Below are 140,937 nucleotides of genomic sequence, written 5' to 3'. Positions count from 1 at the left end.
CAAAAAACATCAATGCAGAGAAAAATTCATGTGATGCAGCACTGTGGTCATCACAGACAGCTGAGGGTTGAACTGGGGATTTCCTAAACATATGGAACCTACATTCTTAGAAAAATAATAGTCACTCTGTACATTTTTGAACATATTTATGAACATGAATGCGGGTCTTTGGTAATGTGTCATCCTGTATATAATGTAAAAAAAAAAAAAAAAAAAAACCCAATGTGTTGGTGAGAGGTAAATTCATAGTGAATGAAGGAGGCACATACCTAATTCTCTGTAATTCTATGTAAAATATTATTGCTAATGATCAAAACATAATGGACAGTCTTTCAGAGGCAGATGGCCGAATGATATGTGACCAGCAGCTATGGATATATGGTGGCTCAGGTGCCTGCATCAAGATAATCTTTTTACTGACAAATATTCCCACAGTTATTTAAGTTCTCACAAGTTATGATTAATAATTAGTGTAAGATTTAGAATGACTGTAGTTGTTTGTATGTCCCATGCTCATAAATCACAAGCTTACTACTAAAAATGAAAAAATATAAATAAAGTTAATAAAGTTCCCAACATGAGCAGAGATTACCAAAAAAAAAAAAAAAAAACGGCTGCCATAGCTTGCAGAAGCATTTATAATTAAACATACCTTTCTATTTATGTATTATTACAATATTGTTGTGGCTTATATTAAAGTTATTTAATGGGCTGATAGTTAATAAACATGTAATTAAAGGGTTACATATATGTGACATTTCTGTGTAATTCAGCAGATATTATAAATAATGGCCTGGAAAATAGACAAAATTTTCATGCTTGATTAATTGTAATAGGCATGCTGCTCTAAAGATTATGATGTTTGTCTATATTAGCAGCAGCAAGCTAACTTTTATACCTGTCATAACTGGGAAAATTGACCAAATTCATTCTAAAATCCATAGACTCTTTTATAAAAAGTTAAATCTAGATTTCTTAAGGATTCTTCAGTTTGTACAAGGGATTCTGTAGAACCCTACAAAAGAAAGTTATATTATAAAAGAAACCCTTTTCCCCTGAGAATAACTTAGGAAAGAAACAATGCTAAACTATCCAAAAAAAAACCCTTAAGAAAACCTTTTTTATGTACAATGTAAGAATGGCTGGAAATCAAGATCACTTTTTTAATGTTAGTATAAAATGGGTCATATGATATAGTACTCAGTATGACAGATATTACATACATAAATGTGGGTATAAAAACGAGAAACAAATATTTAGTGTTTTATCACTTAAAATTTCTATCTGTATCATTATCTGGCACATAATAGGGAAAAAAAAGTTTTTTCTCACCAGAAAAGGTTTTGATTGACAGTACATGTTAGTTAGTTAGTTTAATGCTAAGTGTTTATTCGGTAGTTTATAGCTACATCCTTTAAATGGGGGAACTACATTTGTATTAATTTATTAACTTGACCTTTGCTAACTCACTATCGCTGATTAATCATCATAGTCTCAATTTCCAAGAACAATACTTATCTCTCTCAATCCATTTTTTTTATTAACTACACCACAATCTACTGTCAAAGTCAGAGTAAATGTTTCATTTGTATTTTCAGGCTCATATCATATAAAAGTCATAACTGTTCTCTACAAGAGGGTGATGTGGACATCTAAGAAAAACCACCTAGGTTATGTTTCTCATATGAATATTTGGAAAATAGTAAAGAGAAATACACTAGAAAGCTGAAAACTGAGATTACTAGAAGAGATATGAAAACTGCATGTTGTTATCATATTTTTTGGATTTCGGTTATTTTCTGAGTGTCATTTCTGAAAATAATGCACCTCTTTATCCTTTTTAGCATCTATAAAAATGTGATTGTGGAAACAAAGAGAAAAGAATTCTGTCTCTGAGGTTTTTTGAATCATTAGAAGAAAGCTACTTCGTTTCATTGGAAACATTCTCTTCTCTCCCCAAAATAGAAAGTCTGATTTTTCTTTAGTGGTGCAGTGTGTCTATGCAATGGTACATCCTGCTAATCGAGGCTCGTCAACTACAACTAATCAGTTCCAGATCTGGAACTGGAAGCCATTATTGTGCACCTCTCTCCATGTCCTACTGTGAGGTCTGAGGTTTTCAAATGCTAGAACTTTCACAAAATTTTTGCTGATCTGAGTGCAAGCTACCACATGTAGAAAGGTTCAGTTAACTCCTACATTGTTAAACTTGTTTCCTGTGTTGTGTGGTTACATAGGTTCACACAAAAAAAATACTCTAGTGAATTCTTCTCTATATAATACTGAGAAATATAGTGGGAGAGTTTTGTGGCTGTGTGAGTCAATACAACCACATGGAATGAAATGTCTGTGATATCAGATCATTATGTCATTCACCAAAACCAGTCATAAACCATGTGGTTAGTAGAATATCGTGTTATAAAGTATGTCAGCTCATGAACGTTGTGAAGAAAATCTGAAAAAATTTAAATGAAATGCTACATTACCATCTTTTGATGATGGTAATGTAGCATTTCATTTAAATTTTTTCAGATTTCAATGCTCAATAATTTAATTCAATGCTACTATTATTATACTACTACTTTTTTATTATTGTACTATTACTAATTGTGGCCTTGCAATACTACTGTGTTGTTGAACTATATGCCATAACCATGCAGATATTTCTAGTTTTCAGATCCATTCCAATGTATTTCTCAGGGGAAAAAAATAAAAATAAAAATATTATTACTATTTCTTAACATAGTTTTTAAAGAAACTTTTTCTTACCTGCAGTACAAGAGTCCTCACTTAATATAACTGAAGCTCATATCTGCTCAAATATTTATCTGAATTATTATGAGACAGTGACAGACACTGCAACAATCCAAATGTATCTAATACAATGTCAATGTTATGTAGGGTATTCATTTTACATGCTTTGTTTGTTTTGTTTACTTACACACAGTATCAGTCTTTAAAAATATTTGAAACCAGGGTTTAAGACATAACATATATAATAAGTGATTATTATTGATATAATAACACTTTATTCACTAAGCTACCATTTCAACTAAACAATGTATTATTTAACAGTCATTGTTAACTGTTTTATTATTGTTGTTGCTGTTGTTGTTGCTTTACTGACTGCATGTTATCACAGTAACCACAAACTGATAAGTAGGTTTGCTCATAGAATTTACATTTACATTTATTCAGGCACATTTATTTATTCTTTTGATAGATGCTTTTATTCAATTCAATTAAATTAAATTCTGTTTGGACATTGTCCCAAAACAGCTTTGCAGAAATATATAAATTCAGGATATAGATTTTAAATGTATGAATCTATCCCTAATGAGCAAGCCAGAGGCAATGGTGGCAAGGAAAAACTCCCTTGAGACGAGATGAGGAAGAAACCTTGAGAGGACCCAGACCCAAAAGGGAACCCATTCTCATCTGGGTGACACTGGATAGTGCAATTATAAATAAATAAATAAATCCCTTCTTTAAATGTGCTAATACTACATGGTCAAACAGTGCAGTTGTGTAACCAGGAAATTCAGTTTTCACATGAAGTCTGTTTTGTTGAACTTCTCCACTGTTCACTGATGGAGACTTAACTACAAAACTGTTTGTGGCAGTTGGAGTCCTAATGCTATCATAGCAATTGTAGCCCTAAGCCATCATAGCATAACTGTTAATATGAATTGAGGTCCAAAGCCATCTTTATGGTTTTTAAGTGATACCATCCTCAGTGATGTTTAGGGTGCACCATGTGGGGCCATCCTCAGCAGCAGCAGCATGTGACTTCCAATTGATGAGAACTCCAACCAGAAGTAGGGCATTCAGGATGGATCGAGCAGGTCCGGAGATACACTTCCGCAGAAAGGGTCAGTATCACTGGTATCTCAGGAGTATCATGAGTAGCTCGACAGAAAGAGAGAGGGAGAGAGAGGCAGAGATTATTATGTATGCTTATTGTACCGTAATAGTTAAGGACAATGTACTCTGTGTGAGTGCAACCAGGGACTTCGGCAAGATTAGCTATGACAGCATAACTAAAAGGAAGAGCCAGAAGGTAACACAGACATGAGGGCTCCCTGGGACGTTAGGCGGCCAGCCATTCCACCATCATGCCTGTGAGCTCTCTAGATCTGCTCCTTTACCTAAGAAAAAAAAACTATTCACAAAAGGCTCGACTAAACAAATATGCTTTCAGCCTGGACTTAAACACTGAGACTGTGTCTGAGTCCCGAACACTAATTGGAAGGCTGTTCCATAACTGTGGGGCTTTGTAAGAGAAAGCTCTTACCCCTGCTGTATCCTTCATTATTCGAGGTACGAACAAAGAGCCTGCACCTTTTGATTGAAGTAGGCATGGCGGATCATAAAAGACCAAAGGTACTGTGGCACGAGACCATTTACTGCTTTATAGGTCAATAGTAGTATATTGAAATCAATGCAAACTTTTACTGAGAGCCAGTGCAGTGTGGATAAGATAGGGGTGATGTGGTCATATCTTCTGGTTCTTGTAAGGACTCTAGCAGCTGCATTCTGGACTAACTGGAGCTTGTTCATGCTCCTACTGGAACATTCAGACAGTAAAGCATTACAATAATCCAACTTAGAGGTGAGGAAAGCATGAACTATTTTTTCTGCATCGTGTAGCAATATTATATTTCTTATCTTAGCAATATTTTGGAGGTGAAAGAAGGCTATCCTAGTAATATTATCTACATGAGCATCAAATGAAAGACTGGAGTCAATAATCACACCAAGGTCTTTTACTACAGTACATGATGAAACAGAAAGGCCATCTAGAGTTACTATGTAATCAGAAAGCTTACTTCTAGCTGCACGTGGCCCTAATAGAAGTACTTCTGTCTTGTCCGAATTAAGTAAGAGGAAGTTAATAAGCATCCAGTGTCTAATGTCCTTTACATATTCCTCAACTTTATTAAGCTGCTGTCTGTCATCTGGCTTCGCTGAAACATACAACTGTGTATCAACAGCATAACAGTGAAATCTAATTCCATGTTTATGAATAATCTGACTTGAGGTAGCGTATATAAAGTAAAAAGCAGTGGGCCTAAAACAGAACCTTGTGGAACACCAAACTTTACCTCAGTATGCACAAAGAAGTCTCCATTTACATCTACGAACTGATAACGCTCAGCCAAATAAGACCTGAGCCAGGAGAGGGCTGTTCCCTTAAGGCCAACAACGTTTTCTAGTCTATCAAGGAGAATAGTATGATAAATATTATCAAAAGCTGCACTAAGGTCAAGCAACACAAGCAAGGAGACAACCCTGATCAGAGGCCAGTAGTAGGTCATTTACCACTTTAACCAGTGCTATCTCTGTGCTATGATGAGGCCTAAATCCTGACTGATACATTTCATGAATATTATTCCAATATAAGTACGAGCATAGCTGCTGTGCTACAACCTTTTCTAATATCTTGGCAATAAAGTGGAGATTTGATATTGGCCTGTAATTGGACAATTGACAGAGGTCACGGTCAGATTTTTTAATCAGGGGTAGCACCACTGCCATAGCACAATAAATGAAAGCGAAAATGGCACATTCTTTATAGGCATTTACCAATAATTAATATATATTTTTTGGTTTAAAGGTTATCACCATAAGGTCTATGCCACATTGCATGAAGACACAATTATGAAATTCATCATCATGGGAGGTAGGATGTAGGAGGTAGAATTTAATAGCAGAATATGTTTAACAATGTAATAACTGAAGAAAACTTAAGATTAGACTACACACAAACTAAAAAAAACATGAAAAATCTGACCATTTTGAGATTTTTCACATAATTAAAAATATATACAATAGTGCATAAAATCCTAAAGTCCACCTAAAGAATAAAAACAATCAAAACAAGCAATTATGAAACATACATAATATAATACATAAATATAATATCATATCATATCATATCATATCATATCATATAATACAATACGTAAATAAAAGACAGTGACATCACAAAGTATTACGGTTCCTGGGACATTTATTCAGTGTAATTAATATCAAGTAGTTGATGGTTAAGCGGAGGCCCAAGGGTAGAAGGCTGGTGGAGCCAAGAAAATTTATCCTTCCAATCAATAGCCTATAGTAGTAATTACTAAGCCACATTATTACTCAAGCTAATCATTAGCTAATTAAGATATTGATCTATAACTATGGCTAAACTAAATCCGTTAACAGTGTACTCAGTGACTGACTGCAAAATATTTAATCTATAACTTGAAAGTAACTAAGGCTTAATGAACAGGTTTGTGTCATGAGTCTCAAAGTGACTAATGAATAGTTGACTAAGATATTAATTATGGATAATCAATGACTTTACAGGCATTATAAATTAATAATATGTCGAGCATTATTACCATCATGAGCGTTCTACTCACATCTATTTTTTAAAATCATTGTTTAAAAACTTGGCTTCCATTTTGTCCAATCAACATGTTATCACCTTGAAATACAGTTTTTATAGCTGAAATGCCCTGTCCATTCAGGAAAAGGCAAGACAGAGAGTGAAAAAGAAAGCCAAGCTCAAAGAACCAGGAGAACTCTTTAAGAAATGCTCAATTCCACACCAGCTATGTTATGCGATCCTCCTCTGGGAGGGGGTGTTTGTGTCGGGAAAGACAAGGCCTGTCAGGACAAAGAGTAAAATTCCAATGATATGTTTAGCTAAAAGGGCGAGTGAAAAGTGAATCAAAGCGTCGCAGGATCAAAGAAACTCTGCAGAAAAGTCAACATGGCTGCCATGGGAGCAGCAGGAGATGCATATCATTTTTAAGATGTTCTTCAGTGCCTTCTGATGTTGGGCAATTTATTGATATAGTTGGCAGAGAGAGAGAGAGAGAGAGAGAGAGAGAGAGAGACAGAGAGAGAGAGAGAGAGAGAGAGAGAGAGAGAAGTCAGTGAAATGGGCATAAAGGTGGAGGTAAAGTCCACCATCATGAGAAGGTGGCCAGTGCATTGCATTTGGATTGAGGAGTTCATTGACATTTACCATGCACCTGCAACAGTGATATGCAGTGATTGCAAATTGTAAGATTAGGGCTAAAATTTAATATTCATCAATTGTTCAACAGTGAAACTATTAAGGCTGAGCACTGCACAAGGTCTCATCAATGGTAATAAGAATAATGTGGAGCCATCTCTAACATGATGTCTGTCGCATTCATACACTGTGTATTTTTTAACAGCAAATAATTTGATGTGGTTTTCATTCATCCATTTTCTGTACTGTTTACCCTACACAGAGTAACATATTCTGTACTGTTTACCCTACACAGAGTAACATATTCTGTACTGTTTACCCTACACAGGGTAACATATTCTGTACTGTTTAACCTACACAGAGTAACATATTCTGTACTGTTTACCCTACACAGAGTAACGTATTCTGTACTGTTTACCCTACACAGAGTAACATATTCTGTACTGTTTACCCTACACGGGGTAACATATTCTGTACTGTTTACCCTACACAGAGTAACATATTCTGTACTGTTTACCCTACACAGAGTAACGTATTCTGTACTGTTTACCCTACACGGGGTAACGTATTCTGTACTGTTTACCCTACACAGAGTAACGTATTCTGTACTGTTTACCCTACACGGGGTAACGTATTCTGTACTGTTTACCCTACACAGGGTAACATATTCTGTACTGTTTACCCTACACAGAGTACCCTACACAGAGTAACGTATTCTGTACTGTTTACCCTACACGGGGTAACGTATTCTGTACTGTTTACCCTACACAGGGTAACGTATTCTGTACTGTTTACCCTACACGGGGTAACGTATTCTGTACTGTTTACCCTACACAGAGTAACGTATTCTGTACTGTTTACCCTACACAGAGTAACGTATTCTGTACTGTTTACCCTACACAGAGTAACATATTCTGTACTGTTTACCCTACACAGAGTAACATATTCTGTACTGTTTACCCTACACAGGGTAACATATTCTGTACTGTTTACCCTACACAGGGTAACATATTCTGTACTGTTTACCCTACACAGGGTAACATATTCTGTACTGTTTACCCTACACAGGGTAACATATTCTGTACTGTTTACCCTACACAGAGTAACATATTCTGTACTGTTCTGTACTGGGAGACTATCCCACGGGACTCGGGGCACAAGGCTGGGGAAACCCCGCCAGCCAATCACAGGGCACAATCACACACACATCATGAACAATTTAGAGATGCCAATCAATCTATATTGCATGTCTTTGTTCTGGGGAGGAAACCAGAGTACGTGGAGGAAACAGCTGAAGCACGGTGGAACATGTAAACATAGAACACGGTGCTCCCCAGCGTGCGTACAGGGTGGAGGCAGGAATCGATCACTGAACCCTGGAGGTGCAAGACAAATGTGCAAACCACTAAGCCACTAAGATACCGCCCCCCACCCCCCATCCATCTCTGGAAGAGTTAAACAAGCAGTTTAGCCATTAAAAGCCTAAACAAGCAGACACTGAACAGATATATTTTTTGACATGTAAGTAAATAAAAATGACTGACTTTTTAAATTAATCATAACTCAAACACATGTAATTTAACAAATTTCTATTATGTCTCAAAAATGTTTTCATTAACTGCACATTAATGTCTGCACTTCTTAGATAAAAGCAGACCTAAGTAAATGATCAACACACATTATTATCGAAGATTGAACTGCAACAGTGTTATTTTCCGAAAAGTAACATGTCCTGAAGATCAAACTGATGGTTAGTGAGAATGTACAAATAATATTCTCAGTATTGTGTTATGATGAAAGCAGTGAAGCTTTATTTTTGACCAGTTCACAATTGGTTAATTTCTCATTTAGGTCATCGTTACAATCTCTCTGGAGTTTGTATGTGTGGTCAGAGGCACTGAACTTTTTTTTTTACATAAACATGTTTGTCAGACAAAACCACACCAGCCACTGTTTCCCTTCACCATGGAATTTTAGAGGCATTTTTTTTTTCTCAAAGATTTTTATCATTTAGGCACATACAGTGCCGATCTATCTGGTGCTGTAGAGAAAAATATATGTGGGAGATTTTTTGGGGCTAAAATGCACATTACATTCTTTACTAGGCTCTTAACTGACCAGTGAGGCAAAGAGATAAATGAAAAGAAGGGCGGAACTGACACTTGTGAAGCATGTGACTTTTTTTGCTAAAGTGTTGAGGAGTGACTGATAGTTAAATGATAAGAAATTCACTTCAAAGTAGGCCTGCTTACAGATAAGCATTTCAGCAGCTGTCAAGATGTTTCCAGATATAACCAGAAGCATCTCAGAGACTCCTTATCTTGTTATAAGAAGGGAGACTGACGTGACAGTGAACATCGTGCAGTATCCTGTAGAAAACAGTAGTAGTATTGGTGGGGGATGGGTTGTGAATGTAGTAGCCTAACTGAATATTTACATTTATTTCAGTGCATAGTGCTAGTTATCTGACCTGATTGTCTTTCTAAAGAAAGATGATAGATCTTGTTGTAGCTGTGTGTTTCCTTTACCTTTTCTGTAATAAGTGGTCTATTCATTATCTAGATCAGGGGTGTCAAATCTTATCTGGAAAGGGCCGGTGTGGGTGCAGGTTTTCATTCCAAAAAAAGTAGAAGCCCACCTGAGTCTATTGAAAGCTAAGATCAACTGATTAAACAGGTGAAATCAGGTGTGGCTCCTGCTTGATTGGAAAGAAAACCTGCACCAACACCGGCCCTTTCCGGATAACAGTGGACACCCCTGATCTAGGTAACATAGAAACAAATAGGCCTTACACTGTGCTAATATAGACCAATATTTAGTTTAGATTTGCCCACAGTTTGAAATGATGTGCAGTCAATTGGGCAGGTTTTAAACTGTGATTTGATCGAACAGTCAATTTGATCCAGCATCCATGACTTCTCCTTGACCATCACTGCTACAGGTGTATACATGCTTTATGGCATCTCCTCCAGCACTGGTTAAAACATTGGCCTATTGATCAGAAGATTGTGAGTTCAAAACTCAGCACTACCAAGCCGCCACTGCTGGGCCCTTGAGCAAGGTCCTTAACCCTCAACTGCTCAGTTGTATAAATGAGATACATGTAAGTCACTGTGGATAAGGGTTCTGCCAAGTGCCATAAATGTAAATTAATATGAGAAAGAAAAGGTTCATTTATGAACAGTTGCTGGCGTTATCGCTTGATTGTTGAATATTGATTCATGAATAAATAGCAGTTTTTCTGCAACATTCAAACTGATTCAAAACTAATTAATTCCAGGGTGGCATTTCAGGGCCAATTTAAAACACATTTTAAACACCACTGTTATAGTAAACTGTGACTGAATGAAGACTTCATCTTTGTTTTGGAGAAAGAATTTATTGTTCATAGACACTAGAATAAGCAAATAGTATCTTCTTCATGCTAGCCTACTTCTTTCACGTGCGAGGATTAAAAGATATGAAAACTATAGATTCCTATTAATTTAGCCAAATTTTACAGCCAAAAGTTAAAATTCATTGTACAGATGTGATAGATGGGGACACTTCACTCAATTACAAACCAGGAATAGTCGGGGTGAATTAACGTTATTAAAATGTTTAGGATTCAGACATGTAACTGAATACTCCAGTTCCTTGTGAACTGTAATGGTGTGTTTGTCAGTAGGCCGGATTTCTGTCATATGGTCGTTGATATGCCAATTTCCTTTTCAACAGTGCCATCATGTGGGCACTGAGTGTAACTCCACCACCTAACCCAGCACCCATTTTATAAACGACTTAATTTGCCACTGGCATTGGCATAAATGTAAACAAACTGACAAAAATCCTTCAGCAAATTTACATGTATATATGAAAGGATGAAATATATCTGTGATTTAATGCCTAGACTATGTGTTTTCACAAGTAGTTGATGCAAAAAAAAAAAACTTTCTGATTATTGTAGTAAACAGCAGATAAGTCACATACTATCCATATACACAGTTTTCCATACCAGAAACATATGGAAGCAGTTGTAAATTTGCTGCTATCTGAGAACAGTTAATGGTTTTAAACCAGTCATTTTAATATCAAAGCACTTAACACTAGGACTATAATTACTTGCAGGTTGGCAATCCCTAGCCGCTGTTAGAGCTGCACTGGAGGAAAATGACTTAATATTTATCTGACATGTACAGTATGATGGGGGTCAGACAAGGCAGCTCACATTACAGAAGATTGCTCAGTTTTGCAGTCATTTCAGTAATTGACATTGGCCTTTGATCTCTACATACGTTGCATGACTTGTGTGGTTTTCATTACATAGACTTGCAAAATCTTTCTGTTGATAAACAATTGGGAGACATTACCAACTGAGTGTGGCCAGCTGTGATTTCAGACCAGACTGATTACAGACTCTTTGAAAAACTTTGGTTCAAGGGAACCATTATGGTTCTGTTTCATTTTTTAGCCCAAGATTATTATTAAATTCATCTATCATGCTGAGGATAGTGGATCAATTTACAGTATCAGGTAAACCACAATGTTATTTTCAGTAAACTATATAATAATACCAATGTAACAGAGTACCAATATTCAGAATATTCACATACTGATAATATATCTCTGGAGTGTATATGAATGTATGAAAAGTATTTGAATATTAGGAAAATTAGGAAATAAGACTTGGTTGAAATAGAAATATTAAAGGTGTTTTAATGTCATCATTAGATTATTTATGTTGAAGACAAGAAGGACACTTTTGTAATGTAAAAAAAAACCCATTTAAGCATCTGAGGTATTTTCTTTTATTGTGTTTACAAGCATTCCTGCTGTTTAGTCAAGAATAACATTTCTGCAGTGTGGTTTCTCAATGTCTGATTATAATATATTTCACATGATGGGCAATGTCTCATTTCACTGTACTTTGTGGACATACACATTCCTGATAATGGGATCTTATTAATCGAGATCAGTCTGACATAACCTGACATACTGACAAGAAAATCACCATGAAAATATCCATGACTTCCCTTATTGCTTGAGAAGGAAAATACTTTTAGCAGGGTTCCACAAAAAAAGCTGTTGTCATGTCACCCAGGCTCTGAATGTGAAGGCCATTTTTCTGGCTCTGTAGTAATAAAGTCTGAGTCGTTTATTGTGCTGATCATTCCCCAGTTCGCAAAGAGGGGAATTAAAGCATCATGTTGAATACATCTCTGGTCCAGCCAAGCCTATGCTTATACAAGTTTGGGCAGAAATGAAAAGAAAATTCATGGCTCAAATTTTAATTCTGTGGTATTTGATCCTTTATCTGCTTATATATTTTTGTTATTACAGACCTTAAGTAGCATGTTGCAATTCTTCCCACTTTTTTATGGAATGAAGATAAACCGTTGCTATATATTAGCCATACATTAGAGCCTGGTCCATTGACAAATACTGTCAAAACCTAATACATGATCATAGTCTTGTTTTTAATCAAGCTGTGACAAATGTTCATAAACAAGAAAACAATAACATTCCCAACTCTAGTACATACTAATATAAACTAATTCACATAGTATATAAATAAATGCTACACAGGTTTATGCTGGCCTTTTCCATACAGTAGCTACACACTGCAGAGAGAACAATGTTTGGGGAAAGCATGACAAACTTTAGCAATTCGATCTATTATATGACTTTTTTTAATTATTCGTACTACTTGCTAGGCATAATTAAACAAATTTCTTGAATTCATCATAGAGCACAAGCACAAAAGCACCTCCCATGCCTCTGAGAACATTAGACAAAGCTCCTTTGAAGAATGCTTTGGGGCCTTCATCGCGTGCAATCTTCCTCCAGCAGTCGAGCGTCCCAGTGTACATAATGTCAGCTGTAAGAACAAAACACAAAGGCTTGAGCTCATATCACTGCTCCTGTTATGGGGAGCAGTGGAAGTCACTCAATCTTTTCAAGCTACAGTGTTATAGTCTATCGTTCTCAGTATTACTACTGTGTGTGTGTGTGTGTGTGTGTGTGTGTAATGTTATGTTTGAGCGCTGTACCTCCTTTGCGTCCAGACTGCATCATCATGCGACGCCTCACGGTGTCAAAAGGGTAAGAGACCACACCAGCCACTGCTGTAACGCTCTGTGCAATCATCCAGCTTATCATTATGTGGGTGTTCTTAGGGTCAGGAAGCATGCCTGTCCACCACCACACACAACATCCAATACACATAAATAACCAAGCACTACACACAATGCTTACATCTGTCATGCTAATAGTGGAGACGTTTTACCTTTGGCTGTGTCATAGACCCCAAAATAAGCTGCCCTGTAGATGATGATGCCCTGAACAGACACATTAAAGCCCTGATACATGCCTCGCAATCCATCAGACCTATAGATCTTAGTCAGGCAGTCAGCCAGGCCAGTGAATTCTCTGGAGGAGGAGGAGGCTTTTCCAACATCAGCTGCTAAACGGGTACGGGCAAAATCGAGGGGATAAACGAAACAAAGAGACGTTGCTCCTGCTGCACCTCCAGATGCAAGGTTTCCAGCAAAATAGCGCCAGAATTGAGTGTGCTTGTCAACATCACCCAAGAAGATCATCTTATACTTGTCCTTAAAGGCAAAGTTGAGGGCTTGGGTGGGGAAGTAACGGATGACATTGGCTAGATTGCCACGCCAGAAGGAGGCAAAGCCTTGCTCTTTGGGAATCCTCACGACACAGTCGATAATTCCTTTGTACTGTTTGTCAGCGGTGATTTGCTTGCTGGCATGTTGTACCTGCACAGTGAAATGGGTAAGTCAACAACATCAAGAATTTTGCCAGAGAGAGAGAGACAGAAAGAGAGTGAGAGTGAGAGAGAGAGAGAGAGAGAGAGAGAGAGAGAGAATGAGAATGTTTTTGGAATAACGGACCCATTATATTTTATATTTGCAATTAACTGTATTATTATTTTTTTCAGACAAGGGTCCCAATTAGTGTGAACCTGATGAAGCACAGATATACATGGCCAACAATTTTCGACTGTGAATTAATTATTCATTTAATAGCTCCTTTGGATCAAAACTCACTGGAGGTAGATCTGGGGGCCCCTATAGCCACTTTATTTAAAAATATATATATATAATAATAAAGCCTAGCAACACATCTTGACATTTTTTCCAGACATTCCAACTGTTCTGCACTCAATACACTTCTTCAGCTCACATCACAGCTGCTGGTAATACAAGTTGAGAGAGTTGGTTCAGGCGATTCAACACAGGTGTGTAATGCCTGACTGAGTTGTGCATGTATGAGCCAACGACCAATCACTGATCACCAGTGTTCCCAACAACCAATCACTGATCACCATTGTTCCCAATGACCAATCACTGATCACCATTGTTCCCAATGACCAATCACTGATCACCATTGTTCCCAACAACCAATCACTTATCACAATTGTTTCCCCAAGTCTTTAAATTCTCTTCTTGGCTATATTTACAACTAATAAAAGTTGTAAATTATTCCATCCTTTCCGTCATGTCTCTGTCCCCACCTACTCACTACCAGTGCTTCTTTTTGTCTGCATTCTTGATGAAAATTATAGTATTTTGTAAATGCATAATACTTGATATCTACACACATAAATAATTTGTGGTGTCATGACCAAAGACTTCTTTTTATAAGAAATAATTTATAATATATTATTTTCTGTTTTGAAATGCTGTTCTATGCTATTCTATGTCTTCAGAAAATACTTCAAATTGTATTCTTGTATTCACATTTTGACATGTGAAGTGATTATGAGGATTAAATCGATATACAAAATATTGTGGATATGACCTAAAATAGAGACTTCTAACGACTTTTTAGCATGTAGAGTTGGCAACACTGACCTAAAAGAACACTGCAGCCTATAGTCAACACAACAGGCTTCATTTGTAGGACACAATGTCAGCAGTAGTTGCTAAATAATGTGAACAAATAGGCAGAGCTTATGTCTTTATAATGAAAAAAAAAATCACACATCTAACTTAAAGTGCACCTATTATGTTTTTTCAAATATTACCCTTCATGTAGTGTGTTATATAGCTGTTTGTGAATGTAAAAACGTCTGCAAAGTTTCAAAAATCAAAGTGTATGACAAACGGAGTTATTAACTCCCAAAAGAAGGAATCGATTCTGAACAGCTGAAAGAGTCATTACTAATTCCAGACTTACTTCCTGCACAAACCTACATAGGTTTGTAACAAAAAGTCCTGCCTCTGGTCTTCATTGGCTGCTCCAGAACAGATGGAGGATACTCGTTATGGTAGTGGGCGTTTCCTTTTCAACACATGCTGACAGCGGTAGACCAATCACAACAGACTAGGACATCTGACCAATCAGAGCAGAGTATGCTCTCTGAAAGGAGGAGTATCGAATGAATCCTTTAGAACGGATCATTTAAGGAGTCGTTTTTGACACTGGCGGGGAGGTAATGCTTCAATTTAAATTATGAGCACATTAAAGTGTTTTTTTGTTGTTGTTTTTTTTTTTTTTTACATTGGATGCATGTAAATCTATTGGATGAGACCTCTAAAACAAAATTAGCCACGTTTCAAAACCTTAACAGGTGCGCTTTAAAGAAGGCAGAAAGTATCAGAAATGTAACATTTCCCTTTCATCCGCTCTCACTTTACACAGCATATCTCTGCGTGAGCCAGGCTTCGAATGTTTGAATCAGTACGGAGTTGATTCATTTTACTCGGTTACAGTCACCGTCACAAGCTTAAAAAAGAGTAGCCGTGCACTTCATGGTAGGGGAATCAGTAAATGCTGCAGATGGGCTACCATTCTGTAGCAACGCGTCTTTTAGACCTACATCTACACAACCAAAGCGTACGTGTATATTCTGTGTAGCACAACACAGATACAGCGTGTCATGTGTCAATGCAATGCGCTGCTCAGGCTGCAGGGATGCTGTAGGAGACTCCAACATGGCCTCTCAAGGATAAAGTCACACCGGGCTGCAGGAACTACTCACATGTCCAATTCATTCACTACTACAGCTATTTAAAGCTGCGATTAAAACAAAATGAATTAATTAATAAAGAACTTTTATTTCTTAAATAACAGTAACTACAAGAGCCCCTCTAACGTGCCATCACGGAGAGGTGGGAACAGAAGGTTCTTCTCACCTGCAGGAGCAGTTTCACTCTCTCGATTGGCGCGACGGCGGTTTTAGAAATCGCAGCCGCAACTCCGCCGGCTAGAAAGTCTTTTGCAAATGATATCGCGGCGTCAGCCATTGCACCTTGTGTTCAACTGAGACGTAGGCTTTAACAGGCGAATGGATGGTGACTTGTTCAACTGCAGAGTCTCCGAGCATCCGCGCAGGTGCAGCATCACTTATCGCGAGAACTTACCCGCGACTTCAGATCCGCACTAGCATCCTTGCTTACATTGCCATGCTTCCATTTTATGGACGCCTTTTGAAAATATGACCCCCAAAACCAAATACTACAAAGATGCCACTTCGCCCCCATTTGCTGACTGAATGCTAATACGGCATTTAAAGGTTTTTCCTGTACAACACTGAATTATGAGAATACCCTGCTGAAATATCCAGCCTGGTCTGACCAACTACCAGCTGCCAAACAGGCCAAGCTGATCAAATTGGCACATTAACATTACCAGCCAGTCTACAACACAGTGATTAGATAATGACATGTATTTGACGTGTCAAGTAGCTTCTGTGGACACTGAAAAAGTAAGACACCTTTGTACAAGTCACTTTTATTTAATTATTGGATGAGATACATCTTATATCTTTAAGAAATTAATAATTATTTACAGATGTACAGGAGACAGCCTGAAACATTTAATTGACAATTAATAAATTCCTGGACAGTTAAAAGTTGCCATATAGTATAAAAATTCCTAGTCAGTACGTTTACATGGACAACAATAATCCGATATTAACCCGATTAAGACAATACTCTAAGAAACTACCATGTAAACAGCAATTATTGATTACCTTAATCCGACTAAGGTCATACTCGAAGTAAACACAAATAAAATTAAGACACGTGAGGTATTCCTATTTTAGTCGCATTATCGAAGTGCGTTACAGGCATGTAAACACCTTAATCACACTATTAATGTTGTGTGGGAGTTTTCAACATATTTTGCGACAGCACACGTACACACGGCAGTGCTCAACCGTTTTACAGCAAACAAGAGAGCACGGCTGCGTCCGAAACCACGTACTTACCTACTGTATAGTAGCCGAGATACATGTTTTTCAGTTACTATATAGTAGGTAAGTACGCAGTTTCGGACATAGCCCATGGCTTCAAGCAGTCGACTATTTGCACGTAAAGCATGACAAATAATTAACTGCACTTGAAGCTTTCATGAAATTAAAACTGAAACACCCAAAACTGTATATGGTATCATGACGAAGATGAACTGTATGTTAATACGTGAAATTCTGGAGGAAATGTTGGATGGCGGGGCGTGGGGACGTAATGACGTGTGCCATTAATGGATCTATGTTCTATAACATGTAAAACGGGAACATGAAATGAATATTCTAAAAGCAACTCATGTAAACACCTTAATCACAATATTGTCTTATTCAGAATAAGGTCAATAATTACTGCTGTCCATGTAAACGTAGTCAGTGTTTTGTACATTTTAAGCTTTTCAGGCAACCACAGAAGAACAAACTGGTTATGTTTGATCATCTTTCACAAACAGCATGGCATCTAGTAGATTGTCTGTGTATCGAGTATGTATAGGACTGAAGCCATGCTTCTTCATTAAGTTACTGTACTCAGTGGCACTCCTCTGCCTCCCTTCAGTCATGCTGAGTGCCTGCAGCAGGGCTCGACTTGGCCTGGTCCTCTCCTCATCCAGCAGAATCTCTGAGAGCAGCAAACCACAGCCTGCACCACAGTGACACACAAATGGTTCATTCTACTTAACGAATGACCAGTACTACAGCTTTGGAATGCTGCAACCCTCTCCTATCCTTAAGAGATTATCAGCTACTGTAAATAAAGCTAACAGAGTTGGACCCAGTGGACCGTGTGTGAACGATTTCAAATGTTGATTTAAGGTCAATCAATTTAAAAAAACATAACCTATTATTCACTTAGAATGACCAGTGTTTCATATACAGTGTCCTCCACTAATATTAGCACCTTTGGTAAATATAAGCAATATGTAAAAAAAAATTGTCTTTATTTGTTCAAAAATACTCTGCTCTCATGTACATCAAACAATTGCAAACATAACAGGTTTATAAAAAATAAACTATCTTTGTTAAATATGTGTGCAACAATTATTGGCACTCCTATGAATTCATATGAGAATAATATATTTTAAGAATATTCCCACTGATATTTCAAAAATGTTTCGGGTAAGACCAAGGAATATAGCTGTGATGTGCGGCAAAAGGTTGTTGAGCTTCACAAAATGGGAAGTGGCTATAAGAAAATAGCACAGGCATTGAAAATGCCCATTTCCACCATCAGAGCAATAATTAAGAAGTTCCAGTCAACTGGAAATGTTATGAATCATCCTGAAACTGGATGTGTCTATACTGTCTCAAAGCACTGTGAAGAGGATGGTTTGAGTGGCCAAAAAAATCTCCATGAATCACAGCAGGAGAATTGCAGAAGTTAGTTGCATCTTGTGGTCAGAAAATCTCCAAAACTACAATCTGAAGTCACGTACATCACCACAAGTTGTTTGGAAGGGTTTCAAGAAAAAAGCCTCTACTCTCAGCCAAAAACAAATACAAGCGTCTTCAGTCTGACAGACACTACAGGAACTTCGAATGGGATCGGGTTCTATGGTCAGATGAAACCAAAATAGAGCTTTTTTGTAATAAACACCAGAGGTGTTTTTGGTGCACACAGAGAGGTAGCCATATGGAAAAGTACCTCATGCCCATGGTTAAATATGGTGGTGGCTCTGAATACTTTCCAAACCAACTTTATGGTAATACTTAGTGTTCATAATGCTAATTAATGCTAATAATACAGCATTTCTGACATAATTCTGACATAATGGTCAAAATGTTCTTACCTGGAGTGCATGTCTCAGACAATTTACTCAACAGCTCATGTACTTTCTCATCAGACCAATCATGGAGAATTCGTGCGAGAATATAGAGGTCTGCTTTGGGTAGGTCATCTTTGAAGAAATCTCCTAATCCCACAAAAACAGACAGTGAAAGTATTTTAATATCAGTAACATGATATAACTTTGATGCAACTTAAAAAAAAACCTTAATAACGAACACATTTTCAAAGGATTGCATTCCACATGGTTTCTGGATATATTTTTTTTTTTAAACCTAGAAAATGGACCTCTATTTAACAATTTAAATACAAACTAGGAGAATTCCAAGAAATTAAACATGAAATTAAATTTCATGAAATGTAAGAAATAAGAAACAAGAAAACAATCCAAAACATAAGCTAAAAATCAAGATCAACAGGCAGAGAAGTCAACAATACTGGGCAAAGATTGGCCTTAAGCTGAACTAGACATGTCAGGAAGAATATGGGGAAATTTTGGGAAGTTATACAGAGAATATTAAAGAAATTGGAGGCAAGTATAAAGCCAAGGGCTGGAAAGTGGTTATTAGAGATTAATTGTATCACATCCAGAAAGGGAAATGCATATCTTTGAAGTAGGATTTTCGTTTATTTCCATATTTTCTTAAGATACTACTATTTTGTTAGCTTACACTATTGGATCATTTCTGCTACAAACTGTTTTTACATCAGTCAAATATGACTCAATAAATGTCTTATTGGTGTAAAATATTTCGGGTATGCAAACATTTGCACTGACCTGCAACAAATGACACTCTGCTATCCTGGTCTTTAGATTGGAAGTGCCTTCTCATTTCAATAACTGCTGGCAAGTCAAAAACAATTACAGACAGTTCTGGATGGGCTTTGGTGAACTCATAGGCCATGGCACCAGTACAGCCTGTGAAAATAAAATACAGAAATACAATGGCACCAAATCCTTAGTGTGACTAACATCTGAATGGCAGGAATGCAATATCATCTTTTATAATCATTATAACAATATTTCAACTGTAAAATATATATGCAAAACAGCCACCTCCGACATCACAGGCTGTTCTGAAACGAGATAGATTGAATGCTGTGGCCACATCTTTTCCAGTCACATTAGCAATGCTGTGCATGGCATTCATAAAGTGCCTCATCACGTCATCTTTTTTTGAATTCACATCCTTTAACAAGAAAGGGAAATACAAAAATGCATATTTTGTATTCTGTTGTGCTGTAATCCATACTGTACTATATTATTATATATTGCATCATCAGCCTCAATATCATTTACCTGAATCACATTTTCAGGCTTCTTCCCAAGAGTCCTCTCATGCTGATTTGTTCCCTCCCTCACAGCACTCTCTAGGTGGGTGAAGAGTGGCCAGATCATGTCGTTGCAGTGCAGGATGTACGCATGCAGAGACAGGGGGCTGTCTGATACCAGGAAGTGTCTGGCCTGCTCTGTGTTCCTATACACTGACAGAGAATGTACACAATATAATCAGCACAAACAGCATTCATTGCTGCAACATGACAACACAGTGTCTTTACTTAGATTCACAGGTAAATCTAATAGAGCATATGCCAAGAGCAAAAAATTTATTTTAAATTTATTATTAACCTAGTTTTCCAAGACTCACCAGGCTCGTTTTCACATTTGAGCTTATGTAGTAGCCCTAAGGATACAGCAGCATCCAGTAATCTTTCAGTGCCCAGCAATGAGGCATCAATTCGATTGGCTACTTCCTCCACTGTAAGGCCAGAATCACTCAGAACATCAAACACACCCAACTTGGATGCTGTGAACAAAGTCTGGTAGAAAGCACAGCAAGAATTAGAAGCCATGTATCATCTGTTCAATCCAAGTCCGTTTTGAATTTTTTTTTCTTTTTTTTTTTTAAAGAAAACAAAACAAAACAAAACAAGCACGTAACGTTTTGCAGAAATAAAACCTGAAATTTCAGAATTTTCTCATATTCCATTTTCTATTCAGTTAAATAAGAAATGTGAAAAATGAACATTTAAAAAGGCACCTTTTTTTAAACTTACTTCATCTACACTTTCATAGAAAACCAGCAGAGATTGATAGGAGCATTTTACCAAGGAAGACAAGGGGGAAAATAGCTAAAAGACATCGGAAAGATGGCATCATTGGAGCCAAATGTGGATGCCATAGTTCAGATGTTTGATGATGGAATGGAATGCATGCACGCTATATTTGCCAATCTGCCTCAAATCAGTGTAGAGAAATGCTCAACAATGAGCGTTCGTCCACAAGTTTTGTCATGACCACAACATGAGAAAGAAAGGACAAGTGGATGGCAACCTGCTAGTGTCAATATTCTTTTGTTTATTTGTTAAATTAGGTGTATGCAGTGTAAAAAATGCTTTGCAATTTTATGAAAAAAAAATGTTTTGTAAATTAATTTCATAAGCAAGGTAATAAATGCATAAATTCAGTAAACAATTTTTTTTTTCTGTTTTTTATTTCAAAACTGATATGGATTTAACAGATTATACACAGATTAAATAGTCACTGCAGGAACATTTTATTGCCTTTCAAACATGCTAACCTCAAATGAATTTCATGTATACCTTTCAACATTAATACAAACCTTTGACGCTTTAAATCCATCAAGTAGTTCCACTATGCTGTGGGGGAATCCCTCAGTGTTGCTCTTGGTACCCTCAGGTCCCACCACATCGTGCACGGAGTCAGAGTTGTTGAAGTTGCTGTTATCGGGTCGTACAGTTTTTTCAGACAGGCAGCTGACAGCAGTACATGGCCCATCACACACTGCTGCTATCTTTATGTTATAAGCAGGGCTCTCGGGTGAGCTGTGGTAAATCTTTCCCAGCTGTTTGCAGAAGTGATTTAGTGGGAAGCCCACCACGTTTAGAAAATCTCCTTGCACGTATTCCACCAGCATGCCACCCAAAGCCTGGATTCCATAACCACCAGCCTTGTCCCTGTCAAAGATACAGAATTGTTTGGACAAAAGACGGTCTTGGCCAGAAAATAGTTTTTAACAATTCAACTAAACACATGATTGTAGTTGAGCATTAAGTCTTAGCAGCTAAATATTAAAGCAGTCACATAAAATGACACAAGTATGGGGATTTTTCTTGCAAAGAGTGACAGTAAATTAGTTAATTACATGACATTGACACCCATTAAAGCATGTTCCAACAATATCTTGTAACCAGGTTATTCTAACAAAATATTAGATGTGTTGATCTTATTCAAGAAGTCAAAGCAAACAAAAGTATGGAACTGTACTAAAGGGCACAGATTCAAAGTTCATTGTTTAGCCTGTTATTACCAAACTAAATCTACAATGTATCAATCAATAGCAAGTATGGCAGCTATAAAATGAACTTACATGGGCTCTCCACTGTTAATATATTCCCAGAGCATCTCCTGGGACAGCTCTGCAAACTTCACCTTCGTCTCCTCATAGAAGTCCACCACTTTGTGCTCGGTTTCTCCACCTGAAATAAAATAAATAAATCAGCTGACCCCTTGTCAAATACCATCCAGGTAAACATTCAGATTAAACTGAACATACCCTCTCTTTCACAACAGAGGACTATGACCACTCCTGTAAATACGCTGTGCTCTTTTCCACTCAATCTGCAATACATGTGTAGAATTTTTAAAAAAGCATAGTCATTTAAGACATACTATAAAACAGATATTACAAATGTACAATACATTTTTACATCTATCTTTTTAGATGTAAAGGCCAAAAGCACCTAGACAGCATGCAGTAGGCATCTTGCTTATCCACAGGCTTCTCCAGAATTAAACCATCCACTGTCTGGAAACAGGAAAACACAATTACTAGGAAGTTTATACAATCATTCATCAAATTTTATTTATCAGAACAAACCCTTACTTACCACTACAGTGTCTGCCCCAATCACTATATCTGGTTTTTTCAGGTGTTTCTACACCCAGGATATGTGAAGTTAGACACACATACACAAAAACACTTAAACAAGTGACAACTCCAACCTGAAATTAAAAAAAACAAAACTGGGGTCTAATTTTGTGAACAGGAATAACAGACTCACAATTGGCATTCTCTGAGCCACTTCCAGGGCCTTATGCTTTGCCGTTTCCACTGCGTATTCATAGGGCGTTTTAAACAAGGCTTTGTCCAAAGTCTCTTTAAACCAGGAGGGCACCACTTCAAACTGTAAACCCTGCACAGAAACAGAATGCATCGTTATTCTTGATCATTACTATATTATTTACTTTGATACTGTTTTAAAAACTTACCGCGTTGGTCAAAATCTCTTGTCGCCTCGGAGAAGCACTGGCCAGAACAACAAGTTTGCCACGTAGCTTGGATATGACTGGGTGCAACAGCATTTTGTCTTTAGAGGTCTAACATAAGAACCAGAACAGTCACTGAGAGCTCTAAGAATTTTATATTCATACAATGCCTGTCATAGTGGGGGGAATAAATACTCTAACTTTAACATAATATCAAAAGCAAGAAGCAGTCTTTCCCGTTTTCGTTATTTACCTGCAACACGTCTGTCCTGCACTTTTTCGAGTCCACCACGAAATTCACCCGGAACGATGTGGGCGGAGCGTGCTTACGCATGCGCACTAGCATTGAGGCGCTAAACCAGTGATCCACCACCAGGGGAGACAAAAAACCATTCACCAAAAAACATACATTTCATCTGCAGCACAAATTCCCAACTCTAGTTCTGGGGTACTCCCTGTCCTGCACATTTTAGTGCTCTCATATCTCCCAGCACACCTGATTGAGCTAATCAACTAATTAACAGCATTTCCTGAGTTGAAGTGAGTGATTTAGAGCAGTGAACCAGGATTGGTTAAACTGTTATCTACAGTAACTATGGTAACGCAGTGCCACTGCCAACAGGGAGATCAGAGCCTGAACGGTTTGAATGGAAGTTAATGAAGGAGATGAGTTAGCACCCTAAAACTGCTGCTGTAGTCAAGGTTGATATGTGATTAAGTGATAAACTTGAAATCATTTTAAGCTCTCCGTAACTTCGCACTAATCCTCGATGGTTCAGGAAACGTTTCTATGGCTCTCTATGCTATATATCACAAGGGGGGCGGGGGGGGGACTATAATAAAATTAACGTACTAGACTGCTATGACTATCCAACAACAGTGATCCGAGACTGGTGTTACACTTTTCCAATGCATGAGGAAAATATTGAACTAAATGGTCAATGAACGAAGTAATGCTACGCATGCGCACTGCCCTAGGTGGGCGGGGTCACGGCGCCTCTCTCTAAACCATAAATAATTCGTTGGGTGAAAGGGTGATGGCGCCAGAGTGGTTACACATCATATATAATGTATATGTGTGTGTGTGTGTGTGTGTGTGTGTAAAATGGACATTGCTTTTTTGCTGAGTATATGTTTTATTATAATAACCTCACACCTCCAGGGTTGGGGGTTCGATTCCTGCCGCTGCCCTGTGTGTGCGGAGTTTGCATGTTCTCCCTGTGCTGCGGGGGTTTCCTCCCGGTACTCAGGTTTCCTCCCCCAGTCCAAAGACATGCATGGTAGGCTGATTGGCATGTCCAAAGTGTCCCTAGTGTATGAATGGGTGTGTGAATGTGATTGTGATTGTGCCCTGCAATGGATTGGCACTCCGTCCATGCTCCCTGGGATAGGCTCCAGGTTTCCCAGTGACCCTGAAGGATAAGCGGTATAGAAAATGGGTGGATTACTCAGGCATTTATTTATCAGCACAAACTCCTGTGTCTAGCAATGCCTTAGCTTGCTGATTGCCTATAGACTGAACTCTGGCAGTATAAAGATAAGTTTTCAAATTAAACAATGAAGTACAGTGGGTTTAACGCAGACCCCTTTACTTGTTGCACACGTTATTGTGTTGAGGATTTGATTTTGAATGGATATAATTACCATTTTACCAATCAATCTACACTTAATAGGCCAGTTTCTAAAAACGTGAAAATGTGTGGGGTTTTTTTTAAATTTCAATAATTAATTAAAAATCAATAACTGAAATCTTTAATCATAAAAGTATTCAGCCCCTTTATTCAATAATTTGTAAAAGCCCTTTTGGCAGCAATTACAACTACAGGTCTTTTTTAATACATCTCTACAAGCTTAGCATACTTGGATTTGGGCAGTTCATTCCATTCTTTATGGCAGATCCTCTCAAGCGTCATCAGATTGGATGGCGGGGGTCTGTGAAGTGCCATATTCAGGTCTCTCCACAGATGTTCAATGGGGTTTAAGAATGGGCTTTGGTTGGGCCACTTAAGGACATTCAGAGACTCGCCCTGAAGCCATTCCAGTGTTGTTTTGGCTGTATGCTTAGGGTCATTGTTGTGATGAAAGGTGAACTGTTGCCACAGTCTGACTTTGCATGAGCTGTGGAGGAGCTTTTCTTCCTTTTGTTCCTCTATTTGGCCGCATTCATCCGTCCCTCAGTTGTTACCAGTCTCTCTCTCCCTGCTGCTGAGAAGCACCCCATAGCATGATGCTGTTTCACAGGTGATGTGCGGTTACTGTTTTTCACCGGACATAGTGCTTGCTATTCTGCCCAAAGAGTTTAATTTCGTCTTATCAGACCAGAGAATCCTTTTTGCTGCCAGAGTCCTTTATTCTGTCAAATGCCTTTTTTCTCAACCCTGGTTGAGAAACATACACCGTGGTGCTTGCCTTTCCAAACTATGTCCAATCAATTCAAATTGCAACAGGTGGACTACAACTGGGTTCTAGACACATCTCAAGAATAATTAAAGCAAACAGGATGCACTTGACTGCAGTTGGGAGTGCCACTGCAAAGGGTCTGAACACTTCTGCAAATGAGAGATTTTGGTTTTTGATTTTTAATTCATTTTGCCATTTTGGGCAATTAAGTGTAGACTTGTGAGTAAAAATGGTAATACATTCAAAATCAAATCCACAACACAATAAAGTGTGCAACAAGTAAAGGGGTCTGAATAATTTCTGAATCCACTATACTTCTGTAAGTTACTTTGGTTTGATGCATCTGTCAAATACATACAGTTGGTTTTTGTGGTAATTATTTTCACTAGGCAAGCATCCCTGAAGGTACAAGGCTACATACAGGGACACTGAGACAACATACCGTGGGGTCCAAAAGTCTGAGATCACACTGAAAATCTGTGATTTTTAGAAAAAAAATGGAAATAAATAGAAAGTTTTAGAATTTTGAAAATCTACTTTCTGCACCACAAGCACATATTAGATGTCATGTTTCAGTATTAAGTCTAGAAACCTCACTGCTTCTGAGATTGTTCATGCTTTTTTTTAATACTCAGCATGTATTTGTACTAATTGCATATATTTCTACTCATTTGTATTAATTTATTTTTTTGTGTGTTCAACCTACCTGTGTGTTTTTCACACTCCTGTATGGTGTCTGCACTCATGGGTGTAACCCCACATTGTGGCTTGCACAGGATGCCATGCATAACATGTCCCATTTCCACTGCTTTAGCAGCTTAGATAGTGGCAAAATATGTCATATATATCAGAAACCGATGGTAGCTTTATGAAATTCCTCAACTGATGGAGAATTGCAAACAAGGTGCAGTATCCTGAAGCAAATATATAGGCTAGTATGAAACAAAATGCTTTATTCAAATGAGCAACATTTATTGTGAAGGCCACAGTATTCCATGATACTGCATCACAAAAAGTAGCCAATATGCAATGTTATCCAAAACACATTTGTTGACATAAAATAATGAGCTTTAAAAGAAAATTTATTAAAGTAAATAAACAAATTTAGCTAGAATGCTTTAGTAAGAGCTTCCATAAATCCCAGAGATTCTTAAAAGTGCATGTCAATCAAATAATATTTATGGAATTGTGCAGAACAAATACTTAAAAAATGTAGGGACAAAACTGCCAAATAATTGCAATATAGTTAGTACAGTTGCAGTCACCTTGTACAGACAGAGTTACCACAGGCAATGAGTAAAAGGTATGTAAATGCTACAAAAACACATAAAACACACTGTTTAAATATTAGATGTAAAAGCATGGTACAAAACACTATCTACAATGAGGAAGGAAGTATTACTGTACAAATGTGAAAAAATGCCAATGCTGGCTTCCTCTTCACAATTAAAGAAACTGAAACAAGGGAAGTAAAAATGGGTGCAAATTTATACATAATATTTTGAAAACTATAAGCTTGAATTGGTCCGACTAATGGGTCTTTCTGTGAGTTTAGCATCTGCGTTACCAATAGAGCCAGTACGAGCTGAATGGAAACTTTCTCTCCGGCCTTCACTCATTTCAGTATCCACCGTGCTGAGGTTATGTAGCCTCAACATCTGTCTCATCTTTCGACGGAAATCCTTTGAGGCTAAATAGTAGATAAATGGATCCAGGCAGCTGTTGATGCAGCTAAATGACAAGGAAAGCTTATAATACATGTAAAGAGATTTGTTATAGTAAAGCTTTGTGACTGTATGGGCCAAGAGTAATATGTTGTTAGGCGCAAAGCAGAAAATAAACACAAACAAGACAATAAAAGCCAAGCGCACGGCACGCCCTTTCTGGATGCTTTTGGATTTTTTGGTGAGCGCACAGATGATCCTGATGTAGCAGTACACCGTTATGATGAGGGGACAGAGGAACAGAAAGCCAAACATGGCAAACAGGAAGGCTGCCCAGTGTGCGATCGATGGGAGCATGTCCTTCTTCAGAATGTCAAAGCAGGTGGTGATGTTGAGCTCTTTCACGTAATACGTCAAATCTGTCTTCTCCAATGGGCTGAGAACTGCCAGAACTATGCCCCACATAACGATGCATGCAAAAATTGCATTCCTGATCTTTCCTTTTCCCTTTCTGAAGTGCATAGGCCTCACAATACCCATGTAGCGGTCAACGCCGATAGCCGTCATCGTCAAAATGGAGCAATACATGTTAACAAAGAAGGTGACTGTTAGTATGTTGCACATGCTTGGACCCAGGGTCCAGTGGTAGCCATTCAATTGGTACATGATCTGGAAAGGGAGTGCTAAACCCACTGCCAGGTCAGTAATGGTGAGATTGATCATAAAGATGATGGAAGGGGTCTTTGGGTAGGTGCGGAACAACAACAGCCACATGGAAATGCCATTCCCACAGAGATTAACTAGGGTCACAATGACATAGATGGCTGACGTAAGGTCACTAGTCCATTTGGTTTGAAGTATAGACAGGGTTGTATTGTCTATACTGCTGGCATTGGCACTCTGAGACATGTTTGAGGTTATTTTTCTTCCCTGTAAATAGAGACAGAAAGAGTGAAATCACATTTCACCTCATTGCAGCTTCCTTGTGAACATCACCCACAATGTCTCTGAAAGTATATTTGTTTGTGCATGCCAGGCAATGTTAATATGTAAATAATGTAGTTCAACAGCTAAGTTAAATATGATTCAAATACATCCAATGTATAAAACAGTGCATTTGTTTTATTGTATGAATTCTAATCATGTGTAATCTTTTTTCATTAAAAAAGTTTTGTGTTTTTTCACAGTTTCCTTCACACATTGCGTTCACACTTTCAGCAGACATGTCTTGATGTTAAAATGCAGAGAAGTATGAATACAGGATGTGCAGAAGTGTTGGTTGAAATTCTCACGATATGAGATTATGCTTAGTCTAGCATTGCGACTTGCTCATGCATAAAGGAACTCTAAGTTTAATGATCAGCTTAATGATCTGCCAATCCATGCAACTATATCTGATTATAATAACACTTCTGTATGCTTTATAGCATGCAGAAATGTTTCTGTATCAGCTTTTTCTGCACTGATTTTTTGCACTGATTTTTTTTTTTTCACAGAAATGATTGAGGTTTCATATGTGTTGGTTGTCATTCCACTCATGAAATGATCTGTCTATATGATTTTATGTTCACTAGCATCTTACTGTGTTTTATGATCTTATTTTATATTTTTAAATACATTATTATAAATATTTATTTGGATATTTCATGGGATAATTTAACTCCTGTGTCTGGCAATTCCTTGGCTTGCTGATTGTCTATAGGCTGAACTGCAGCAGTATAAAGATAAGTTTTCTAATTAAAAAGTGAAGTACTGTATAAGTCTTTATGGTTTGATGCATCTGTCAAATACATGAGTTGTTTTTTGTGGTAGTTATTTACAGTTTTTAGTTTTTATCTATGGAGGTACGAGGCTACATACAGGGCGTACACTGAGACAACATACAGTGGGGTCCAAAAGTCTAAGACCAGATTAAACATCTGGGATTTTTAGGAAAAGAAAATGGAAATAAATAGAAAGTTTTAGAATTTTGAAAATTCAAAACAACATTTTCTATGACGTTGTTTGTGACATTGACCATGTTAACTCATGTTAAGGTCAGATTATCCATAAGTCTTCCATTCAAGCATGTGTTCAAATGACACACTGATGGATTTGATCTAACATGGATCATAAGGTTTTTCACAAACTTGTGTAGTCTGTGTCAGCTTGAGTGCAAACTGTCATTAAAGCAAAAAGGCGATGTAACAAATACTAAGAAACTATATTCCTTTCTATTCAGTTAATTTGTATAGCACTTTTAACAATGGACATTGTACCAAAGCAGCTTTACAGAAATATATTAATTCATGATATAGATTTTAAATGTATGAATTTATCCCTAATGAGCAAGCCAGAGGCGACGGTGGCAAGGTGATTCTGAAATTCATGTAAATGTCTAATTTTCACTCAAGTTATTGCTGATAAGAGCATTTGTAATGAAAACCTTTGTGTTAAATTGAAAAAGAATGGCAAACAGAAGCATTTTCACATAGTGGTCTCAGACCTTTGGACCCCACTGTATGCAGGGTGTCCCAAAAGCCTCCATAAACATGGGAAATTAACACTTTTTTAGCAAAATGTCTCATAAAATTTTTCATACTTAGTTTATATTATATATAAAGCCTTTGACAAAATAGAACGTATTGAAATCACTCTCATGGCTGGATCGGGAAGCTTTCGCAAGGTTGCAATGGACTTTAATAGGAAAAGTGGCGAGCACATCATGCACATGACACTGTTGCGAAACTTATTAACAATTTCAAAAAGACAAAAGTGTTGCGGACAAATGCATAACCAATGTGGTGCTGGTATACACAGTCCCCTATGTATGGAGATTTTTGGCATATATATATATATATATATATATATATATATATATATATATATATATATATATATAGGCAAATTCAAATAGAATTTCTCTTTCTTAGGTTGTTTTAAAACAAATATAAGTTCAATAAGCATATTTCTAGATGTTCTGACTACATATTAGATAATACTTCCTTTATTTAAAAGAAACCATGTACCATAATTGTCTTTGCTTTTTTGTGCTTCTCAGTGGTTTCCAAAGGAAGTTTAAAATGATTTCCATTTTTTAGCTTAAAAAAGTGATAGCCTCAGTATGTCCTAGATCACATTTCTTTCAAGTATGTGAGGGAAACCACAAAAAAAAAGAAGCTATGGCATTGTTTCCCACACATTATTATTATGAGTTACACAACATGCTACTATACCCGTTCTGCAGCACAATTCATATATCAAATCACAGCAGCTTTTGCTTATGTTATTCCTCAGTATAACAAATCAGCACCACACTGACTTGATTACAAATCATTTCAATGTTTTGATTAATCGTTGGCAAATAAACAGATCAAAGTGTTTTCATGTTTGTTTGTAGCTGAAAGTGGCTTCCAGTGCACTTACCCTGCTGAGCACATGTAGACTCCCACGTGTATTATAGGCCGTTAGTGTGCTATATGACTGTTAGATTCAGGAAACACTTGTTCTAAGATCTGTGCCTGTTAGCAGAGAGGGGAAGTGCGTCATTTCTGACTTCTCAAATTCACAGTTCAAGCCAAAATTTATGCATGAAGTATGACCAGTGTAGATATGAACTTTTTTCAATTCAGCAGTATAACACAGTCTAAGCGTTTCATTTTATTTGAAGTTGAAACTTTATAAACTGTGCAGCGTATGGTGCAGCATGGATGGAACTTCCACTGAAGAATCATTTATTTTTATTTTATTTAATTTTTGTGGAACAACTACGTCTTTTAACGTGAAGTCACCATTAAAATTAAACCCACTTTTATTTTTATTGCAGCACTTGACTATCAATTACAATGTTGAAGAAAATGTTCTTCACTCACAAAGGTGAGTGAGGATGTGGGAAAGGAAGACATGCCACATTAACCATAACATGCACATACCAGACTTTACACCATCAACAGATGGCTTTGAGACATCTTGTGCACCAAAACAGAAGTGCTCATGACTACTTGTCAAGTGTTTTATCTAATCTCATTTCATTTTATTGCAAAATGGAATAAAATAAAATCCATATTAAATCATTGCTTGTTTTTAGTGTATGTTACAAAGCTTTTGGATATTAATACTGTTAGATGATATAGGATTTGAGGCCCTTGGGGAAAAAAAAAGGTTTTTTTACATACACTAGCCTATATATATATATATATATATATATATATATATATATATATATATATATATATATATATATATCACTGCATTTGATTCTTACTGAGTTGTAGTGCTTTTATCTTAATTATCAGTGTCTTGTTGACAACTTCTGTGGCTGGTCGCCTGCACCACCCTGTGCACTATCCACTATTTATCCTTCCATACATTTTCTGTACCACTTATCGTATACAGGGTCAGCCTACGATACCTGTTTTTGGACTGGGCCAGGAAACCTGGAGGAAACCCCTGAAGCATGGGGAGAACATGCAAACTCCACGCATAAAGGGTGGAGTCGGGAATCAAGGACCCAACCTTAGAGGTGTGAGACAAATGTGCTAACCAAATGTGCTAAGCCTCCCTGATCACACTATTTATCATGAACCAGAAATTTGTTTGACGCTTGTACTCAGTAAGGGTATTTCCTAGTCTAGTCAGTGTGTAGTGTCAGCGATGTATCACCATTGTCAGATCTATCTATTTATCGATCAAATATGTTTGTTAGTCCAACACACAACAGCAGGTTCTGACCACATTGCTGTGTTTGAAGCAGAAGAATGTCATCAATAAGGCTGAGGTTGGAGTTGGGTTAGATCCTTAAGCATTCTTAGTTTATTCTTAGTTCATATTGTAGTTGTTACATTGATTTCCCTACAGTGATTAACTAGGCAGGTTACTCTGCCTTTTCAGACAAATCACTTTAGTAACATTATGTATAATAAGTATATATTTGTTGTTCATTCAAAGCTTTTTTCTGTAAAACTCTTTAACATTAACAACGTTTTAACATTTGTGAAAATGTGTTATGTCCCAAAATCTCGTGCCATGCGATGTCACATCCATAATGTTGAGAGAGTGCTATGTATCTGTAAAATATATCTGTAAACAAAAAAGAAAGAAACAAAAGAAAAAAAAGGTGACATGACCAGATATATTTTCTGCACAAGCGACGAGACAACAGTCAAGTCTAAACAAGGTTAAATGTGACAGACATAATCTTGAAACCACCCACTAACACGATATTGTTGACGTTGAACTGGATGTGGGTAAAGCAGTGTGTCATAGGTGAACACTGAAAATGTAAAAAGTAGGATAGATTCATTCTTTTTTCAGGTTCAAGGTAAATGCAGACACACGATCAGGCTTGGTTGTTCTAAATTATATGTATAGTTTTCAGTTATTTTGGCATTTAAAAATTGCTGCATGATTTTACAGTGTTGGACTCTGTAAAGCACCGCTTTACAATACACAGCAACCAAGAATCATTTTGTCTGGCTCAGAATGAACCAGATCAAATTACTTTGCATCATCAAAACTGAAATATTTATGTGAAGCAGAAGTGACAGATGACACTTGTTTATGTCTATCATGTTATTCTATACAGAATTTGTTTCCAACCATCTGTTATTCCCATGTCATCTATTATGGAATATACTAACATAAATAGCAGCAGTATTGTGGTATTGAACTAGTAGCAATGCTCAGATTCAGTAAATACAATGGGTTTGATAGAATAATCATTTAATTGCAGTTTGTTGGCAGTAAGTACACCGTTAAGTAACATTAATTAAGCTTGTGTATTCGTAAATCTGTTTGGATTTAATGTACGATGGAGAGTGAAGAGGCATTAAAAAGATTCGTTTTTCATTCTTACTGTTAAGTGTGTCGCTTTGGTAAATCAGTTAACGTTTTTCATTCATGTCCGGCTACAACTGTGTTTCACCGTGTGCAGATGGTTGAGAGATGACTCAAACCTGGTAGAAGTGCATGACTAGGATTACTCGTAGACAGGATGTAACTTGCACCACCCCACATTATTACAGATTCACTTATTTTGCACCATAAAAGATGAGAAGAAGATAACAAAGCAGCAAAGGAAGGTCATGGGTGGTTATGACTACTGATACACAACCAGTTCTTTTATGATGAAAATGATTACTGTTATTTTACAAAGTTTCAGTAATTAAAATGGTCTTTATGGCCTGTATTAATCCATTTATTGTCTACAGTAAACCTTGTGAGAAGGTTAAGGTTGTTTTTACTTACACAATTTTGTCTCCAACCTGCTAGTTGCTTCATGCACTGGATAGAGACATTTCTCTGGCCAAAGACATTTACAGATTTAAAGCAACGGTTAAATCAGATCCTTAACCGAGGCAGTGTACTGTTTTATGCTTTTTCAACTCCAAATACAGTCAAATCATCAGCATTTTGGTACAGCTGTCCCTGTAATGACCCCACTGAATTGTGAATAATAATGTCACTTCTTTCAGCTTTATCACATACTACCTGTTAGAATAGAAGAGCTCAGAAAGGTCACCGTGGTTACAGTTTCAATCAAAATTATTTTTTTACCCCCATTGCAAATCAGGTTTATTGTCAAAATTTATAGACTTTCAGCTGTTTGCAATGAACAAATCAAACAAAAGCAATTGAAATTCCCCAAATTCATCTGAAAAGGCAACGTATAATGATTTCTCCAGCCTCAAAATTATTCAACCCCCTGAATCCCTCACAACAACACAAATATGCAAAACAGATGTTGTCTCAAGCACACCATCAGGTTGCATAAGGTATGCTTGAGCTGGAACCTGAACTGGCTAGGGGAAGAAATACATGAAATACCTGAACAGGCTAGGGGCAGAAATGGAGCTTTTTGGTACGATGGTTTAGCAGTATGTCTGGAGGAAGAAGAATGAAGGAAGAACACTCTGTCCACAGTCAAGCATGGTGGTGGCTCGATGATTCTTTGCATCCTCTGGCACTGGAAACCTGCAGCATGTGGAAGGCAAGATTGATTCATTGAAGTATCAGGAAATCCTAGGAGAAAAAGTCATGCTTTCTGTAAGGAAGCTGAAGCTTGGGTGTCATTGGACCTTCCAACAAGAAATGATCCCAAGCATACCTCAAATTCCACCAAGGCTTGGTTGCAGAAAAAGCCCTGGAAGATTCTACAGAGCCATCACAGTCACCTGACTTGAACCCCATAGAAAATCTCTGGTGGGATTTGAAGAAGGCAGTTGCAGCATGCAAACCCAACAATATTACTGAACTGGAGGCCATTACTCATGAGGAATGGGCTAAGATTCCTCAGGAATGCTGCCAGAAGCTGTGCATCTCATTTGCAGCAGGTCAGAACAGCAAAAGGGTGCTCGACTAAGTACTAAAGATGCTTGCCATGAAGGGGTTGAATAATTTTGAGACTGGAGAAATCATTATAAATTGCATTTTCAGTTGAATTTGGGGAAACCACTTGAAGTATGCATTGCTTGAACTATTTCAATTGCTTTTGTTTGATTTGTTCATTTCAAACAGCTGAAAGTCTGTAAATTTTGACAATAAACCTGATTTGCAATGGGGGTTGAATAATTTGATTGCACTGTATACTGAAAATACTGCAAAGAATGACATCTTAGCAAGTGAAAATATCTTGAACGTAGTTACATTTATCTAGTATTTCCTATTATAAGATTACAATAAACCAAATATAAGATTATTAAACTTATTTCTAGACATTTGTTTTGACTAAGGGTGCACGGTGGCTTAGTGGTTAGCACGTTCGCCTCACACTGCCAGGGTTGGGGTTTGATTCCTGCGGCTCTGTGTGTGCGGAGTTTGCATGTTCTCCCTGTGCTGCGGGGGTTTCCACCAGGTACTCCGGTTTCCTCCCCAGTCCAAAGACATGCATGGTAGGCTGATTGGCATGTCTAAAGTGTCCGTAGTGTATGAATGAGTGTGTGTGTGATTGTGCCCTGTGATGGACTGGCACCTTGTCCAGGGTGTACCCCGCCTTGTGCCCGATGATCCCTGGGATAGGCTCCAGGTTCCCCCGTGACCCTGAAAAGGAGTAAGCGGTTGAAGATGGATGGATGTTTTGACTAATTCCAAGCTTGAAATAGTATTATTCTATTGCCAGATACTTTTGCTAATTTTAAGCACTTATGTCTAGAAAGCAGCAAAATTATGAAAATAAGAAAATGTAAAGCTTAAAATGAGTAGAAATGTCTATAAATAGGTTTAATAATCTTACATTTGGATGATTGTAACTTTATAATAAGAAGTACTAGCTAAATTCCACTATATTCAAAATATTTTCATTTGCTATGTCATTTTTTGTAATGTACAGTTTTTTATGACTGGCTTGTTCCTGACCTTAAATACTAATAAAATAGAGGTATCATCATTTGGAATGTGAAGACAGGAAAAAAGTTCAAATTTATGGTGTTAGGGCTGAGCTCTGTATTTCAAAAATAAAAAAATGAGCCTACTGACATTTGATTTATTGTGAAGTATGCTTCTTACCAGTTACCAGTTCTGATACTGGATCTGAAATCGGTGCTCAAGTCATTAAATAATTTTTAAACAAATACACGCACTGTTCTCTCGACAATGTGAAAGTTTATTGTAGACAAACAATATTAATAAATCCATCAAAATGCATTGTAATGTAATTATTTATGTGAAAAGGTTTAGTTTTCTTGGTCTTTCAATTGAGAGCAAAAGAACCTATTAATCTTTACCAAAGAAATGGCATGTCACTGAGGCATGTAAAACACAATCGCCATCAATTATACAACCATATAAAAAGCAGGATTGATGTTCTGATGACATTTTACATAGATCTAAGTAAAATCCAAGCTAGTCATTCTCCACAGCTTTTAGTGAAAGCCAAAATGTGTACTTCTTGGCTAACAGGTGAAATGTTGCTTATTCATTATAATAAATATTATGAGCTAGCTCAATTTAGCAGTACTACATGAGTACAAAAAGCCCAAATATCAGATTAATATATAAAAGATCAGGCATTAGTATTATCGTATTATTATCTAAAATTAAGTGTTACATGCTGAAATATTAAATCAAGTAAGTGCTTTTTATATCCAGGATAAAAGCAGTAATGTGCATACACTCACATATATTTTATTACTTTCTCTTATTACCCTATTCCTATACATTTCATATATTAAAAATATATGCATATATGCATTTCACAATATCTGCTTATGATTTTTACAGTAAAATCTGTACACTATCTGTACTACATTATCCATAAACTCTCACGTAATGGAAGCTATATGATTCACTACAAAAGGCATATAAATCTGTCCTCTGTAAATGATGAGGCATTTGATCTTAAAGTGGAGGTCAACAAACAACGTGATAAGTGCTTATGGTCTAAAAATTTAGAAAAATGTGAATCCGGTGGATGAGGCAGTGTTCTTTGACATGAAACTCAAACATATAGTAGAATTTATTAACAGTAACACAATCTATGAGTTTGACTATACTGCTGACACAGTGTGTGGAAACATAGATGGAGCACATTGAGAACATAGTCAGAGAGGTTTATTCTCTGACCACATTATTCTGCCTCTTGCCTTGAGCTGAAACATGCTTTTTCTGTCACTCATCTCCACTTTTCTCAGAGCCTGTTCCTATGGTCAGCTCATAGCAGGGTTCGGTGCTTGGCTCCGGAGAGAGTCGGCTGAAGTCAAAGCCTTTGTTCCCAGAACCTATGCGCTTACGGTTACGGGCTCCTGGCTGGTACAGCTGCATGGCAGGTCGGTCCTGTTCCCGAGACAATATTGAGACACAGAAGACAAGAGCAAGGGACTAACATTTTATTTCTCTGTGTCTGCAGTAAGCCCTTCACAAAGCCCTAATTAACCAGAATAGAAATACTCTCTGGCTCTGATCAGTGTCCTACCATTGTATTTATACTTTACAATAGCACACGATATGTTTTTGACAGCAAAACCTCTAAAATATTCTGAGATTATATTTTTATATGAATTGAATGTATGGAAATTAAAAATGGACGGTATTGCTCTTGTGCTTGGTTCCAAATTGTAATGACTATTGCCAGTTGTTACAAACTGTATTACTAACATGTTGTGGCATTTGCTGTCAACAATGAGGCCTAGCATGTTATGGTGTGGGGCCTCCCAGCGTACATCAGTGTGGTATCCCCTCCCCTTTGGTAGAAAGGCTCAAAGGCTAGCTGTACCTTGGCTGGCAGAGCCCCTCCTATCTGGTCTGGCCCCTCAGACTGGGAGGTCCTTTTCTCCTGATGCACTAACACAGACTGAGAGACATGTTGACTTCCATCAATCATCAGCCCAAAATTGCCAACAGCTAAATTCACAGCTAACTGCCTCGACAGCACATCAGCATTCACAACACAAGCCTGGACTGCAATACAAACCACAGGAGGGAGGAGGATTTGTATTGCAAACCCACTGATATGATGAAACTTCAAGATAAAGTGATGAAAAGACTAAAGGAAGCCTATGCTCGTGTGTTTAACAGTGTCTATACTACATAGCTGAGTGTCGGGCAAACAGAGTGAATATTCTTGGCTTATGCTCACAATGCCATGACATGTGCTTGTGTTGTCCTTAAGTAATGTGATGTGTCCTTAAGTACTGTAAAGTGATGTGCTTAATGATTAACCTAATTAAGTTTCTTACATTTGAGAAGATTAGTCATACACTGATAGCACTAGAGCCTGTTGTTTGCAGTACATAGACTGTGGTTGAGTCACTGACGTTCTATCAGCTCTTGCTCACCTTATTACGAATACGTTCCTTCCTGCTCCCCATCTCATCCCGGTCCTCTTTACTTGACTTATCCCCCATCTCAAGGCAGTAGGAGTAGCCATGGTGGTGGCCATCTTTCTTTGCCCGGTCGTGACAGTAGCCTTTGCCCCATTTGGTCTCCTCCTTGCGGCGCATGAACTTGTCAAACTCATAGTGATGCCGCTGCCGCTTGCGCTCCTCTTCTCTGCCCTTCTGGTCTTTTTCTCTCTGCCGGCGGCTGTGGCCATCCCGCTGCTCCTTATCACTCTCCAGCTGAACTCGACTATAGAAATAGAAACACACAAAACACAAATATTCTCACAGCAGTTCTTAAGATGGTGTGAGTGAAAGCGAAAAACGGTAATCGCATTTACACATTCAAATATACAGCATGAACACTTTTTGTACTTCTCTTTAGGTTCCTTTGTCTTGGTGTGACCTGCAGATTTCTCCCACTTGTTCCTCTCTGTCTCTCCACTGTCTCCTTTGTCTTTCAGTCTGTCTGATTCCACCTCATCATCCCTGTCACATTTCTTCAAAAGCTATAGAAACATCAGGACTATTATTAAAACTACAATGCACTGATTTTCAAATAGTGAGCCTTGCTGACAAAGAACATCTGAGTAAAGAATTTGAAAGAGGAAGTGGTTAGACCTTAATTTTTATATCCTTTTCAGAGAGTTTCTTCTGCTTCTCTGCCTCTTTGCGTTTTCGCCTCTCCTCTTCTCTGCGTTTCCTTTTCTCCTCTTCCCTTTGCCGTTTCTTCTCCAGTTCTCTGCGTCTTCTCTCCTCCCTTTTTTCCTCCCGAATTCTCTGTATTTAAAAACAACAACAACAAAAATATATATAAAAAACAAAAGCATAAGTAACCTTACAGTACTCATGCATTTATTAAAGAGAAACTCAGAATAGTTTCTATATCCCAACCTGCTTCTCCAACTTCTTATTCTTAATGTATTCCAGAAGTGGTGTTGTCCTTTTAGCTGAAATCAAGTAAAACGTGAAAAATGAATCATAAATCATTTTGCAATTAATCGTTTTGCAGGAATAATAGTTACCTACCACTGAACAGTTTGAATAGAAGAACTTCATCTTGCACTGTAGCACATATAAAATGTACAAGGGAAGCCACCATCAGTTTAGCTATGTATGGTGCCAAAAGAGATGTCCAGATTTACCTATGAGCTCTCTTGTTTTAGCCTCAATTTCTCCCAACAGTGTTTCTGGATTGGCCATTGACTTCTCCTCATCACAAGAGTAGTTCTCCAAAAATCGTTTGTATTCTGGATCTAGTAGGAGAAACAAACTTTTGGATCTCTGCAAAAAGCTTAAAAAAATATAAACTTTCAATAAAAGCCTTTTTCAACAATCACAAAATACCTTCTTCAATGCTTCCTGCTTTGGCATCTTTTTTCTTGAGCTTCTTCTTGGAAACTTTCTGAAAAGGTGCAAATTCTACAATGGCTGGATATTCTTGACCTAAATGAAAGGCAGACAAAGACATTATTCCATCCATCTATCCATTTTCTATACTGCTTATAATACAGGGTCGCGGGGAACCTGGAGCCTATCCCAGGGAGCATGGGGCACAAGGCGGGGTACACCCTGGACTGGGTGCCCAATCCATCGCAGGGCACAATCACATACACATTCACACACCCATTCATACACTACGGACACTTTGGACATGCCAATCAGCCTACCATGCATGTCTTTGGACTGGGGGAGGAAACCGGAGTACCCAGAGGAAACCCCCACAGCACAGGGAGAACATGCAAACTCCACACACACAGGGCAGCATCGGGAATCGAACCCCCAACCCTGGAGGTGTGAGGCTAACCACTAAGCCACTGTGTGCCCATAAGACTTTGAAAACCCAGTATCACTAAGCTGTCACTACTGCGACTTTGAGCAAGGCCTGTAACACTCAACATCCTAGATTGCCAGCTACTTTGTATAAACGTGTCTGCTTTTATACAAAGTACTGTATGTAAAGTCTTACCTTTATTATCAATAAAAACATAACCATCAAAACGATCTCTGAAGAGAACAATATCTTCTGGGTTTTTAAAGTTGATGTATGCCCTGGAGAAAAGATGTGGATACAGGCTGCAGAATAAAACCCAAACAGGTTTATTAAAGATATATTCTATCAAGAATACATTCACCAGAATCTTATACAGCATAAATTTACCAGAATCTAAATACCTTTGATCAGCAGGAAAGAACTCAAAATAGTCATAAGAAGGCAGTGGACTGAGTTGCTCCTCAAGCTGGTCTTTTGACAAGCTGGGTGGAAGACGTCGAATCACAACCTAGAAAAGGAAGAGTGTGTCATTTTTACTGCAAACTGCCAAGTATTTGCTCTATGGTATGAATTTATGTCAGCCATACTTACATTAACACTGTAATTGTTAGACTCCTTAAACTCTCACAATTTTACATTCCTCATTCTCATACAGTAACTACAGACATATCCTTTTGATTAGTTACTGGATAATATTGTAATTTTAGATGAATAACTGAATATACACTCACTGGTCACTTTATTAGGAACACCTGCACATTCATGCAATTATCTAATCAGCCAATCATGTGGCAGCAGTGCAATGCAAAAAAAAAAAAAATCATGCAGATACAGGTCAGGAGCTTCAGGTAATGTTCACATCAAACATCAGAATGAAGAAAAAGTGTGATCTCTGTGACTTTGATCATGGCTTTGGATGTTGGCTCCAGATGGGCTGTTTTGAGTATTTCAGAAACTGCTGATCTCCTGGGAATTTCACACACAGTAGTTTCTATAGTTTGGTGGAAAAAAACACTGAGTGAGCGGCAGTTCTGTGGGTGGAAACGACTTACTGATAAGAGAGGTCAGAGGACAATGGCCAGATTGGCTTGAGCTGCCAGGAACAAGATAGTAACTCATATTATCAGTCTTTACAGCCATGGAGAGCAGAAAAGCATCTCAGCATGCACAAAACATTGAGGTGGATGGGTTACAACAGCAGAAGTCCACATTGGTTTCCACTCCTGTCAGTCAGGAAAAAGAACCTGAGGCTATCATGGACACAGACTCACCAAAACTGCCCAGTTGAAGATTAGGGGAAAAAATCATCTGGTTTTTTTCTAATCTTCAATTGTCTAGCTTGGGTGAGTCGTCTGCTGTTGTAGCATAAGTTGAAGTTTTGATGTGTTGTGCATCCTGAGATGCTTTTCTGCTCACCATGGTTGTAAAAACCCCTTATTTGAGTTACTATAGACTCAAGTGTTTCAGCCTGTAGACTCTCCGATCACATGGTTTTTTTTTTGCACCATTCTGTGTAAACCCTACAGACCGTTGTGTGCGAAATTCCCACAAGATCAGCAGTTTCTGAAATACTCAACCCAGCCCATCTGATACCAACATCCATGCCACGGTTCAAGTCACAGAGATCACATTTTTTCTTCATTCTGATGCTTGATGTGAACATTAACTGAAGCTCTTGACCTGTATCTGCATGATTTTATGCATTGTGCTGCTGCCACATTGGCTGATTGGATAACTGCATAAATGAGCAGGTGTACAGGTGTTCCTGTTAAAGTGAATGGTGAGGCTTTAAGAGGTTAATACACACTGGGACCTTTAGTGTTGTTTTTGTATAACAGTTTTGTGTTAGAAGTAGAGCAAACTAACCAAAGTCATGTGTAGATTGAATTGCACCACAAATCCTTAAAGTTTATAACACATGTAACTCTCCTGCTGGTGTGTGTGTGTGTGTTAACATACTATAGAGTAGCCTACATGATGCATTTACAGTAAAGCCTTGCTCAGTTGCCTTGAACTAAAATGCGAAGCAGCCGTATGAACAGTAAGTCTAAGTCGATGCATTCAATTCAATTAAATTTGATTTGTATAGCGCTTTTTACAGTGGACATTGTCTCAAAGCAGCTTTACAGTAACATGTAAACACAGGTGACAGATTTTAAATGTGTGCATCTTTATAATGTAATCAGTCGCGTAGCCTAAATGTTCTTTATTTATTTATTTTTGCCAATTTAAACAATGCTCATCATACCAGTTACTTCTTTTGTACACTTTATTAAATGCATCGTCGTAACGATGTTTACTCCGGATGGTGTGTGTGGTTTGAGGAACACGGTTCCTGCGGCGCTCCCTGTGCGCTGTCTGTGGTGCTGAATCCTTCATCACGAGCCGGACGGCGTAGAGTTAACACGCGCAACATGAGCGTCGTGTGTTGACCTATACGTACCTTGGTGAAGATTTCCTTTTTCTCCTCTTTGTGCTTAGAATTGGCCGTGGTGCTGTCCTGCTCCCTCTGAGCGTCCCTCAGCTGTATCTCGACGACGCCTCTCTCTCTGCTTCCCGTTGTCGGTTCCTTTTCAGCCCTCATCTCTCCATTTCTCCTCTTCGCTTTCGGAATCCGCAGCCCCTCGCGAGAATTCAGTGTCCAAACACCGCGAGAATTGGAGAGTCAAGCGGTGGCGCTATCAAATTTCTCTTGTTTTTTCCCGCCTCTTAAATTCGACATCCTCGTTAAACTATAATGAATGTAGGCCTATACGGCGGAGTAATGATAAGTTCTTATTAAAATGTCCAAATACAGGATCAAGTTCAATCACAAGGGGAAAGCCTGTGATAACTAGCTGCTGTGCTGATAGAGTAGATCAGTGGCTGAAAGCGTCTCCCTGACAACGCTACCGAACTGACTGGTATAAAGTTGGTTTGACGTTGGACGGTCGATATTCGCAGATATGCGGAAATTAAGGGGCCGTCTCTAAAGTTACATACGACATTGTTATACACGTTTCTAACTTAAATAGCATTTGAAGGGAATGACTTACAGTCACACAACCAACTGTAAAATGTTCAACTAGGTGTCAGATATGACGCACACCTTTTAGATTTTTGATATTTATTAAAATAAGCTATTAAATCATATGTAAATTTGATATGAATTTCACCACAGAATGTAGTACACAAAATATACCATTATACACAAAATATACCAAAATTTAAAGCTCAATAGCATTTGAAGGGAATGACTTACAGTCACACAATGACAATGACTGTAGGGTTAAATATCAAAAATTTCGAAGGTGTGCCTCATACCTGACACCTAGTCAAACATTTTACAGTTGGCTTCATGACTGTACATAATTCCCTTCAAATGCTATTGAGCTTTAAATTATGGTATATTTTGTGTATGAGCCCATTCTGTAGTGAAATTCATATCTAATTTACATATGATTTAATAGCTTATTTTAATAAATTAAAAAAATCTAAAAGGTATGAAAAAAAGTATGCGGTTTGGGACGCAGCCGAACTCTCTTGTTTGCCGTAAAACGTAAAACTGCCGTGTGTGATCGTGTCCTGTCACAAAATGCGGTGGAAACTCTCACACGACGTTCATAATGTGATTAAGGTGTTTACATGTCTGTAATACACATCCATAATGCGACTAAAACAGGAGTACTCCACCTGTCTTAATTTGATTATTGCTTACTCCGAGTATGACCTTAATTAGATTAAGGTAATTAAAAATTGCTGTTAACATGGTAGTTTCTTAATCAAAGTATGGTCTTAATCGGGCTAAGAGTGGATTATTGTTGTCCATGTAAAAACACTGATTGTCGTATGTAACTTTAGAGACGGTCCCTAAATATCCGCATATCTGCGAATATCGAATATCCAACGTCAAGCCAACTTTATGCCAATACCGAACTATCGTTAATTAGGTTCACTGAAGCGCGACGTTTTTTTTTTTGTTTGTTTTTTTTACCGCTTTCCGGCCGGTGTGTCGCTGCCCTCGAAGTCGCTGGCCCGCGGTGCGAAAAAACTGGCTGTGCTCATCGTGCTCAATGCGTCCGGGCTCTCAGGGTGCTGATTCGCCAAGCGGCCGTAACAGTCCCGACTAGGCACTGCAATAAACACCAGAACTGGTTTAGGGGGAAATGCAGCCTATAGACACAACCCACATACTACTGCAGTAAAGATCACGATGGTGTTCCTTTATTAGTACAGGTAACAAAATTGATCAAACAGTGCGCGCTAACGCATCTATCCATTTCTGTATCATTTATCCTACACAGGGTCGCGGGGAGCATGGGGCCTATCCCCTGCGCAGGGTTTCAAACCCATCACATGGCACATACACACATACACTCATCACCCAGCCACACACTACTCGGACAATCTGAAAATGCCAATCAACCCACAACGCATGTCTTTGGACTGGAATCGGACCCGCAGCCCTACAGACGCAAGGCAAAGCCTGCTAATCACTAAGCCACTGTGAACCTTCTCCTTATGTTTTTGCACTGGTGTTGCCAGATAAAGCACATTTCACTTCCAGGCCTCTGACATTCTACTTTTTTTTTCTTCAGATAAACTGAAAAATAGGTGCACATTTTTGTTTATTTATTTTTTTTGTTTTGTTTTGTTTTTTTACATTATTTTATTTCCATCCAGAAACGATGGAGGATGCAACGTTTTGCACTCAATGTTATGTTGAAACTTTAATATGACATACACACATTAAAAATAGTAGCGGTTAAACAGTAGGCTACTAACATCGTGCCAGGTCCCGTCCAAACACTTGTGACGTAAACCAAGTGCGGTTAATTGTAAACGGTCAAGAAAGATAGCCTATAGATAGTAATAAACAAGTAACATTTACGATACTGTAGACAATCTAAGACAAAATATCGCCCTCCCAGAAGTAGACTAATGCTTCCCCAATCTTACCGGTAAGGAAAGTTTCTCTGCCGTTGGCTCCGGTGTCCACGCGCAGTCTGGTTGAGGGTCTCTCCGGCGTGGACACGGAGCTTATAACACTCGGTAAGAAGGTGGAGCAGGTGTCCAGATCCCCACACACATGCTCATGAGAGTATGCAATGTTGGCTTTAGAAGGTGTGCAGCCCATCTCCGGTACTCCTAAATGACACTTATCTTCTTCCAGACATCAGGGTAGAGACTAACTCTGCTCTAAATCAGCTGCTATTGGCCCGCAGTGACTGGGCTGAAGAGTTATGATTAGATTTCAGTGGAGAGGGGCTGTCTTTACTCAAGGAGTTTGGGGTCGTGGCCAGTGAGATGAAAAACTCTTACTATCGCTTATAGATGGACGAATGATTTTAAAGAAACTGCAGAGTGCCAACAGCAAAATTTCAGTCCTTTGATTTACATTTTGGTTCATGCTTATTATTTAGAAATATTTTAAATTTATTTTAAAAGTATGAAAGATCTAACCTACTTGCAGAAATACATATATCCAAGGAGGAACATGTTTTTGCTAAACAACTAACTAAACTAACTATCAATCAAATCAATCAATCTTCAGTAAGCATTTGATCCTGTAGCCTATCCCAGTAACTCCGGGCACTGGAGAATTCACCCTTAATGAGACACCAGTCCATCGCAAGGCACCATTTGTGCGCGCACAGGAAATTTATTGTAGTCAGTCCGGCTACCTGTATGTTTTTAGACAGTGGGAGGAAACCAGAGAACGTGAGGGAACCCCATGCGAACACAGGGAGATCATGTGCAAAAACTGCACAGACAGCAACCTGAACTCAGGATCAAACCCAGGACTCTGGAGCTGTGAGGTGGCTGCACCACTACACACCAAATTGTCAGCAGAGAAGTCTGTAACAATCCAATCTTCCCATTAATAAGCTTTAATACAAGATGCTTTTTAATAATGCATAAACAAAAATAAATAAACAAAAAAGAACACCAATGACAATGTATAAAAATATTGACACAGGGTTTATTGTAGGAAGAGTCCCCCCCCCTTTGAAACCCTATTTGCATTCAGCTCAGCATATTTATTCATAGTAAAAATCCACATGGGTGCAAAATACAGTCACCATAGATTTTGATGATTCGTGTGAGGTCTTCCTCAGAGCAGCTCGGTCATTTGCAAATACTTATTTCTTGCTATTTTTTCCAGAACCCATCAGCACTCAGGTTCAGCACAGTCATCACGTGCTGGTGTCAGACATGGAGGTCTCTAGCATTATGTCACTCTCGCGCAAGTCACATTCTAAGAGGAAGCGCTGGAAGGCTTCGGCAGCCGGCGTCTCCAGGGACATGACACTGCTCTCCTCCAGAGGCTGCGCCTGATTCTCACTCTCTTCGGCTGAAGTGCTGAGTATCTTCTTTAAGGCTGTTGTGCTGGGGATCATCTTTACTTTGTCCTTGATATCTGTTGCTGTGCCAGAAAAAAAAAAAAAGTTTTGAGCACATTGGTACAAAACAGAAGCAGAAGGTTTCGTCTCATGTAGTGAGAGGCGTTAACTTACCTATATATGCATCTGAGTCACCAATATACATCTCAATGCAGTGACCAAGCATCGTAACAGAAAATGTGTCATCCCTTTTCAGACCGAGTGCCTGCAAATTAATAATAATAACTCATAACACTTATGCTCACTGAAAATATGAAACTTCTTTACAATGTAATGACAAGAACATTTACAACCAAGAGATTAGCTGGATCACCTACAGTGTGAAAATAGTCAATGGCACTCTCAAAGTCCCCCATAAGGCTGTGCACATAGCCAATAGCCGAGTAGGTGGACGCATGCTGGGGGACAAGGACTAGAGCCTGCCGATGGTATTCCAGAGCCTGCTCATACTTCCTAGGAAAACAGAACATATGTAATAATAATAATAATAATAATAATAATAATAGAAATATGCATAATCTCTAATCTAATCCTAATACTATCTATTTAAAAATATTCCAAATATATCTATGTAATTGATATAACTTAATTCAATACTGCATATTATTATTATTATTAATGTCTATTCATGTTTATTGTTTATTTTCTTCATTACTGTTTTTCTATTCCTTTATTTATTCTTCTTGTTTGTCTATATAACTTAATATTAATTTGCTTTGGCAACATTGTTAAAACAGTTATGCCAATAAAGCACACTTTGAACGTGAATGTAATAATAATAATAATAATAATAATAATAATAATAATAACAATAATAATATTAATACACTGGACAGAATAGATAACTATGATGAGCGAATACATGCTCGTGTTCATTTATCCCTTTTTTTTTGTTTTAAAGAGAATGAGGCAAAAGTATTTACTTTAGAACAGAACAATGACATTTGACTTCATTTCTTCTGTTACTGTGTTCTGAACAACAATCACCATCTACCTTTCTGCAAAACACCTCAGAAAACCTCATTCCAAAATAAACACTTGGAGAAATTTTGAAGCGCATGGTCTCCAAGTGCGAATTGCAAGTGGAAATGAATAATTCATTGTGCACTGTAATAACAATATAGACTATTTATGCAGTACAATACTCTATTGAGGCAGAGAGACAGGAGGAGGACTAGAGAAGCACAGAAAATAAACAGCAGAAGAGGGATTCAATCTGCCCAATGCTTCTGAAAGCTCTTCATTAAACACTAGCACTCTGGATAATTTTCGAGGCCTGTCCTTTTCAGGTAATTTCCTAGTTAGAGCATCTCTGTGTGCAGTGCTTAGAGATAATTCAGTCTATTGAAGATAAATTTTGCAAAATAAGAGCAGCACCACTCCAAGGGTTTGTAAACACAGTTGAATGAGCAGTAATGAAGTAATTATGCATTACTGAAACAATATAGAGAGAAAAAAAAACATTGTCCAGTAGATATTCAAACTGTTTTTAGAGACATTGAAGGATACAAAAAATTAATAAAAAATAACAGTTGGCATTTAACTTACTTTAGTTTGCGACACACATGACCTAGATTGTTTAACAATGGCTCCCATTTGTCCACTGTGACCTGCAGGAAAGGGGGAATATGTTTACATAATGACAGGATACATTTACACCATAGTACACTTTTCATTAAAAGTTATAAGAAAAGCAACATTAACATATACAGCTGTGAAAAGTTGTCTATATTGTTTAACCTTTTGATCTTTAAAATAAATAAATAAATAAAATCACAAAAATACTCTGCTCCCATGGATATCACACAATTGCAAACAAAACACAGGTTGATCAAAAATATCTTTGTTAAATATAAGTGTGCAACAATTATTGACAGCCTTTTAGTCAATACTTTGTGCTACCTCCTTTTCATCTGACCATAGAACCCGATCCCATTTGAAGTTCCAGTAGTGTCTGGCAAACTGAATACACTTGAGTTTGTTTTTGGTTGAGAGCAGAGGCTTTTTTCTTGAAACCCTTCCAAACAACTTGTGGTGATGTAGGTGACTTCAGATTGTAGTTTTCCCATTTTGTGAAGCTCAACAACCTTTTACCGCACATGACAGCTATATTCCTTGATACATTGTTATGAGTGACTAAGGGAATTTGGCCTGTGTATTACCTTATCTTTATACCCCTGTGAAACAGGAAGTCATGGTTGAACAATTTCCTGTTCCTAGTCACCCAGGTGTACTAAAAAGATGTAAAATATCAATGAGAATATACTTCAAATATATTTCTCATATGAATTCATAGGGGTGCCAATAATTGTTGCACACACATTTAACAAAGATTTTTTTTTGGATAAACCTGTGTTTTGTTTGCAATTGCTTGATATCCATGAGAGCAGAGTATTTTTGTGAATTTTTTTTAACAAAATATAAAAAGGTTAAACATTTTGAAAAAAAAAAAAAATCACCACACAACCTTCTTTGCTCATATTTACCAAACAGTGCCAATATTAGTGGAGGGAACTTAACATTTATTCATAGGGTTGATTAGGGGCAGTTCTAGGGTCAGTGGATATACGGGGCTTAACCCAGAGACATCCATGTATGAGTCATAATACAAAGGATACACTTTAAAATGTGTTTAAAAGTTACATCAGCAAAGCGTCTTCATTTTTAAAATGTGATAACTTTCATTATTGCTTATTGAAATAAAAAAATGTCACACTAGCCCTAGTTGAATTGAATTTCATATTTACTACCTGCTTTATTCCACCACTACAGACATTCATCTGAAAGTTATCCTTAGCACTGCACACTGCTATTTATAATTTGTAAACAAACTCACTGAACTCATGTCAACAAATCCAGAGCCATGACACCAAACTGTTATTGCTTGTCTAATTAGGAGAGAAGTCTTGCACAAACCACATTACTCATCCGGACCAGATTAAGTAAAAACCCATTATAGACTATGTGAACCACACGCAGATATCATATCACTGTGTGCACGTGCGTGCGTCTGTGCGTGTCTGCGTAATGCATAGACACTTTAACCAGCTAACTTTTCTTTCACTCACACAGGAAGAAAAAAAAAATTCAGAAAATCGTAATTTAAAAAATTACAAATAAATATAATAAAAATCTATTTGTCACTTAACGGTGACAGGGCTGTACAGCGACAAAGCCATCCATTTTCTGTACCATTTATACTACACAGGATGCCTATCATAGGGGACTCCGGGCACAAGGTGGGGGACACTCTGAACAGGGTGCCAACCAATCACAGGGCACAATCGCACACACATTCACACACTACAGACAATTTTGAAATGCCAAATCAGCCTACAACAAGCCTTTGGACTGGGGGAGGAAACCAGAGTACTCAGAGGAAACCCCTAAAGCATGTGGAGAACATGCAAACTACACACACACACACACACACACACACACACACACACACACACAGTAGAGGTGGGAATTGAATGCAGAACCCTGGAGGTGCAAGGAAAACATGTGAACCACTAAGCCACTGTGCCCTCTCAGCATGATTGGATGTTATAGCCAAATAAGAAACAATGCAATCAATAAGTTAAACAAAAGCCTGAAGGAGCAGATACCTGAAGGAGCCGCATCTTTCTATTCAAGTGTTGAACATGGCTGTGGCTGTTTTTCACCTAAAAAATTTTTAAATGTCCATTTCAAATATTTAGATTCTCTTCATACACACCTACAAACTGTCTGTCTGAGGCAATCAAGATAATTAAATCCAAAAGTTCTAATCTCACTGGCTGGGTCGTATGTACAACCCCAATTCCCAAAAAGTTGGAACGCTGTGTAAAATGTAAATAAAAACAGAATGCAATTATTTGAAAATCTCAAACCCATATGTTATTCACAATAGAGCATAGAAAACATATCAAAATGTTTAAACTGAGGAAATTTTAAAGGAAAAACAGGTATTTTGATGGCCACAACACATCTCAAGAAAGTTGGGATGGGGGCAACAAAAGGCTGGAAAAGTAAGTGTTACTATAAAGAAACAGCTAGAGGTTAACTGGCAACATGTCAGTAACATTACTGGGTATAAAAAGGGTATCTTAGAGAGGCAGTTAACCTAATTAAACAGTTAACCAAATTAGTTGCAAAATGTTCCTCCAGCTGTTTCTTTTTAGTGACACTTTTCCAGCCTTTTGTTGCCTCGTCCCAATTTTTCTGAGATGAAATTTTTCCATTGCATGCCGTTTTTATTTAAATTTTACACAGCGTCCCAACTTTTTTGGAATTGGAGTTGTAACTTCTGGTTGACGGTTGGCCAGTTTACATGTAGATCATTACTTCTACATTTGGTGGGCGGTTATTGTTAGGAGTAAATGACAATGTCGGTAAAATTGTTTGATGTGGAGAGAGAAGATCTGCAATTATAATTGCCATTTTATTTTAACGCGCATGGAAACTCAGTGATGAGTACAAGCCAAGGTAATACAAACATTCAGGGATTTACTGAAAACATTCGGGGCTTAAGCCCTGGTAGCCCAGGCCTAGCACCACTCCAGGGGTTGCACTGTTATCCAAAGTGACTTACAAGTAAGGCAAGTTAAAACTAAGTAGTTGAGGGTTAAGAGTCTTGTTCAAAAGGACCCAACAATGACAGCTGGTTGAGGTTTGAACTTGTAACCTTCTCACCAGCAGCCTTAACCACTAAGCCACTGAGCCACACCTGCCCCCCCAAAAAAAGTCATTTCAAGAATCCAGAAAAAAATTCTCTCACAGAATGACTGGGTAAATACCTCGTTGCCAATAGCCTTGATCTTCTCCAACGCATCTATAAACAACTTCTCAGCCGTCTTCCAGCTGAAACAGAACGACTGGTAAATCCACATCACTGCCATACAGCAGAAATGAGCAGCATGCACCTTAATGAACTTAATGTGTCTTTAACAAAGCCAACTTACTCCCCATTCTGGAAGGCTACCACAGCAACCTCATGGATGACGAATGGGTCCTCTGGGGCGATGCTCAGAGCCTGGCAAAAAAAGCGCTCTGCTAGCTTTGGGTTGTTGGTGAGGCCGTACTCCAGACCGATGTACAGCATGGGTAAGTGACACCTTGTAGGGGAACAGTCAATATACACATACTTGTTTTTGCAAATGAGCATAAAACTGTAATTGTACTGTGCATTGCAAGCACCTGAAACATGCACCTATAACTGCAGGTGTACTTACCCTTTCATTAGCTGGGCGGCTGTGAAGTACGCTGCCATGGCCTGGTCATGCTCACTTTCCACTGCAAACGAATGACCATACGCTATCCACGCTGGCCCATATGTGCGCTCCAATGTGGTGGCCTTACTAATACCGAAACAAAAAGAATCATACTTACTAACATCATAACCTCATCAGGACTTTCACAATAGCTAGAATTCACAGCAGAGTGGCAGCGTAGTGACCATCCGCATTCTGCATGTACAGCGCGCTAGTTCTTCTTAACCCTCCTATTAGGTTATGGGTCATTTCCTCATTTGAGATGTCTGAAATACTGATTAATCTCTTTCATTTTTAATTATTTTTACTTTCCTCATTTAGGGTCATGAACTTGTATGCAAATATTTCTTCTTACGGCTTGTTTCGGACAAGCAATAATACAGGTTCCTGTTTGAAGCTGTTCTTTGCTGTTTTTGTGTGTATTTAAACTGTGGAAGATATTTTGACCCATAACATAATGGATGTAACCTGCCCCACCCCCAACATAATAGGACGGTTAAAGCTCTTGCATAACATTATATATTTTCAATACTCAGAAAAGAGATATATATTAAAAAATATATATATATATAAATTACCCAAGCATAAAAGTGCACACAATTTCATAGTTTCAGAGCCTTTCTTTTTCCTAGAAATACCACGTTCTATTTTAAGAAGGTTATTAGTGTTGATCAGTTTTTTATTTTATTTTTTTTTTAAACACGAATAGCCTTAATTTGTGGCAAATCCAGGGCTCATAACCATGCTGAAGTGGCCCACGTCATGCTGAAGAGTCTGACACCCTTGGTCTTACCTAAGGTACCGCCGTGCATGTTCATTTTTATGTCCAACCATCAGATAGTAGCATCCAACAGCAAACCATGAGACCTAGACAACAATTGCAGAAAATTAGGAAATAGAAAACAAATCAACAGTGTATTGTGTGCATGAGTGACATCATTCAAAGACTGCACTCACTGGGTTATTGGGGTACAAGTCCACCAGCTTATGAGAGAGGTAAAACAATTCTGCAGAGATAAAAGCAAATTAAACTTGGGATATGAAACACTTTCATACAGAGGTGTAAAATAAGGTAACTCACTGTCCTACCATTTGCTTTGCTCAGCTCCACAAGGGTTCCAATGTGCACAGGTAAACAATTAGCATGAAATGGGTCTTTCACCATTACCCTGAATCAAAACACATGATAAGCACTTAGTGCTGACGAAAAAAAAATTTTACTACATAAATGAAAATTACAGTCCCTTTTCTAAGAGGTTTTTATTTACATTTTACACAGCGTCCCAGCTTTTTTGGATTTGGGGTTGCAAGATAAAACAAAGGCAACCTGAGTAAACACAAAATACAGTTTTTAAATGATAATGTTATTTATTGAAGCAACAAAAGTTATCCAATAACATCTGGGCCTGTGTGAAAATGTATTTGCCCCTGTAGTTACTAATTCCCCAAATCTATGAATTTAAGTCACCTTGACGATCCTCAAACCTTTTGGGAGAATATTCTGTGGATTTATTAGTCAAAAGTGGAACTGTTTGGAAGACAGGGGTCCCGTTACATCTGGCGTAAACCAAACACAGAATTCCACAAAAAGAACATCATACCTACGGTCAAGCATGGTGGTGGAAGTGTGATGGTGTGGGGATGCTTTTCTGCTTCAGGGCCTGGGCAACTTGCAATAATTCAGGGAAATATGAATTGTGTTTGCTACCAGAAAATCCTAAAAGGAGAATGTCCGGTCTTCAGTTCATAAGTTGAAACTTAAGCGCATCTGGATTATGCAGCAAGACAATGATCTAAAAGTGTAGGAGTAAGTCCACCTCTGAATGGATCAAATAAAGCAAAAGAGTGGAGTAGCCTAATGAACCAATTGAGATGCTGTGGCAAGACCTTAAACAGGCAGTTCATGCCCAAAAACTCTCCAGTGTGGCTGAACTAATGCACTTCTGCAAAGAGTTGGCCAACATTTCACCAGAGTGCTGTGAAAGACTGATCTCCAGTTATTGGATGTGTTTGGTTGTAGTTATTGCTGCTAAAGGTGGCACAACCACATTTTAAGTTTAAGGGGGCAATTAGCTTTTCACATGGGTGACAGGTGTTGGATAACTTTTTTTTGCTTCAATAAAAACTATTGTGTTTACTCAGGTTTCCTTTGTTTTATGTTGTGTTTTGTTTGAAGATCTAAAACTATTTACTATGTGATACACAAAAACAGAAGAAATAAGGATGCTTGTTTTTCTACTGCACTGCATTTGTTACTGATATTAGCAATAAAAAATTCAAATGTATTATTCAAATCAAAGAATTGTCCCTTTAGGACAACTGGCATTAAAGAAACTCAAACATAAAATATGCTTTCATCACTTTGAATGACTAAAAATGACAAATTTTGACAGGAGATATGACATAAAACAACCCTTAATGAAAAGACTTAAGGCTCATAAATAAAAGCTTACTTACATAGACGTGAGCGTGTAGCACATCTTAAAGTCACAGTTGTAATAATGTCGCTCTGCAAGAGAGACAACTACATCCAAGTTGTCCTGAAGACCATTCACTATGTCGGGTACCACTATTTCACTAGGCTTGTTATACTGGTAGAGTGATGCAGAGAAGTATGTGAATCAGTATTCAGTAACTGGAATGTTTTTGGGTTTTTTTCCTCAAATTGATGAAATAACAAAAATAACATCTGAAATAAAATGAAAAACCTTTTCACCTTCTTTAACTTATTTTCATAAAGAAAGCGTAGCAGTTCCTCTTCCTCCTTGGTACATTGTTGGCTAAAAGGAAGGGAGTCCAAGAAATCCCTTTCTGCAGTGACATGACAGAAAGATAAATAATTTCACGCCATTGAAATGTTTCTATGTCTGGGTGATATAAATACAAGAGGATTATTACACTGCAGCCAGCTTGAATATAAAATGTGATTAGCGAGAGTCTGTCTCACCCTCTTGAGCAGTTAGCATGTGATGGGACGTTAAAAGGTCAAAGGCTTCAAAGCAGTAGACGTCCAGTTTCAAGGCCTCTTTGTAGCTGGATGTGGCCAGAGGTCTGTTATCCATAGCATCATAGATCTTTCCCCGTAGGAGGCAGATAGAGCTGCTGATCTGAGAGAAAAAACCACAGGGAATCACAACCACTGAAGATACCAAAGCCTTCAAATATTAACCATTTTAGCTCCAGTGTTACTGGGTCCGCTTCCATGGCAACAGGGTACGGTGAGCAATAAAAGCATTAATTCCCAAACCAAATTTACACACGCAGACTCTGGTGCTAGTGCTTTGTCACGGCCAGTAAGTTTTCTGCCACTGAGAAGTGTTCAGGCTAGAGGTTTCTTGGTAACATGCTGCTTTTTTTTGTCTTATTAATGTCAAGAGAAAGAAAAGAATTGCAGCTCGCTGAAGAGTGCCCGTTGATAGCTGCTATAGCATAAATGATAACAGGAACTAAATTTTTTGTGGATGTTCCTCACCTGAAATATAACCATAAATGGTTAAAAAGTATGACATGTCCTTCCATCAATCCATTTTCTGTACCGCTTATCCTACACATGGTCGCTGGGAGCCTGGAGCCTATCCCAGGGGACTCAGGGCACAAGACGGGGGACAACAGGACAGGTTGCCAACCCATCGCAGGGCACAATCACACACCCATTCACACACTACGGATTAAGAGATGGCAATCGGCCTACAATAGGTCGTTGGATTTGGGGAGGAAACCCCCTAAGAACAGTGAGAACATGCAAACTCCGCACACACAGGGAGGATTCAAACCACCAACCATTTAGGTGCGAGGAAAACATACTAACCACTAAACCACCGTGCACCCCATGACATGTTCTTTAACAAATAAAAATGGGAATTCTTGACCAATGGATGTGGTATAATAAGAATAAAACCCCAAGACTGATCGTTTTCCTACAACAAGAGGCTCTACTGTGTTTTATTCTTTACATATTACACACTGCAGTTTTAAGTATTCATAAGAAGCGGAGAGGGGCTCACCGAAGTTGGTGACATCTCCCATTCTTTGGCAGTTTCTCTGCTGCCACTCTCCTCCTTCAGACCCTTATCCAGCAACTTTTTACTTGCTGGTTCTTCTACATCCAGTATATCAAGGGCCTGCTGGTACTCTTTGGCAGCATACTGTAAGGAAAGTGAACATTGAGCAATGTACTGACTCACCCTGACGCTTGCTTGACCAAGTACATAATATCTAATAACTGAAATTGCACACTATATGACCAAAAGTTTGTGGACATCTGACCAGCACACCCATATGCCTTTTTGACCATCTCAATCCAGATTCAGTCTCTCTTTGCTGCTATAATACCCTCCACTCTTCTGTGAAGGCTCTCCACTAGATTTTGAAGCCTGTCTGTATGGATTTGCTCATTCAGCCACAAGAGCATTAATAAGGTCAGGCTCTGCTGTTGGATGAGCAGGCCTGGGCTGCAGTCAGCATTTCAGTTCATCCCAAAGGTGTTCAGTGGGGTTGAGTTCAGGGCTCTGTGCAGATCACTTGAGTTCTTCCACATCAACCTTGGTAAACCATGGATTAATGGACCTCGCTTTGTGCACAGGGGCATCGTCATGCTGGAACAGGTTTGAAGGAGTGAAGGGAAATTGTAATGCTACAGCACACATCTTATATCATCGTGTGCTTCCAACTTTGGAAGGCCCACATATGGATGTCATGGTCAGGTGTCCACACACTTTTGCCCATATCGTGTATGTTCTGTGTAAATGTCTCGTCATACTCACATGGCACCTTGCAGCAAGATACTGGCAAGCTCCATATAACTAAGAAACAAAAAACATAACACATATTTCAGAGGTGATAGATGTATGACAACCATGAACAGCATTATACTGATGATGATAAATATTTTAAAAGTGTATGCCAACCATAAGAAATATTCAATCAAATAGAGATCTTCATTCTGACAAACTGGTTTAACTGCCTGGTGGCAAAAGTCAACACAAATAGCAAGTAACAGCTCTTACCTTGTCAAGTTTGCGGGACCTTAGAGCATGAGAGGCTCGGTGGTACTGGGATGTAAGATAAAGGCACTGTGCTAGCCAGTAAATATCTTGAGGATCCTCTGATGAGAATAAGCACGATAATGACGTTAGCATCCTACAAGTTAAACTAATCTGTAGTTTTTGTTTGGCTATAGGATAATGAAAAAGAGTGGTTAATGTAACTTAACACAATACCTTAAAAAAGGAGAATAAAAATAAAAAAGGCAGGACACTCACCATGTGATAAAGAAGCTACTTTGTCAGCCCAAAACAGAGCACTTTGATATTGTTGCTGCAAAATAATGAAAACATTTCAACTTTAACGTAGTGGAACTCAAACCTCAATTCAAATTAAGAGTAACGCCTTCGCAATCTAGCTAAACACAGAAATGCTAGCTGGCTTCAAATATGTGTTCATCTATTTGAAAAATAACCCATGATAAACTTGATGTTTATATAGATTTGTTTGTATGTTTGTATGTTGCGATCACTCACAGCATCCTTGTAAGATCTGACAATTTCTATTAAACGCGCTACCTTCAAAAGTTAGTTACTAGCTAGCAGCTTAGCTGTCTAGCGGCTAAAACTGCAGATATCCAGCCAGCTAAGTTTCTTTTACCTGATCGATGTAGTTCCGCACACACTTCCGGAGTCGGTCTAGATTCATAGCGATTGTTGGCGTTCTCAAACACAACAGAGTGACATTCTAGTTATTTGCGTTGTTGTGAATATAAATGTATCACTCTCTTAGCGGTTAGCTCCTCAAATAGACTAAAACTCGCGGTTAGCATAAACGTGGTGTAACGCCGACAGATTCCCCAGAAACAGCGAGACTTCAAGGAAAAGGTCCTATCTGTAAATATACACTCGATCAGTTTAAAAACAAACAAACAAACAAACAAACAAACAAAAACAAACAACATTGGGGCTAATTAAAATATAAATATTCGTAAAGAAACGGTCTGTTGTATTTCAGTTATAATAATAATAATATCACATTATTTTACTGACCAACTTTAGTTCGTCACAGGTAACGTTTAGACAAATACATGAATTGGTCCTATATTTTCCTATTAATGATTAAGTGATACAGAGGATGAGACAACGACAGACTTTGGGGTTTGGACAGCTGTTTTTACTCAGTCGGACCATTCAGTATACAAATGTTATGCATGCATGCAAAAAAATAAAAATAAAAAATTAATTGAAAACACAGTAAACCAACTGGTTCAGTGTCCTTCACTACACTGAGACTGGAGCCAGCAGTAAAAGTTATAAACTGAACAGGCGGAAATAATATCGCACGTTACTTAATGCATTTTATATTTGTAGTTGGCCGTCAGTTTTGGACGAACTACAATGTGGGGTTGACAGGTTACTGCTAAAATTGAATTGGTTCCATCTAGTGGTGAAGTTGTGTTATGATTTGTCTCAGGTATAACATATACACTGTATGGCCATATGTATGTGGACACCTGACCATCAACCCATATGCGGGTCTTCCACAAACCGTTGCTACAAAGTTTGAAGCACATAATTGTCTTGAATGTCTTTGAATGCTGTATCATTACAATTTCCATTCGTTGGAACTAAGAGGCCTAAACCTGTTCCAGCATGACAATACACCTGTACAGAAAGTGATGTCCATGATGACATGCTTTGCCAAGCTTGATGAAGAAGCGTCCTACACAGAACCTTGACCTAAACCCAAATGAACACCTTTGGGATTAACTGTAATGCTGATTGCATGCCAGGCCTCCTCAACCTACATCAATGCCTGACATCACTAATGTTGCTGAATGAACACAAATCCCCAAAGCCACGCTCCAAAATCTAGTGGAAAGCCTTCGCAGAAGACTGGAAGTTATTATAACCACAAAGGTGGGACTAAATCTGGAAAGGGGTTTTCAAAATGCATATATGGGTATGATGGTCAGGTGTCTGCATACTTTTGGTCATATAGGTCACATACTATGACCTTTTCTTTCTGTATTTCAGACACCTGCAGGTCTGGGGAGTATTTCACTTGCTGAAGAACACTGGTCTAATCAGCCATTTTTACATTTCTAAAGATATATTTGCAGGCAAAACCATTGCTTCCTTCATTTCTTACAACTTCAGGGTCAGGGCTGGCTGTGGTGAATCGGGGAACACATGGTGCGAGGTTGGAATACACTCTGCATGCAATATTTGTCTCAGGGCACCATGACAATAACCCAAGCTCAGGACCCTGATAAGGTTGTAACGATACCAGCTACGGAGGTCACTCAAAAACACCACTCTAACCTTGATCTTCAATACTTTAATACTAAGGAACCTATATATTGTCCACAAGACATGTAAACAAATAATGACATATTTATTACAGCCTATTCTTATTGTTATCTTCTGGTTTTCTACTTAAAATGGCACACAGGGCATAAAATAACCAGGCTTTCCCTTGCAAAAAAGAGAAAGCACTGTATAAAGTCCTCAACAGAAAATCAATCCAGATATACATAGAGGCAATAATTTATTTTATAACATAATCCTGGCATCTGGTAAACAAAATTGAGAAACATGAAGGGCATTCTTGTCACAACAGATTCTGCAAGACTGCAGACATTAGTGTAATATGTGGTTGAAAAATGAAATCATGTTACTGATGCATTGAAGAGTTCATTAGTTCGTTTGCACAATTTATCCTCCACACATATTAATAAATGGTTCTTTTATACTTTATAAAATATTGTTTATTTATAATATTTATTTCTGTACATACCGCTAAAGTATTTTACAACGGCAACAAGTGTGCTGGTGGCATGAGCTGCATGTTGCTCTGTCCATGGGGCTCTGGTTTTAAAAGTGCATCTGATCTACTCATCGTGGAGGTATGCATGCTGGAAAAAGGGCACTTGAACCACATTTCATCTCCTACTCTTCTAGTTTTCTATGATTTGTGTATGTGAATGGGGAGGTGTGCAAATGTATAATTGTCTGCAATGAGGATGAGGTACTGGATTTGCAGAGATCCTCCAGAATCTCTCAGGGTCTCTGGACAGGATTAGTTTGCCAGCAGCAGCAGCTGACATTGTGCACGTGACAGCTCTAAAAGAAATCTTGAGTATCCCACCTTCACCTGCTTTTTTTCTTCTTTGTATTGCTTGAAGGTTTGAGTCCCTTCTATCCCCATTTCTCTTCATCAAGCCTGCCAGTTTCAAGTGTTTCTCCATGTTTTCCTTTTTGTATGTGTTTCATACAAGTCTTTTTTTATATTTAAAAAAAGCTGAAGTCAGTGAGGCAGCACAGGCCCATTGTGTCAAACTGCCACCATCAACAGATTTATACACTTTTGCGCTTTGATCCAGTCACGATCGGCCGAGCAAATTCCACAAAGTCATCTATTAGGACTGGCCATGCTCCTAAAATAAAGATGTTAGTCAACCATGTGACAAGTTTACTCTCAGCTTTCTTAAAGTTTATTTTAAAATCTAACATCTAGCATGTCCAACATTAAATCGAACCATAATTATCTTAACATGGAAAGTGTTAATATAACTCTCATGTTGTCTTCATATTGCTTTTACTTGCTCAGTGTTTGGGATCCCAAAGACCCCAACATTGTGTTCATAAAATAATGATACATTTAAAAGTGAAATATATTCCCTGAATTTTTTTTTCTTCATTTTTACTAGGAATCACATCATAAACTCCTCTGCAGTTAATCTTTTGCCACAGTTTGGTCATGACACCAAATAATATCACCAAACTATATCATGGTTTATGTTGTATGACTGGTACATGAACAATTACAGACTCCAAACATAACTCATCCCAGAGTACTTCTGAAATATAATGTCGAGTCAAAGGTTCTCACATTAATAAAGGTCATTGAGGGTCAAGGTGAGTTAATGCTAATTCTCTTTTGGAGCTGTTAAAGAGGATCTAGGGTTAAACAACCATGCTCACCTTCCTCATCATAGTTTGACATGTCATCTGCAATCATGTTGCCAAAATCCAGAAGCAAGTTCCAGGTATCCCTGGGAATAGATCGCTTATGGTGTTCCTGTTTAGAGGGGGAAAACTCAGGATATTTCCACTGGAGAATTCCTCAACAGTGAAACAGTTCATTATTTTATTTATTTATTTATTTTTACGGTTGAATTTCTTGAAATGCTAAATCAGTAAAATTCTATTTTTAGGCACAAAAAAAGATCTAAATGCAGAAAACTTACCAATAAAAATTTATTCCAGAGGTCAAGAAATTTGAAACGGCCTGTCAGAACTAGGTTCCAGTAAGCGACTGCCATCTCCAAATCTAAAATCCAAAGCAAACAGCAAATAAATTTACTCATCTCGGTCATAAGCATAAACAGCAGTTGCATTCTTTATTCAGTGTCCCATCTCTACCATTACCTAAACCTTTTTGCCCAGGATTCTTTGCAAAATTAAATGTAAACTGGTAGAAGTCCTTAAACTTTCCACTGTCTTTCAGTTCCTGTTCCAATCGGGGAAGCAGAGTGCGGAGTTTCTCTGGACTGTCACATCTACACGAAAGTAGAAAGAAGCCTTGTTTATCTCTTATCCAACCACTAGCATCTTCAGTAATCATAAATGTAAATGATTTATATATGACATTTTAGCCCAAAGGAACATGAGTCATGACCATACATCTGTGGTGCAATTTGTGTGTTTTGAAACAATAACTCCTAGCTGTGTACACACCGAAAACAACTTTCCTAACACAAACTACTGTACCATCACCATCTATATTTTTGTCTACATTACTCAATCTGATTGTGTCTTAGAGTGAAATATCAGTTTAAAGAGATAAAACAATAACTATGAAGCCTACAGTGTTTGTGGGGTCAGAAAACAGTTTGTTTACACTGAAACACACCCTAGTTCTGTCATGCCATCAAGGAACTCCTTTTTGCTGAATTCGCATTGCGTTGCTGCCCGGAACTTCCATGCTACTACCAGAACGCTTATGCTGGCCGGATCCAGGTTGAGGTCATCGCAAAACTGTTGGATTCCGTCAATCCCGATCTTATTCTCATCCTGAGGATCTGAGAGGAACAACATCTTCCATTAACATGTATTCAGCAACATCATGGACTGTGCGCCATTGCCACATTTCAGTCAAGTAAACATACAGACCCATACTCACAGGATATGCAACAAGAACTTGTGTACTTGCCTTTGTATCTGTTGTAGAGTTGCTCCAGCTTCTTCCGGTCTACTGAGGTTTTCATGGATTCCTTGAAGTACAGATCCGGGTTTTGGAAGTAGTTGTCAGTGGCCACCTCTAGTTTCCAGTCATTCTGAGTGAGACAGTACACAGCTGTCTTCTCCCCTGCTTGTGTGAAGGACATGAACTGTCGTACTTTGTCCTTCTGTGAAGATTTCAGCTTATGCTGAACAGGCACAGAGGAGAAGCTCTCAGTCACACACGTCGACACACGGAGCACGACAGTGAACAGTATGTACAAACAGAGGCAAGCAAGAAACAAAAATACCCACATCAAGAAACTCAAGAGCGGCAGGACAGTTAGGAGACGTATGAAAGACATAAATAGGAACTAGTGTTAACGAGACACCAGGGTTATTATCAAAACACACATGTTAAAACAGACATTTGTTAAGTTTCCCATCAGAAGACATAGACTGAAGTGTGACAGGCCACTTGCTAAAGCAGCATGTGGTGGTAATATGAGCTGACAGACCCCTGCTAAGCCCGGGGCACCAACAGCAAAAAACAAACCCTGTTCTGCTGTCCGTATATTATATATTAGAGATTTAACTTCAGCTTTTAGTTCAGTTAAGACTATTTTCACATTACATGAGACAGGGATATAAACGACAACCTGGCTGTTCAGGTGTACACATGCATTAATAAAGTAAAAGAGAGAGTTATATGCTGTAGAACAGTTAACAGCGTTATTCAGTGTCCTGGTAAAGCTGGTCTGTTTGAGGTCTACGGAAACAGCACTACACGTTTCCACAGAGTAACTAGGCTCACTTTTCCCCTTCACAACAATACGCGCAAGAGCGGGCTGGTCGCATGACTGGTTTAAGTCTACCGAAAGCCAACAGCCTGTCTGTCGTCTCTGACCAACCCCTAAAACGAGTGTAGTTCGCTAGTGTACACTACACGCCAAAAAGGGAAAGGTACGTGCAGGGCGACAGCAGACTCCAATATCAACAACTGACCTTCCTGCTCACAGCACATATCTCTGCACTAATATCTGGAGGAGGCTGACAAAAACTCTTTTTAATGGCGCTACAACTACACGCCTCGGACACCCCGTGTTTCCGCTCACAGCGGCAGCAAACATATGAGCGTTTTGTCATTTCCAAATCACCTACCATTTTTATCACCCGCTGTTTGACCAAATTGTCAGTCCCCATATACGGCTGCGCGTGAACATCAGGGGGGAATGCGCCAGAGGAGCACCGCGCATGCGCACTGAAACTCCGACATGCTGGGAATTGTAGTGTTTGGAGGTTTTTTTGAACGAGAACGTCGTACTACAAGATCTGATGCAGTAACACTCGAAACATCAATTATGATTAAGTTGACTATCACACGGTAGCCGAGTCAGTGCCTAATAAATGTGCATTGTGTACTTTTATAACATGCTCCATCTACGTATATGTATCTGTATGTATTTATGTCATGAGATGTTTGTTTAGCTAATAATTCATGTCTTTGTAGCCAATGAATTAGAGCTGGTTGCTCTATTTCTTTCACGCACATTATCCATATCAACCTATTTTGCTAATTAAATAAAACAGACATAATTCATTTAATTTTTTGTACATTTACATTTATTGATTTAGCAGATGCTTTTATCCAAAGCATTTTATACAAATGATTAAATACAAGCAAAGCGATATATCAAGCAGAGAACAATACAAGTAGTGCTACAATATAAGGTTTATAATTGAGTTCTAGAGAAGCAAAGTGCGCAGAGTAGAGGTGTAAGAGCCATTGTAAGTTTTTTGTTTGTTTGTTTTTTTGTTTTTGTTTTTAAATAATAAATAATGTGGGGTTGGCATTTTAGGTGTTAGTTAAGTGCTCACGTAAGAGGTGGGTCTTTAGCTGTTTTTTTGTTTTTGTTTTTTTTGGAAAATATTTGTTATCAATTCAGTATACTTAAAAATAAATAAATAAATAAATAACAACAGAAAACTGTTGCCATGACACTTTTGAACACCAACACCATGACACACTGTAAAGTCTGTACATGTTTATAAGAGGATATGTGGCTGAGTGATGATTAGCTGAGAATTGTTATCTTTGTTTCACAGACACGTGTAGCATGACTGTCCTGTCATTCCCATTTTTTTCTCTCTCTCTTTTTTTTTTAACTAAACAAACCAAGAAGAAATGCACGCAACATAGTTATTTTAAAGGATTATATAATTTCATCTGTGTTGAGAACATAATGAATGAAAGGGAAGTCAGAGAATGTTATAATCGGAAAATTAATTTCTATGCTGCAGACAAATGAAGCCAGTCCAGACAGGGTCTTGTTGTTTACTGTATGTACTGTATGTTGGTCCTACACCGCGATGCCTACAGCTGTTAAACTGTTTTGTTGTGTTGGTTTTATAATGTATTTAGAAGGTGTCTACTTGTATAGTGTGTATATATCTTGTATTTTGTCTTTTTGCGCTGTACCTTTTCCTACTTTGCACTACATGTCTGGTGATTCTTTTGTACCACACTGCTACCACTTTTCTGTAATATATCGAGGCCTTTGATAAAGCTTTTTTCTTTTCTTTTCTTTTTACCGTATACTTGTATATGGCTAGAATGGCAACAAACCACTCTTCTCTGTATATCAGTTGCCATTTTAACTATGAATTAATGAACTCAGGTTTGTCATTGAATGTTTGCTTTCCTCGTTTTCTACAATTCAAATAGGCCTACATTCCTTTAACTTTTTAATTAATCTTTTACTGTTCGTTTCTTGAATTTGTTCACACCAATCATTCCAAAAGCTGTGGCTACGTGGGTGGAGCCTGACACAGTCATCCAATAAGACATTCCTAACCATCGGAAATGCATATTATTAACCAATCATATAGCACTAAAGGCGTGGCCTCTGGGAAAACGATTCCGCAGCGTCACACGTCCTGTTGTCCAATCAGCTGTGGCGTGTAGTGGACACCGCCAAGCTCAGTTTTCGCTCGGACCGGAGAGGGAGTAGTTTGTACACCAGTTACGCTTTGGTTCATTCAGCGCTACTGGTACATCACAGAAGACAAAGCGTGAATGCAGTCAACTGTAAGCTATTTCACACTGGGTTTAGCATTAGCACAGTTTAGTGAACGTTTACTTCTGGAATTGAAACACAGTCGCATGTACGCTCACTTGGCTAGAGCGTGTTATCTTTCATCAACATTAGCTGGGAAGCTAAACGGCTAGCAGCATTTGCCAGTTAGCTCACTGCTGGCTAGTTAGCCGTCCCCAGCTTCAGAGGGAGAGAGGGAGAGAGAATAACCACAGACAGTCGTTTGCATCGCCGGCTAGCTGTCCTTACTTCCATAAAGATAATCTGCACAGGAGAGACAGGACGCCGTGTTCATCGCTATATCGCGGATAAGAAATATCCAGAAAACTAGTTGCACCAGTGCGTTGTATATATATATTTTCCAGGTATGCGATGTTAAAACGGTTCACTGTCTTGAACATGATCTCGACAGATCTGATGGGTTTTCAGCTAATTCCCTCTAATCAACAATAGAAACGTTACTATCCGAGCATTTATATTCTATGCGAGGTTTACATTGTCATGTTTGAAACCATCTTATTTAACGGATGCCTAGCTGAAATATATAAACATATAATAAAATATATAAATGAGAATGTGATCAGTGGCTGATGATCAGGCCTGTGACACATGAACAGTCGAGAAACACCAGTTGGCTTAGCATGTAAAAATGGCTGACCTAGCAAAAGCACGGGGCTGAGACATTTTTTTTGCCAGCCTGCTTTTTCTAACACAGCTCCTCTGTGCAAATATGAATTGTTCTCTGGTTAAAGAAACGTAGTCGTTCTCCTAGAGTTTAGTTTCGTCGACCTTCAAACCTTTACAGTATTTGGCTGTTCCGAGGTAAGTTAACATTCGTTTGGAGAAAGAGATTTAATGCGAGTACAAAGGCATGTCTTGAACAAATACAAGCAACACTTGGGCTGCTAAACAGTGTTTATTTTCCTTTTCCCGAGTGTGTTCTGTACAAATGAAGTGTTGGTTGTGGAAAAGCAGCTGCTGCCTTGCTGTCTCACTCGCATCCATTTTGTTGATGCAAGTTAGCTAGCTGCTGGAGAAATAAAGAGGTCAGGGACAGGAGTGAAGAGTTCATCGGTGTGGAGTGCAAACTTTTCTCAACCGGTCGGTTGCTGGAGCAAGATTTTAAGTATAATTACAAACTTTTATACAGATAGTAATTGGATTATTGTTTCCTGTTTTGAGAGGGGCATTCAGACCTCCTCTTCCTCTATTCTTAAAGCTAAGCTAGCTAGTGAGCTATGCCAACAAAACCCCAGGACCTAAGAAGGTAGGGTGCTCAAGACAGTGTTCAGGCGTTAAGTTCACTGTAAAGTTTGCCTAGTTCACTTTCTAATCGCGGGTCTGTGCGCTGAGCTTGGCTTCGGTCAGTGGGGTCCTGCTTTGGAGCGGATGGCCGACAGTGAGAGCGTTTTGTGCGCATTTCAATGCTGCAAAACAACGTGTTTCCAGAGCTGCTAGCTGCACGGCTAACTCTGCTAGCATGCTCCACATTGTACCTCCTGTCTGTGGCCCTGGTTGTTGACGGGTTTTTTTTCCCTTCCTCCCTCAAGAGCAGGGATGCATAATGTCGTGATTAGCTCGCATCTTGCGACTCATCAGTACGTTCACATACACTTAAAAACTTCGGAAAGTGCCCGAAAGCCAGGGCTACAGAGAAGCACTTTATTTATTTGCAAAACAAGTTCTCACGAGCCAGCAGAACTTGGTCATATCGTGTGGTTTGAGTAAGTTTGAGCTAAGTGTGCACACGCAGAGCAGTGTATAATCACCCGAGCATGTGCTGTTTAGCACGGCACTGCTGCTTGGGTTTAATCGGTGGCGCAGAAATATATTTTACTGAACGTGATGATTATTGCAGGTCGGGTTTTTTGCGGATTTGTGCTATGAATAGATCCCAGTCGTGTCGCTGCACAAGTTATTGGCAAAAGCCATGAAGGCAAACTGAGGCCTACCAACATGCCCCCTCGTTTTGAGACCAGCTAAAAGTTGCAAGGCCAAATATGTTTCATGGTGCATGCACTCAAACCAACCAATATAATAGCATTTTCATAACCAAAACTAACTAGTATTGATAGTATTGTTTTAACCAGGTTACGTTGTACTTATGTACTTTTGTGCCAAAGGCACTGTTTCATTTCCAGGCGTACGTTGGTGTGAACATTCGGCTCTGCTTCTCTGGTTAGACCCAGCCTTTGCTCCTCGTCCCCAAGGATCATGGCCAAAGATGTGAGTGTTTAATTTCTGCTTTTGGTTGCATGTGTAAGACTTCTGTCAGCTTTGCAACGGTGGTTCTCATCAGTCTGTTCCTTCTTTTCCAACAGGCTGGTCTGATTGAGGCCAATGGGGAGTTGAAGGTTTTCATTGACCAGAATCTGAGTCCAGGCAAAGGTAAGGAACACCCCAGACGCTTTGGGTAGACATGGGCTGCGTCCGAATGTCCCTACTATCCTACTGTACAGTTGGGGAAAAGCAGTACGCCATAAGAGTAGTATGTCCGAACTCTCTGTATTCATAAAACAGTAGGCGAGAAATACCTGGACGTCCTACTGCTTGTGCTGAGATTCTGCCGTATGGAGGCAATGCACATTGCACACTGCACTATACCATAAGGCAACGGGACCAGAGTGGAAGAGCTGTCCAAATTTTAAGTTGTTGGTCACGTGACCATACCAACATGGCTGATGTAATATGTCCAGATTGTATTCATAGTACACACATATACACAGATGGCAGAGCAGTAGGTACTGAATCGAATTCTGTAGATACCGTCAAAGTGTGTGATTTTGGACACAGGCATGATTTATTTTAATTTTTTTAAATAGTGGTGTTTAAAGTTGTAGGTAGATTGTTTCTTTGCATCGCATTTTGGTTGCATTGTTTTCTGGTCTTCAATGCTTGGAAATGTGGTGAGTAAAATGGATTTCTCACCACTTAGTTTTTTTTTCTTTTAGGAGTTTTGTCTTTAGTGACTGTACATCCACAGTCTGTTGCAGTAGGAAAACAACTTCTGCCAAAAACACTGGGCCCTTCAAATGTCAACATTGCTCCTCAGATGGTAAGTACGGGATGGAACAATGCAAAATACATAAACCCACATTGCACCTATCTCAGTTCCTGCTTTTAATGCTGGCCTTTGGGCAATATTATTAATTACAAAGTAATGCACGGATCCCACTTTCAACACAATGCCAATATGAGAGTACTGAGTAGAGTTGGGGTACTCGATCCGGACTCGAGTCCAATTATGAACACACACGGGTAAATTTGTGCTCGAACTTGACATGGACTCGACTGTACTTGGAAAAATTTCTGAGTCCGTGTCAAGTTCAAGCACAAATTTACCCGAGTGCGTTCATAATTGGACTCGAGTCCGGGATCATGTGTACCATGAAAAGAAAGATAAATAACAACATAAAATGTAGATAACAAGAAATTAATGAATCGCTCCCTGCCTGACCATTGTGTGCGTACGCACAGGAAGCCGCCTCATCATGCGAGTACCGAATTGAGTCCTCTTTAGCGTCTTATTATTCTTGGACAGTCAAATAAATACACATCATGTCAAAATTCAGGTCTGTCTGAGTATTCATGCAAACACTGTTATGTCTTAAGTGAATGTAAACAGTTTGGTAAAAAATCGGAGGTGTGTAAATACAGTATATTGGATCTGTACGTTTGGTCTTAAAGTGACAGCAGTCTAATAAACCTGCTGCTGTCTGTGTCATTAATGTTAATCAAACAACAAAAGACAAAGAGAAAATCTCATTAGACTGAATAACTTCAGTAAATTTAATAAGAATCACTGTATGTCATACAGTGAATATCTTATTTTACATTTAATTGCTTTATTCAATTTCCATAGTATTTCTTACTTTGAATACTACTGATAGACCTACCTGAGAAAACATATCGTTATCATGAAATAAGATTGTAGTTATATCACCCATGCCTAAACATTAGCATATGGTTATTCCAGTCTTGAATTTCACGTAAAATGTGAAATGTATTTTTAATGTAGTAAATATCATAAACTCTGCTGATTCGGATTTTTTTCCCCTACATTTTAGGAATTCAAATGAAAAAAGTTACAAGAACAGAGCTGTGTTCAGAAATGAGTTTCTTGTCATTCATAGACAGATTAAAAGCAGTAATAAAGCATGAAGCTTGTTGTTATGACCTGCTGCTAAATGTAACTCTACTCTGTACTCTCTCTTAGCCTATATAACTGTGGGGGAGAGGCATCAAATCATTGAAATGTCAACTCGAACTGGAGGACACAATATAGTGTGATGCAACAACAAAACAGAATAATTTGTATTTTCATACATTTGTAATATAATAAAAGTTATATATATATATATATATATATATATATATATATATATATATATATATATATATATATATATATATATATATATATATATAATATATACACCTCTATATCCCTTTTTTTCTTTGAAACCATTTTTTGATAGGAAACTAGTTGAGGTGCGATGACATGAAAGAAAAATATTAACTGGCAGTGGCAAGATGTAAAAGTGGTATTTTTTGTTAGATTTATGTTGCCATTGGTTTGTGAAGGTTAAAATATTGATTAATTTAACAGCTCAGTGTTAAGTTTACAATTGCAATTTCAAATCATTTTTCAATTTAATTACTTTCTGGACTCGGACTTGGCTATTAAGGACTCGGATTTGAGTCCAACTCGACCCCTTTTGGACTCGGACTCGGACTCGGTTGGTTAAGGACTCTGTCTCGACTCGAACTCGACAAAGGTGGACTCTGACCCAACACTAGTACTGAGTATCAGCTGACAGTGACTGGATACAGAGGTGACTCCCTGCAATCTTTCGTTGACAAGTTATGTAAGATACAAGATATGTGTTGGCTACAGGCTTTACATTGTTCACCTCCAAGATATCTGATCAATCAACATCATACACATTCTGATGTCCAAGCCGAACCCACACCAGTGTACTGTTTTACAGCAGTATTGACCCTATACTCCAGCTCCATACTCCAGTATGACCAGTACTCAGTATTTGATGAGTATATCCTTGTATGTTTAAGCAGTACAGTCTTCTGAGGAACTTTTGTATCATAATGGCATAAAGTGGCTGTTTTTGACACCATCATTTTTGTCAGGCAGCCGTTTTGAACTTTTGAAGTTGTTCTGTATGCTGTCCAGGTCATTGGGACACCTCAGAGGCCAAGTGGGTCCAATGTGCTCCTAATGAACAGTCCTCATACACCCAGCTCTCAGTTCATCACTCAGAGCCAACCTACCGATGCCTCCCCATGGTCCTCAGGGTGAGTCGGCATCAAAGCAGTCCCTTGAATTAGTTGTCATGAAACATGGTTGATTGTCATTGTGTAAAATAGACTACAGAAATGCTTGTGGCGGTGTATTGTTGTACACGTAAGTCCTCACTGTTTTGTTCTAATGTCATGTGTTAATGTTGCTGTGTCCACAGGAAAAGAAGTAAGAAGGGGGAAAAGAATGGGAAAGGTCTGAGGCATTTTTCTATGAAGGTGTGTGAGAAGGTACAGAAAAAGGGTGTTACCACGTACAATGAAGTAGCAGATGAGCTGGTGGCCGAGTTCAGCTCTGGTGACAACCACATCTCCCCAAATGATGCGGTGAGATTTTTAATGTGACCTCATTGAGACCAGCCTATCATAATTAGTCTGCTATTTTCTCTCATGTCCCAAAAACAGACCACTAAATTAAACTTTAATGTTTCTATTTATGTGTCTCAACCCCAACTTGAGTACTAGCATTTTAAAGTCTTGTTCACCCCTAAAACGTAAAGATTTCATTCCAACAGTGACGTAGACATTTTTTTCAGCTGGTATCTGATTAGACACTGAATTGATTAGGTTTGTCTGTTTTGTTATGGTACATAATTATCCAACAACTTTATCAAAACATGCATTCACTGTGTGAGGAAATCAGATTTAGCTAGCAATGATCATTTCATCTGTAGAAACAATGATGCTCTTTTATCCCTAATCCTCTACTCTCCTTCTCTCCAGCAAGTGTATGATCAGAAGAATATTCGGCGGCGTGTATATGACGCTCTCAATGTGCTGATGGCCATGAACATAATCTCAAAGGAGAAGAAGGAGATCAAGTGGATTGGTCTTCCCACCAACTCAGCCCAGGAATGCCAGAATCTGGAGGTGGGTGATTTTGTTCTGTGGGGTGTTGTCTTAGCCAAGCACTTGGTCTCAAAACCCATCCAGCATGTTCTTCATGCAGCAGCCGACCAGCGCTTTAACTCAGGATAGACTGATCAGTTTACCCCTGAAGCACTTTCCACAAGTGTAACCAGTGGACAGTGTAACAATTGTTTGACGCTATATAGCCAAAAAATTGTGGGCACCTGACCACCACACCCATATGTGGTTCTTCCCCAAACTGTTGCCACACAGTTGGAAGCACACAATTGTTTAGGATGTCTCTGTATGCTGTAGCATTACAAATTCCTTCACTGGAACTAAGGGGCCCAAACCTGTTTCAGCAGGACAATACCCCTGTGCACAAAGTGAGGTCCATCTAGAATAGGATTTTCAAAAATCACATACAAGTGCCCGGTGACTACAAACGTTTGGCCATATAGTGTATGTAATAGACAAAGATATTAACCTGGCAAAAAGGAACTTGAATGATGACTAATTTGTCAACATTCATAAAGTCTGACAGTATGTAATGTACACAAATCAAGTCACATGAAATAGACCGAAATGGCCTGTATTGCAGGGTACTGAATGAAGACACTAATTCTAAGCAACAGAAAGACTGAATGCATAAATGATCAACAATACTAGACTTGCGTTCTCGTTTTACTGTTTTAACACTGAAATCCAAACAGATAATCAAGTCTGATTGGCTTAAGATAAATATTAATGTGTGAATGCTAACGTACAGAACCTCCTTAATATAGTACCCGCTGACTTCTTTCCGGAGGTTCTATATTAAAATGATCCCAATAGAGTGCTACTTGGCAAGACTAGACTAAAATATGATCCCAAGTACAACAAAGTATTACATGAAAAGTTGACCGCCAACCAATACAGGACATAATGATTGAAGACATTTGAGTCAACTTGCAGTTCTTGCCTGGGTTCCCACTGAAGCTAAGCAGGGTTGAGCATGGCCAGTACCTGGATGGGAGACCCCAAAACTAAGGTTGCTGCTGGAAGTGGTATTAGTGAGGCCAGCAGGGGGCGCTCACCCTGTGATCTGTGTGCAATGTCCCAGTACAGTGACGGGGACACTATACTGTAAAAACAGCACTGGTGCTGCTGCTGCTGGTCTTTCGGATTAGACATTAAACCGAGGTCCTGACTCTCTGTGGTCATTAAAAATCCCAGCACACTTATCGTAAAGAGTAGGGGTATAACTACGGTGTCCTGGCGAAATTCCCCCATCGGCCCTTATCTGTCATGACCCCCCTCCCCCCATACAACGTAAAAGCGCTACATAAATGTAACTAACTTTGCATGAAATGAAAAATGAGCTGTTAGGTGGTTGACAAGTACCTCAGTGTTGCTTTTTCTCTTCTAGGTGGAGAGGCAAAGACGTTTAGAGAGAATCAAGCAAAAACAGTCACAACTCCAAGAACTTATTTTACAGGTAACTTGTGAACTCTGGAACTTGGTCAAGTTTGTTTAGCTAATTGTGATTGTTCTTCAAACTAATGCACTTTACTTTCGAATGTGCCTTTAGCAAATTGCGTTTAAGAACCTTGTGCAGCGTAACCGTCAAACAGAGCAGCAAACAAACAGACCACCACCAGAAAATTCAGTCATTCACCTGCCCTTTATCATCATAAACACCAGCAAGAAAACTGTCATTGACTGCAGCATCTCCAATGACAAGTAAACACTAATGTTCTGTTTTCCACCTTAGTAAAACTTTGTGGCTGAATTTATTTACTGCTATGAAATAAATAATTACTCTACATTTAGTTCCATTAGTGAGACATGTTTAATGTTGGTTTAAGGGCTTTGTTTGTTGCTTTCACTTTGTCCTCTTCTCCTGCTTTCTTACATATCTCTCTCCTGTGCTGCCATGCAGGTTTGAGTACCTCTTCAACTTTGACAGCATGTTTGAGATCCACGATGACATTGAGGTATTGAAACGCATGGGCATGGCATGTGGCCTGGAGGCTGGCAAGTGCTCTGCTGAAGACCTCAAAACCGCCAGGAGCCTGGTGCCTAAAGCACTGGAGCCTTATGTCACAGGTAAGTAGCCCATAACTTTGTGTGCACTGAGCTTCAACATAAGTTTGTTTTGGCATTTAATGTGTTTGGTTTCACCAAAACTAGTTGTGTTGGTGTGCAACATGGTGGTGCAGAGTAGGGGGCACGGTGGCTTAGCGATAAGTACATCTGCTTTGCAACTTCGGGGTTGGCGGTTCGATTTTCGCCTCTGCCATGCATGCTCCTCCAGGTACTTGGTGACTGGTACATTCATGATGCAAAACTCCATTCTACGACATCCCAAATGTGCGCTATTCGTTTTAGGTCTGGTGTTTGAGGAGGCTATTTAAGTAGACTGAACTTGTTGTCACATTCATGGAACCAGTTGAGTTGTGCTGGAGATGACTTCTTCTTTATTACAGTGCATTATCATGCTGGAAGTAGCCATAATAAGACTGGTAAATTATGGCCATTAAGGGATGCACATGGTCATCAACAATCTTCTGATAGGCTGTAACATTCCACAATGCTTGATCGGTATTAGAGGTCCCAGTGTGTGCCAAGAAATCTTTCCCCACACCATTACACCACCACAGTCACCCTGAAATGTTTACACAAGGCAGGTTCGGTCCATAGATTTGTGCTGTTTAGTTGCCTTATTTTACGCTTCATTATGCGCCATACATTGTCAATTGGAGACAGGTCAGGACTGTAGGCAGGCCATGATAGCATCCGCATTCTCTGCTTTCTCGCATTCTCTGCGTTGTCCTGCTCTGGATGGCAGCATATGTTGCTCCAAAATTTGTACATATCTTTCTGCATTAATGGTGCCCTCACAGATGTGCAAGTTACCCATGCCATGGGCACTGACACAACCCCATACCTTGACAGACGCTGGCTTTTGGACCTGATGCTGATAACAGCGTGGATGGTCCTTTTCTTCTTTGGGCCAGAGAACACAACGGCTGTTTTGTCCAAAAACTATTTGAAATGTCGACTCTGCAGACCACAAAACACGATTCCACTGTGCTACTGTCCATCTCAGATGAGACCGATCCCAGAGAAGTCGGCGGCACTTCAGGACAGTGTTGATGTATGGCTTCTGCTTTACACAGTAAAGCCTTAACTTGTATCTGTGGATGCAGCGGCAAATGGTGTTGACTGACAAAGGTTTACCAAAGTATTCCCGAGCCCATGTCAGGATATCCATTACAGACTCATGATGGTTTTTAAGACCGTGACGTCTGAGGGATCTGTGATCATGCGCATTCAGAAGTGGTTTTCGGCCTCGCCCTTTACTAACCAAGATTTGACTGGATTCCATGAATCCTTTAATCATATTGTCCACTGTAGAAGGTGAAATGTCCAAAATCCCACCAATTTATCTTTGGGGAATGTTGTTCTCAAAGTGTTGGATTATTCGCTGATGCATCTGTTGGTAGATTAGTGAGCCTCGACCCACCCTTGCTCTTATAAGGACCTTATATACTATGATTAGACTATTGCCTCACCTGTTTCACATCACCTTCTTATTTCAACTTGTCACATTGCTATTAGTCCTAAATTGCCCCGTCCCAACTTTTTTGGAACGTGTTGCATGCATCAATTTCAAAAGAAACGTTTATCTTCAAAAAAAAATAAAACAATGCAGTTTATCAGGTAAAACATCAAATACCTTGTCTTTATATGTTTTTGTTTAAATACAAGACAGTACATTTTCAAATCACCTCCTCTTTGTTTTTATTAGCATTTTCCATACTGTTCCAACCTTTTCGGAATTGGGGTTGTATTTGTCTATGTAAAAAAAAAAAAAAAAAAAAAAAAAAAAAAAAAGGAGGCCAATTTGGGCTATACTTGCAAAAGGTGGCAAATCCAACTAAAGAATTTTCACAGTGATGTGGCTTTTGCATATCTGGATAAATTCACTGTCGTGTCAGTGGAGTGCAGATGTGAATTTCTCTAGTGAGGATTTCCGCAGTTGGTGCAGTGCAGAAGTGGTTCATGCATAGTTTTATATAAACGTAAAATGTTTCAGATTCAAACCTCTGTGGCCTATTGGAGATCAGCAGACATGTTTAATAGTTTCTTTTTGGTATTTTTGTGGCTTCAGCAAAACTTACACCTGCTTAAAAGAAACGATAAGCAAGTGCATTGGAGTCATACAGTACTGTTTTTTTTTCTTTTCTTTTTTTTTTTCTTTTCTCCCCCAAAGGTGAATGAAAGCAAATTCTACTGCTAATCGGTTGTCTTCATGTTTTCTAGTGGATTATTGGTGGAAAACATCGTTTTTTAATCCTTTTTTAGTTTATGTTGTTCAGTTGCATTTTACTATAATTATATATTTGTTTAGTAAATTTATGTAGACCTTTTGTGTACCATGTAGCTGCCAAATGTGCTGTGCAAGTAAAGAGAAATATTTAATGAAGCATTATACTGTGTAGAAAACATTTTTAGTTGACAGTATTTTGCTAAAATATTCACTGTGCAGGCCAAGCAGTGGGTTGGTGTTGAGTATCTCAAATGATTTTTCTTTTGCAATGCAGAAATGGCACAGGGTCCAATCAGTAACGTCTACATGACAGGGACTTCATCTGCCAATGGGAGTCGCTATCATGTCAGCAGGTGAGTCAGATTTTCTGCTTCAGAGAATTGGTGATCTGTGGACATAGCAGCCAGTAGACATGTGACTTATTGCCGAATGCTTTTAGTCGTGGGTTGCCAGACTAAGAGTTCAGAAATTTCAGTGAAAGTTGTGAAAGTTCAGACTGAGTGGCTGTGTGTTTTAGAACCGTGCAGTTAGTACTTGAAGGTTAATAGTTTGTTTTTTTTGTTGCTGTTCTTCTGTCCTTAGTGAAAGTGGAGCAGACGGAACAATGGCCTCCAGCTCCAATGACTCACACTACAGTGGTTCTCGGGTCGAAACCCCAGTTTCTTACATGGACGACGACGACGACGATGACGATTATGATGAAAATGACGAAGATGACTAACCCTCAGGCCACACTTCCTCCAACAGCTATATTCATGGGGTTTATTGTATACACACAAGCTCCCTCTCCCCGTCTGCTACTAGCACACCTTTAATTTTCCCTCTCTCTCTTTTTTTTTAATTTTTATCTTGAAGGGCATTGAGAAGCATGGGCTTTAAAGAGGTGTGTTGATTTCATCTAGCCCTTTGTGCTACATGGCTTAGGCTGTTAAAACACAACACCGTGCTAGTGCAGATTTTTGGTCCCGATAGCTCTAGTTTTCAAAAAAAAAGAAAGGAAAAAAAGGACTTTTATGGGACCTTGAAATTGCAGCACTATGCCATCCAGTGTCTGCTGGATTTAGCATGATTTACAAAAAAAATACCCTCTCAGCCAGACACCAACCTGCTGTTGGAGAATGTGTAGTGTGACCTATGTGTAACATAGTTAGACTATCTGCTTTTGAACAATTTTGTTATTATTATTTTTAACGTGCTGGCCTATTCTGAAGATTCAGATGGTTGCCACCTCCTAGGCTGTAGGCGCAAAGAATCGGCACAGCCAGCTTACCATTTCGCCCCGTCGGGGCAGGTCTCTGGATGTATGGACACTTTTTGTAACATTGGAGGAATTCATTTTTTTGTTTTTGTTTGTTTTCTGTAGATCTCATCCGTGTGTGTGTGTGTGTGTGTGTGTGTGTGTGTGTGTGTGTGTGTGTGTGTGTGTGTGTCGCTTCCTGTTATTCTGTGGGCAGCTGTTGTAGGGAGCTCTGTTGAACAGCCTTTTTTTTTTTTTTTTTTTTTTTTTTAAAACCCCCCCCCCCCCCTTTCGTTGTTTGAGCTTTAGAGGTGAACCTCTCCCATTGTTCCCTCTGTTTTACAACTGACAGGAAACCAGAGAAACTTTATTATCCACTGAAATTTATAGGAAATCGAAGCTCCTGAAGATTAGTTTCTCATTTCCTTTCCAGGTCAGTAACACTACGGAGTATGTGTGATTGTTATCCCAGTATGAGGGGTGTGTGTGTGTGTGTGTGTGTGTGTGTGTATAATATATATATATATATATATATATATATATATATATATATATATATATATATATATATATATATATATATATATATATATATATATTTATATATATATATATATATATATTTATATATATATATATATATATATTTATTTTTTGGACTCCCCTGGAAAATGTAAAAAAAAAAAAAAAAAAGGAACTGTTGTAATGACTCCAAAATAACTTTTCTGTAATCTAATATAAAGTTTGGAAATTAAAATATAATGTTTTAAAAACATTGAACTCAAGGTGTTTATTGGTGACATTAATGTAATATTACTAATTACAATAAACCTTATATATTTGTGTTTTGGTCCTGGTTACCTGTTGAAGGAGAGATGCTTTTTGAATAATTCCCTAGTCAGCAAATCTAGTTGCCAAAGAGTGGTTCAATGTATTTACAAAAACAAATTTCTTTGCATCTAGCAACATAGAAATATGAAATGATGGTATTTTCAGAGGATATAATCCTCAGGAAGGCCTGCCTCTTATCAGTTTTTGTAAGGTCTAAGAAGGCTTAGAGGCCCATGTCCCGTCATGCTGTGAATGTCCAGCCACTCCCCCCCCAAGCTTTCTTATGCTGGTTGATTTACTGTATATCTCAGCAAGTGTTCACATCATTCAGCCATTCTTTTAGCCTGAACTTGACAGTTGCTGCCTGAAGGTGGCACTGTGAGCTTTAAAATGGCCTCTAAATTGTTCACCAAGAGAATGTTGATTTCCTCAATGTCCTGCAAATTGGGTGAATTGTAATCTAATGAGGTCAATTTGGAACAGTGTTCAGTATGATCACCTTTTAAAAGCCGTTACATGAAAGCGATGGTCAGTGCAACAAGAATCACAGAAGAGGGGCAATGGCACGCTGCAGGCATTGCTGGCTGCTATGGAGAAACTGGGTTTTGGTATACTAGCAGGACAGATCCAAGATCTCTCTCTTGACCTGTAAACCCACAGCGCAAGGCTGAAACCTATATTTAATGGTGCAGGGACATTGTGACTCCTTCAATGGAAAACAAAAAACCCATTAGGCTGTCATTCAGGAAGTTTTGGTGGTGTATTGTTTCAGTTCATCAGCAGTGTTGTTCAGTTGGATCTGAAAAAGATACTTCAACAAGGGTAGTATGGACCTTTTCATTGGTTTGTTGTGGTCTTTATTTATATAATATAATAAAGGTTGTAATTACAGCCCAAGTATTTTTTGTCACCTATACATGTGTGTGTGTGTATATACACGTGTGTGTGTGTGTGTGTGTGTGTGTGTGTGTGTGTGTGTATATATACACACACTGGCCTTTTTATTAAATACACCTACCATATGTGCACTATGTTGCTGTCCCCGTAGTCAGGCCCCATCATTGGAAACCCTAGACAGGATACCAATCCATCACCGGGCACAATGGAACAGACGCACACAAATGAAGGACAATTTGGAAATGCCAATCAGCCTACAACACATCTTTGGACTAGGGGAGGAAACTGGAGAAATGTGAAGTTGCCTCCACTAAAAATAGGAGTCCACCCAGGTTCGCCAACTTCTGAGTGTCCAGGAATAAATGTTTTTAATTTTTGTATTTTTAATTTTTTTTTTTTTGAAAGCAGGTTCACTTTGCTTCGCAATACTAGAGTATTTTTTGGATAATATGGGAATCAATAATTGAGACACTTATGCTTTGATGAAATAGGAATGCGTTTATTGATACATAGTCTGATCAAAAATTTAATCTGAAATGTATATTTTTGTAGTATAGCCTAGGGCTTCATCTCACAACATTGAATAAAAGAATAAAAAAAATTTGTTTTTGTTTTTTCATTTAGAACTGTCGTATTCACATAAACATTGGTGCACAGAAAAGTTATCAGATCAAATGTAAGTAATTAAAACTAATTACCAGTAATTCTGCCATGTGGTGTTTTGTCACTCATTTAAATATACATACAAATTTAAATATACATAAATTTACAATTAATCATAGTGCCATGCTTAAGTATTCACCACTGTGAACTTTTGTAGTGGAATTAAAATGGACATAATTGGGATCTTTACCTCTGTCAGACTAAATGTAGAATGTTGTTGAACAGCAATTTTCAAGTCTTGCCACAGCTTCATTAGAATTGAGTTTTACTTTGACATTTTTAAATATTTTTATGTAATTTTGTGAACTATATAGGCAAGTTTTCTTTTTAATCTAGTTTTAGTAGTTCAGTTGCTGTCTTTTGCTCTTGGTGTCTTCTCACATTCACTCTTGTGCAGTGGCTTGGTAGATTCGCACCATCTCCTCTGGAACCTCCACTAGCAGTATGGTGTTGAAGGCCGCCTTAAAACTTTCAATGAAATTCAGGTCTGCAGCAAAGCGGATCTGTTCAAAATCACACAACAATCTGATTCAATTATTAAAGGATTATTATTAAATAATACATGGGCTAGTGTGATGAAGGAACCTCAGCTACCTGTTTGTGTACTTTTATTTATTTTTTTATTTGTATTTTTTTTTCTTTTCTATATAGTACAGACCTTGTTGGCCCAGAGCAGGGTTGTTCCAGGTTTGCAGAAGTGCTTCATGGTGAGTAGAAGCTCATCCAGACAGTTGTGGTGATAGACAACATCTGCACATAGGATGTAGTCATAGTTATAGATAGAACTGGGAAAATGATGGTCCAGGTCTTCCCCCCAGTTCAGCTGGGCCACCTGAGGTGTGTACTTGCAGCGACCCCGTGTGTTGCGTGAGAGATTGAAGTTCAGATTGTCCATGATGTCAGGCAGATCTGTGGCAGTCACCCAAGCACCTAGAAGCAACGTAGCTCAGAAAAGTTTTAATGAGAAGATCGTTCTCTGAGTTGGCCTCATTATAGGTAAAAGTATTTAATTGCTGGTGCTGCCATTTTATTTTCAAATTTATTGTGCTTGAAATCTTTATTCTGTTATATCTCTTACATCTATGCTTCTAATTCAGCCACATTTTCTTCAGTGGATCTTTACCTCACTCACCCATTAAACAGGCCACAATGGACACCAGTCCTGTTCCTGCTCCTAGCTCCAGCACTGCCTTATCTAGCAGACTGATATGCTCATGATTTGCTTCCAGGTACCTGCAGAGAGCCACTGCCTAAACACACATTATAACCAATTCTCATCATGTTAAGAAATACCAAACCTGTCTTTCAGTCACTTCAATCATGTGTGTTTGTTTTGTGTCAGCTCTCACCCCAGGCCAGGTGAGTGCACCATATGATTCAAACGATTCTTGGATGCTGATCTCATGGCCAAAAAAGCAAAACCTTTCTGTTCCCAATCCTGGCTCCCAGGATTTCCGTCTCTTCGGGGACTCTCCAGCCAGTACTTTGCTATCCAAATCCTCTGTGACAAAAGTAGTATATCAACACAAATAAGCATCATACACCTAGCATACCCGTGTCCCCCCAAAATACAACTCTCATTAAATCAAAGGAAATGATTGTATATAATTTCCACGTGCTTTCCTGTGTGATGTTTGGATGAGGTTTGATGTGATCTGGATGCTTAGTACTTCTGTTCTTTTGCCCAGTTGTAAGGGTTTGTCTTCCACCTGTTGCCATTGTAGAGTCCACTTCAGGTATCACCTTCACTCAAGGCCACGTTTCAAAAACTTCTGGCAAATACATTATTCATGTTTTTCATGAGTTTACAAAAAACATCTTTGAATCATGTGACTTTTTTTAACAACCTATGTGCAGAGCATCTCTATATTTACATCATTTATTAACAACATAAAATGGAATTCATAGATATCATTAATGACATGGCAATTTTATAAAAATTCTATGAAAAAACATCTGTCCTCACTGTTTTGCAATGCACACATAATCCTTGTCCTATGTTATTGCACTGTGAAAACTACATAAGAAGCAATTAATTAAATAAAATTCTCACTTACGTTTGAGTTGCTTCTTTCAGTGCTACTTTGCAGGAATCCACGCTCCCACAGTCCAGTTTAAATGGCTGTTCGTCTTGACTGTTGGCATCATTTGGGCGTTGGGTTTATAAAGCTGCATTATCTCCATGTTTCACCCATGGAATCACTGAGCTAAATTTAAGATGCTCTACATAATAAAGAGAAAGAAGAGAGGAGAACAGGGCAGCCCACAGCTGCAGCTCTCTGGAAAAATCTCTAGCATGGGTTCTGTTTGTAAACAATAAACTAACTATATAGTCAGGGATTTACATTTTGCTTGGCTTTTTGTAAATTGTTTTCATAGAAGCTCTGTTTTAATCCCAAAAGAGGCTTCTGTACTACATCATATTCCATATTCCACACATAAAGACTAATGAAAAGATGTTCTGCTCTCTTCCACAACCCCATAGCTTTCATTTACGCTAAAGTTAGATTATTTATAACAGCTCTGTGGGACAGACTGAACTAGCACACAGGTTTAAAGACCTGGAAGGAGTGAGAGAACAGGACATACATGACAGGGAAATAATGGCCTGGTTAACTATATGTACCTTAATCATTTTAATTCATTTGAATGAAATAGTTAAATGCATAATGAAATACATAAATGATACCACTTCAATTTTAAAGAAGCAGTAGTGAGTGTGGGTCGAGGGTGGGCCATGTTTTTATCTCTTTATCGGAACAAATCATTGTGACAGTTTTGAACTTTCAGGGACATTTGGCTGGTCCATGAGCTTTTTTATATTTACTTTTGTTTGTTTCTTTTTTTACAAGGTGGGTTGTTGTTGTTTTTAATATAAAAACTGCAGATTTTATTTAAAAAATTTTTTTTTTTTTAAATAACTAACTAAAAAAAACCCTAAAAGTTTTGTTTGGTTGCTGAGGTTAAGGTTCAGGTTAGATTTAGACATAGCATTCATTTGCTGCATTAATAATTATATCAATGAATATAATTAATTAAATGGAAGATCCTCACAAGGAAAATATGACAAGCATGTGTGTGTGTGGCAGTGGAGGGGAGGGGAGTGCTCACACTGTGCTCACAGATTATGCATGGTAAACAATTCATAAATAAAGATATAAATAGTCTGTATTATACTTTGTCCATACTTTGTATATTGTCTAGTAACTGCCAAGTCATTTACCTCCTAACAGCATCAGCCAACAATAAACTAAACTGAGCTGTTGGACAATCATTTGGAAAATGATCAGTCCTGGGAGCTCAACAACTAATCTGAGCTCTGTACAAGGGCTATGTAATGACCCAATATGGATGCAGATGCAGTCAGTCAGGACAGAGAGATGGACAGCTGCTTTAATCTGTGTTTGGTTTGTTTGTCGATTCAGAGTAACTCCTCACTATCCAGCTATAGTTAAGTACAGGGCTTGACACACAGCAACACGACATTTGAATGTGAGGGAAAAACTCAAACTCAAGTTACAAAATCAAGATAAGTTAGCGTTATGATATCATGGCTGCTAAAGGTTTACTTGTTTTTACTGCATTTTCTCTTTTAATCTAATTGTAATAATAGTTTATGACTACTCATTGTATTTGAAGTTCTTATCACAAAAGACTGGCAGTTAAATATGGTATTAGACTGATATCTAACTGATTTAAAAATCTCACCCCAAAGCATGTTTGGTACTTGAGGACATGCAGTGTACAAAAATTTGAGTTTTACACATGAGGTTCCTTAAATCAAATGTTTAATATTGTTTCCTGGTTTATAATGCCAAGAAAAGTTTTGTCCTTGAGTGTAGCTTATCGAGCAATAGTCTTTTTTGGTTTAAATGTCAAATTTAGATTTTATGCATAATTATTGTTTATACAAGTCTTAAGTCCATATTTCTGCATGTGAGAGACAAAAAGGAATTATTTTTAATACATGTTTGTATAGACAGTATTTGTCTGTGTCTGAGAGAAATAGAAAATGAAAGTCGTCATGCATTCATTTCTTTTTAAAATGACAAGTTTATCTGTTGGTTCATCACTGCTGTAAATTCTGATACCCAGTAGTTCAAACAGCTGTTGCAGTAGAATATAAAAACTGACTTAATCACAGGGGACAAAGTATTTCCTTAATGATACACTGATGGGGTGGTGCTAAGCCTCATGCATTATTTTGATAGAACTGTCTACTTAAAAGCCTTGGCTTTAAAGAATCCTCCAACTTAATCAACATTTGCCTACGTGCCCCCGCCCACACACACACACACAACAGCAAAATAACTCCCCACAGTATATCAACTTCATCGCTGTTACTGGTAATAGAAGTGAACAGTGATGATCCATGGTCTAATTCATGATGATTAACACAGGAGACTGTTGGTCTCAGAACAAATGCTCTGTTTGAACCAGTTGTCTGTCTAATTATCCTGCAGATGGAGTGTAGAAACAGGAATTCTGGACGGGGTGAGGGGATGGAAAATGAGAATCCCAGGTATTCAGATGTGTTGGCATAGAACCACTTCTTGTTCTAAAGCCTCTTGGATACAAGCTTTTGGCATTTACCTTTGTGGGCACAAGAGTTATTTATCTCCTTTCAACAGGCCTGAAAAGTAGATACTGGGATTTGTGTAATGCCCCATCTTTCCCTGATGACATATATGACTTTGTAATGTTGATGCAAAAAACAAAACATCTCCAATACCGCCCAACTCTCAAACTCTTGACTGACCCTTTCATGACTCATCGACAATTTCCTAAATGGCAAATTAGATGTGCAAAACCTACAGTATCTCTCATCATAGTGCACCATAAAGCTTGGGGGTTCAGACCCATCCTCATCAGCAGTTACACTTTTCAGGTTTCAGTGAGGCTTTTCTAAGATCCTAATGAGAAAGCAAATACAGAGGTGGTCAAGAAGATTATGAATAGCAAAGATTCCAAAGCAGTCAAATGTTGGTGAGAATATATTTATTATAGTTGTTTAAGGTCATATAAGAAAGCACACACTTTACATCGCACTAGTGTTTGGCTCATTTACATTCATTTTTACAATACTGATCTAAAATGTTTGCTAATAAACTTTTTAAAACTTGTTAATATACCTGATATACTGTATAGTTTCAATCTTCCTGATTCAAACATTTTGTGGTGCCAAATATAGTAAGAAGAATTTCTGTATAAAGCAGATATATGATTATAAATGTGATATTGCCATATTAGGCCATTAAACCAAGCACAGTATTAGTTAACAATTGCTTGAGTGTCTCATTCTGTATGATTCCATATACTGCATCATAAAACAGTTTATATAAAATGAATATGATGTCAATAATCTGTTATGTACATAGTTTTTTTTTTTGTTTTTGTTTTTAATTATATACAAAGTAAAAGTAAATTAGTTGTATAAGATTATTAGGAACCTATTATTGCATCCATCTGAAGTGTTTCAACCTTTACTTACTGGCAGTAAAAAAGAAACTTAAAATTAAACTAGTTACAGATTTGTGATACAAAAGGATAACAGGTGAATAGCTAAATTAGCTTGGGCTGACCCTTACGAGAGGATAGGAGCAGATGTAAGCTCTCAAGTCATGTCATGGCATTCAATGAATTTTGAGTTGCCTGAAAGAAAACATTAGAACGGGGATGATAAACTGAACAAAGATCTCTGCAGCAGAATTTTTTAAAATTTCATATTAAAATTGGCCATTTTAATACACAAAATAGTGTAAATATGTAGATGTTTACAGGCGTATTTGCTGCTTAAATATTGAGTTAAAGTGTACGGTGGCTTATTGGTTAGCACGTTCGCCTCACACCTCCAGGGTCGGGGGTTCGATTCCCATCGTGGCCCTGTGTGTGCAGAGTTTGCATGTTCTCCCCGTGCTGTGGAGGTTTCCTACGGGTACTCTGATTTCCTCCTCCATTCCAAAGACATGCATGGTATTCTGATTGGCATGTCCAAAGTGTCCGTAGTGTATGAATGTTTGTGTGATTGTGCCCTGTGATGGATTGGCACCCTGTCCAGAGTGTACCCCGCCTTGTGCCCGATGCTCCCTGGGATAGGCTCCAGGTTCCCCCGTGACCTTGAAGAGGATAAGTGGTAGAAGATGGATAGATGGATGGAATATTGAGTTAAATGTAAGATTAATAATGGAGATAGTAAATGCTTTATTCTGCTTGTTGTTATAAATTTTAAGATCCATGCTTACTCAGTAACTCAACACAGTTTTCCACTAATGGGTCACTACTGATTTCAGTAATGTGACAATTATGAGTCATCATTATAGCGCCACCTAGACTGAAACTGTTATATTGCACTTTAAAAAGAGTTTATATGGGTTTACCATATGGATTCATGTTGATTTACTAGAAAAATAGTCATGTAAACCTAGAAAATTAAAGTGGAGGATTAATTTGATAGGGTTCAGTGATGTGTGATTAAGGTGTTGTCATTCCATAAATGATGCCATGCTTAATAGGAAGTGTGAATAATTCTGTGCTGGTTTGAATGATGGGCTTCAAACTTCAAGTAGTTACTCAATAGCAAGTCCTGATTACATCCATTTGACTTGACCTGAGGACATCTACATGCTAATGTTCAGTTATAGTCATAGCGCCACCTGCTGGCAACATGAACTGACATGTTTTACACTAACTCAGACATACAATGTTCAATCTGCACCAAACTTCACATATTTGATATTAATCCGTCCCTGAGGACATCTACATACCAATATTCAGTTATAGTCAGCGCCACTTACTGGCAACAGGAAAATATGTCAAAAACAACTATATAAACTATAGAAAATGGAATGGCTTTACCCTGGCAGAGCAGCCTCAACGTGCACCCGGGTGCGAGGGCCCATCTATTGATGCTTGCAGCTTTAATTAGCATGTATTTCCTGTTGCTTGCCAAGAGGCTCAGGTTCCACCAGACTCTTTCCTTTAAAGGACCCATCCTCTTGCACTAGGTTAGACCTTGCTGGTTGCTCCTGCACAGATGACTCTTCTCTGACAAAAGGTTTTGGATCCTCATGCACCACATGGCCTTGATCAGGTAACAGACCCCCATGTAGAGAACTTCTCTCCTTCTGGGGCCATTCCAAGCTGTCAAATGATACCCACTCTTGAACCGGGAGACCTTCAACCACTGCATACACAATAATGATCATGAATATTATGCTGTTTGTGCATAAAACAAAAGGAACAATCATGGCATATACAGGGAGGAATGAGGTGATGTGGTAATATACTGTTCTGGTTAAATGAAGCTTAACATTTAACTTGACATTATATTATACATTGTATTATGTTTTGGATGACATTACAATAAAATCAAAATAAAGGACTGCAAAAAACATGGCTGCTGTATTTAAACCTTATTGGACCTTACTGTATTTTAATTATTACACATGACAGTTTTATATATAAACACAGAAAGGTGATCATAAGCAGGCATGATGTTAAGTTCCTACACCTACTCTACATCTCTCAAATGTTATTAGAGCAGACATTGGATTAATAGAAAAGGACATGTTTATCATCAGCAATATGTTCTATAATTAATTTTTTATATACTCCTGTCAGTAACTAGGTCCAGTTTGTACCTGCAAGATTCAGAAACAGCCAAAGATATGTTCTCATGATGTCCATATGTCCTAAAATAAACATACACGTGTGCACGCACACACTCTTCTCAGGTCGACATTTCTGTATTATAAATTCTTTATTCTAATATTTTGAGATACTGGATTTTTGATTTCCATGAGCTGTAAGCCACAATCATCAAGATTAAAACAAAAAAAAGGCTTGAAATATTTCACTTTATGTGTAATGAATCTAGAATATATGAAAGTTCCAATTTTTAAAATTAAATTATGGAAAAAAAGAACTTTTCCACGATATTATAATTTTTTGAGATGCACCTGTATAGGTCTAGATAGTAAGGTTTTACAATCCTCCAATCTGAATAACACTCAGCTTCCTCAAAACATCTAGGTGGGTTTAAAGTTTAACATACATAATTACTGTATGTTCAATCAAGAAATAAGAATGTAAAATATATAAATAACAGCTCATGTTAGCTTGTTAAGGTTTCTGATTTTAGTTTTCTCTCCAGTCACAATGCAGAAGCCAGATAATTCTAACAAATCTAGCCTGGAATTATGAATGTCTTTGTCATCATCACTGTAAACTACAATTTTGATTATTATGTTGATAATCATAAAGTAGCAAACATATTTACACAGTATTTTGTACTGGAACAGTCACCTTTAAACAAGTTTCTGCATAGAATTCTTTGGTATGTGTGTGTGCAGAAGCATACAGTACACTAGTCACTGGCTAGTCACTTCTTTTACCCTGCATGTCTGATATGTTTTCACTGGTCTTTTCTTTATTCTGTACTGCAGTGACAATGTACCAATCCAGCCAATGTATGGTTTTATCCATACATTGTTCATACCACTTATCCTATACCGGGTCGCAGAGGAGCCTGGATTCTAACCCAGGGAACTCGGGGCACAAGGTGGGGGACACCCTGGACGATGTGCCAACTCCACTGCAGGGCATAATCACACATACATTGACACACTATGGAAAATTTCTCAATATGCTAATCAGCCTACAATGATGGAGGAAACTAGAGTACCTAGAGGAAACCCCCCAAGCATGGGGAGAACATACAAACTCCATGCACACAGGGTGGAGGTGGGATTCAAACCTAATCAAAATTATTTTGAAATAAACCCAAAACACTGGAAATCAAAATACATTCATCTCTGATGCATTCTGCCATGTATTTAAGTTCCTGACAGCATTCATCAAAAGTATATTTTCATACACTTTAGACTTGTGTACAAGCTGTTATGTTGTACGTTCTGGAAATTTTCATAATCTAATTCTGCAAAACAAATCCTACTGTGGGATGACAGCTGACCGGGACACGGTCTAAAGCTGAGAAATGCAACAATAAAGGACAGCATGTGTCATTCTCTTTTGGATCTCTGGTATAAAATGTACAATGCACAGTCTGTTACATCGATGGCAAAAGCCCAGGTGCATGGTGTAAAATCCCAAATATATTTATATATACTGTATATCAAATCCCAAAATATTACGTTATTTCTCATGCATTAGCCCAAGGCCCCCATGATGCTGCCTAAAATACTGTGAAGACAACCTCTCGGTTATAGGCATCCAGGTGAAGGCAGTTTGAAAGTAATAATGTGATAAAGCCGGACAATGGACAGGTTTATAATGAACAACAAATACGTTTCTCTTGGTTCACAATAGAGTTACCGAAACAAACCAAAACTATTACTGAATGATTGAGTTAAATCCCTGAGCTTTTGCTAGATTTATGTTGGATTTCTAATACAGGCTTGTGAAAGGCTTAGGCTAAATAGTTGAATTGAGGTTGAGGTGGAGTACTGTTGCCTTTTATTAGTCAAAGAAAATGGTATAAGTACATGTTTCTTTTATTTTCTTACAAATTGTATTCTGTACTACAAGCCCATTGTTTGTTTGTGTTTGTAGCCTATCTGCAAACTGTCTGTCTGCAAACAAAGATTTTTTTGTGCTCAGTGAAAAACAGTAGGATATGACATCTTTCAAATCTACTTAGGTAAATACTGCACATTTTTATTGCCTTTCTTATATTTAAATGGCCCATAAATGCGTTGATTTTACACAAGATTATATTTATAGGCCCTATTAAACGAATAAATATAGACTTTAATTGAATCAGTAATACTGCTTGTAATAGTGTTTCCATAAACAATGACATCACCAGTTATTGTACATACTAATTTTATTGACTATATGTGAAAATAGTTACACATAAAGTGTGGCTAGACTGTAAAATCAATAAATGTGATGCTAAGCCTCTAAAATGAATAATACAAATTAAAGTTCGCCGTTTTCTACGCGTCCACCAGCTTTCTTAAACAGGCACGTTGATAAGTCACCCCGCTCGAGCTTGGAATGGACTTTCTAAAAAGAATCGTTTCAAATGAATCGGTTCCTTCGTAAATCGCCCATCATTCTTCCGTGCACCATCCAGGATCCAGAAAACGCCTCGCGGTTCACTTCATTTTTTTGTGCTGAATCCGACAGTTTAAAGATGACCACGACGAGACTGCTTGTATTCTTCTTTCTGCCCTTGGTGCTGAGTAAGTATAATGTTAAATTATTCGTTTTATTAACGTGTGCGGATTAGAAGTTGTACAGAATCTTTCAAAAGCCAAACGCAGCTGTGACAAAAGTAGAAAAACACGACATTTACGAGAACCAACTCCTTCTCTAACTGAAACCGGAATTACTAATAAAGTGAGTTTCAGAATGATATCTCAATGTGAACTAATTTAACTCTGATGTCAAATAAATGTATAACCCAGTACTGACCTTTTAACCCTTGTGCGTCAATTAAAAAAATGTTACACATAGGTCCATAGAGGAAAAAAATGTCCATGTCCAACAACTGTCATGAACATATTATAGGCCTATATTAATATTTTTCCCACTTTCACTGGTTAATTATTTTTATTTTATTTTATTTATTTATTTATTTATTTAAACCAGCATCAGTTCTAATCACAATGACCAAACATTCATTCATTTTCAGAATTGTAACCCTTTAAATGCTGGTTTGTTTACATAATGCCACAGGTGTTGTTTTTTTTATGAAAAAAAAGAAAAATAGTAATTATTTTCCATATACTAAATGATAAGCAGAATTTTTTTCTTTGATTATTACAGTCTTTGATATGTCAATTATTAACAACATTAATTTTGATACATTCATATTTTTTTATGCATTGTCAGACCTACCACTAAGGAGGTGCAACAAAGTACTAATTGTGATTTGTTTTTGATTATTCCTTAATTTCTTCCTCAACATTGAGTGATTCCATAATTTTTTCCTCTACTTGATCTGGAAAAAAATATGCCAGGAAAAAATATTTTGCGTCAAAAAACATGGGTGAGCATTCTTTAAGTGTGGTAATTCCATAATTTTTTGCCAGAGGTAGTACTATAGACTCTTCTGGATGAGAAGATTTATCAAGAGGATTGATCAAGAGTTTAAACATGAAATGTGAATTCAGACATTTTAGATTGAGATTAAACATTACTGTCATTGAGCAGAGTACAAGTACAAAGCCAATGAAATGCATTTCTTCTCTATATAAGACAATATTTATATTAAACAATGTTTCTTATAAAAAAAAAACAAATAAACATATATAACATTTACAAAGTGAAAATTCCATTCAGGTTTGAGTTACATAATGAATATGTGTCTCCACTAAAAGAAAGCTCCTTTAACAACTTCATACAGTCAGACCTTCACTATTTGTTTCTTTCTTTCCCAGTTTACTTTGTGTTCACATACTTTGAGATTATGGACAGGGCTCTAAACCTGATAAAAATGAAAAAGAGAGAGGACAGGGGTTATCTGGTTAGGCTTATACAGTCCTCTTACCACAATGTCCCAAACCATCCATCATACACATACATTCCAGTGCATCCCCGTTCCTGGCACAGACAGAGGAAGCATGGGAATGTATGTTAAGTTGTATTTTATGTGAGTTGTATGGAAGTAGGCTAATGTTGTATATTCATGTAACAAATAGTGCTTCTCCCCTTACTGCTAAGTTATTGCTAGGGTCAGGAATGGTAGCCATAACAGATAAATAGAGCAGGAGTTTAATGAGCATTAATAATCACGATCAGCTGCTATGTAGGTGAATATTTTAAGGGGGGGGGGGGTGGTTAGGAGGTGTGTCTACGTTGTACTGTTTCTACACAATTTTAAATAACTAGCTAGCAACCAAACTCAGTATTTAACAATAAATATTTAGCAGGGAATGAGAAACCTTTACGTGTCTGTCAAGCTCTTTTCCTGATCATTCTTTTTTAACTGTATTTCTGTACAGTGCAAAGAACATATTTATGCAATTATGCATTCCTCTTTTTCCTCACACAGTTCATGGCACTATCTCAGTAATTGTGACAACCAGCAACCCAAAAATGGAGGTTCATGAGAACACAAGTAAGTAAGCTTGGTTTGATGAACAGCATTGGCTAGTTACAAACGGGGCAGCTGTGGCTCAGGTGGTAGAGCGGGTTGTCCACTAAATGCAGTGGTGGTTCGATCCTCAGCCCACATGCCAAAGCATCCATGAGCAAGACACTGAACCACAAGATGCTCCCGATGGCAGGCTAGCGCTGTGTGTGTGTGTGTGTGTGTGAGAATGGGTGAATGAGAAACAGTATAAAGTGCTTTGTAGAACCGCTAAGGTTAAAAGGTGCTATATAAGTGCAGACCATTTATCATTTACTTTATTTCTTCTGATGGAAATAGATGCTGTTCTCTCCTGTAAGTTCCAGACGGAAAGAGAGACCATCCCACGGATAGAATGGAAAAAGAAAGGCCAAGATGTCTCCTATGTTTATTTTGATGGTGAATTTACAGGTGAGTTTTTGCACATGTGGTTATTTTGTCTTCTAACAAAAACTAAATTTGAGAACACGATTGCCTAATAAACTGATCATTATGTTATCCTGAGTTTTTCTTGTCTCGTTTTATAACCTCATATAACCTGATGTTTTGTCTGGACTGCACTAACTGACTGATCACTTTAATCAGGCTTGTTTAAAGGCAGAGCTTCAATCGATGGAGCGACAGTGACCCTACATGGTGTTAACCAGAAGGACTCAGGGGTCTATCACTGTGAAGTCACTGCACGCCAAGACAAGATCCGTCTTGGGGAGGTCACAGTCTCCCTCAATGTGCTTGGTGGGCTTATTCTCTCATGTTTATGTCTAGCGTTATAGACACTTTATATTATGTGCCTTAAGTGCATGGCCTATTTCTCCTGAAAATTAACTTTTCCTGATATTGTTCAAATATTTAGTTTAGTTTTGAATGACTGTTCTATTCAGTGAAATCTAATAAAAATGACTAATCCTCTGTATGGCCGATGGCCAGTACCTCCCCATGCTCCTTCATGCCATGTGCCTGAGATTGCAATGAGTGGCTCTGTGGTGGAACTGCACTGTGAGGACAAGCTGACTGTCCCCCCTGTCACTTACAGCTGGTACAAGGACAACAGGCCCCTGAGCACAGCCCAGGCCCCAGACATTAACTACAGTGTAGACAACAAAACAGGCACTCTGGTACTTTCTGAAAATAAACAAGAATGGTATAGTTTGTTGTATAAAGGTGCAGTTGTGCTTAGCTATATGGATGTATGGATGTACACACATGATCATTTCTAGTTCCCATGACACTCCTTGCACCTTGATAGATTTTAGCATTTATTTCATGATGATTTAGCTTGTAACTCACCCCAGTCTTAACAACAGCTTCCTGTTATCCTTAATTATTTTATCAGAAATTTAAAAGCTTGTCAAAATCTGACGCAGGACAATACCGCTGTGAAACCTCTAACGGTATTGGGCCAGCAAACAGCTGTGTGGGTCAACATTTGAACGTCACTGAGTGTAAGTTATAAAATGATTCATGGTGCTCAGCACACGTGTCCATGTATATCAGTAATATATATCAGTAACGTATATCAGTGCTGTTTCTTTCAGTCGAGCTGAATCTGACATTAGTAATAGCAGTTGGAGTGGGGGCTGCTCTTTTACTGCTGTCCTGCTCTCTGGCTGTTTGTCTATGCTGCCAGCGAGGCTGCTGTTGCTGCTACTATAGTAAGTATTCCCTCTGTCAAAATCATGTTACAGTTACAAAGTGCAGTTGCGTTTTAAATGCGATTTCTCATGTTGCTATTTGTCTTTGCTTGATGATCTGTTCTAATCAGCTTCTGCATTCTGCCATTTTTTAACAGAGGAGAGGATAGGAGGAAAACATAAAAGGTAATACTCTATATAATAATAATAATAATAATAATAATAATAATAAATAATAACAATAATAATTGTATTACTTTCTAGAAACATGGCAAACTACAGCCCCCCACCAGATGTAAGTATGCAAATATCTATTTTGTTTACCTATTCAAAACCTACCATTTTCCAAATCAGCATAACGAGGTGAGGCATGTTACCCTCAGTACCTTCGTAAGATCTTAGATTTAGAAGAAATAACATTAAATGGCTTGAAAATCAGTTTTGAAAACTGAAAGGTTCCATTTCCTGGATTGAATTCAACCTTAATACTGTAGAATTGTCATTCAAAATCATTTTAGTATAAGGTCTAATCAGGGTCCGAGAAATTAGCCCTAATTGTGTTTCCCTTAATGAAACAGTAGGATAAAAATCTATTTGGAATCGTAGTAATTATTTGGAAAATGAGGCATCCAAAATATATCCTAAAGAAAGATATGTTGCAGATATTTAAATGTCCCTAGGCATTGCTAATCGTGTTTTTTTGTCCCCCTCTTCTCAGCCTAAACACTACAAGCACACGGAGTCCTTTGTGATTTAAACATTTCTCCAAGACGTACAGTGTATGCTGGTGTTTGCTTATAAGCAATGGACTGCCAGGTTATTAGCAATACTCATCTAAAAACAGATGAACTGCCAGCTCAGTGTACAAAGAGTGCACCAGCATGCTGATTCATGTATCTTCAACCTGCTTTACCTCTCCATACACTCCGAGCTGGATGGTATCACTGAAAGTGGCAGATCTGCCAAACTGGAACAGTCTATGTACATCCTAGATTCTCTAATAAAACATGTCCAGATTTTGGACATGGACAATAATACATGTGACTTCCCTGAAAAATGGGCCCAGTCAATCTGCAGCTCCACCTAGTGGTGAAGTTTTATCACTGCAGGTCTAGCAGGAGACATCACACATGACTACATGATGTTATTAAACATTTTCACTGTAAACAAGTCAAAATGACTGTGCTACAGTTATAAAGTTTCTCATCTCTTCTTGGTATGTTTAACTCCATGTGCAGGAAGTGTGATTATTTTTAGTGGTCATTTTACAGAGTGAGAAGAAAATAAACCAGCCGTTTCATACTATTGCAAAACTGTGTGTGGAAAAGGAAATGGATGACTAAAGGAGTTTCAAAAGCCTTTGCATGGATGACTGTTCATTTAGAATAAAATAAGGAGGGGAAAAAAGGCACATCAACACTGTACGTTAAACTTGTTTTATTCATTAGGCACAAAGCATCCAGCAGATAAAGTCTGTGTTTAGAAAACACCCCCTGAAGTTAATTAAAAAAAAAAGAAGTGATGTTTAAACGACTCTTCTTGGATTATTTTATGTGAATATACAGATGTTTGGATCAACCTTGTTTACAAGGTGAAAGTTATAATCGGTTTAAAACAGCATATTTCTAAACACGTTTATAAAAATTATGTACAGAGCTCAGCGAGGTCAATAAAGTGTTCCTTCAAGACGAAGAGAATAAGAGTCAGTAATTAGCTGGTTAAAAGCTGACTAACTTCCTAACGCTAGAGTGATGAAGAAAATAGTTTTGATTGTTATGGGAGATGTCAATAGGTTTGTACTTTTAAATAAATCTCTTACAATAGGACAATGCAAATGTAATCGTTCAAAATTCATTGTTCAGTAGTTATTTAAACCAGATTGATAACTTGGTTATCAATCTAGGCTTTTGGGGGCGTTCCCTAAATGCATTATTCATACATTTGAGCTCCTAGTATTTTTTTAATGAGAGTAAAAATGGACAGCCTTTCCAAAACCAATTTTAGTAAGTTAGTGGGCAGTTAAAAGCATTAAGCTCCATGTTATTCTACACGTATTCATTGTAAGAGTGTAAAAGAAACCATTCTGGTGACCGGAATAAACTTGGTTTGACGTTCGATATCCGCGGATATGCGGAAATTAAGGGACCGTCTCTAAAGTTACATACGACATTGTTAAACACGTTTCTAACTTCAATAGCATTCGAAGAGAATGACTTACAGTCACAAAACCAACTGTAAAGTGTTCATCCAGGTGTCAGGTATGACGCACACCTTTTACATATTTCATATTTATTAAAATAAGCTATTAAATCATATGTAAATTAGACATGTATTTCACTAAAGAATGGGCCCATACACAAAATATACCATAATTTAAAGCTCAATCGCATTTGAAGGGAATGACTTACAGTCACACAACCAACTGTAAAGTGTTCGACTATGTGTCAGGTATGAGGCACACCTTTCAGATTTTTGATATTTAACCCTACAATGCATGAACCAAAAAAACCTTCACGAATGCATAACGGGGGTCAAAATGACCCGTACAGGATTGAATGGTTTTCTTCAAAAAATAGATGTCCTATTAATGAAATAATATTCATATATGTATGCATATATGTGTGTGTGAATAGCATTTATATATATATATATATATATATATATATATATATATATATATATACACACACACACTCATACATATGTATGAATATACACATACATATATACACACACACACATATATAAAATGTATGTATACATATATGCATATAGTCATACATACATATGTATGAATGTGTGTGTATATATATATATAAATGCTATAAACACACACACATATGCATACAGATATGAATATGTATGTAAAAAATCTAAAAAGGTGTGCCTCTTTCCAGTTGGTTGTGTGACTGTAAGTCATTCCCTTCAAATGCTATTGAGCTTTAAATTATGGTATATTTTGTGTATGGGCCCATTCTGTAGTGAAATACATGGCAATATTTACATGTGGTTTAATAGTATATTTTAATAAATATCAGAAATCTAAAAGGTGTGCTTCATACCTGACACCTAGTCGAACATTTTGCAGTGGGCTTCATGACTGTACATCATTCCCTTCAAATGCTATTGAGCTTTAAATTATGGCATATTTTGCGTATGGGCCCATTCTGCAGTGAAATACATGGCAATATTTATATATGATTTAATAGCTTATTTTGGTAAATATAAAAAATCCAAGAGGTGTGCATTATAGCTGACACCTAGATGAACACTTTACAGTTGGTTATATGACTAAGTCATTCCCTTCAAATGCTACTGAAGTTAGAAACGTGTTTAACAATGTCGTCTGTAACTTTAGAGACGGTCCCTTAATTTCCGCGAATATCGAACATCCAACGTCAAACCAACCTTATTCCAGTGTTCTGTTGGACAGTAACGGACACGGCGGCTTATAAAGAAAATAAACTTTCCAGTCGTGTAAAGAGTGTGAATTCGTGAAACCGTGTCTCTAAAACCCATCAGTACACCGTGTGTGGTGTCAGTAAACACTACTGACTCAGTTTTAAGTGAAATAAACCGAGTTGTTGAGCTGTGAGTTCACACAGCCCGGCTCAGGCCTCCTCCACATCCCCGCCCCCAGTGCACCGCTCACTGAAAACTAGCATGAACATTTAGTGAAGTTAGCACACACTAAGCTAGCCGCTTACAACCCAAGTCCTGAAAAAATACACCACCACAACTCTAAAAGCTACAACACTTACCATTACCAAATAAAGGTAAAGTATGATACAACTCGTTTATATTTCTGCAGTTAAAACGTACATTTATGTTGAATCTAATCTTCTAACCGTGTACTGTTATGTTGTTAATTCTGGCCTGAGCTGTGTTTCCCGCTTTTTGTTGAAATTCCTCTATCGGCTAATGCTAGTTAGCATCACGAGAGTTTACCATTCACACTAGCTAGCCACATAGACGCTGTGCTAACACTGGATGTTGACGGCCCACGTAGCGACTCCATAAGTGATTTCATACCAGGTGAAGTTTTATCTTTGAGATATATATTCAGCGTGGTGTGACACATAACTGTGATCTTTTGGATTACCATAATCTGCTGCAAAGAAGAAGTTCTTCTTCACCTGCAGTCCCGGCTGGTGAAGTAGCAAAGTCCTGGCTTTACGTTGTCACACGGGTGGCTAACTAGCTAGCCGAGTTACCAGGCGTGTCTGTTTTCTCGTTAGCGTGTTGTCCTGATAAGCTCAGCAGTAAACAAAGGCCAGGAATTTAATCGAGCGTTTAAGAACCCTGAAATATCGTTACCTCACTTCCTGACTACATTTACTTTCCGTCTAAACGGGATCAGATCGAGCGCAGCGGCGTCCCGTTTCTTCAACCCGTTTTCGGAAGTCTGACAGCGCCGCGCACTTTTTCGCCAGGATTTCCGGCTGCTTTTACATTGCCCTTCTGTTGTTTTGTTTCCGTTTCTTCCATTTCCGTTCTAACTTTCCTGAATCAAAAGTGCGATGTGTGGCGATCGTTTGAAAGTTTCAAAAGTTCCCCAAAGTCACCGTTTAAACAATTTTAGTGTTATATTTCGAAACTCAAAACGACTCCAATATGGCAACTACGTTTGCATGTTCTCGCGCGTCCTCGCACTTCAAACCGTCGCCTTCTAGCAGTGCTAAGCTACTGAATAATAACAAAGTACCGCGGATCAGAGTTTTTTGGGATGGTTTATGAGCGTTTATTATGGCATGTACATGTCCGTTAGATAGGAAATAATCGTGATGGGCCTAGTCACATCCCAGGCCTCGGTTTTGCGTGAGAGTTGTAGGGGTTGAGAGAGGTGCCTCGGTGGTTCAGCAGTCTCCTCCTCTCCGCTCCCTCCATGGAGGCTCACAATAAACCATGTTTAGAGGAACTTAACTGAACACCGCTGACACGTCGGTCTGCTTCCTAAAACAAAGCCACAAAGGCATTCCTGGCATGTATATTATCTAAAATAATAATAATAATAATAATAATAATAATAATAATAATAAAAACTTTAAACATATCACTGGATTCTAAAAAGTTGGGTTTTTTTTTCTTCCTGAATTATTATCTTTGACGCTTTTCTTTATGAATTAATTCTTCTGTTTTGGTTTGTAGGTGACTGAATATCACTGGTAGAATGTCAAAAAGTGAGGCTGAGGAGATGATTGAAATTGAGATTGATGGACAAGAAAAACAAGAATGCCTAGAAGAAGGGTGAGTTTGTGCTCTGTCTCTTTCTTTCCTCCTCACGCCTGCTTTCAACTGTGAAGATTGTCCAGCTTGTCCTTGCTTTTGCAGAATGTTATAAATCAGTATTTGCTGTGCGTCATTCTAATGTTCTGTTCACGCATGTGCTTTCTGTAGAATCGAGGAGCAGACCATCACAGCGAGTGATCTCATCACTCAGGACATCGATATCAATGAGCCTGTTGGTAACTTGAAGAAGTTGCTGGAGCCCCGTCTACAGATTGCTCTGGACGGATATGATATTTGTCTGCAGGACATCCACGTGGGTTTTTATATATTCACTGTACCCATCATTCTAGAAGTGTGTGTGTGTGAAAGTGTAAGTTGAACTCATCCTTGATTTCTTTCCCGCAGCTGCACCCTGACCACAGCCTTTTTGACCAGGGTGTGAAGACTGATGGCACAGTGCAGCTCAGTGTGCAGATCGTCACCAAACAAGGTATGTGCTTACACCTGTGCATTACCTACTCATTTTCTTCTAGAATCTGAAATCTAATGCTATGCTCGCTGGTCCTGTAGGTGAGGAGAAGTTGAACATACTGGAGATAGTAAAGCCAGTAGAGACAGTGGAGGTGGTGATAGATCCTGATGCAGCCGCAGGAGAGGAGGCTCACTTGGTGGAGGATGGTCAGATGATAGCAGTGGAGCGAGCTGCCATTGCAGATGAGACCTCTGAACAGGTGACCCGATGGGCAGCCGCACTGGAGGGCTACCGCAAGGAGCAGGTCCGGCTCAGTATTCCTTATGGTGAGTGCTAGGCCCACAAGACCATGTTTTGTGTTTGTAGAAATTTTGAAGATTGCATTCAGTTTGGCTTAAATTCGTGTTTCATTTCAGGGCTCGAAATGAACCTTTTTACTTGGTAGCACTGGTGCTCCCCACTTTAAAAAGTTAGGAGCACCAGCAAAAAATTAGGCACACCACAGTTACAATTATATTTCAATTCTGTTCAATTAAGTTTGATTTGTATAGTGCTTTTAACAATGGACATTGTCCCAAAGCAGCTTTACAGAAATACGTCAGTTCAGAATCTAAATTTTAAATTTATGAATTTGTCCCTAATGAGCAAGCCAGAGGCGACGGTGGCAAGGAAAAACTCGATATGATGTGATATGAGAGAGAACCCTTGAGAGAGACCTTGAGAGGAACCAAATCCAAAAGGGAACCCATTCTCATCTGGTTGACACTGGATAGTGCAATTATAGATAAATAAATCCCTTCTATAAATGTGCTAATACTACATGGTCGAATAGTGCAATTGTGTAACCAGGAAAATTCATTACAGTTTTTACATGAAGTCTGTTTTGTTGAACATCTCCACTGTTCACTGATGAGACTTAAGTGCAAAACTGTTTGTGGCAATTGCAGTCCTAAATCTATCATTACAATTGTCGTCCTAGCCATCATAGCATAACTGTTCTTATGAATTGAGGGCCAAAGCCATCTTTATGGGTTTTAAGTGGTACCATCCTCAGTAATCTCAGTGATATTTAAACTGCACCATGTGGGGTCATCCTCAGCAGCAGCATGTGACTTCATGTGTCTGGATGCTGGGACAACAGCATGTAGACATCCCAATTCACCACAACACTCTATGCCTGTGAGCTCTCTAGATCTGCTCCTTTACCTAAGAAAAAAAAACTATTCACAAAAGCCTTGACTAAACAAACATGTTTTCAGCCTGGACTTAACACTGAGAATGTGTCTGAGTCCCGAACACTAATTGAAAGGCTGTTCCATAACTGTGGGGCTTTGTAAGAGAAAACTCTTTCCCCTGCTGTAGCCTTCACTATTCGAGGTACCAACAAAGAGCCTACACCTTTTGATTGAACTAGGCGTGGCAGATCATAAAAGACCAAAATTCGCCCAGGAACTGCGGCACGAGACCATTTAGTGCTTTGTAGGTCAATAGTAGTATTTTATAATCAATGTGAAATTTTACTGGGAGTGTGGATAAGATAGGGGTGATGTGGTCATACTTTCTGGTTATAGTAAGGACTCTAGCAGCTGCATTCTGGACTAACTGGAGCTTGTTCATGCTCCCACTGGAACATCCAGACAGTAAGGCATTACAGTAATTCAACTTAGAGGTGACGAAAGCATGAACTCATTTTTCTGCATCGTGTAGTGACATTATATTTCTTATCTTAACAATATTTCTGAGATGAAAGAAGGCTATCCTAGTAAAATTATCTACATGAGCATCAAATGAAAGACTGGAGTCAATAATCACACCAAGGTTTTTTACTGCTGCACATGATGAAACAGAAAGGCCATCTAGAGTTACTATGTAATCAGAAAGCTTACTTCTAGCTGCACGTGGCCCTAATAGAAGTACTTCTGTCTTGTCCGAATTAAGTAAGAGGAAGTTAATAAGCATCCAGTGTCTAATGTCCTTTACATATTCCTCAACTTTATTAAGCTGCTGTCTGTCATCTGGCTTCGCTGAAACATACAACTGTGTATCAACAGCATAACAGTGAAATCTAATTCCATGTTTATGAATAATCTGACTTGAGGTAGCGTATATAAAGTAAAAAGCAGTGGGCCTAAAACAGAACCTTGTGGAACACCAAACTTTACCTCAGTATGCACAGAGAAGTCTCTATTTACATCTACGAGCTGATAACGATCAGCCAAATAAGACCTGAGCCAGGAGAGGGCTGTTCCCTTAATGCCAACAACGTTTTCTAGTCTGTCAGAGAGAATAGTATGATCAGTATTATCAAAAGCTGCACTAAGGTCAAGTAACACAAGCATGGAGACACAACCTTGATCAGAGGCCAGTAGTAGGTCTTTTACCACTTTAACCAGTGCTGTCTCTGTGCTATGATGAGGCCTAAATCCTGACTGATACATTTCATGAATATTATTCCTATATAAGTACGAGCATAGCTGCTATGCTACAACCTTTTCCAATATCTTGGAGATAAAGGGGAGATTTGATATTGGCCTATAATTAGACAATGGACTGTGGTCGAAGTCAGGTTTTTTTAAACAGGGGTTTGATAACTGCTAGTTTAAATGATTTAGGTACATGAGTACAGCTAAACAGGTCTCATTTACCTACAAACATCACTGCGAAAGACGTGCAATTGCAGAGTTGCCCGTTCAAGTAGTTTCCCACCAAAAAAACCCCAAAAAAGGCACAGCAAAATCAAGCATTGCAAAAAAACTCCTGTATGGACTGATTTGCAAATACTGTATTATAACAATATTGCTCTGTATTGTGGCAGACCCGGTGCAATGGACAGCAGATCAGGTGATCCACTGGGCCGTGTGGGTGATGAAGGAGTTCAACATCGAGGAGATTGAGGTTGGAGGCATCCACATCCCGGGTCGGCAACTGTGCGCCTTCAGTCAAGAGGAGTTTCTCCAGAGAGTGCCCAATGGAGAGATCCTGTGGAGCCACCTGGAGCTGCTGCGCAAATGTGAGTATCTGATGTCTGCATGAGTGTGCACATGTGCATTTTATATGAGTATTATTATGTTAATTATTATATGTATTTTTTATTTCAAGTAAACCATTTCTTCTGTATAAGATGTGAATGTGTCTGTGATGTGACATTTTATTTCATATATGCATTTTTCATGCTTGATGCAGATGTTCTGGCAAGTCAGGAGCAGGGACAGGAAGCTACAGTCACTATTGACCAACGTAAGAATATCCATTCCATGACATTTTAATTACAATACATGCAACAGCTTCTGATCAACTTAAACTTGGACAATGAGTTTGTTTCTTCGTTATCGACAGTATTGATTGTAAAAATGATCTATGTGGTCAGTTATGCAACCAGCAGTAAGGCAGCAATATGGTCATGTATGTGTGTGTGTGTGTGTGTGTGCATACACATACACTACCAGTAAAAAGTTCTTAAAATGTTTTAAATTGGTGTTGTAGACAAAAATAGAATTGTGCCAACATATTCATTTCTTTCTTTAGAAACATTTTATTTTATTTCTAACATTTTATTTATAAAAAATTATTTCTTTAAATGGGCGACTTGCAGCAAAATATTCAGAAAAGCAGGCAGTAAGTGTCCAGCGTAGGCGGGAACTCCTTTAATACTGTTTAAAAAGCATCTCGGGGGGGATTCCCCAAGAAATTGGTTGAGAAAATTGTCAAGAATACATTTCTGGAAATTCTAGGAATAAATGGTGACGATGCTAAAATACTAAATTATTTTGATTTATTTTGGGTTTTTTATCAGAACATAATTCCCATAGTTCCAGAGTTTTGATGGCTTTATTATTATTATTATTATTAAATGTGGGAATAAAGATAATGTGTGTCTAAACTTTTGACTGGTTGTGTATATGTGTAGAGTTATAGTTATGTTGGATAATATATAATATTATGTGGTTCATTTGTTTTCACGTGAGTGAAGGCTTGGTCTCACCTGACCACTTTCATCTAAATTTCCACTTGTCTTTCACTTGGCCTCCAGCTGTGCAGATCATCCCTGCGCCTGTACAACAGGCCACACCCACAACCATTAAGGTGCAGAAGCATAACAAAGTGCCCCGAGCTCCACGCATCTCTGGAGAGGAGCGCAGTTCACCTGGAAACCGTACAGGTAACAGACAGTCACAAACCTTGAATGTAAAAAATTTTTTAGATTTCACTGTTTGTAATTAAAAATTATGATGTTTAAATGGTTAACTGTCATAGATTTCTTTTAATAATGATATAGATTGGTGGTCATGTTTGTTACCACAGATCACATTTTATCTACTGAAAAACATTTATTTAATGAAAAGACTTTGACTCTTTTTTATTTTTTTATTTTTTTTCCCCGCTTCATGAACAAAACCTCATGCATTATGACGGTTTGTGTCACTCCTCTCAGGTAATAATGGACAAATTCAGTTATGGCAGTTCCTGCTAGAGCTGCTGACTGATAAGGATGCCAGGGACTGCATTTCCTGGGTCGGGGAGGAGGGCGAGTTCAAACTCAACCAGCCAGAACTGGTGGCTCAGAAATGGGGACAGAGGAAGAACAAACCCACCATGAACTATGAGAAGCTCAGCAGAGCCCTCAGGTGTGTTTAAAACCTTGCTTTTGTTATAGATTAAATGCAGTGTTTTATTTCAGTGTAGTTAAAAACAAGTCTAGGCACAGTTAAATGTGGCCCATGGGGAACATCTGCTGCTGGAATTACAACCCACAACAGGAGAAAATGATTCAGAGCGTATATATATATATATATATATATATATATATATATATATATATATATATATATATATATATATATCTCCCTGTATCACTTTAAGGGTGTAAGTAAGAAATGTTTGGCAAGCATTTTGATCTACCTTACTCGGTGTCAGAAATTTGTTAATCTGAAGTTCTTTAAGTGTACATTTTGTGATGTTTATTTACACTTAATAGGGTGATATGCAGTCTGTGCGATCATTCTTTGTGTACTGAGTTCATACTTGCCATAATGCCTTTAATCAATCTAATAATCCAGGTTATAAATTGCACTTATGAATGAGAGAGAACGGTATTTGTCATTTGTCATTTGCTGCATGAGGTTTATAGCCTGTAGATGTAAGCTCTTCTCTCAGATTTATGACTGACTGTCTGCATATCCTTTTCTAACGTGTCCATTAATGTCTCACTACACCGTGTCTGAATTTCTCTCTCACAGATACTACTATGATGGAGACATGATCAGCAAAGTGCAGGGCAAGCGCTTCGTCTACAAATTTGTTTGTGACCTGAGAACTCTGATTGGCTACAGCGCTGCTGAGCTCAACAGCCTGGTGACGGAGTGCGAGCAGAAGAAACTGGCCCGGGTGCAGCTGCACGGCATCGGGCAACCCGTCAGCACAGTTGCCCTGGCAACGGCCGCAGGACAGCCAGTCACCACGGTCACGCTGGCCACTGCTGCCACACTGGAGAAGGACAGCTGAGTGGGAGGGGCTATGTGAGATATGATGAGATGAGAAGGGCAAAGCAAAGCATGGGCAAAGACTTTGGGCAGGACAAGTGCATTTATGAATGGGTGTCTGTGTGTGTGTGTGTGTGTGTGTGTGTGTGTGTGTGTGTGTGTGTATATATATATATATAAGAATAAGTGTTAAGGGACATTATAGCAGGTCTCAAAAGAGAGCATGATTCGGGGTGTGTGTGTGTGAGAGAGAGAGAGAGAGAATGACCATATTTGAGCTTTGATTTTGTGTATGCTTCTTCTCTGACTTCAGGGTAGCATCAGCTGCATTTTCATTGTGTATATACTCTATGTTTTTGATAGCCACAACGGCAGTGTATTTTGATATTTTCCATTTCTAAAGGTTTTTTTTTTTTAATTTTGAGGTCGACTCCCTTAAGGTGCGGTACTTTTAAATGTCCACCAGGGGGAAATAAAGAGAATTTTTGAATAGATGACTGATCAATACATCACACAAACGTACACATTTCCATATAAATTCAGACATGACTACAAAGTTCTATGTACATTCAAAACTTTATTCATGGCATACAGTGTCGAAAGCGTTTTCCCCAGTCTAAGCCAATGTTTTTGATAGATACATACGGGGGGGGGGGAAAGACAAGGATTGAAGGAGAGACTGACAAAGGTGGAGTCTTCCCTTTTTTCACTGCCCCATACTGACCACAGACACTCATCTCTGAGTATTCTTGCATAACCAGAACACCTGATTTAAGAGTGTTTTTTTATGGAGGGAGTCAATGTAGTTCACAGGAGTGCTGTGATGAATCGATTCCCAGCCTGGAAGGAGATGCCTGTAGAACATGAATGGTTTAAGTGGTAATCAGATGTTCATCTATGCAACCTTTCTACTGCCCTCCTTTTAATTCTGATGCTTTCTAATAAGCACATGCTCATTTGGCCCTCTGACAGAAAGTGAGTGAATGAGAAACAGGAAAGACAAGTCAAGGTTTTATCCCATTTAGTGTGAATGTCACAGATACAAAGCAATGCAAATGGGAAATATATTTGTCTTCCAAAAAAGGTGAACAGAAACAATAAATCCACTGTTTCCTTCTCTTATTAAATCCTGAGATGGAATGAAAGTAAATAGGGCCAAAGCAAAAGGCCCCTTGAAAAAACACAAAACCCACAAAATGAGGAATGCATAGGATACCAACAAAACACATGGGCTAGTATTATACTTCATTAGCATATTACAGCTTCTCCAGCCCCATGCAGCCGTGTGTGTGTGTTATAGAATAGTCTAAAACAAAAGCACTGACTTCATTTAAAGCATGTCTCTGAAACAAAGCTTTAAATACATTTGGAATTTTTGCTATTCTTTAAAATTACATGACCACAAGAAAACACTAGAATGTACAATCCTGCTATAATCTCTATGTTGAGAGAGGCGGAGACCAGCATGTGGAACTGAAACCTTCTCTCCGTCATAACTGCCATGCACCAAATAAGTACAGCTATCTTCTGTCTTGTTTCAATACATCACACAATAAAAAAACAAATAATAATATTTATCATCTTAAGTATTATTTATATATGTATATATATATTTTTAAAATCTTGTTTTAAATATTTTTCTGAAAAAAACAAACAAACAAAAAAAAACAACAGACCTAAGACAAGACCGGTCCGGAAACGGAAAGCTCAAAATGGTGAGTACATTATTCTTGCTTCTGGCCATCTTTGCAATCAAAGTCTTTCACACGTGAGCTCAGCACAGCTGTTGTCCAAATATCCAGGAAAGACAGGATGATGGAGGGAAGCCACAGAAGAGTGATAGGGGAAAAGCAGACAATAAGTGCAGGACAGTAAAGAGCACAGACAGAGCTAGAGCAGAGAGGACAGATGGATGGACTGGGAAAAGAGACTAGGTGAAAATACAGAAAGATACTTAGTGCTGTGACTTGATTGACAGGTAGAGGAGTCCAGACCAGACAGACAGACAGACATACATATGGCTGGATGGGGAAAAACGATGCATCGCTTTTCTGTGCAAACAATGTGAACACTCGTGTGTGATTGAATGAATGGTCAGGTGATAAAAGCCACTCTCATCTCCATGAGTTCAGCACTAGAGCGGATGAAGGATCAGCATTTATTCACTGTCCTGATGGAGAGAGGTGAGAGGGGAAGTGGTGTGGGGTGAGAATGAAGACTTAGTTCTGCATCTGCTCAAAGAACTTGTAGGTAGGGTTCTCATAGCCGTTCTGCTGCATCTTAGTGAGGTGGCGTTCTTCTGGAGTCACTGCAGCATCAACCTGAACACAAAAGCTCAGTTGGGACATGGAGTGTCATAGTTCATATTATTTCACATTATTCTAGCACTACAGCATGCAAAAACAGAAACTGTTTCAAAGCACATACCTCTATGACTCCATGGTGGATGGAGGAGTACTGCTTCTTCCTCAGCATTATGAGGGTGATAACGATGATGGTAGCGATGACGACTCCGCCTACCATTAGGCCGATTATGGCTCCCTTATTAGAGCTTACATCGTCTGCGAAAAATACCTGAATGGACAAAAGGCCTATTAACCATCTACCTCGGTACATAATTTCCACTGACACTTGAGAAACTGGATTTTTAAAGGAAAAATTCTATGTAATTCCTTTATAAGACATTTATGAGGGACAAGCATGGATGAGGGAGTACAGAATGTAATTGTGTATAAAACTGCATATAATGAGTGTTTATACCAATCTCTGGTGATGCACTTCATATCCAGTGCTGTGCCTTTCTTCAATGTCCATCCGTACCTCTGGCATCTCATCAGGCTTTAGGCCAGACACTACACAAATACACAAACAGGAAGGAAGATGGCAATTATTACAAACATATTTGTACAAACAGACTCATTATGTGAATAAGGCAGGTTTGTTTTTTTTAGCCTTATCTCTAGCTACTGCCTCTGTAGCCTGTGGGACCCTGTACAAAGAGAAAAAAAAAAGTGAAGCTTATTTACTCTAAACTCACTTATTAAAAGAGGTCTACAGTGCCCTCCACTAATATTGGCACCCTTGGTAAATATGAGCAAAGAAGGCTATGAAAAATTGTCTTTATTGTTTAACCTTTTGATCTTTTGTTAAAAATAAAATAAATAAATCACAAAAAAAACTCTGCTCTCATGGATATCAAACAATTGCAAACAAAACACACACACACACACACACACACACATTATATATATATATATATATATAATCTTTGTTAAATATATAATATTTTGTGCTACCTCCCTTTACCAAGATAACAGCTCAGTCTTCTTCTATAATGCCTGATGAGGTTGGAGAATACATGGCAAGGGATCTGAGACCATTCCTCCATACAGAATCTCTCCAGATCCTTCAAATTTCAAGGTCCATGCTGGTGGACTCTCCTCTTCAGTTCACCCCACAAAGACTTTCTGACCCAAAGACACAACTAACTAACTGTGATTCTCCAGCTGTGATCCTTGGAAATTTTTTGGCCACTCAAACCATCCTCTTCACAGGGTGTTGAGACGATATAGACACACATCCAATTCCATTTTGATTCATAACATTTCCAGTTGAGTGGAACTGTTAAATTATTGCCCTGATGGTGGAAATGGGCATTTTCAATGCTTGTGATATTTTCTTATAGCCACTTCTCATTTTGTGAAGCTCAACAATCTTTTACCGCACATCACAGCTATATTCCTTGGTCTTGCCCATTGTTATGACTGACTGAGGGAATTTGGCCTATGTGTTACCTCATATTTATACCCATGTGAAACAGGAAGTCACGGTTGAGCAATTTCCTGTTCCTAGTCACCCAGGCGTACCAAAAAAATTAAAAATATCAATGGGAATATACTTTTTCTCATATGAATTCATAGGGGTGTCAATAACTGTTGCACACCTATATTTAACAATTTTATTTTTGGATAAACCTGTGTTGTGTTTGCAATTGTTTGATATCCATGAGTGGATAGTATTTTTTGTGAATTTTTTTTTTTTAAACAAAAGATCAAAAGCTTAAACAATAAAGACAATTTTTCACAGCCTTCTTTGCCACAAGATGATCTGGTATGCATTAGCAACTCCTTCCCTTCTTCATACTTTTTTCTTTCCATCATTCTGGTGCAAGTTGATCTTTGTCTCATCTGTCCATAAGACATTGTTCTAGAACTGTACAGGCTTTTAAACATGTTTTTGGCAAACTCTAATCTGGTATTCCGGTTTTTGGGGCATAACCAATGGTTTACATCTTGTGCTAATTCTCTTGATTGTTGATTTTGACACAGATACACCTACCTCCTGGAGGGTGTTGTTGATCTAGGCAACTGTTGTAAAGGTTTTTTTTTCTTCACCCGAGAAAGACTCTTCTGTAATTGACCTCAGTTGTTTTCTATGGTCTTCCAGACCTTGAGGTGTTCCTGAGTTTACTAGTGCTTCTTAATTTTTAGGATCGCTATAAAATAGTTGATTTGGCCACATCCAATGTTTTTGCTATCTCTCTGATGGTTTTGTTTCAATTTTTCAATGTAACTATGGCTTGCTTTACTGGCAGTGACAGGTCTTTGGACTTCATATTGAGAGTTAACAGAAAGATTCCAAATGCAACACTTGAAATCTATTCTAGACCTTTTATCTGCTTACTTGTGGCCATGGAACAGCTGATGAGCCAAATGTCCAATTACTTTTGGTACCTTAAAAAGGTGACTGGCACATATTTAAAAAAGTGCTGTGAATCCTACACCGTTCACCCGATTTGGATGTAAACACCTTCGAATTCAAGCTGAAAGTCTGCACATTGAGCGAACTTTAATTTAAACTGCAATATACTGTGTTATAGATCTAAAATAACAATATCCTTATCAATGTCCAAATATTTATGGAGCTGATTGTATTTGAACTGTTTTCATGTTGCATTCTGCATGTTGTCTTGTGTTTGCACTGCTGTCCTGTCTCTGCACTGTTTAATTGTGTGACTATGTATTATGTGCACACAATTATGTGTTTTTATTAATGTAGACCACAAAGTTTCCTTAGGGGTCAAGAAAGTTAATGAAGTATGTCAAATTGTCCATCTATCCTACATCTCTGCTCTTGGACTTTCGTTATATGTTTTGAGCCAATGGGGTTTCTTACTTTTCTCAGTATAGGGAAACATGCTGAAATTCTTACTGTGGCAATCATTAATATATTAGAGATGTGTTAGACAGAGATTAGGTTAATAAATGCTGGAGTATTGCTTTAAAACATGAATGTGTAACCATAGTAGTTTCAAAACAGGCACCTACCGGGTCGTGTGGGAAGTCCTCTATCTGGAACTGGACGGGCATCTACAGGCTCAACTGAGAACAGCAAAGGCAACATGAAACTAAGTGATTATATACTGCAAAGGTTCCAGCATTGGTAAAAAGTATATTCTAGCAGGCAGAAAAAAAAAAATTACCACACAAACCCTACCGTATATCAGAGGATGAGACAAAAAATATGGTTTTTCATGTGTGTGCCAAGCAACATCAAGGAATCAGCAAGCAAAAAGTCTGGTAATTAATAAGTGGCAGGTCCTAGATTTATTTATTTATTTATTTATTTTACAGCTCAACTCAAAATATATTTTTAGAGCACTTTGGTAAACACTTGTTTTTAAAAGTGCTGTACAAACACAATCAGAATAAAACAGTAAACTCATACAACAAAACATGAAACAAGAACCAAATCATAAAAAGCAGCTCTCATACAGATTTAAACGCCAAAGAGTAAAAATGGGTTTTAAGACTAGATTTAAAAGCAGAAAGAGTCTGCTTAAAATAAAGTTTTGGGGATGCAACTACAAAAGCACTGTTACCCCTGCTCTTCAACCTTGCTCGAGGGACGACCAAAAGTAAATGCTCAGCCTAAATGCCCTTGATGGAGCATGTGGTTGTATTAAATAAGACAGATATCTTGGTGCTAGTCCATTTAACGATTTAAATACTAAAACTAAAATCTTTAAATCAATTCTAAAGTGAACAGGAAGCCAGAGAAGGGAGGCCAATATTGGTGTAATATGTTCTCGCTTGTGTCCAGATAAAACATGTATAACCCTTTCAAAATCATTAAAAAAACAGAAAAGGATTGACTTTGGATAATTGCCTCAACTGGGGAAAAATAGATTTAATTACTGAATTAGTCTGTTTATGCAGTTTCAAGTCACTGTCCTTAACAACAGCCAGGTTTTTTAGTGGGCTTCACATATGGTTTTATAGCACCCAGATCCAGATAAGGGGAGCCACAGACACCTCCAGGTCTCTTAGGTTTTTACTTAAAACAATTTAAAGCCATCCAGGCTTTAATATCCTCAAGACAGTCCAACTATGGTGCTATGGAGTTAGCATTTTTCCTTTTCAAAGGCAGACAGAGTTCATCTGCATAACATCTGTATAACAATGACACAAGATGCCATATTTCCTAAAAATTGACCAGAAGGGAAGCATGTATAAGGAGAACAAGATAGGCCCAAGAATGGAGCCGTGAGGGACTCCACACGAAAGAGATGCAGAGGAGGACACAAAATCCCCAAGGAAAGACAGATAAGATCTAAACCACTCCAACACAGTACTTTTAATGCCAACACAATGCTTCAAATGAGAAATTAAGATGTTATGGTCTACAGTGTCAAATGCAGCCATAAAATCTAGGAGCATGAGAACAGCATTATCACCTGAGTCAGAGGCTAGCAACAGGTCATTAAAAACTTTTAGCAGGGCTGTTTCTGTGCTATGAATGGATTTAAAACCAAATTGAAATTCTTCTTGGAGACCATGTAGATCTAAAAAAAGATTGCAATTGTATAAACACAACTTTCTCCAATATTTTAGAAATGAACGGAAGTTCATTTGAGACCCACCTCAAAACAAGAACGGAGGTATATAAATGTAATTTTTTGATCAATGGTTCCACTATTGCATGTTTAAAATTCCAAGGTACAACACCTGAGGCAAGACTACTATTTAAAAATTATTTGAATTTTGGGTCCAATGGTTTCAAAAACGTTTTTTAAAAAATGAGGGGGAACAACATCTATGCCGCAGGCAGATGATTTCATTTTACCAATAATATCTGTCAAAGAAAAAAAAAAAAAGAGACACATGTTCAACTTGTTAAAAACAGCAAAGCACGAGGTTGTGATAGATGGATCAGCAGGGGGAAATGAGACGTGTGCAAAAAATTTTTAAAATTTCACACATTCCAACAGAAAACTCCAGACAAGGTGATTGAGGGGTGTTCAGAACAGCATTAATTGTATTAAAAAGACACTTGTTTTAGAACTAGAAGAAAGATAGACCTCAAGTAATACAGGAATGTGGTCAGAGAAAATAGCATCACATACTTCAATATTACAAACAAGTAGACCACATGATAAAACCAGATCTAGTATGTGTCCATGCTCGTGTGTAGAGCTATTCACAAACTTAACCAAGTTAAAAGACTCAATAAGATGTAAGAAATCTTTAACCAGCTGCTTAGAGGGACAACAAACACGGATATTAAAATCTCCCACAATTAAAACCCTATAATATTTTGGCATAATTACCACGCACAGCACAACGTGAAGTTGATCCAACTCAAAACCATCAAGTTCAAAACTGAAGTAAGAATATGACGACAAATGCCGGCAGTTAAAAATTACATTTTTAAAAATTATTATTATTATTATAAAAAGTCGCAACTCCTCATCTTCGTCCAGTAGACCTCAGAGAATTAAAAGAAGTACAATTCAGCGGCAAAACGTCTGAAATAGAGCTTGACTCACCAAAACCCATCCAAGTTTCAGTCACACAGTAGAGCCAGGCTATTGGAGGTGAAAAAAAAAAAATATCAACCAAAATAAATGTTTTGTTGTCTAGCAACCAAGCATTTACCAGGGTTAACATGGTTGGAACCGGGTCTTTTTTCTTCAGGGGTTCCCGGTCCAGTGCCCGTAGGCAATAAGCATTCGCGCCACCTCTGCGGAGGCGGGGTGACCAAGAGCGGGGAATCTGATACCCTTCATCCGAGCTGACAACTGGTACCAACCAGGTATACTATCTGCTGTTTCCAGGTTTGTTTGAGTTGTTTTTAATCGATCATCTTAAAAAAATGCTGACTCTCTACTCGTGTATGATCGCCAAGCACTTCGCCAAGATACCACTGTCCCACTTTCATGGCTCACTACTGGCTCTCAAGCCTGACCCTCCTGAATTCACAGGTAAAAGATGAAGTCAGCATACTGTGACAGTAACCACTAACAGATTTCACATTCCGCATCCGAATTGGATAGCTTAATTTTTTGCCATTAACTCTGAATGATGCTTTATCTGAAAAAAGTAGAAACACTTCGTTTTCAGGTAGCTCTCGTATAGCTGTAGCAAGGGATCAAAAAATACTAAATGCTATGACAAAACTGTAAGTGTTGGTACCTCTGCAACTACACACCACTGAACACTGATCTAATTGCTAGATGTTCAGGGATAACAGCTTATTAGCACTTGCCCAAACCCTGTAAACAGCTGTGCTGTCTCTGCATGCGAGTGTGCTTATTAAGAGCTAAGCCCTTGCGTTTTGATGGAGCTCGCTTCACTGTGGTTGTGATGTTGTCCATGTGTGCGAGTTTAGTGTACCATGGTTGTCAGTGTTGGCTTGGTTGAAGCTCTCAGGGTGGATGAAGCCCAGGTTGTCCTGCTCTACGACCACGGAGTCCACAGATGGGGTGCTGTCAGGGGGCATCAAAGCGTCGTTACCGTAACTCACTCTCATATCCGACTGAACAGAGGAAAGCTGCTGAGTGGCCTCGGCCTGCAAACGCACCAGCAGCAACGCTAGACACAGACACACAGAGAAAGAGACAGATTAAGTCTTATGAGTCACTTTAATTTAAACTTTATTAGGTATACATGTATATTGAAACTGATTTGTATCTTGGGTATACTGCTATCTTGATTTTTATGTAAGGAATCTTGAGATTTTGCTGAACATTTGTGGTCCACTATAAATGATGATGAGGAATACTACTACTACTACTACTACTACTAATAATGATCTTTTTAAAAAACAACATCTGAATAAACAGCAAGAAGTTCTAGTGTGATTCAAATGGAGAAACGGGCAAAACGTAAACACACAGTACTCACCCACTTGGCCCTGGATTTCATTGGTCACCTGTGGGACCTTGTAGAGGTAGGCCACGCTTTCATTCAGACGCTCCTCGATGACATGCAGGTGAGCTAGCACCTATAAGCAGTGGGTTTACAGGTCACTCTCTAATGCAGTGCTGTTAGCAGCCAGAGGTAGCCCTACGGTCTAAGTGCAGGCAGTGGTGTGTGTACCTGAGGGCGGATCTGGGCAGCTTTCTTGGGGTCCACCATGCGTACATGCTCAAAATGTTTAAGTGTGTGCTGCCTGTCCTTCTGTTCGGCACGTACATACTTTTTAAACAGGCCAAGTACCTGACGAGGCTGCAGAATGGAAAAAAGATGTTCTACTGTTAACTCGGTGAAGAAGCTAGTCGGCAGAAGGTTTTACACTGTAGGTCAGTATGGGTAGGATGCTCGGAGGGGCTGTTATTTGTCTATTCTTGTGTGTGCACGTACGTACCCGGGGCTGGTCAGCCTGTAGTGCAGTTAGGAAGCTGTCCAGTGCCATACGTCGGCGCTCGTTAAGCAGAGCCTCTACCCGAGCAATGTGAGTCTCCACCAGCTGCTGCCTCTCATTGGCTGCCTCTGCCTCTAATGCCTCAACCTTTTCCTGGAAATGCTATGCACAAAAACACAAATACATAAGGACCACCACATTCACACTGATGTCTTTTGTAGTGTTACTAGCACGGTCAACCTGCCCCTGTTTTAGTAGCAAGTGCTACAATTTAGTAAACATCTCAGACTGCCTCCTTTAGCATTAAACACTATTACCGTCCAGCTCTATGTATCCCTGTTCGCTACTATTGGATGTTACTGATTTTTCAATTAGCTTGGTCATGGCGGTTATTAATACTCAAGTAAAACAATATCAAACCATACTGAACATGACTTTGGGGATTTAAAGTGCTACAATCAGTCTGCTCTTTTGTAGTTAAAGCAGTGCTGTATTAAGCCACAACAATAAAGTGTAGACACAGGTGAACCTGTTTTTACTTTAATCATGAAAGCTAGCTTGATCTCGGTCACTAACCGTCTACATAGCTAGCATAAGCCAGTAACATGATTAATATGATATAAATTAAGTTGTTTTTCATCCTTATTTTCAAATTACACTAAGAAAACAATGATATTCATGCTAAGCTGTTTAAAATTGATCCAATTCTTACAGCTCTTTTTTGCTGTCAACTATTTATAGCACCGGTCTATAATGACCATGTGGCAGCTGGATACAAGTAATATTCTTTGCAGGTGGATGTGGCCCATGGGCCAATACATCTAACAATAACCATTGTCCGGACACATGAACCAACCACTTGAATACACCAATATGGCAAGCAAGCTGATTTATATTACCTGAATGACAGCCTTCTTATCAGCACGGGGAAGGCTCTTCACCTGCCTCTCCGCCTCCTCCCACTCCCTCATCACCTAAAAGCAAAAAAGATTCACTATTGTAAACAGAAAAATTACCACTGATCACATACTCTTCTAATACGTCTTCTGTGGTACTCACCTGTGACATCCTCTCCCTGTGTTTGGCCTCCAGACGCTCTTTAGCTTTTTGGAAGTGAGCATGTTCGTTAACATCTCCAGGAGCCTCTAGGTAGCGGCCCACGGCGTCGGGGGGGCTCGGAGCCATAGTGGGCACTGTGGTGGAGGGGATGAATTGAGAGCAGAGCAAAACAGAGAAAAAAAAAAAACATCATGCAACAATACTAGATTCTTGGTTATGAAGCAATGAATCAAATTTATTATTCAAACAAGCACTTAACTCTGAATGCAAAACAGCAAGTGTTAGTCATTTTTCCTTCAAACTTTGCTCTTGATGGAAAGACAGTTGCATAATGCAGCAGACCTCAGTAGTGTTAGTGAAAAAGATGGCACTGTCCAGAAAAACTGACCTCTGTGTGCTGTTGTCAGTATGTGTGTGCGTGTGTGTGTGTGTGTGTTTGGGTGTGTAGTCAGACTCCAGATTTTGGTGAGTCAGCTCCTGTGTGGTGGATGTACGAGTATGTGTTATCAAGATGGTGGTATAAAACAGCGAGTCTCCCACAGTGCCCAACTATTTGCTTAACTGTGTGGAAAATAGATAGATGTGGGTCATAGCCACAGACTGGTCAGACCAGCCGGACTTGGAATAAAGAGGCAAACCATGCAAGAAAAACACAGCTACTGTCACACAGAACACATTTGAGCAGGTTAGGAGAGAACTGCAAGTTTTTAGATAAAGAGAACATCAACAACAAAGATTCACAATAGAGACATTTAGCATTTACGTAAGAGTGAGCATTAAAGCTAAGTTAATCAGTGCCTCAAAACAGGCCTTTCATAGGGCCCTGTAGTCCATGCACACTAAAGCAACCAGGCAAAGTGCAGCACAGAGATGGAGGATACAGAGACACAGTGCTAGTTATCAGAGAGAGTCACTCTCCCTCCTAGACAGGACAGGTGGTCTCGGAGGCTTACACACGCTGCTGCTGCACACAGCCATGCAGTACTCCTCTGATTCAAAGTTATTGCGGTTGCCTCCGCAGCCCCCAAAGGTGAAAGGAGCACAGCGTCCTGTCTCGGCCACAAAGTACCAGCGGGGCAGCTTGGCGTCACACGGGCCTTTCCGTGCCGGAGCCCAGCACACGGCTGACAAGGGAGAGATGCTTCACATTATACACATAAACGCAATTGTGTACACACCAGAGCTGCAGTCAAGACCACTTCTCAAAAAGATGATGGATGATTAAAATGCTCCAATGTGTTTTAAATGAATCTTATACCGCAGCATGGTTGAAGTCTAGAATCCGAATGGTCAGAAAGTGTGCATTATTTTCTTATAACAGCACAGGTAGTTCTGGCTGTAACATGAACGAAAGGGTTTATATTAATACTCTTGTTCCAGCACATTACTGTTTCTATAGTAACAGCTCATACACAGGGACTTGCGCTCCACATAATCTAAGACTAACAATAAATGGATTTTAAAATGTGTTGTTCTTTAACAAAGTAATTTAAGAATTATTGCTATGGCGACGGTTTTCGTTAGGAAACATTTATTTAACATTTAAGAAAGGATCTTGTGGGATTTTCACACTACAGTCTCTAGAGTTTACACAGTCTTCAGTCTAAAACACACTGTTGATGAGAGAGATCAGAGGAGAATGACCAGAATGGTTTGAGCAGTCAGGAAGTCTATAGTAACTCAATAAGCACTCTTTAACAACCATGGTGAGCAGAAAAGCATCTCACAACACTTCAAACCTTTAGGTGGATGAGCTACAACAGCAGAACAACACATCAGGTTCCACTCCTCTCAGCCAAGAACAAGAATCTGAGGCCATCATGGGCACAGACTCACCGAAGCTAGACAGTTAAAGAATGGAAAAAGACTAGATGTTTTTTTTGTAATCCACAGAACTGTCACTCACTCAGTGTTTTTTATTTTTCGCACCATTCTGTGTAAACTCTAGTGATTGTGTGTGAAATTCCCAGGAGATCAGCAATTTCTGAAACACTGAACAAGGTTTGGTTGATGTGAACTTTAACTGAAGCTCTTGACCTGTATCTGCATGATTTTTTGTTTGTTTGTATTAAAGTTTACCAGTTTCAATGGCTATTTCATGGCAAATACATATAGGTTATATATATATATATATATATATATATATATATATATATATATATATATATATATATATATAAACATATATAGGTAAGCTGAATAAAATTCAGCTTAAAAAGTCAGACATCTTTGTACAACATGTTAACTGTATAAAAGATTCTTTAAATTTACTTGTGATCATTTTAAAAGTTTTCCTTGGTCCATCTTACAAAACAAGTCTTTCAAAGTTTGACCTGATAAAAGGTGTTGTCCCAGGTCATTAAAAATAGGGCAGGCCAAAATATAGGCTTTACAGTCAAGGCAGTGTTACAATATTGGCATTTTGGTGGTTCTTTACCAGTCTGGTGTGACTTATGCGGCACCTTGTGCACACAACTTGATATTTTTCCAACTACAGGGTTTTTTTCAAATAATTTATTTAGACATTTTTCCCATTCCACTTGCCATTTGTTGAATATATATTGATTGATCAATAGCTTAAGGGCAGAAGGTGGTATTTTGCACTCTGATTGTTTCCATGAGGGCTTTGTTTCACTTTAATCTAATAGAAAAGTTGTGCACGGACCTGAAGCAAGCAGTTCAAGTGAGGAAACCAACCAAAATCCCAGAGTTGAAGCTGCTCTGTACTGAGGAATGGGCTAAAATTCCTCCAAGCCGATGTGCAGGACTGATAAAGAGTAACTGGAAACGTTTAGTTGCAGTTATTGCTGCACAAGGGGATCACACCAAATACTAAAAGCAAAGGTTCACATACTTTTGCCACTCGCAGATATGTAATATTGGATCATTATCCTCAATAAATAAATGACCAAGTATAATTTTTTGTCTCATTTGTTTAATTCGTGTTGTGGTCTACTTTTAGGACTTGTGTGGAAATCTGATGTTGTTTTAGGTCACATTTAAGCAGAAATATAGAAAATTCTAAAGGGTTCACAAACTTCCAAGCATCACTGTGTAATATACTGTGTAAGTATGCCCTCGCCTCCACACTTTATTATCTGTATGTGTCATTCTTGGGTGTTTATGAAATTAACTCTGACAAGGTCATTTATTTTAGGATGCCTCGGTCTTTCCAACTCACAGTCTGTTTTCACGGAGAGAACCTACAAGTCATTAATAAATAGAACAGAACAAAAGAGACTGGATTAAAAAATAAGTAAGACCCCATCATTAGTGCTAGCACAGAGTTGCATGTACCCCTAATCTGGGTAATTTTACATGTCTAATTGCCATCCTTACACTAAGGCTGATTAGAAGACATGCTCATGATCAGGTGGTCTGATCAAGACTTCAGCTCTGGCATATACACAAACACACACACCACATATGGTATGGAAGAGTCAGGCCACTGAATAACAACAAATGCTGCAGTGCACAAACATGGCAGCTATATTATGTTTTAACTCCTCCTGTAAAAGGAGCCAATCGCTTTGTCGGTTTAGACATTCCCAGAAAAAGCTGTATACCACTTCATCACTTTTCCGTGATCTTATTTCAGCACAAGATCACACATTATTTATGTCAAGTTTTCATATTTCACCAATCCATTTCTGCTACATGGCTTACTCCCTTTTAAAGTACACAGGACCTTAATGTTGTATGAATTAAAATAATTTCCCAGGACTGTTGCCAAAGTTGCAGCCGAGTGGACAGGCTTTACCAGAAGAACTTTATGCACACACACTCATTTGGACTTGTGCACAGCATTCATGGACTCTCATCTCAAACACAACAAACAATGCTATTTGTCTGAAAGTTTTTCCTCTTGTGCTTAATTAAGCAAAACCTGGAGAATAAAAGTGTCTGATTAAAATAAATAATACTGCTTACATTCATGTTAATGTGTATATTTAAATGCATCTTACCTCGCACAACCTCTTCTATAGACTCAGTGGTTGTAGTAGTGGTGGTGGTCATGGCAACATTTGAAGCTTGCTCACTGATGTCACGTTCGTTTATAGCATCCTCATCCTCATCGTCTTCCTCATCGTCTTCCACACCATCACCATCCTCATCATTCTCCCAGCCCTCTTCTACATCATCTCCTATGTCTTCATCTACATCCACATTGACAGACTCTAGTTCCTGCTGTTCTGTAGGGGCTTGTTTGGGCAGGCTGGAATCAAAAAGAAGGAAACCGTGTGTTCACACATTGGCATAACCACATAACCAGGTCATTTACAGCTAATGTGTTGGGATTCCAAGTGTATGGGTTTAAATCTGTTGGTACAATGTGTGTGTGATGAATATCATGTCTCAGTGGGTATTTTATTAGAGTGACACTGGGTTGCACCAGTCTTCCCTCTGTATGCGTGTACCTGTCAGTGTATTCATTCTCAGCGGCTCCCCACCAGACGTCCGAGTTGACTTCCTCCTGCTCTTCAGCCTCAGAGTCTCTCTGCTCCTCCAGTGGGCAGCACACAAACTCTACACCACGGAAACGGTCAATACCACATGGCAACAGCATCCCAAAGTCATGCAGATTCATCGAACGATCACCACATGACTGCAGGCGTGGAAGGAGCCATGAAAAAGAGAGAGGGACAGGAAGGGTGTGAGACCTGGTATGTAGGAAGTCATAATGGGCCAGACAGCATGCAGAAACATTACAATAGTTCTGTATGTCTTAAGTGGTTTTGACTTCAATATTATTTTAAATTTCTGTATGAAATGGAGGCTGGTTTGGTTTAGGTTCAATAAGGACCCAGTAGGAATGCACATTTTGGAAAATTAATTTAGCCACAGTTAGTTTGTGATTAACCATTAAAATACAAACCTAAATTCAATCAGCTTGCATACCTCCTAAACGTCAGTTAATTAAGCTAAAAACAATATATAAAAGCTGCCAGTTTGTCAAATATGGGCCTAAGGTAGCTAATGTAACCCAACAAAATGCACAATTCCCTAACATGCAGTAAAAAAGAAACAATCAAGACATTACTAACTACTTCACGAGTAAAGTACAGGCTAACAGTATTAGCTTGGCTTAGATTTAAATGTTAACTTTTTCAGCTAGGCCCAACAAAGAAGTGATAATTTTAGCTAAATAACATTAGATTAATAATAGCTTAATTTTAATTCATTCATTAATTTTTTAAGTTCACAAAAATGGCTTTAAAACATGATACTAGTTTGTGTACCCCACTGCAAATTCTTTACTGATACTCATGTGCAGTGTGTGCTGTAGATCCTGACCTCTTTGGCCACAGTGTGCCAGTGCAGGTGGCTCTCACACATATCCATCCGCTCCTGGTGTAGGAATTTACACTTGTCAGGAACCAGAAGGGCATCGCTCACAAACTCTCCGACTGGCAAACACAAACATATCATAATCTGTTACTAAGCACATGTCTGTTATCACTACGCGAGACAACACTACCCTGTCAAGGACAGGCTGCATTCCCAGCCACGAGATAGATGGACGCATTTATATAAAAGTCATCCACAACACACACACACACACACTCACCCAGGCAGCGATAGGGCACTACAATGTGTACGTGGTTGCGGCACTGATGTCTGCCCTTCTTGCACCAGTTCTGGATGCTGACTGGCTGGTTGGCCTCCACTACATTAGTGATCTGCAGGTCAGGATACACCTACAACACAACAAGCTACTCAGTGAAACTTATATTTGGTACAGAGGTTAAAGAATAAAATTAAAAAAAAAAAAAAAAATTAAAAAAAATAAAACAATACACAGCCATAAAATAATCACAGATTTTGATAGAACATATACAGTTTTTGCTCCAACACTGACACTATTTCTTGGATTTGCCATAAAGACAGCTCCAAACAGAAGGCACTCAGTTAAAATATTAAGCAGGAATCAATTCTGCATGTTTGTTTAGTTTCCTGACTTTTACTGGCTTTACAGATTCAGATTTAACAGTATAAAAATAAATACAGCTTTTAATCTTCTTATATACCTTTAAAATATCTTACAACTTGCATAAAACCACAAATCACATGAAGTATTCTGAAAAAAATTAACTTTTACTCATCTATATTTAATCTCATTCTATTTACAATATGTCCTCCAAGGTTATAGATACAACTCATCCTACCCCACCCCATTACCTCCTGGCAGTACTGCAGAATTCCTTCCTTGGTTCTGATGCAGCTCTTGGTGCCAGTAGGATCAGGCTCCCACTTTCCACTCTGGACGTTGATATGCATGTTGAGTTTCCCACAGAACATGGCCACCTGAGGCTCGGCCAGCAATCCCACCGAGTCGTCCGATGGCACCTGCCACCAAGAGACATGGCATGGAGACGTGGGTGAGCTTTTGCACTTGATCAAGCCAAGAGACGTTTTATATCATTCTGAAATTAAACTGTATAAATACTGACTCTCCTTGCAAGTCAAGAAAATTGTTCAAAGCTTCAAAATGGCTTGCTTTTCTCCCATAGACATCTCTCTAATCTTCATGTTGGCTTATCCTTTTTAACAACAAATGCAGTCTTCACAGGTGAAACGGAAGGATAAAATCAAGAGCAGATGTTCAGAGCTATTTGTTGTTTAAATAATCAGTCTTAACAGGACACACCTGTCAGTCACATGTTCCAATATTTTTGCTAGTCTACAAATTGGGGGGTCTGATACAAAATCTTCTATGTCGTTTAACACATCTACATATAAATACCAGGAAATAAAAGCTGAAATTCTAAACTATCTTCTCATATTCATCTTTTGATCTCAATACCAAACATCTTCAGTCTATAGCAAAAACAAATGAATTGTCCTTTGCTGTTCGAATAGTTTCAGCGAGGACTGCATGTATCTTACTTCCTCCTATACATATTCCAACATGTCATTTCCCCATCAAAAGATGCTTCAATTCTATCTAAATTTTCATAACATTTACATATTCCAAAGCAAAAATAAAGACATTAAAATACATAAATGTTTATAACAGGCATTATCAAAGTCTCATTTTGTGTGACAGAATCTTTTATTAAAAATAAAATTTGAATACAGTCTGAATCTAATAAAATAGTATGAAGGAGTAGATACATGACTGAAAGGAGGAAGACAGAATGGGGCATTTTCACACAAATCTGGGTTATTCTAGCACGCTGAAAAATAACAGCAAGTTGACTTGTACAAAGCAGAGCAACAGAGAGAGAAAGCAGGAGAGAGAGAGAGAGAGAGAGAGAGAGAGAGAGAGAGTGAGAGAGAAAGCAAGCGAGAGCGATGTTATGACTGTTCTAATGTGCTTCTTATGACCTGGCTTTGCCCATGAATAATGAAACACATCCCGCCATAATCTACAGAAAACACTTTCACTAGGCACAAAGGATTATAGGATTGCTATAGGATTGCTGTCCCCCCCCCCCCAATATTTGTTCAGAGTAAGAGAAAGTGTTGCTGTTGACATTCTGGGATCTGCTTCTGACCCTTAAAACAAAATAGAAAGTCTAAAAAAATAACTACCAGGGAGCAACTGGAGTTGGGCTCAATTATCAGCTCCTCCATGTTCCTAATAAACAAACTGCTGGGTGCATGGCACAACAAAGACATCTTTTGTTACATGGATGACATAAACAACTTATTATGCCAGATCCTAGACCAGAATAGTATCTAGTCATCCGGAAATAACACATAATAGTCCAAGGATGTGGGATTCTTCCACTTCTGGCATCTCAGGACCACTACAGATGTTTGATCAAGGGCTTCTCTGAGGATGTTAAAAGAAAAATGAAAGTCTTTCTAAAATATCCCCAACAAACAAGCCCTCTGCTGCCTCTAAGGTGAATCTCAAACAAAATGAAATAGTGAAAACATGTCCCTTACCAGCTAACTCTATGCCATCTGTTGAAACACTTGGCAGAACATATAGTACATTATGGCACACATGCACAGTTACAAATCCAAATTCATTATGTACCACCTGGTCAAGCATCTGTGTGTGTTTCCCCATCACATAGTGCAACCTCTTAGAGTAGGTTTCTCTGTAGGTTGCATGGCAGTGACATTTCCCACAAGATAATAGAGATACACTAAAACACCAACAGCAACAATAATGGAGGAGCTTCAAGGGCTGACAATTTTTAATCAGCACTTGGTTTAATGAAAATTGGACAGTCTGGGGTTTCTGCTATGCTCAATGGGAATCTCACCAGATGCTTTTACAGGGTGACCCAAAAGGTCTCCATACATCAACACTTGATGTCCATACAAACACAAAATGTCTTTTCATACTTCATTTATACTGCAGATTTTTTTTCCAGATCACCTTTAACCCTCCTATTATGTTGGGGGGGAATATTTGCATATAAGTTCATGACCCTAAATGAGTCAAAGTCAAAACATTTCAAAGAGAGAGAGATTAAGCAGTATTTCAGATATCTCAAATGGGGAAATGGGTCAAATTGACTCATAACCTAATAGGAGGGTTAAGAAAGCCTTTGACAAAAGAAGAATGTCTTGAAATCATTCTCATGGCTGGACCAGAAAGCAGACACAAGGTTGCAGTGGACATGCATAACACCAGATGATTTCATCATGAGTGGGAGAATCGACTCTGTGTGTGTTTACAAAGAAATGGCAATCATGTAGAGGATGTTTTGTAAAAAAAAAAAGTTACATTTTGCTAAAAAGTATTAATCCCCCCATGTATGGAGACTTTTGGGACACCCTGTATTTAAGATTCCTCTGCTGTACTGTCCAGTAGAAAACCGATTTAAACAAACTTTTTTTTTTAATGACAACATTTGACATTTAGACTTATAAAATGTAGGACCATGTGTGTTTGTTATACCGTAACAATACATGTATGCCTGAATGCATAGAAAAAAAAAAAGGGCAAAACTGATTCGTTTCTTTACAATACAGGCTGTCCCGGAAGTCTCAATACAGAGGGGACTATATCTGCCAGCACCACATTGGTTGTGCTTTCAGCAGTAGATGTTCGTGGATGTCTACTTCTCAGTTGGTCCCCAACACATCCAGTCTTTTTGAAATTGTTAATAAGTTTGGCAACAGTGACTACGTTTACATGGAAAGCAATTATCTAATTACTGACCTTATTCTGAATAAGACAATATTGTGATTAAGACGTTTACATGAGTTTCTTTTAGAAAATTCCTTTCATGTTCCTGTTTTACATGTTATAGAACATAGATCCATTAACGGCACATGACACTACATCCCCACGCCACGCCGTCCGACGTTCCCTCCAGAATTTCACGCATCAACATACAGTTCGTCTTCGTTATGGTACCATATAAAGTTTTGGGTGTTTCATTTTTAATTTTATGAAAGCTTCAAATGCAGTTAATTATTTGTCATGCTATACATGCAAATAGATGAACGCTTGAAGCCATGGGCGGCGTCCGATGCATGTACATACATGTATTTCACCTACTATATAGTAGGTAAGTACGTGGTTTCGGACGCAGCCGTAGTCTCCTGTTTGCTGTAAAATGGTTGAGCACTGCCTTGTGTGTACGTGTCCTGTCGCACAATGCAGTGAAAACTCCCCCATGACGATAATAGTGTGATTAAGGCGTGTACATGTCTATAATGCACGTCGATAATGCGACTAAAATAGGAATACTCCACATATCTTAATTCAATTTGTGTTTAATTTTAAGTATGACTTTAGTCGGATTAAGGTCATCAACAATCGCTGTTTACATGGTAGTTTCTTAATCAGAGTATTGTCTTAACTGGGTTAATATCGGATTATTGTTGTCCATGTAAACGTACTGATTGTCGTGTATGCGTGATGTGCTTGCCACGTTTCCTGGTAAAGTCCATCGCAACCTTGCCGATCCAGCCATGAGAATGATTTCAGTACGTTCTTCTTTTGTCGAAGACTCTGAAAAAATATTATAACATAAACTGAGTATGAAAAGGCTTGAAAGACATTTTACTTAAAAAAAAAAAAAGGGGGGGGGGGTAATTTCCCCTTGTATGGAGACTTTTGGGACACCCTGTAGTTTTACACAGCTGCAGGAAGAAGCTGGATTGTGCTCCACAACACATCTTGTTTAAATGCCTGCAGGTACAATTTTCAATTAAACAAACACCACTTGACGATTTATTCTTACAAGTAAATACAAAGAAAACATATTACAACTATTAAAACTACTGAAGCGTGAAGTGCATTGCTGTAATTACTGAGAGAGAATACCACAATGGACACAGAGAGAGAGAGAGCGAGAGAGAGAGAGAGAGCGAGAGAGATGCCACTGATATCAACACTAGAGCTGAATCATTTGCACTCACAGATGGCATCGACAAGTCTCACATTATTTACACTAAACCAGAGCACACAAACACTACACTAGTGTAATTGCATCCTATCTCAACGTCCTGCTGCGTTATATAAGGCGTATTTCTGAGGCAATCACTGCAACCCAGCTGCTCAGGGCTTGGACGACGCTGCCGTGTCGGCTTCATAAAACGCCGCAGTTCTTCGCCGCCATCTTGCTTGTCAGGCAGCATCTTCTCCATCTCAAAACCATAACCAGGCTGGACACTGCGCTCATTTCGACGACGCTCAACCAACCCCCGCTGATAACATTACCCCTATTCGACAGAATCTACATATAAAGACATTATTCACTTGAAGTCGTTTCAAATCGAGAGATTTAAGAAGAAGGCCGAGTGATTTGTTGGCGTTTGTTCACCAAACCTTGACGTTTCACTGGCGCAACTTCAAACCCAAGTCGCCTGGCTCGTCTTCTTCTGTTTTATATTTACATGACCATTCTATTTAGTTGAAAACGTTCAGCAAATCCCTGCAGTAAACATGGACATTATGCACAATTATGCGTCTGAATGATTCCTGCAGGCTCCAGTGCCTTCTCTCGTCCATATAAAGACATGGATAGATGCAGAAGACTAATCCTCAGTTCGTCACTCTGAAGAACCACACCATTGATAAACATTCACATGAGATCATTTCATTTAGTTGCCATGATGGGATTTTTCCCATTAAATACCTGCCACTGGAGGCAAGTGTCATCCATGTACCCTTCACACATTATAACCATCAAGCCATCTATCAATTCACCCGAGCTGGTGGTGTAAATAACCGCTATACAGAAGAGAAAGCAGGCTTTACATACTATACTGTCATCAACAGAATTTGCTGTGCCTGCATCCTACAGGCCTGCCGCGCCAGCTGCTTTTCCCACAGTGCCTTTAAAGACAGAATAAGCGAGCAGGGAGAAAGGCTCTCTCCCATTACACAACCCATGTTTTCTTACCTCGACAGCAAGCGACAGAGTCGCAGCTATCAGCAGCACAAAGGCCGTCCTTTCGCCCATGCTGTAATCCCTATGGCAGCCGGTGCAATGCTGTTTAATAGTCGGAATTAAATTTACTTTCCCTTTTCCTCAGATGTTGACGCGTTAAGAGAAAGTGCGAGATGCGCAGCTGCGCTAGAGCCAAGTAGTGATGTGTCGTTCATGAATGATTCGTTCATTTTGAACGGATCTTTACTATGACTCAGGAACAACGAGTTGTCCTAGAGAGTGATTCGTTTCCAGAGAGCGAAAGCGCGATGTTATGACTGTTCTAACGTGATTTTTATTTTAATTATATTTTAATTATATTCTGCTGAAATGAACGAAATGACTCGAAAAAAGATACGTTCATTTTGCTGAACGCGATTCAAAGATCCGAGTCAGTAAAATGATCCGAACTTCCCATCGCCAGAGCCAAGTCACGTGATCAGACGTGAAACGACTGGAATATGCAAGTGGGCGTGGTTTAAGTGGCGGGGCGTGTGTAGAGCTGTGCTGTCAGGTATTCAGGTATCAGTTGTCGTTCAAACGTCCATGAGGCCAGCAGGTGTGACATAACATTCAGTAAAAACTTAAATAAAAACTTTATTCTAAGTATTTGTTGATACACAATAATTGAGCAAATAAACAGAAATCACATTACTCAAATTAACATTAACACATTAACTAATTTATGAAGATTAAAGTAAGATTTCTTAATTTATTGAATGTTATTAATTCATATTAACATTGACTGAATTCTAAAAAAACCTCCTGTTAGGCTTCACATTCACTCACCACAAACAAAAGCATTTCTACTTCATCATTGACATCAAACTGGTAATATATAATATAAACGTTTTTATATATTAACATTAACTGGATATTAAATATGCTACTCTACAAATATATTTTTTGTGCAATATATATTTTTTTTTGTCAACTCATTTTCATTGACTCATAATCGGCCCTGATCATCGGATGTTTTTAAACTATCAACCGATGGTCGAAAATTGCTTTTATCGGCCGATATTGATTATTGCCTGATACATCGGCGCATCTCTAATATATATCAATTCTGCCTTTTTCGTGGACAGTTATTCCAGAAGAAAAATCTCCAATATTGTAAAGGCTGGACGACATGGAAAATACTCCACAACGTTCAATCATCAGAGTGAAATCCTCTAATTTGTTAGCTGTTGGTGCTGCAGTCCAACAGCCACTGTGGCTGAATAGCATCTTTTTGCTTGATGGATTTTTTTAAATGGCTGAACGTGTAGGTATTGTGCTCAGTAAACTAGGTTAGGCGCACTGGTTTTGAATTCAATCAAACCTGTTATATCCAGTCCAGCTTTATGAATTATTATGAATCATGCATTTTTTCTTGAGACTTGGTGTGACCTTCTACTGTAATTTTGTAATTATAATGCAGTGAAAAAGAGCCGAAATGGGCAGAACTTTGTTGTGATTAGTGCTGGGAAAAAGAAATCACGATTGATTATTGTATTGAGTATTGAGCAACATCAAGTCGCATGTGTTTTAAATATAAATAATACAATAACACTTTGTGCAAAATGTGCAAAAGTCATGCACCACACGACCGCAGGATGTGTGGCAGCCATCTTGGTAACTTGTACACATAGATAAAAGGTATATAATTGGCTTGTTTCAAAGCATGTTAATTTAATTAGTGTTTAAAGCCAGACTCAATCACAGAATGAAGAATGCTTTAGATTGTTTTATTGATTTTCTGTGGTTTACATCACCCAAAGGCAAACTATAGTAAAGTGCATGATCCTGCAGATTGTAATGAGCTACAATTGGTATTAATCCTGCCGTTTTATATTCACACTTGCCACGATATCATGATTGTAGTTTTCTTTTTTTTTTTTATACCTACCCAACCTCTAGCTCTCCCTTATCACATGATAGCTACCATCTAGGCAAGGTGAAGGCAAACGTTTGCTTTCCCCTCAAAACATGTGAAGCAGCCAAACACATCTTTTCAAACTGCAGATCTTGCAGTGTCACAGGGCAGCATAACACATTCCGAGGAAAGCGCTATCTACCCTCTTCTGTACACATGAGCTTGCAGATGCCCACAATTAGCAAGTATCACTGTGATTGACAGGGGAGACAGAATATGTCATCCATCCCACTCAGAGACCATGGCCATTTTTGTTCCCTTGGTTCCAGGACACGGATGGCTGGGGCATTGTCAGAATTTGAACTCAGGATGATAGGGCAAACTCTTGTGCTGCTATTTTAAAGTTGTCCCATGCAAGAGTTTTATTATAGAGGAGAAAATGCATAAAATACACTTGCCTGAGAAACTAACAGCCTGAATATGCTTTAACTGAGATTTTTAGAAAACCTTTTAAAAAAAAATTCTATTTCAAACTGTTATGTAAGATGACTACTCTTTCAAAAAGCAGTTCGTAAGCACAAGCATGTCTCTGGCCTATAGAAGATGGAAAGCACTAGATACAATAAGGAAAATGTTATTGTTTACATTTTTTTTGTTTACACTTGAGCTGTATTTTTAATGTAGATGTAAATAATTGACAAAACCAGCAAATAAATTTTACAAAGTCTCATCACAATCTCAATGTTTCTGGGTACACAAACGAACACACAACAGCCAATCAGCATTCACCAATGCTGGTTGACACTCAGCAATACAGATATGAATGACACATTATTAGCTCACAGAAAGGCTGCACACAAGAGAGTAAAAGCATGTCTGCATGCCATGCATACCCATAAACCCCCTCTTTGAGTCATGATGCAAATACAGTTGGCTTAGTAAGTACTCAGACCCCTTTGTTTTCTGCACACTTTATTACTTTGTAGATTTAAATGAAAATGGATTAAATGTACTTTTTTGGCCATCAATCTACAAACAATAACCTATAATGTAAAAGCAAAAAAATTATAAATTTATAAATTGTTGGCAAATTTGCAAGCATAAGGTTCTGAGCAACTTTGACAAGGAACAAACTGTGATGGCTCAATGACTGGGTCAGAGCATCTCGAAATGGTGCAGCCACAGACCATGCCCATGCTGACCCCTGTTCACCACCGAAAACACCTACAATGGGCATGTGAGCATCAGAATTGGACCATGGAGCAATGGAAGAAGGTGGCCTGATCTGATGAATCATGTTTTCTTTTACATCATGTGGATGGCCGTGTGTGTGTGGTGTGTGTGTCGCTTACCTGGGGAAGAGATGATACCAGGAAGCACTATGGGAAGAAAGCAAGCCCACGGATGCAGTGTGATGCTCTGGGCAATGTTCTGCCGGGAATCTTTGGGTCCTGGCATTCATGTGGATGTCACTTTGACAACTACCACCTACGTAAACTTAACTGCAGACTAAGTACACTCCTTCATGGCAACAGTACTGCCTAATGGCAGTGGCCTCTTATCAGCAAATCCTTTTTTAATGGATTTGCTGATAATGTCTTGGTGCCAGATACCACAGCACACCTTCAGAGGTCTTGTGGAGTCCATGGTTTGATGGGTTAGAGCTGTTTTGGCAGCACAAGGGGAACCTACACAATAGTCGGCAGCTGGTGTTAATGTTATGGCTGATCGGTGTGTCTGCACTTCCACATATAGACCAGACTTTTTCTGCTAACTGTCTTTTATATTCTTTATATATATATATATATATATATACTAGTATGCAAGTAAATTCTGGTTTATGTAAATTCTGTTTTTTTGGTCACCAGACAGACATAAAAAGCATTTCACTGCATGGTGTACTGTGGATGGTTGTGTGTGTGATCAGTAAATAAAATTTTAATTTGAAATTTGAAATTTGAATTTGAACTGCCATCTTTAGGTCTCTCCACAGATGTTTTATAGGGTTCAAGTTTGGGCTTTGGCTAGGCGACTTAAGGACATTCAGAGAAAATGTCAATCCAGCATTGTCTTAGTTTTATGCTTTGGGTCACTGTCTGGTAAAAGGTGAACCTTCACCTCAGGCTGAAATTGTGTGCACTCAGCAGGAGGTTTTTTTTTTCATGAACCTCTCTTTATTTGGCTGCATTCATCCTTCCCTCAGAATTGCAGCTCATCCCTGCTACAGAGAAGCACTCCTATAGCATACACATGACACCAACATCTTTCACCATAGGAATGGTATTCCCAGTTGATTAGAAGTACCTGTTTTTTTTTTTTGTTTTTTTGTTTTTTTTTAAACCAGCCATAGCATAGAGCCCAGAAAGATCAATTTTTGTCTCATCAGATGAGAGAATCTTCTTCCTCATGCTCTCAGAATCCTTTAAGTGCCTGCCACAGGCCTTTTTCTCAGGATTAGCTTCCGTCTAGCCATTCTACCATAAAGTCCTTATTGATTGAAGTATTTCTGAGATGGTTGTCCTTTTGGTAGGTTTTCACTTTCTTGCAGAGGACTTCTAAAGCTCTGTTATTGTGGCCATTGGGTTCTTGGTCACACTCTCACCAAGGCCCTTATAGCTTAGTTACTGAGTTTGGTTGGACAGCCAGCTTTAGGAAGAGTCCTGATGGTTCAAAACTTCTTCCATTTCCCAGGAGCTCATTTTGCTCCTGGGAAATGGAGAGTCTATACTGATGGACTCTCCTCTTTAGTTCACTCCACTGGTTTTCTATGAGTTTCAAGTCAGTGGACTGGGATGGCCACGGCAGGACCTTGATTTTGTGGTCGGTAAACCATTTTTGTGTTGATTTTGATATATGTTTTGGATCATTGTCCTGCTAGAAGATCCAACCACAGCCTATTTTAAGCATTCTGGTAGAGGCAGTCAGGTTTTCATTTAATATCTGGTATTGATATTTGTTAGAGTCCATGATGCCATGTATCCTAACAAAATGTCCAGGTCCTCCAGCAGAAAAATATCCCCAAAACATTATAGTCACCACCATATTTAACCGTGGGCATGAGGTACTTTTCCATATGGCTACTTATGGCTACCTCTGGTGTTTATTGCCAAAAAGCTCTATTTTGGTTTCATCTGATCATAGAACCCGATCCCATTTGAAATTCCAGTAGTGTCTGTCAAACTGAAGACGCTTGAGTTTGTTTTGTAGGTGTAGGTGACGTAGGTGACTTCGGATTGTAGTTTTGGAGACTTTCTGACCCCAAGACTAACAACTGCAATTGTCCAGCTGTGATCCTTGGAGATTTTTTGGCCACTCGAACCGTCCTCTTCACAGTGCGTTGAGACAATATAGACACACATCCAATTCCAGGTTGATTCATAACATTTCCAGTTGACTGGAACTTCTTAATTATTGCCCTGATGTTGGAAATGGGTATTTTCAATGCTTTTCAAACATTTTGCTGCACATCACACCTATATACCTTGGTCCATTTTTATGAATGACTAAGGGAATTTGGCCTATGTGTTACCTCATATTTATACCCCTGTGAAACAGGAAGTCATGGTTGAACAATTTCCTGTTCGTAGTCACCCAGGTGTACTAAAAAATGTAAAATTTCAATTGGAATTAAGGCTGCAACTAACGATTATTTTGATAATCGGTTAATCTGTTGATTATTTCTTCAATTAATCGATTAGTTGGATTAAAAGGCCAGTTTTTATTTTCTGTATTTCGAAAAAAAACCCCATTATTTCACATTCTGCCCAGTGTTGTCCTTCAAACATTGTGCAAATTGAAGGCTATGAAAAAGGTATTAAATGTATCTATGTGGGCTATATCGTGCAAAAGATAAAAAAAATATATTAACATTGTATTTTGAAAACAAAGCTTTAAAGCAGAAGTTAAATCACTGTATTAAAAATGCTTAAAAAACAAAAAAACAAAAAGCACAAACTAAGTGTTAACTGGTAAGAAGTTGAATGTTCTACAGTAACACACACATTCACTCATCTGAACACAGTAACATGTTCCTTTATTCTGTAAATGTATGACACTTCTTACATTTATAGGCAATTACATGTTATAACCCCATTACAGTTACTGCTCTCATAAAAACACAATTACTTTTGTTATTGCGTTAACATTTACAAATAAGGATAGAAACGTAAAAATTTAATTTCTGCGCTGAAGAAATCATGTCTGGAACACAGCACATGCAGCTGTCACAGCATCTGACACAAAAAGCCACGTTAATACACTTACGAGTTTGTTTGAAGCGCTTAATATAAAACATTCTCATGTTTTGAACAACCTGAATCATGCATTTTTCCCGCAGCAGTTCACTCTGTGACCTCCGCTGTTTTTTAGATGTGTTTTAGTCATAGAAATGATTTTTTCACCATTGTGAAGTGACGTCACTGATGGGGGTTATCCACAGTGACGTCACAGACCCAACTAATCCATAATGAAATACATTGTCGATCATTTTAATTATTGATTATTATCGATTTTTTTGATTAGTTGTTGCAGCCCTAATGGGAATACACGTCAAATATATTTTTCTCATATGAATTCATATAAAAGGGTTTGAATTCTTTCTGAACTGTACACAAAAACAAACCAGGTTTTCAATGAAAAATATGGTCTGGTTTGTATACTTCAGCTGTAAAGGATGATTTCTGCTAGCACATATCTTCAAGCATGTTAGGCATGTTAAGCATTTGCATAAAGCAAACCAGAATTTACAAACACGGATAGCAAATAATAGCAAACACAAAGGAGAGTTCTGTGGTTCACGGTAGGAATCATAAACAGAATGCAAGCCTGACTTCAATTTGTAAAGTGCTTTTGTTTTATAAAGAACATTTGTGTGATTAATTATAAATCAAGTCAATTTTTACCCAAAGCATTTCTAAAGCGGGTTAATTCATCTGTGTTCAGTTGTATCAAGCGGCTCATATAGTGAAGCACTTCAATTTAAATACCAAATATAAATACCACTGTTTATATTACATTAATTTCTGAGGACATGCACAAACCATCTTGTTTACAAATATATGATAAAACAAGTATAAAAAATAAAGATAGATACAGTATAAGCAAGTATAACAGATAAAAGCAAGTATATAAGTATATCAGTCATGCACCTGGTATCTGGACAAAGCCTATGAGCATTCAAACCCAATAGCAAATATGAAATTACAGAATGTATATGAGCTTGTAAGCTTGTGAAAGTGATTTTGTTTTCTTGCAACACTCTCAGAAGCCTTATGTATATTTGCATGATAAATATGTATTATACACTATATAGCCAAAGGTTTTGGTACACCTGACCATCACACCCATTTTTGGTTCCTCCCCAAACTGTTGCCACAAAGTTGGAAGCACAAAACTGTATAAGATGTCTTTGTATGCTGTAGCATTACAATTTCCCTTCACTGGAACTAAGGACTCAAGCCCAAAAATGTTCTAGCATGACAATGATCCTATGCAGAAAGCGAGGTCCAAAGAAGTCAACAACGCTTCTGGACAGTGTTGATGTATGGCTTCTGCTTTGCATAGTAAAGCCTTAACTTGCATCTGTGTATGCACCAGATTCCTTGAATCTTTTAATTATATTGTGCACTGTAGAAGGTGAAATGCCCTGAATCCTACCGATTTGTTTTTGTGGAATGCTGTTCGCTGACAGATTGGCGAGACTCGACCCATACTTGATCTTGAAGGACTAGGCCTTTTTTGGAGGCTCCTTATATACTATGATTAGACGATTGCCTCACCTGTTGCACATCACCGTCTTATTTCAACTTGTCACATTGCTATTAGTCCTAAAATGTCCCTGTCCCAACTTTTTTAGAACATGTTGCATGCATCAATTTCATAATAAATGTTTATCTTCAAAAAACTATGATTAGGTAAAACATCAAATACCTTGTCTTTATATGTTTTTTGTTTAATTACAAATCAAAGTACATTTGCAAATCACTCCTCTTTGTTTTTATTAGCATTTTCCTTACTGTCCCAACTTTTTCAGAATTGTGGTTGTAGTAGAAAGCATTCCCAGAAGAGTGGAGGTTATTATAACAGCAAAATCTGGAATGGGATGTTAAAAAACACATGTGGGTGTGATGGTCAGATGGATGTCTATAAACTTTTGCCCATATAGTGTATATTAATAATGACAATTTTATAACCTACTGAAAAAATAACTAGACAAAGCATATGCCATTTATCCTACCTGAAGCCTTTTGAGGTCAATTTCCTGTTGGATGCTAACCACATCCTCTTATATGATAACATGAATTAAGTCATGCTATTTCTATTACGCAGTTACATTGCAAGGGAAAAGTAACAATTTTGACTTTCATATATCAGGCCATAAAATAAATTCTCCTAAGTTAAACTGTCTGCTAAGTTCAATTGTCTGCTACTTTAAACTGTCAGTTTACTTGATATCCCAATATACCTGAATTCGCCCTATTTTTAGAATGGGATTGTTTATCTGGAATCTTGATAGATTCATTTTGGAAAATTATTAAACAAATCCGTAAAATTGATTGGTACAAACTGAATTTAAGTAAGCTGTGTACAAGCTTCTGTACATGCCATAATTACACATAGGCTATAATGTATATGCCACCGTTTGGTGGTTTTATATTGCTACATGCAAAATTGAATCAGTCAAATATGATATTTGATTAACTGAAATGGACAGTTTGAAAGGATCTGTTTGATCTGTACTGAAATGTTCCATTACAAGTACCATGCAGACTGTCGCTGCACCTGCCCTGTAGATGTCACTGGTGCATCCTGAAAACAAGAGTGCAGTTCTCCAAAAATTCCCTTTTAAGTAAAATGCAAAAATGCTCACTTCACATGAGGAAGTTATGTTAATAAATGGCATCTGGTGTGTACATGCTAATGTAAGCAAACATATAGCCATACATCCTGTTATTGTTCTGAACAGTTAAGTGAAGCCCTTTAGAAAGCCAAAGACAGCCACAAGCTCTCTTTCTCTACCCAGTTCACTACACTACTACCTATGGCATACACTGGGGAAATATAACCTCAGACTGATTTTAGTCTGACAAAGAGACATTTGTTAACTAAAATTGAGGAACTGCTGACATATCACTTAGGCAAGTGAAAGATTTCAGTATCTCAGTTTTGGTCTTGATTTTCCATTCACAGCAATTTGTAACAGTAACCAGTGCTGTCAAAATATGTCATAACAACCTAAGCTTTGATAATCATTAACATTAGCTCTTTTAGCTAACTGTACAGTATGTTCCAGTTAAGACATCACCTTTATAGAGAGAATATATAGTAGAAATAGAAGAAAAGGGCAATGCTAGCCCCTGCACTCTCTGCTTACGCAACCATGCGCTTGTAATTCGGGCAGAATGTGGTTTAGCTTTGCAACATATGTTGCTAGAAAAACGTGTACATATCTTTCTACATTAATGGTGCCCTCACACATGTGTAAGCTACCCATGCCATGGGCACTGACACACCCCCATACCATAGCAGACGCTGACTTCTTGGTCCTTTTCCTCTCTAGCCTGGAGAACACAACAACTGTTTTTTTTTAAATTGGGGTTGTACACCCCTACATACATCACACCTTTAAATCCATAAAATTAGAATCATGTGTTCAAGATTGGGTGCCAGTGATTAGAACCTGCTTAGGGAGTGTAGGTGGAATGTGTCTTATTTATACCCCTCTGTGTGGTGTCATAATGCCAAGATCTAAAGAGTTCTATTAGGCCTGTGGATGCCTATGAGTATGGCAAGGGATTTAAAAAGATCTCCATATTATTTAAAAAATTTGGCCTGCATGAGAGGCGTGCCAGGAAAAAGCCTTTGCTGTCTAAAAAGAACATTAGAACAATACTACAGTTTGCCAATAAGCAAATAGGCAAAGACCAGGGCTTTTTGAAATAATGCGTTCTGAACAGATGAATCAATGAGTTGTTTGGCCACAGTAACAGCAGACATGTTTGGAACAGACCAAAGACAGCTTTTCAGGAGAAGCACCTCATACCAACTATGAAGCAGGTGGTGGAAATGTTATTGTTCGGGGTTGCTTCGCGGCCTCAGGGACTGTATGTAAATCGTTAGACATGGATGGAAGTGGTCAGTCTCAATCAGTGATAGCACTCAAATTGACAATTATTCAGGAAGTACAGCCGACTCCACTACAGTCACGCGCTCTAACTCTCGTAACTCATGTAAGCTCATGCTGAGTTAAACATTGCCGCACCTTCTGTGCAGGTTGGTAATTGTTTGGCGGACGAGATGACTAAGTGGGCTGCCAAAGAGGGCTCACCCACTCTTCACATCCATGACGCCAAATCTAAAAGCCTCAATTATCTCTTTTTGAAATCATAATGGGCTGCTTCCCCAACCTTTCGTAGTTTCAGACTTTTGACGTGAACTATGTCACCTGGGAGGAAAGAGTTAGTAGGCTGTTCTGTGAGTAGAGGGAGAGAAACAGAAACATCACAATGTATACTGTTCAATTTTTCAAGGAGCCTGAGTGTAGTCGCCGACAATCACTTCCAGATTACCTGTAATTGGGTTACCCTTAGTCCATGGAGTGGGAAATGGTCTGCCCATAATGATCTCCAAAGGAGACAATTTAGTTATCTGATTAGGAGTCATGCGAAGCTTGCCTAAGACGGCAGGTGATAAATCCACCCAATTACTTGAGGGGTTCTCTAAGAGCCCCTTATTAAGGCATTCCTTAATGCTGGGATTTTTTCTTTCCACAATCCTTGAGCTCTGGGTATGATATGGAATATGAAAGTGCCAATCAATGTTCAGATACTTGCACAATTTCTGTGTTACCTTGGAAACAAAAGGTGTCCCATTGTCACTATAAGTAATTTTTTTTATTTTTATTTAACTTTAAATTTCTTTTGCAAGAATTTTAACCATGGTATTGGCATTTTCCTTTGAGCATGGAAAGTCCATCCATCTTCTACCGCTTACTCCTTTTCAGGGTCACGGGGAACCTAGAGCCTATCCCAAGGAGCATAGGCCACAAGGCAGGGTACACCCTGGACAGGGTGCCAGTCCATCACAGGGCAGAATCACATACACACTCACACACCCATTCATACACTACGCACTCTTTAGACACACCAATCTGCCTACAATGCATGTCTTTGGACTGGGGGAGGAAACCAGAGTACCCGGAGGGAACCCCCGCAGCATGGGGAGAACATGCAAACTCCACACACATGGCCCCGATGGGACTCAAACCCCGGACTCTGGAGGTGTGCGGCAAATGTGCTAACCACTAAGCCACCGTGCACTGTGTGTCTCGAATACAAAACCTCGATTTTATCGAAGAGATCACCCCTCTTTAGAATGGAAGGACAGAAGACGGAAGAGTGAGATGGCCATCAGGCAGTGTATTAAACCATCGGTGTGCAATGGGGAACAACCTTCTGAGGACCAAAACATGAGGTTCTCTGGAGAGGCCTGTGTCTGTAAGAAAGCGACATCAATGTCACAAGGAGTCAGATAATGTGAAAACGTGAAAAATGGAGACATTATTCTGGACAAAGGGGCTGGACAAGCCCTCTTTCAAAGGCCCACCTAACTATTTCATCAGTGAGTTAATTTACCACAGGCCTGTTCTGCGTTAGAGAAGTCATGACCTTTAACCTTAACAATAGCAAGCCTGTCAGGTAAAAGCGAGGCTTCTAAAAGATCAGAAACAAGCATGGAATGCGTTATAGGTGTACCATCAGTGGCAAAAAACCATGAGCATGCCATATCTTACCAAAATCATGTGCAACACTGAAAGCACAATGTGAATCAGTGTAAATAGTAACAGTCTTACCCTTAAGTTGATGCCAAGCATGTGTGAGAAAGTTCCGCAGCCTGAGCAGAATTAAAGGGAATAGAGTGAGTCATTAGGTTTATAACACTGATATCAACATATATTTCATTCCCTCCTTCCAGGGGATGCTGTGACAGATCAGAGCAGAGTGATGAGTCATGTATGTAGGTCAAACAGTCAAACATTTTCCAACCAAGCTTCAGGTGCGGGCTCCTCGAAGCACGCATGCAGAACTCTGTAAATGAACACGCCCTACGTTAGTAAGGAATCAATCACCAGCTGTATGCCTAACTCCTTTTCTACTGATAGCGGATATTGCTTACAATAAATTGGCCAAGTAGTTTTGGGGTTCACGGCATAAGGGGTTACCTTAATGAGGCCCCCTTTATTAGTATGCTTTCATTAGTATACCATAAAGTTTTAGGCACCGCCTCTAATGCTTCAGGCAGCGGATGTTCCGTGCAGTCAGTGTCATGCGCATCATCACCCACATGGCAGACCGAAGAGAAACACAGATTAGATGGAGCTAACAGAGTGAATCTACCATCATGCATTGTAAGAGAGCACTTCAGTTTAAACATTAAATCTCTACCTAGTAGGTTGAAAGGAGAAGACGGAATGACAACAAATTTGTGATAAAACATGATATCAAGATGGTCAGGAGTTCTGACATGCCGGGAGTGTGTTTATAAATGTGATGTATTAACTAAAAATAATACACACAAGATGTCTATCTGAACTTCAGTGTCACTTTTTAAAATTTATTTATTTTTTACTACGAGAACTTCTGGACTACATTTCCCAGCATCACACACTAGAACTATGGAATCGCTAATGCCCCCAAAGATGGTCTGCACTTATATAACGCTTTTATCCAAAGCACTTTACACTGTGTCTCATTCACCCATACACACACACACTCATAAGAGAGAAGTTTGGTTTGTATGGTCCATATCATTAATTGGTTTTGACAGGTCTAGGTCAAAGGTCATCAGCAATTATAATTATCTTGGCAGGTCAAAAGTCATCATCATCAGTCATAATTATGTTGAGAGATGTACACTAAAGATAATATTACATATGGTCTACACTTATGTCATTATCTTAAGAGGTGAAGGTCAAACATGGATAATGGTTTATATAATAAAGGTTTGTTGTAATCTGTTGCGTTCCCCCCCACATACATACATACATAAGGCTGATGAAATAATAAATAATGAATTTCCATGCACATCCAACCAAAAATATGACACACACACACGTCCAACCAAAAAATATGACACACACACAGGAGTTCGTCCGTCGATTTCGACGAGACCGAAGTTTCCATTTCTGCCTCCATTATGGAGAACACACACTGGGACTCGAGTTGCGCGTGAATTGGATTATAGTGAGGAAGACTTGCGCAGCATCGGCCTCATTCTCACTTCCTGGTGACCACCATTATCCAGTGGCAAGACCGCGTCAAGACGACGATGGCCCCTGGGCGACACACACACACACACACACACACACACACACACACGTTCTTTCACATAGATCAATACATTCATGTGCATTCCACACACACACACACACACACTCTCTCACTCAACAAAAAAAAACATGACAACTTCTAATGAAACTATGACAACTTTTAATTAAATTAATTTCAACCAACGAACTACACTGAGTTAGAGAAATGACCTTTTCCTCTACAATCAAATGTATTTTCAATTAACACTAAATTAATAATTTGTATAATAAACACAAGTTTTTAAGTTGATTACTCATAAAATTAAGTTGTTCCAACTAGTTTTTTCATATTATTTAAAAGGAATTTAAGTGTTATGTACTTAATTACCATAAATATGGACACAAGTTTTTAAGTTGACAATCATTTTTAAAATTATGTTCCTCCAATTAGATTTTCTCCAGTAGAATGCAACCTTTCAAACCAGGAAAAATTACTAACTTTAAGTTCTTTAACAACAGTAATTAAAATGCAGTGTAATTTACAATACAAATATCATACCTAACATCTCTGCAGGTTTTATAGACATAAAAGCACTGAATGAAATGAACAATATAGACAAAAATGAAACACTCTGCGTCTACTACTTTTATCCCTCTCATAGAAGTCTGGACTGAACGTATCTAGGCTATGCTTAAGTGAATCAACAGAATGACCAGGTTTATCTGTTGAAGGCAGAGCAACACATATCACTTTTACTTCCCTAATACTAGGAGGTTTCAATGTAAAACTTTTTCCTACTTGTATGAATGGTGCAGCGGCATTGGGATCGGTGCTAGAGCGCGCTTCAGCTCCTTCTGGCTGTGAGCCAGAGATCGGCTTATCTGCAGTGGGCTCTGTTTGCTCAATAAATGTGGTAGATTTTGTTATCTTTTTCTTTTTTCTACATCCACTGATTTTGTGTGATTTTATACATACCATTTCCACCCATAGTTACAGCTTATATTTTAATAATCACGAGAGGATATCAGACAGTGTTGGTTATAATGTTCAATCAAATAACAGGTATCAGATGCTATGTTGAATAACGTGCTAACCTGCGCCATGGAAACACCGTGGACTAAAACAGAGTGATATTTCAAGCAATGAAGTTTCTTTTGAAGTAGTAACAGAATTTGTCGATTCACGTATGCACAGCATCTCTAAGACACTGTATTCACGGAAACACCGTGAGCCCAAAATGTGACATTTCAACCAATACTTTTATCCAGATATGTACACGGAGGTAGAAAGAATTAAAATCATTCACTTACCTTCATCCAAATATCCTCGGTTCTGACACCAGGAAACTGTTAAGTTCTTTGTCCGATACCAGTCAGAACCAGAATTTGAACCCTGCTCTGGCTGATTTCCTCTCGTCTGGGCCCAGGAAAAAGTCCCACCGACACCATAGTTCAGTGAAAGCTTCTTAGTTTAATGACACAGAAAGCATAGTATATATAAACACAGAGAAATATTAATAAAGAATGATAAATGTCAATTGTAACAGGCCTCAGATAACATCAAAACATCTATTACATAGAGTAATATAAGACATAAAGATGTCTAGTCTACTAGATAAAAAGAGAAGAAGAACCGAGAAAAAGAGTGAGGGCGAAAGGCGGGGTGATTAGGAATGCTCAAAACAACACATTCCATAAATACTTTCCAGTACATTGTGACACAGAACCGAGACACAGAGATTGTTCCTGAAACTTATTACCCATTGTCTGATGAACAGTTCTAAAAGACGTTGGAAGTCAT

General features: G+C 38.5%; 12 protein-coding genes and 3 long non-coding RNA genes across 30 annotated transcripts in view; 5 read left to right on the top strand and 10 right to left on the bottom strand.

Annotated features, from left to right (window-relative positions):
- Positions 1–596, bottom strand: part of crlf2 (cytokine receptor like factor 2) — a 4,021-nt gene extending 3,425 nt beyond the window's left edge. The window contains exon 1 of the mRNA XM_053626771.1: positions 1–596. This exon is cut by the window's left edge and continues 522 nt beyond it. The gene's annotated coding sequence lies outside the window, so the exon portion shown is untranslated.
- An 11,174-nt stretch (positions 597–11,770) lies between these two features.
- On the bottom strand, positions 11,771–16,632 carry slc25a6 (solute carrier family 25 member 6). Its single transcript, XM_053626769.1, has 4 exons — positions 16,150–16,632; positions 13,278–13,767; positions 13,042–13,182; positions 11,771–12,869 (listed from the first exon to the last, which is right to left on the bottom strand). Exons 1-4 carry the CDS (start codon positions 16,258–16,260, stop codon positions 12,712–12,714), a joined length of 900 nt encoding a protein of 299 aa, XP_053482744.1. The 5' UTR covers positions 16,261–16,632; the 3' UTR covers positions 11,771–12,711.
- A 99-nt stretch (positions 16,633–16,731) lies between these two features.
- asmtl (acetylserotonin O-methyltransferase-like) lies at positions 16,732–23,824 on the bottom strand. The gene is made up of 14 exons (XM_053626768.1): positions 23,589–23,824; positions 23,339–23,446; positions 23,131–23,262; positions 22,957–23,004; positions 22,810–22,874; positions 22,623–22,687; positions 22,437–22,545; positions 21,669–22,023; positions 20,694–20,865; positions 20,345–20,529; positions 20,102–20,234; positions 19,823–19,963; positions 19,049–19,171; positions 16,732–17,901 (listed from the first exon to the last, which is right to left on the bottom strand). Exons 1-14 carry the CDS (start codon positions 23,679–23,681, stop codon positions 17,687–17,689), a joined length of 1,944 nt encoding a protein of 647 aa, XP_053482743.1. The 5' UTR covers positions 23,682–23,824; the 3' UTR covers positions 16,732–17,686.
- A 2,867-nt stretch (positions 23,825–26,691) lies between these two features.
- On the bottom strand, positions 26,692–30,901 carry p2ry8 (P2Y receptor family member 8). The gene is made up of 2 exons (XM_053626764.1): positions 30,805–30,901; positions 26,692–28,329 (listed from the first exon to the last, which is right to left on the bottom strand). The coding sequence occupies exon 2, from the start codon at positions 28,306–28,308 to the stop codon at positions 27,244–27,246; it is 1,065 nt and encodes a 354-aa protein (XP_053482739.1). The 5' UTR covers positions 28,309–28,329; positions 30,805–30,901; the 3' UTR covers positions 26,692–27,243.
- Positions 30,902–34,218: 3,317 nt separating this feature from the next.
- On the bottom strand, positions 34,219–43,008 carry upf3a (UPF3A regulator of nonsense mediated mRNA decay). Of its 6 annotated transcripts, none has more exons than XM_053626758.1 (12): positions 42,407–43,006; positions 40,365–40,471; positions 40,159–40,265; positions 39,537–39,635; positions 39,335–39,445; positions 39,084–39,139; positions 38,811–38,969; positions 38,565–38,698; positions 38,148–38,439; positions 37,586–37,663; positions 36,957–37,146; positions 34,219–34,350 (listed from the first exon to the last, which is right to left on the bottom strand). In XM_053626758.1, exons 1-11 carry the CDS (start codon positions 42,545–42,547, stop codon positions 36,982–36,984), a joined length of 1,449 nt encoding a protein of 482 aa, XP_053482733.1. In that variant the 5' UTR covers positions 42,548–43,006; the 3' UTR covers positions 34,219–34,350; positions 36,957–36,981. The 6 variants fall into 6 exon arrangements, with proteins under 6 accessions (XP_053482733.1, XP_053482735.1, XP_053482736.1 ...); XM_053626760.1 differs by lacking the exon at positions 34,219–34,350 and adding an exon at positions 34,896–35,415; XM_053626761.1 differs by lacking the exon at positions 34,219–34,350 and having other exon boundaries at positions 35,957–37,146; positions 40,159–40,241.
- Positions 43,009–43,454: 446 nt separating this feature from the next.
- LOC128608760 (uncharacterized) lies at positions 43,455–44,508 on the top strand. Its single transcript, XR_008386118.1, has 2 exons — positions 43,455–44,143; positions 44,247–44,508. It is a non-coding gene; the product is annotated as an uncharacterized LOC128608760 (long non-coding RNA).
- A 1,049-nt stretch (positions 44,509–45,557) lies between these two features.
- Positions 45,558–47,281, top strand: LOC128608762 (uncharacterized). Its single transcript, XR_008386119.1, has 2 exons — positions 45,558–45,799; positions 46,109–47,281. It is a non-coding gene; the product is annotated as an uncharacterized LOC128608762 (long non-coding RNA).
- cdc16 (cell division cycle 16 homolog (S. cerevisiae)) lies at positions 45,754–57,572 on the bottom strand. Its single transcript, XM_053626756.1, has 18 exons — positions 57,242–57,572; positions 56,860–56,914; positions 56,605–56,702; positions 56,362–56,400; positions 55,603–55,743; positions 54,546–54,705; positions 54,315–54,409; positions 54,056–54,189; positions 52,688–52,767; positions 52,556–52,605; positions 52,392–52,465; positions 51,560–51,685; positions 51,290–51,442; positions 51,125–51,188; positions 47,895–47,956; positions 46,664–46,799; positions 46,461–46,551; positions 45,754–46,369 (listed from the first exon to the last, which is right to left on the bottom strand). The coding sequence occupies exons 1-18, from the start codon at positions 57,287–57,289 to the stop codon at positions 46,140–46,142; spliced, it is 1,836 nt and encodes a 611-aa protein (XP_053482731.1). The 5' UTR covers positions 57,290–57,572; the 3' UTR covers positions 45,754–46,139.
- A 1,985-nt stretch (positions 57,573–59,557) lies between these two features.
- Positions 59,558–63,363, bottom strand: dcun1d2a (DCN1, defective in cullin neddylation 1, domain containing 2a). Of its 3 annotated transcripts, none has more exons than XM_053626765.1 (7): positions 62,971–63,363; positions 61,802–62,018; positions 61,502–61,670; positions 61,018–61,148; positions 60,837–60,919; positions 60,571–60,667; positions 59,558–60,023 (listed from the first exon to the last, which is right to left on the bottom strand). In XM_053626765.1, the coding sequence occupies exons 1-7, from the start codon at positions 63,010–63,012 to the stop codon at positions 59,944–59,946; spliced, it is 819 nt and encodes a 272-aa protein (XP_053482740.1). In that variant the 5' UTR covers positions 63,013–63,363; the 3' UTR covers positions 59,558–59,943. The 3 variants fall into 3 exon arrangements, with proteins under 3 accessions (XP_053482740.1, XP_053482741.1, XP_053482742.1); XM_053626766.1 differs by lacking the exon at positions 62,971–63,363 and adding an exon at positions 62,815–62,889; XM_053626767.1 differs by lacking the exon at positions 62,971–63,363 and adding an exon at positions 62,125–62,623.
- Positions 63,364–63,534: 171 nt separating this feature from the next.
- On the top strand, positions 63,535–77,125 carry tfdp1a (transcription factor Dp-1, a). 6 transcript variants are annotated; one of them, XM_053626754.1, is made up of 12 exons: positions 63,535–64,897; positions 67,046–67,130; positions 67,226–67,292; positions 67,856–67,959; positions 70,096–70,217; positions 70,382–70,547; positions 70,944–71,090; positions 72,478–72,546; positions 72,640–72,791; positions 72,991–73,157; positions 75,659–75,737; positions 75,967–77,125. In XM_053626754.1, exons 2-12 carry the CDS (start codon positions 67,119–67,121, stop codon positions 76,103–76,105), a joined length of 1,224 nt encoding a protein of 407 aa, XP_053482729.1. In that variant the 5' UTR covers positions 63,535–64,897; positions 67,046–67,118; the 3' UTR covers positions 76,106–77,125. The 6 variants fall into 6 exon arrangements, with proteins under 6 accessions (XP_053482729.1, XP_053482724.1, XP_053482726.1 ...); XM_053626749.1 differs by having other exon boundaries at positions 63,536–64,897; positions 67,028–67,130; XM_053626751.1 differs by lacking the exon at positions 63,535–64,897 and adding an exon at positions 65,475–65,726 and having other exon boundaries at positions 67,028–67,130.
- Positions 77,126–79,282: 2,157 nt separating this feature from the next.
- Positions 79,283–80,593, bottom strand: mettl21cb (methyltransferase 21C, AARS1 lysine b). The gene is made up of 5 exons (XM_053627893.1): positions 80,566–80,593; positions 80,362–80,513; positions 80,145–80,262; positions 79,671–79,942; positions 79,283–79,515 (listed from the first exon to the last, which is right to left on the bottom strand). Exons 1-5 carry the CDS (start codon positions 80,591–80,593, stop codon positions 79,396–79,398), a joined length of 690 nt encoding a protein of 229 aa, XP_053483868.1. The 3' UTR covers positions 79,283–79,395.
- Positions 80,594–88,750: 8,157 nt separating this feature from the next.
- jam2b (junctional adhesion molecule 2b) lies at positions 88,751–92,895 on the top strand. Its single transcript, XM_053627892.1, has 7 exons — positions 88,751–89,217; positions 91,032–91,097; positions 91,410–91,520; positions 91,695–91,844; positions 92,037–92,224; positions 92,443–92,551; positions 92,645–92,895. Exons 1-7 carry the CDS (start codon positions 89,058–89,060, stop codon positions 92,893–92,895), a joined length of 1,035 nt encoding a protein of 344 aa, XP_053483867.1. The 5' UTR covers positions 88,751–89,057.
- Positions 92,896–96,143: 3,248 nt separating this feature from the next.
- gabpa (GA binding protein transcription factor subunit alpha) lies at positions 96,144–104,411 on the top strand. 3 transcript variants are annotated; one of them, XM_053626747.1, is made up of 11 exons: positions 96,144–96,516; positions 96,669–96,775; positions 97,889–97,987; positions 98,138–98,282; positions 98,375–98,459; positions 98,540–98,767; positions 101,257–101,451; positions 101,625–101,678; positions 102,472–102,600; positions 102,874–103,066; positions 103,679–104,411. In XM_053626747.1, exons 3-11 carry the CDS (start codon positions 97,911–97,913, stop codon positions 103,941–103,943), a joined length of 1,371 nt encoding a protein of 456 aa, XP_053482722.1. In that variant the 5' UTR covers positions 96,144–96,516; positions 96,669–96,775; positions 97,889–97,910; the 3' UTR covers positions 103,944–104,411. The 3 variants fall into 3 exon arrangements, with proteins under 3 accessions (XP_053482722.1, XP_053482719.1, XP_053482723.1); XM_053626744.1 differs by lacking the exon at positions 96,669–96,775; XM_053626748.1 differs by lacking the exons at positions 96,144–96,516; positions 96,669–96,775 and adding an exon at positions 97,093–97,721.
- Positions 104,412–105,565: 1,154 nt separating this feature from the next.
- On the bottom strand, positions 105,566–126,158 carry appb (amyloid beta (A4) precursor protein b). Of its 2 annotated transcripts, XM_053626741.1 has the most exons (17): positions 125,947–126,157; positions 120,806–120,973; positions 120,195–120,324; positions 119,921–120,033; positions 119,044–119,231; positions 118,591–118,841; positions 115,579–115,749; positions 114,626–114,759; positions 114,466–114,540; positions 113,570–113,728; positions 113,302–113,430; positions 113,107–113,206; positions 112,597–112,794; positions 109,249–109,302; positions 106,682–106,773; positions 106,349–106,495; positions 105,566–106,242 (listed from the first exon to the last, which is right to left on the bottom strand). In XM_053626741.1, the coding sequence occupies exons 1-17, from the start codon at positions 126,004–126,006 to the stop codon at positions 106,141–106,143; spliced, it is 2,271 nt and encodes a 756-aa protein (XP_053482716.1). In that variant the 5' UTR covers positions 126,007–126,157; the 3' UTR covers positions 105,566–106,140. The 2 variants fall into 2 exon arrangements, with proteins under 2 accessions (XP_053482716.1, XP_053482717.1); XM_053626742.1 differs by lacking the exon at positions 115,579–115,749 and having other exon boundaries at positions 125,947–126,158.
- A 10,225-nt stretch (positions 126,159–136,383) lies between these two features.
- LOC128608755 (uncharacterized) lies at positions 136,384–140,819 on the bottom strand. The gene is made up of 3 exons (XR_008386117.1): positions 140,448–140,819; positions 138,051–139,163; positions 136,384–137,916 (listed from the first exon to the last, which is right to left on the bottom strand). It is a non-coding gene; the product is annotated as an uncharacterized LOC128608755 (long non-coding RNA).
- Between the last annotated feature and the right edge of the window lie 118 nt (positions 140,820–140,937).

This window comes from Ictalurus furcatus, chromosome 6, assembly GCF_023375685.1.
Source record: "Ictalurus furcatus strain D&B chromosome 6, Billie_1.0, whole genome shotgun sequence".
NCBI classification, from domain to species: domain Eukaryota; kingdom Metazoa; phylum Chordata; class Actinopteri; order Siluriformes; family Ictaluridae; genus Ictalurus; species Ictalurus furcatus.
The sequence above is the reverse complement of the archived record's forward strand: the minus strand, read 5'-3'. Positions and strand labels throughout refer to the sequence as shown.

What these genes read in the sequence shown, in the direction of transcription:
- p2ry8 (XM_053626764.1), bottom strand. Translation starts at nt 28,308, where the DNA reads ATGTCTCAGAGTGCCAATGCCAGCAGTATAGACAATACAACCCTGTCT.
- upf3a (XM_053626758.1), bottom strand. Translation starts at nt 42,547, where the DNA reads ATGAGGGCTGAAAAGGAACCGACAACGGGAAGCAGAGAGAGAGGCGTC. An exon ending in AGGAACGTATTCGTAATAAG is followed by an intron (nt 37,664 to 38,147) that starts GTGAGCAAGAGC and finishes CATGTCTCTCAG; the next exon opens with TCTGTGTTAGTGCATCAGGA. An exon ending in GAGGGGCTCTGCCAGCCAAG is followed by an intron (nt 37,147 to 37,585) that starts GTACAGCTAGCC and finishes TCTCGGGAACAG; the next exon opens with GACCGACCTGCCATGCAGCT.
- asmtl (XM_053626768.1), bottom strand. Translation starts at nt 23,681, where the DNA reads ATGCTAGTGCGCATGCGTAAGCACGCTCCGCCCACATCGTTCCGGGTG. An exon ending in AAGAGATTTTGACCAACGCG is followed by an intron (nt 23,263 to 23,338) that starts GTAAGTTTTTAA and finishes GTTTCTGTGCAG; the next exon opens with GGTTTACAGTTTGAAGTGGT. An exon ending in AACAGCCTGTGATGTCGGAG is followed by an intron (nt 19,964 to 20,101) that starts GTGGCTGTTTTG and finishes TTATTTTCACAG; the next exon opens with GCTGTACTGGTGCCATGGCC.
- tfdp1a (XM_053626754.1), top strand. An exon ending in GCCTCCCCATGGTCCTCAGG is followed by an intron (nt 70,218 to 70,381) that starts GTGAGTCGGCAT and finishes CTGTGTCCACAG; the next exon opens with GAAAAGAAGTAAGAAGGGGG. An exon ending in AGTCGCTATCATGTCAGCAG is followed by an intron (nt 75,738 to 75,966) that starts GTGAGTCAGATT and finishes TTCTGTCCTTAG; the next exon opens with TGAAAGTGGAGCAGACGGAA.
- dcun1d2a (XM_053626765.1), bottom strand. Translation starts at nt 63,012, where the DNA reads ATGGGGACTGACAATTTGGTCAAACAGCGGGTGATAAAAATG. An exon ending in GATGGCATGACAGAACTAGG is followed by an intron (nt 61,149 to 61,501) that starts GTGTGTTTCAGT and finishes ACTTTCGTGTAG; the next exon opens with ATGTGACAGTCCAGAGAAAC. An exon ending in GTCAAACTATGATGAGGAAG is followed by an intron (nt 60,024 to 60,570) that starts GTGAGCATGGTT and finishes TCTTTATTTTAG; the next exon opens with GAGCATGGCCAGTCCTAATA.
- appb (XM_053626741.1), bottom strand. Translation starts at nt 126,006, where the DNA reads ATGGGCGAAAGGACGGCCTTTGTGCTGCTGATAGCTGCGACTCTGTCG. An exon ending in CTGCCCAGATCCGCCCTCAG is followed by an intron (nt 113,207 to 113,301) that starts GTACACACACCA and finishes CACTGCTTATAG; the next exon opens with GTGCTAGCTCACCTGCATGT. An exon ending in AGCCAACACTGACAACCATG is followed by an intron (nt 109,303 to 112,596) that starts GTACACTAAACT and finishes TGCTGTTCTCAG; the next exon opens with TTGAGCCTGTAGATGCCCGT.
- mettl21cb (XM_053627893.1), bottom strand. Translation starts at nt 80,593, where the DNA reads ATGAGAGTTGTATTTTGGGGGGACACGG. An exon ending in TGTATTTTGGGGGGACACGG is followed by an intron (nt 80,514 to 80,565) that starts GTATGCTAGGTG and finishes CTTTTGTCACAG; the next exon opens with AGGATTTGGATAGCAAAGTA. An exon ending in CATTGTGGCCTGTTTAATGG is followed by an intron (nt 79,943 to 80,144) that starts GTGAGTGAGGTA and finishes CGTTGCTTCTAG; the next exon opens with GTGCTTGGGTGACTGCCACA.
- slc25a6 (XM_053626769.1), bottom strand. Translation starts at nt 16,260, where the DNA reads ATGGCTGACGCCGCGATATCATTTGCAAAAGACTTTCTAGCCGGCGGA. An exon ending in GAGTGAAACTGCTCCTGCAG is followed by an intron (nt 13,768 to 16,149) that starts GTGAGAAGAACC and finishes TTCACTGTGCAG; the next exon opens with GTACAACATGCCAGCAAGCA. An exon ending in GCAGTCTGGACGCAAAGGAG is followed by an intron (nt 12,870 to 13,041) that starts GTACAGCGCTCA and finishes TTGTTCTTACAG; the next exon opens with CTGACATTATGTACACTGGG.
- jam2b (XM_053627892.1), top strand. Translation starts at nt 89,058, where the DNA reads ATGAATCGGTTCCTTCGTAAATCGCCCATCATTCTTCCGTGCACCATC. An exon ending in ACAACAAAACAGGCACTCTG is followed by an intron (nt 92,225 to 92,442) that starts GTACTTTCTGAA and finishes TTATTTTATCAG; the next exon opens with AAATTTAAAAGCTTGTCAAA. An exon ending in ACATTTGAACGTCACTGAGT is followed by an intron (nt 92,552 to 92,644) that starts GTAAGTTATAAA and finishes TGTTTCTTTCAG; the next exon opens with TCGAGCTGAATCTGACATTA.
- cdc16 (XM_053626756.1), bottom strand. Translation starts at nt 57,289, where the DNA reads ATGAATCTAGACCGACTCCGGAAGTGTGTGCGGAACTACATCGATCAG. An exon ending in TCAAGGCTATTGGCAACGAG is followed by an intron (nt 47,957 to 51,124) that starts GTATTTACCCAG and finishes CCTTTCCTGCAG; the next exon opens with GTCACAGTGGACAAATGGGA. An exon ending in CATGTGTGTCGCAAACTAAA is followed by an intron (nt 46,800 to 47,894) that starts GTAAGTTAAATG and finishes CTGTTTTCCTAG; the next exon opens with GAAGTATGAGCAGGCTCTGG.
- gabpa (XM_053626744.1), top strand. Translation starts at nt 97,911, where the DNA reads ATGTCAAAAAGTGAGGCTGAGGAGATGATTGAAATTGAGATTGATGGA. An exon ending in CAAGAATGCCTAGAAGAAGG is followed by an intron (nt 97,988 to 98,137) that starts GTGAGTTTGTGC and finishes TGCTTTCTGTAG; the next exon opens with AATCGAGGAGCAGACCATCA. An exon ending in TTTGTCTGCAGGACATCCAC is followed by an intron (nt 98,283 to 98,374) that starts GTGGGTTTTTAT and finishes TCTTTCCCGCAG; the next exon opens with CTGCACCCTGACCACAGCCT.